At 44.3% G+C, this 124,701-nt stretch overlaps 19 protein-coding genes and 1 long non-coding RNA gene across 22 annotated transcripts; 12 read left to right on the top strand and 8 right to left on the bottom strand.

Moving 5' to 3' along the window:
- Window positions 1-923: 923 nt before the first annotated feature.
- On the bottom strand, window positions 924-1,915 carry LOC4802984 (pyridoxine/pyridoxamine 5'-phosphate oxidase). Its single transcript, XM_001359755.4, has 2 exons — window positions 1,143-1,915; window positions 924-1,083 (listed from the first exon to the last, which is right to left on the bottom strand). Exons 1-2 carry the CDS (start codon window positions 1,899-1,901, stop codon window positions 1,009-1,011), a joined length of 834 nt encoding a protein of 277 aa, XP_001359792.4. The 5' UTR covers window positions 1,902-1,915; the 3' UTR covers window positions 924-1,008.
- Window positions 1,901-3,028, bottom strand: sgll (sugarlethal). Its single transcript, XM_002137944.3, has 3 exons — window positions 2,897-3,028; window positions 2,774-2,833; window positions 1,901-2,704 (listed from the first exon to the last, which is right to left on the bottom strand). Coding segments are annotated over exons 1-3 (741 nt in total). The 5' UTR covers window positions 2,898-3,028; the 3' UTR covers window positions 1,901-2,024.
- Window positions 3,029-3,353: 325 nt separating this feature from the next.
- Window positions 3,354-8,637, top strand: LOC4802978 (arrestin domain-containing protein 17). 2 transcript variants are annotated; one of them, XM_033376504.1, is made up of 5 exons: window positions 3,354-4,265; window positions 4,863-5,215; window positions 5,285-6,143; window positions 6,206-6,322; window positions 7,499-8,637. In XM_033376504.1, exons 1-5 carry the CDS (start codon window positions 4,151-4,153, stop codon window positions 7,654-7,656), a joined length of 1,602 nt encoding a protein of 533 aa, XP_033232395.1. In that variant the 5' UTR covers window positions 3,354-4,150; the 3' UTR covers window positions 7,657-8,637. The 2 variants fall into 2 exon arrangements, with proteins under 2 accessions (XP_033232395.1, XP_015038210.2); XM_015182724.2 differs by having other exon boundaries at window positions 6,206-6,385.
- Window positions 8,638-8,902: 265 nt separating this feature from the next.
- LOC4802982 (uncharacterized) lies at window positions 8,903-10,544 on the top strand. The gene is made up of 3 exons (XM_001359754.4): window positions 8,903-9,188; window positions 9,336-10,106; window positions 10,166-10,544. The coding sequence occupies exons 1-3, from the start codon at window positions 9,071-9,073 to the stop codon at window positions 10,348-10,350; spliced, it is 1,074 nt and encodes a 357-aa protein (XP_001359791.3). The 5' UTR covers window positions 8,903-9,070; the 3' UTR covers window positions 10,351-10,544.
- Window positions 10,545-10,641: 97 nt separating this feature from the next.
- Window positions 10,642-13,392, top strand: LOC4802974 (arrestin domain-containing protein 3). The gene is made up of 4 exons (XM_001359747.4): window positions 10,642-11,496; window positions 11,549-11,874; window positions 11,935-12,583; window positions 12,650-13,392. The coding sequence occupies exons 1-4, from the start codon at window positions 11,385-11,387 to the stop codon at window positions 13,060-13,062; spliced, it is 1,500 nt and encodes a 499-aa protein (XP_001359784.2). The 5' UTR covers window positions 10,642-11,384; the 3' UTR covers window positions 13,063-13,392.
- A 281-nt stretch (window positions 13,393-13,673) lies between these two features.
- On the top strand, window positions 13,674-15,403 carry LOC4802975 (arrestin domain-containing protein 17). The gene is made up of 3 exons (XM_001359748.4): window positions 13,674-13,834; window positions 14,093-15,070; window positions 15,152-15,403. Exons 1-3 carry the CDS (start codon window positions 13,723-13,725, stop codon window positions 15,304-15,306), a joined length of 1,245 nt encoding a protein of 414 aa, XP_001359785.3. The 5' UTR covers window positions 13,674-13,722; the 3' UTR covers window positions 15,307-15,403.
- Window positions 15,398-17,930, bottom strand: LOC4802981 (arrestin domain-containing protein 3). Its single transcript, XM_001359753.4, has 4 exons — window positions 17,637-17,930; window positions 16,711-17,060; window positions 16,093-16,651; window positions 15,398-16,023 (listed from the first exon to the last, which is right to left on the bottom strand). The coding sequence occupies exons 1-4, from the start codon at window positions 17,746-17,748 to the stop codon at window positions 15,752-15,754; spliced, it is 1,293 nt and encodes a 430-aa protein (XP_001359790.3). The 5' UTR covers window positions 17,749-17,930; the 3' UTR covers window positions 15,398-15,751.
- Window positions 17,931-18,189: 259 nt separating this feature from the next.
- On the bottom strand, window positions 18,190-20,587 carry LOC4802980 (arrestin domain-containing protein 17). The gene is made up of 3 exons (XM_001359752.3): window positions 20,382-20,587; window positions 18,931-19,956; window positions 18,190-18,875 (listed from the first exon to the last, which is right to left on the bottom strand). Exons 1-3 carry the CDS (start codon window positions 20,494-20,496, stop codon window positions 18,616-18,618), a joined length of 1,401 nt encoding a protein of 466 aa, XP_001359789.2. The 5' UTR covers window positions 20,497-20,587; the 3' UTR covers window positions 18,190-18,615.
- A 551-nt stretch (window positions 20,588-21,138) lies between these two features.
- Window positions 21,139-22,743, top strand: LOC4802979 (arrestin domain-containing protein 3). Its single transcript, XM_001359750.4, has 5 exons — window positions 21,139-21,250; window positions 21,342-21,491; window positions 21,550-21,758; window positions 21,811-22,405; window positions 22,460-22,743. Exons 1-5 carry the CDS (start codon window positions 21,139-21,141, stop codon window positions 22,687-22,689), a joined length of 1,296 nt encoding a protein of 431 aa, XP_001359787.3. The 3' UTR covers window positions 22,690-22,743.
- Window positions 22,744-23,138: 395 nt separating this feature from the next.
- Window positions 23,139-25,021, top strand: LOC6897876 (arrestin domain-containing protein 17). The gene is made up of 5 exons (XM_003736832.3): window positions 23,139-23,361; window positions 23,430-23,579; window positions 23,639-23,847; window positions 23,901-24,513; window positions 24,579-25,021. The coding sequence occupies exons 1-5, from the start codon at window positions 23,247-23,249 to the stop codon at window positions 24,797-24,799; spliced, it is 1,308 nt and encodes a 435-aa protein (XP_003736880.2). The 5' UTR covers window positions 23,139-23,246; the 3' UTR covers window positions 24,800-25,021.
- A 31-nt stretch (window positions 25,022-25,052) lies between these two features.
- On the top strand, window positions 25,053-27,128 carry LOC4802977 (arrestin domain-containing protein 3). Its single transcript, XM_001359749.4, has 4 exons — window positions 25,053-25,383; window positions 25,701-25,850; window positions 25,910-26,689; window positions 26,752-27,128. Exons 1-4 carry the CDS (start codon window positions 25,269-25,271, stop codon window positions 27,012-27,014), a joined length of 1,308 nt encoding a protein of 435 aa, XP_001359786.2. The 5' UTR covers window positions 25,053-25,268; the 3' UTR covers window positions 27,015-27,128.
- A 611-nt stretch (window positions 27,129-27,739) lies between these two features.
- LOC4802973 (arrestin domain-containing protein 17) lies at window positions 27,740-30,061 on the top strand. Its single transcript, XM_001359746.4, has 5 exons — window positions 27,740-27,914; window positions 28,468-28,596; window positions 28,653-28,870; window positions 28,925-29,501; window positions 29,558-30,061. Exons 1-5 carry the CDS (start codon window positions 27,800-27,802, stop codon window positions 29,740-29,742), a joined length of 1,224 nt encoding a protein of 407 aa, XP_001359783.3. The 5' UTR covers window positions 27,740-27,799; the 3' UTR covers window positions 29,743-30,061.
- Window positions 30,062-37,350: 7,289 nt separating this feature from the next.
- LOC4802970 (uncharacterized) lies at window positions 37,351-38,343 on the top strand. Its single transcript, XM_001359744.4, has 3 exons — window positions 37,351-37,759; window positions 37,823-37,945; window positions 38,004-38,343. The coding sequence occupies exons 1-3, from the start codon at window positions 37,434-37,436 to the stop codon at window positions 38,146-38,148; spliced, it is 594 nt and encodes a 197-aa protein (XP_001359781.2). The 5' UTR covers window positions 37,351-37,433; the 3' UTR covers window positions 38,149-38,343.
- Window positions 38,344-46,289: 7,946 nt separating this feature from the next.
- On the bottom strand, window positions 46,290-48,253 carry Sp7 (Serine protease 7). The gene is made up of 5 exons (XM_002137939.3): window positions 48,032-48,253; window positions 47,247-47,627; window positions 47,080-47,188; window positions 46,732-47,018; window positions 46,290-46,669 (listed from the first exon to the last, which is right to left on the bottom strand). The coding sequence occupies exons 1-5, from the start codon at window positions 48,099-48,101 to the stop codon at window positions 46,365-46,367; spliced, it is 1,152 nt and encodes a 383-aa protein (XP_002137975.2). The 5' UTR covers window positions 48,102-48,253; the 3' UTR covers window positions 46,290-46,364.
- A 196-nt stretch (window positions 48,254-48,449) lies between these two features.
- Window positions 48,450-49,239, bottom strand: LOC6897872 (uncharacterized). Its single transcript, XM_002137938.3, has 3 exons — window positions 48,851-49,239; window positions 48,666-48,788; window positions 48,450-48,607 (listed from the first exon to the last, which is right to left on the bottom strand). The coding sequence occupies exons 1-3, from the start codon at window positions 49,144-49,146 to the stop codon at window positions 48,472-48,474; spliced, it is 555 nt and encodes a 184-aa protein (XP_002137974.1). The 5' UTR covers window positions 49,147-49,239; the 3' UTR covers window positions 48,450-48,471.
- Window positions 49,240-49,330: 91 nt separating this feature from the next.
- On the top strand, window positions 49,331-50,096 carry LOC6897874 (uncharacterized). Its single transcript, XM_002137937.3, has 3 exons — window positions 49,331-49,688; window positions 49,742-49,864; window positions 49,934-50,096. Exons 1-3 carry the CDS (start codon window positions 49,417-49,419, stop codon window positions 50,067-50,069), a joined length of 531 nt encoding a protein of 176 aa, XP_002137973.3. The 5' UTR covers window positions 49,331-49,416; the 3' UTR covers window positions 50,070-50,096.
- A 14,710-nt stretch (window positions 50,097-64,806) lies between these two features.
- LOC26533044 (uncharacterized) lies at window positions 64,807-65,308 on the top strand. The gene is made up of 2 exons (XM_015182723.2): window positions 64,807-64,977; window positions 65,045-65,308. Exons 1-2 carry the CDS (start codon window positions 64,833-64,835, stop codon window positions 65,206-65,208), a joined length of 309 nt encoding a protein of 102 aa, XP_015038209.2. The 5' UTR covers window positions 64,807-64,832; the 3' UTR covers window positions 65,209-65,308.
- A 2,484-nt stretch (window positions 65,309-67,792) lies between these two features.
- LOC26532341 (uncharacterized) lies at window positions 67,793-68,997 on the top strand. Its single transcript, XR_004468429.1, has 2 exons — window positions 67,793-68,699; window positions 68,767-68,997. It is a non-coding gene; the product is annotated as an uncharacterized lncRNA (long non-coding RNA).
- A 3,035-nt stretch (window positions 68,998-72,032) lies between these two features.
- On the bottom strand, window positions 72,033-73,553 carry LOC4802969 (solute carrier family 25 member 40). Its single transcript, XM_001359743.4, has one exon. It carries the CDS (start codon window positions 73,490-73,492, stop codon window positions 72,170-72,172), a length of 1,323 nt encoding a protein of 440 aa, XP_001359780.2. The 5' UTR covers window positions 73,493-73,553; the 3' UTR covers window positions 72,033-72,169.
- A 5,669-nt stretch (window positions 73,554-79,222) lies between these two features.
- Nlg1 (Neuroligin 1) lies at window positions 79,223-122,171 on the bottom strand. Of its 2 annotated transcripts, none has more exons than XM_033385918.1 (12): window positions 121,739-122,171; window positions 115,535-116,585; window positions 112,728-112,925; window positions 111,687-111,839; window positions 111,427-111,615; window positions 111,201-111,372; window positions 105,351-105,482; window positions 103,648-103,815; window positions 90,904-91,093; window positions 85,626-85,777; window positions 84,838-84,953; window positions 79,223-84,778 (listed from the first exon to the last, which is right to left on the bottom strand). In XM_033385918.1, the coding sequence occupies exons 2-12, from the start codon at window positions 116,256-116,258 to the stop codon at window positions 82,659-82,661; spliced, it is 4,314 nt and encodes a 1,437-aa protein (XP_033241809.1). In that variant the 5' UTR covers window positions 116,259-116,585; window positions 121,739-122,171; the 3' UTR covers window positions 79,223-82,658. The 2 variants fall into 2 exon arrangements, with proteins under 2 accessions (XP_033241809.1, XP_033241810.1); XM_033385919.1 differs by having other exon boundaries at window positions 121,914-122,171.
- Between the last annotated feature and the right edge of the window lie 2,530 nt (window positions 122,172-124,701).

Below are 124,701 nucleotides of genomic sequence, written 5' to 3'. Positions count from 1 at the left end.
CGCAAATAGGCCGAGCAAAACAAAACGCTGGAGAGCGAAAGCGAGCAGCAAAGCGGAGACGAGGACAAAGTAAACAGGAAAGCCGAAAAATGAAATGAGAGGCACACAAATGTCGCGTGGAGGAACGGGCGGAACGGTAGGAATGGAAGCGAAGTCCCGACAGTGAGATGGGCCACAATTACAAAAGAGTGCAAAAGCAAATTTGTTGAGTGGCAACCCCAGTGGGGTGGATGGGTGAAAGGCCACCCAAAGGGGTGTGTGCTTTTCCGGCCTTGCGCTTTGGCTTTCACTATTTGTTGTCTGCTGTCGCTGTCGCTGACGCCCCCTCACCTGTCCTGTCCTGTGTGTGTTTTTCCCGGCAACCGGCCCACACATCCCGGCGGGCATTACTCTTTACGCTTGACTGCAGTTCCCTATTTATTTTATTACATTTTCACGTGGCTCACACACACAAACACACGCACACACATAGCAAATAAATGAAGCAGCCATATTTGCCTTCTTTTCAGTATCCTCCAATTAGGAAAACTGCCAGCTGAGTTTTTAATGCATTTTAAATGCGATAGAGTCACCACCTACGGATACGGACACGGACACAGACAGGGACACCCCATGCTGAACTTTCATTTAAATTGAATCTGGCAACAGTCCGGAAATGACATAAGCCCTCTCCGTTAACTATTAATTCAATTTCCAAAGGCTACGGATTGACAGGCCATTAAATGCATTCACTTTTCAACAGCCAGCCTCCTGACCTTTTGGGAGCATTTTTTTCATTAGCAACAGGGGGTGCCGATAATTGAATGGGGGATAATTGAATGCATTTCTCCTTTAAAAATAAATGGGTATTAATTTAAGAAATTTAGGCCCTAATCATTATTAAAGTAGTACATACTGTAATCGTTAGATATATTACCGATTAATACCTTCTTATTAATAGAATTTATTGGTAGTTCTCCATACAGATTTTTCTAACAGATGATGAATGGATAGACGATGACCCCAGTTTCAGCCATCGTGGTCCACGAAAATGTCGTAAACCCAGTCATGTCTTTCCACTTTTAAGTTTTTACCTCTAGTGCCCTAAATGTAAAATTGGAATATCTTTTGCACATACAAAATTTTTAAATGAAAAGACCTACCCTGGGCATAGACAGGCAGCGCCTGAACTGCATGCACGTCCTCCCTTGTGCCCCGGCATTGTCCATTCCAAACTCGTAGAGACTTGGCGTCAGCAGGAATCCACCCCAATTCGCCGGCATGGGGATGGGCGGCTGCTGATGCCCAAAAAGCGAGCCCATGCGGTCGGCCAACCAGTGGAAAATGCCAGACACGCCGGAGGTGGCTGCACGCGCCGACTGTGGACCGTAGGCGAGATAGATCTGGACGTGGCGCGGATAGTTGCGAAACTGTTGCAACGCCTGCTCAGCGCTCACCTGCCGGGCGGATCCAGCAATGCGAACGCTGCGCCTAAGCGGTGCCCAGTTGAAGTGCAGTGATACGTGCGGATTGCTACTGATCTCGCCCGCCTGTCGACTCCCGAGGTTCGTGTAGAAGGTGATCCCTGTGGCGTTTACAGCCTCGATTTTGGTCAGCCGCGTCATCGGTTCGCCGGCCTTGTCTACGGTGGCCATGCACGCCAGACGGGGTCGCAGCTGTGGCACCTGCTGCTGAACAGCCGCCAGCCACTGCTGAAAAATCAGGTAAGGCTCCTCGACGCTCTTGTGCTCCTCGCGTGGCTGTGTGTTGGCCATTCGAAGGCCCGACGATCGGTTGACCGGCCGGACACGGCACAGCAATTGGCCCAAGTGCAGAGACTCGCAGAGTTTGGGTAGCAAAACTGAGGTCATGATTGGAATTTCGAGGGTGAGTTTTCCAAATGATGAGAATCGAATCGACATTTTGATTTGAAACTTCAAATTTTCATATTTCTAATAACAATTCTGAGCAATTTCTCTACCACTAAGCCCTTTGGAAGACATAACGAATGCATTTTGGAACTTAATTATTTGTGGTTACGCTTCCTAAGGAGCCAATCGCTCGTAGATCCAACCATCTTCTCCGCCATGAATTAGCTTGCCATCGACCTCTGTCTGCACTCCTTGGCCACGTCTAAAACGAATGCGATCGTGTAGTCGATCCGTCTGTCCCTGCCAGAACTCTATGAGATTGGGACGCACCAGATATCCACCCCAATTGGGGAGCGGCACCTCTTCTTCTGGTCCTAGTTGGGCCTTGATTCCAGCCTCCAGTTCATCAAGGTAGCCTCTGGAGGGAATGCGCCGACTCTGAGGACTGGCGATGGCTCCGATTTGGCTGGCCCTTGGTCGCTCATGGAAGTACTTCAGGGAGTCTGCTTTAGGGATTTTCTCTGCCACTCCCTCGATGCGAACACTGCGTCGGAGAGGCATCCAGTAGAAGGATATTGCCACATTTGGATTTTCCAAAATATCGTCGGCCTTGCGGCTCCCGTAGTTCGTGAAGAAGGTGAACCCCTCGGCGGTGGCCTCCTTGACCAGAACAAAGCGATTAGATGGTTTTCCTTGGGGGTTCACAGTGGCCAGGGCTGCTGCATTGGGCTCCAGAATCTCCGGCGTCTTAAGAGCCAGCTCCAACCAATCGCGAAATATGCAAAAGGGATTCTTTATCTTGATATTCTCCTCCAGGAAGGCATCCTTGCGCTCGTGGTACTTCAGGCGCAAAGCTTGGGTTGGGTAATCCATAATATATATGATTCATGTCAGTTTCAGACTTAAATCCACAGAAAACTTACCTGAAAGCTGCACTTCGGGTTGTCCCTGGTTCATAATGCGCAGTGTCCGCAGCAGTCGCACTGTTTTGTATGGGGTTTTGGGGTTTTATTAGTTGTTGCGCTTACGACCACACGGCCACGTACTTGTTAGAAGGTGAGATCTCACGATAAGTGCTTGCTAAAACGTTATCTTGTTCGCTTATTTAGTGCAAAAATAGGTTGGATTGAAATAAAAATGCAATTCACAGCTGATTGTTAGACAGAGTTGCCACTTCGCTGGAAAAAGATAACATATTGTTAATTGAGAAAACGCCCGGGATACAGGCGCCACTGTATATTCGTGTTGTGTAAAATATATGTCTAATTATTATTTTGGCGGGCACATAGGCATGCAGTAGCACAGTAGAACAAATTGCTTTTTAAAAAAGAAAACTCTTTGTCATAAATTTAATCCAGGATTAAATAATTGATAGATAATTGATATTTGAATAAAAATGCACTTTACATACAGTCTATAAGTAGTGTCAACACTTCGAATAAATATTTGGAGTACTTGACAACCCTGCCGCTACGAAAAAGGACCAAGCGAAATGCCAAAAAATCTGTACAAAAACAAACAACACGTGCGTGAGACTGATTCTCTCTTTCGTTCTCGCTCTCTCTGTGTCCTTTTAGCAGGGGTTGTTGCTATTGGGGGCTTGGAGTCCTGCGACGATGATGCCATGCGGATAGAGCAAATCCAACACGAACGGCTGCTGGACGTGTGCCGTGTGCGAATCGAGTGCGGAGCGCAAGCGAGAAATTATAGAGAAAGGCCAGACGACAGGCAGAGCGGGGAAAGAAACATTCTAATTCCGAGAAAAAAGTTAAAATTAACAAAGATATTTATAGAAATATCCTTCTAAGAAGAAATCAGTGCAGTTTCAAGTGTTTTCTTGTGGCTGTGAAAAAGTTCTAGGACCCAGAGGCGCAAAGTAGGTTAAAGCGGAGCGAGGGCAAGAGGCAGGAAAAGCCAGTCAGCAAGCAAAGGAAATTTTTTGGCTTTCCCTTTAGCCACATTTTGGAGGTCGGTGTCGGTCGGTTGGTGGTTTTTGTGGCTGGAGCTGCATGTGTGTATGCCGCAGGGGCAAGAGAAACTGCAAATGCAGTGCGCGTACAACAACAAAAGCGAAATGCAAAGGGCTTGATATCAAATAGCAAATGAACTTCGTATTTCTAAACATTTCAATTGATATTCTCTAACCAAAATCTAACAACAAAAAAAGTGATATTTTCTACGACTGTGGCTTGATTTTTGCACAGTACAAAACACACACACACACACAATACACATAGAGAGACACACAGGGGGGGACACACACAGAACAGACACCACACACGATAACTATATAGCAATATATGCCAATTGAGTGCCTTATATCATTTGATAATAATCCACAAGGTGTCTACTATGCCGGACAGGAGCTATCTGGCGTTGTTGATCTCAGCGTCGATGCCACCAAGCGGATCAAAGGTGAGCAGGAACAAAGGATATGATGTGCTACGCATCCATTAATATTTTGTTTTTACTTTTTATATTTTTTAAAGCCAAGCTTAAATCAAATATTCTAGAATTCCATAAGTTTCGCTCATACCACACATGACTCACGGGGCGTATGAGTGATGCGGAAAGGCACTTAACATTTTAGTTGCATTTAAATGCACGAAGGACACGAACTAATGCCATTATTAAAATGTATCTGGGGAGCCCCTCCGACGCCATTTTGTGTGTGCCATGCAATTAATCGTGGTTCCTGCCGGAACGGAAGGGGGGGATACGTCTACGGTTACGACTACCCCTCCTTTTAGACCTCTGTTTAGTTGGAGCTTGTGGTAGTACTTTTTTGGTTCGTTTATGTGTTGTGTGTTTTCCTTTTGGCATGCCGCCATTTTTATTTATCCATGAACTCGTTAAAGGCGTGGCTGGTGTGTCTACGGCGATGACTACTCATGACGATGATGATGATGTTGTTTGCCGGATTGCAATTTAATTTGGAACCGAACTTAGTCATAGTTTTTTGGGGCCTGTTTTGACCTGGTTTTCTCTACGTCTCTCGTCTCTTTTTTAAAGGCATCCACGTCACTGTCAGCGGATATGCCAAGATACGCTGGATAAAAAAGGGATATCCGCGCGATAGCGAGCGCGCCATGTGCCGTGCCTATCGATCGTATCTGTCATCGAGATCGTACGTGTTGGGATCGTGCGCGAGCAACTCTTTTATCGACTGGCCCGCCGGCGAATACTCGTACACATTCCATGTCATCCTGCCCGACAATCTGCCAACATCGTTCGATGGTAAATACGGACAGATACACTACGAGATCATAACGACGATCGAGCGGGCCGGCCGATATCCAAAGGTATTCAAGCTGCCATTTACCGTGATACAACCATTGGACCTGAATGCCGATGCTATATACAGAGTGAGTACTCCCGATCGGGTATTAAAGTCTTCAAATGAAGCTAAAGTTATATCTGTACCTGTGATTTAGGTGCCCTTGGAGATACTCGATCGTAAGCGTTTCTGGAGCTTTTGCTGTCCCACTGGACCGCTGACTGTGAAGTTCTCAACACCCTACTGCGGCTATGCCCCAGGCCAGAAGATCCACTTTGTGCTGTACATCAACAACGAGTCCTCCATCGACATCACCGAGTGTGAGGTGAAGCTGAAACAGGAAGTCAGCTACGAGTCGCACGATCCCCATCATGAGTATCGCTACGACAAGCATCTGATAGCGCGAAAACAGTTCGGGAATGTCTTGCGCTGGTCGAGGAAGGTGTACAGGGGATATCTGGATCTGCCGTCGATACCGCCCACATCGGTGAAGCCCACATGCCCCATTAGTGTTAACTATTCGATTAAGATCATTGTCAATCCAACGGAATTCCACTGGAAGCTGAAACTGAAGATCCCCCTGACCATTGGCAGCATTCCGATTATGGATGGACCGGAGGCCCTGCTGCGCTTCAATCGCCAGCAGCAACAGCACCAAGTAGTTAGTCAAAATTTACAAATGTCAACGCAACAACAAAGGCCGCGACACAGAGATCGGGATAGGGATCGTGATCGTAATCGGGATAGGGATCAGAATCAGAGGACACCTACCGCACAGCAGAGACAACATTTGAGTAGCATTACAAATAATAACAACAATCATGGACGTCTAGTGGGTGGACTACTGCCGACCAATAGCAATATGAATATGATAGTGAATGCCAGTCCAACGCCCACTAGCTCCACGCCTTCATCAACGCCAACAACTGCCGCCCTCAGGCCGCCTATGGCCTCCATGCTGCCAGCGATATTGGTGACCAGCGATAGCGATAATCCACCGGATTATATACCAATGAGTATGAGACATAAATCTGCTTAGATATTCCATTTATAATAAGAGATATCTCCTCCTTTTTAGTGCCGCCCTCGTATGAAGATGCTATGGCTCTGAGTGAGAAATTCAGCGATGATACTGAGTTCTTAACAAACGTTAGCATGAGCAGCATTATGTCCGCTCAGGCTGTTGTTACCACAAGTGAGCCCTTTAAGCCGCGTTATCCGGTCTATTACGAATATGAGACACCGACCATACCGCCCGGTAGTGATGATTCCAATGAATCCGACACATAAAACATCCCCTCCAAAACATAAAAAAAAAACAAAATTGTTTAACAAAAACTGCAAAAAGAACCAAAGCAAAAGCAAAACTAAAACAATTGAATGGCTGAGTGGCATTTTCTACAGCAAATTCTAATTTTATTCCTTTACTTAAAAGTAGTTAGAAAATTGTTCTCTAATCTTTTGTATTCTGTTAAAGTATTGAGAGATAAAAATCCATATGAAATGGTCTATAAACTTTGTCTGTTTGAACATTATTCCAACTGTCTGTATTTGTCTGATGTTCTTAAAAATATGTACAGTGATGTTATCTATTTGTATACCTTTAATCTGTTATCTTGTCAAGCTCTTCATCTGTCCGTCTGTGTATTTTTAAGCCTTTAGAGTGCTCTTCCGAGTCCTTTTTCCAGTCTGTCCTGTCCTGTCTTGTTCAATATATTCCTCTTTTGCTATCTCTTTACTTATCAGAATATTACTTACTCAAATATCATATTCAATATTTATTCTTATTATAAATGAAATTCTGTAATACATTAAATTGCACGTTTTATCATATTTATATTTAAATATGAAATTGTCCAAGTGTTTATTCCATTAAATTAGTAACAAATTATTGTGCATTTGCTCCAAATAATTCCATTATTTCCATTATATTTCAATGAAAAATACATATATATACTTTTTAATTTAGAAATTAACATTTGAATTCCAATTGATATGAAAAATATATATTTATAAACAACAAAATATCATTATATTGAATTTAATGCTTTCTTTGAGCATTGATTAAACCTTAAGCTGAATATATAACCGATTTATGATATAAGAACCACAACATATACTATATCTTTTTTCTCAACTTTCATCTTTTCGTACTATGCATTTTTCTTATAATTAGATGTAAGCCAACTGCAAGGGTTTTTCAAAAAATGTGCTTAACTTGTAAATTTGTTCTCTTGTTACCGCTCCCCACAACATGCAACATGCTACATATTTTGTACCGTCCATAACCGACCACGACCACACCCTCAACGCCACCTCAACATATTGTTTTGAACTCTGATATATGATCCTGTACCTGATCCTGCTACAGAGACGCTTTACGATGAGGCCAATGCCCAGCTGCGCCTCGCCCTGAACCCGGAACCGGCAACGGAGATGGCGACAGCAGCAATGATGGATGAGGAGGTGACCACCAGCACACCGGGAGGAGGAGGAGGAGAGCTATCCTTTAGCTATGAAAAGAAATGATTAACAAAAACGAAAAACACCAATACAACAATTACATATTTACTCGTAATCAAAATATTATATAGAAAAGGATTGGAATGGAAATCGGAGATAGAGAATCGAACATTTTTATAGAAGCGAAAACCGTATAAAAAAATATAGTATATATTTTGCAGCAAAGTAGAATCTATCTAGAATAAACCGATTTGAAATGATTTGAATTTTCCTTATTTATTTAAACTATAACTTTCAAGCTATGCTTTCTAACCTTCACTTTAAAATATGCCTAAATTGCACTCAAACCTTAATTCTTGTCTTCCATTCTCCTTTTCTGTCCCTTGTCTCTTAAAAAGAATTGAGTTTCTCATGTATTTGTTTGATAAAGCTAAATAAAAGTTGTCAAAAATGTATACACCTATACATATACAGTGAGCACTGGCCACGAATATATACGAGTACGAAAGAAAAAACGTAGTTAAAACATAGAAGAAAAGAAAACACTCTTTCTAGGCCTAAGCTAAACGATAAACCAGAACAGAACCCAAAACAAATTTGCACAATTTTAACCGAATAAAAAAAATAAATTTAACATACGAAATTAACATTTTCCAAATATTCAATGTATAGAATATTAAACAAACAAAAAATATGCGAAAATTTACACAAAATTTAGCCAAATTCTTCTGCGTTTATTTATGATTTCTCATGAAGAATTTTTAGTTGAAGCATCATAATAACCTTTTAACATAGGTGTCTAAACATACAAAAATATTATACACATTATGGAAAACATATATATAGAAAGTGAAGTGTCTTTTGCTCTACCTTTATATTTCGATTGTGTGACTCTCCTCGTATACAATATATACTTTGTACTTCCCTTGATTTTCAAAAGCCAGTCTAACCAGAAATCTTATAAGTATACTATTCCTAAGTCTTATCTGTCTTCAATTCGATTAAATCCAAAGTCAATAAAGCAACATATATGTAAATCAGAGTAAACTGTAGTTCGTACTAAAGTTTATTGGATTCTCCTTCGCTTTTGGGGGCTATTCATTCATCTGTTCCGCCAGAAACAGAAATCTCAAACCCTAAGCCAAGTCGTAAACCTACTCGTAATTTATCTTTATTTCCAGTCCAGCCAAAACAGACGTCGACCCACAAAATCGCAAAATCACAAAATCACAAAAAGTAACAACAAAATCCGTTGTACGCGTACAATTGTGTGGCGTGTGGCTAGTACTTTCAGAGCTCCATCAGAGGCCCCAAGTTGTCGCAGTCACTTGTCAGCCGCCTGTCGACGAGGCCGCACTTCGAGTCGCCTCAATGTTCGGGGGTCTCAATCGCGTGTAGTGAAATTATATCACGAATTATACATATAATTCTTGTTCTTTTGTTAATTATATGCAATTTGCCAAACGATTGGCCAGTGAAAATGCCAATATATTGTGATTTTAATTTATCGCGTGCCGCTGCCGTGTACTACACTGGTGAACAAATTTCGGGTTGTCTCTCAATAAAAGTGGACCGCAAGAAGCCTGTTCCCGTGGAGGGTAAGTGGCAGATGCCATTAGGCAAATTAGTTTCGTATCTGTTTGAGATTTTATACGTTCCTGAGCAGTGATTAGATAAGAAGAGACAATGGGAAGACATATATGTTAGATAGGCCATCGGTCATACTGATCTCGTACCTTTCACAGGTATAAGCATCATCCTAAGTGGCATCAGCTATGTACACTGGAAGGAGTCCCTCGGTGGACCACCACAAATCGAACACAACGACAGCTCCAGGAGCTGCCTGGAGGAGCCAACCAAGGTGGATTACACAGGCAGCAAAGTTCACATAAATCAAGTTAAGAAGTTGACCGCTGGACAACGCCTACTTCCGGGCATTATCCAACTGTGGAGCTTTGACTTTGAACTTCCCGAAAGTCTGCCAGCCACTTGTCGAGTTGGTCATGGCTCTGTCGAGTATACCCTTAAAGTGATTATTGAACGAAGGAGCAAACATTTCAAGTGCTTCACGCAGCGTTTGGTCATCAGAAGAAGCCTCGCACTTACAGATCTCAAGCCGCAAATGAAGGAGGAATCATGCCTGAGACTTTGGCTTCCAAGAAGTGTCTTTGTGCCAGGTCAAAGTGTTGTCTATGAAGTGGCATCGAAGGATGGCTCTGCTGCCATCACACGGCTATGTCAGTGTATCTATTATGAGGGTCAAAATCCTGAAAGAAAGATAAAAAAAGTCATACGTATCCTATCAGAGTGCTCCGAATTCCAAGCTGAACTTCGTTTGCCTTTGACCTCCCCGATTATGACTGATGAAAGGCAGCCACAAGCCATAGAAATCAGTTATTATATCGAGACTCTAAGCCACATGAAACCTCCTCTAAGGCTGCCAATTTGTGTGGGAACTTCAGCACCACCTGCTATTTCTATCGTTGAATCTTCCCGTCTTTGTTTTGTGAATTTAGGTGAGTATGCCACTATACCTGTCCTGTCGTGATCTCATTACACCTGCTTCTACTTTTAGCCCTCAGTCAAAGCGAATTGTTTGAGCCAATTAATCAGCTACTGGCCCACAGCTACTATTCCCATGAAAGTGGTGCCCTGGCCCTAAATAAACACTCCGAACGGATTAAATTACTGACATGCCAGAAGAAAGAGTCGTATGTGCAATTTTTAATGCGGTATTTCTATAGAAGATTGCTACCATAGCACGTGCCTGACTGGGGAATATCAATAGAAAATTATGCCATGGAATTCACATGTTTATAATGATATACGTTTGGAAATTACTGGAATTTAAGCGCTACTTAAATGAGCGAATAAACTATACAATGGGAATCGAGGGAGGAGTGTCCCCATTAACCTTAGAATCTCATTCTCTCGTTTTTACTCTATTAACAGTATGTAAAAGTAGCCGAAATGTCATACTCTCCTTCGATACAGGCACGTATCTCATCTTTCATCCTTTGTCTGTATTTGCCAACCCTTAATCCAATCTACTCTCCACTTCATTATCGCAATTATGCATGCAAAATTAATGGAGCAAAAGCAGACCACCCAAAAAGATGTCGAGGTCTTAATTGTGCCACATAATGTGGCAACAAAGTGGTCGAACGGGTTGGAGGCCAACACCCAAAACATCCAATAATGTATTTTGTCGTGACGCACTTTGATTGCTTTTGTGTTTGGTCAAGAATTGATGTATGGTAATACTCTTACTCGTATGTAGGCAGATATTGTTGGCTCCTGACCTCGCCAGCATCCGCCCCGTTGCGTTTTTGGCCATGTTTTTGTTTTGTAGCTCAACAAAGGAAACCGAAAGGAGAGAAAGAAAGACAGAAACAGGGACAGAGACAGAGAGAGAGAGGGAGAGCCGTATAGTCAGTGGCGGCTGCTCCATTTCCGAGCGATTCGCGTTGAAATATTAGACCAGAAGCAGACAGTAGACACAGGCTGCACAGACGCAAGGCGCCAACTTATTGATTCGTTGTCCCCGTCGCCAGTCCGCCAATCCTGCCCCAAACCACCGAAAAAGGGAAAGCCTGAAAGACGGTGGCGGCAGTGGCGGCACTGTTGGCAGTGGCGGATGCTGTATGCCACACAACACAAAGAGGTCCGTGCCGCAGAGAGAGCTCAGTGCGCGTCTGGCTGTGTGGAAGTTGGGCTGTGTTGGCTCTCTGCGGTTTTTTCTTTTGTTGATATCCTTTCGAATGCAGTAGAAGTGCAAAATTTGAAGCGAAGCCATGCCCACCACCTGTGTTTTTCAGCTGGATCGACTGAATCCCGTCTACAACAGCGGAGAGTACATTAGCGGACGCATTCTGTTACGAACGGATAAGGTGAAGCGCGTCAATGGTGAGTCCTTGGATCAGAAATACCAGAGGAATATCAACCATTCAATTCCTAGCGGTCTATGTGACACTGGAGGGCGAGGCCAAGGTTCAGTGGACAATGAGCGGGAAGAGCGAAACGGCCAATTATTCGGGCCATCAGCAGTACCTGCACTCCCGCACGAATGTCTTCGACAACACCCTGTTCCGTGCTGGCGTCCATGTCTACGTCCTGACTCTGCGCATCCCGCCCGATTGTCCAAGCAGCTGCAAGGGGCCCTATGGCTACATTGCCTATACCATCTCCCTGACCATCGACAAGCCCTGGGGATTCGATGAGGTCTTTCGCAAGCCCATAACAGTTGTGCAGACATTGGATCTTAACTTCAATACAGAGTTTGCGGTGGGTTCCTTGAACTTTAGAGCATTTTCCTATGATATCTAAAACGTATCTTACATGCAGCTTCCGGTCAAGGATGAGAACGTGAAATATCTTTGCCATTGGCCCTGCGTTTCGGGTCCCATTTGCTCGTCCCTGGCCCTGCCTGCCTCTGGGTTTACGCCCTTGCAGGAGGTGCCCTTCCGCCTGGAGGTGGACAATCAATCGCCGCACTACGACATCATCGGCGTGGAGGTCTCCATCAGGCAGCACTTTGTCTTCCTCTCGCGCAAACCAGTAAAGCGCAATTTCTATACCAAAACGCTGACCAAGGAATTGATCACGGATCGCACTCTGCGGCTGTCCAAGCGGCAGTATGAGTCCAGCATCTGCGTGCCCATGGACACGCCTCGTTCCACCTTGAACACCAATTACATTGTCTTTCTTCACTACACGCTGCAGGTGAAGCTAAAGACGGGCTGCTTTCACTACGACACGGACCTGTCCGTGCCCATTATTGTGGGCACCACATCGCTGCAGCATTTGCGGAGCTCCGTCCACACCACACAACCGGCGGTGAGGACAACCACCCCGGAGAGGCAGCGACTGATAGAGCGAGTGTCACCCCGTCCCCCAGTGGTGGTCGAGGAAGAGGAGACGATCCTGGAGACGACTACGGATGATCCGCATCAGGCGATAGATGATGATGAGCCGCCCTCGTACGATAGTTGCCGTAAGTGTAATGCAATCCAAGACTGTGCTTTGATTTAATTTTCTTTCTTCTTAATTTTTCTTGCAGTTCCACCTTCCTTCAGCTTTGCCACTCTTGCAGGCAGCCAACAGACCCTGGAAAGCCATGGCGGCCAACATGTGGTCCTCCATCAAATCCATATGCCCAAATTTCCAGGATTCAGCACTTTTATTGGAAGGGCTCCGGCCCAGGGAATGGAGGATTCCGGTCTGGACATGCAGTTGTATCGTTCGTATGGCTCTTTGAACACCGATCAAACGGGTCGTAGTCTGGACACCTTTGGTTCCCTTTGCGGTCCACTGTCCGAACAAGTAGAGCTAGAGAATGAGAACGAAGTGCAGGTGCAAGTGGAAGTGGAGGTGGAGGTGGAGGTGGAGGTGGATGTGCCAGCACAAGTGCATCAGCCACGACCACGCCCTCGCCAGATAGAGGCCATTCAGCAGGATGAGCATCTATTTTAGGAATAAAAGTGTCTTAAATCGATAGCGATATACGTATTAACATCCTAAGTAACATAAGTGTTCAAACCAAAAGGCTTAATCCATATACATTTTGTAGGGTGGACCCGAGTCCGTCGTCCTAGGATTACAGAGTGAAACGAACTTATTGAAGTGCCAAAAAACATACATTTTTCTAGCATATAGTATATGTATCTCATTGCTTTTTTACATCCAATCCATATAAAAATATATTCGATTTATTATATTTACCACAATAATTATCCTAAGTACAGACTAATACGTTCATCAGTGGACAATAAATAAAGGTATACCTACAAATCAATTTGTTAATTGGATCGTCCTTGAATCGTGAGTGGCGTTAGTGGCAGTGGACGGACCCTCCCCATATGTATGCTACACCAGACACTCGACTGGATGTAATGCATTTTAATTAAATTATAAATTGTTGGCCAAAAGCGATAACGACTGCCATCGGAGTCCAAGACCCAGTCGGAGATTAGATTGAGGCGATAATAACCATGGTATCGCTGGTAGCATTCACACCTATAGTATAACCGATAAGGCCTGAATAGTTTGCCTGTTTTAATGGGCGAACATATTGTCGACAAGTGCCAGACATCACCGAGCAGTCGTCGAGTGAAGAGAGTCGAGTCTGACAGAATGAACTACCGCTGTGACATGCAATTGGACAGCCCCAGTGGGGTCTATCGAGCCGGGGAGACAGTTAATGGTCACATATATCTAACCCTAACGGAGCGTGCCCTAATAAAAGGTAAGAACTGAGAAGTGACTCATGGGGATACTCCATTGATAAGAACCCTCAAGTGCGGTATGAATCATCGGGGATCAAGATCAAGTTCCATTTATGGTTTAGCTGATAATGGGCCTTGGACCTGAGTGAAAGTGGCTTTATTTATTGATTGCCAGGTTGATAACCTTATCATTATTTTCTGCTGAGTGTTCCACAGTGTTCAAAATTGTGTGGTAAAAAAACCCCGAAATATATAACAAAAGCCCATTGCATTTCCAGCCATTTCCCTGGAAGCAAACGGATTTGCAGCCACTGGATGGCTGAAGCCACAAAAGGCAGGAAAACCGAAGAAATCCCAGCAGCAAAATCTTCAAGTGGAAAAGCAGCCTTTGGCCTTTGAGAATCGTGTGGATTACTTTGCTAAAATCGATTACTTTGTGGGATCGGAGGCATCGCAGCCACAGATCATAGAGGCCGGCACCTATAGCTATGGTTTCCATGTGAAGTTGCCCAAGAATTGTCCCAGCAGCCATGAGGGCGCCCATGGACACATCCGATATACTTTGCAGCTGCTCATTCACAGTAGTGCGGATCGACCAATAGACGTGATCCACACACGCCAGCTGCAGGTCTACTCCGAGAGCGAACTGTGCAAGGAGTCCCGAATCGGAGAAGTGCAGTGTCTGGAGCAGACGCCACGAATGAAGTTCTGGCAGAAACCCCTGCAGCTGAATTTGCAGATTCCCCGCCAGGGATACTCGCCCGGGGCGGGTATTTCGGTGCATGTGAAGCTGCACAATCCCCAGCAGCTGCTGCTCACGGAGGTGGTCTACAGGCTCAACATGGTCAGCACCTATGTGGGCCTGCAAACGAACAAACCAAAGCGCCGGGACATCAAAGTCGAGAGGCAAACGCTTCTGAGCAGCGGCCACGAACTGGTCAGCCAGCCCCGTAGCGAGCTGGAGCATTTCCAACACCTTCATATGCTCCAAGTGCCCCAGACGCCGGCCACATTAGCCTCGGCAGCCTGCGCCTGCCTGCAGATCAACTACGAGGTAGAGGTCCTAGTGCGCACGCAGCAGGAGAAGCGCTCCATCATGGCACAAATCCCCATTACCATTGGCAACGTGACGCCACCCTGTCCGAATTCTATACGTTCAATGGATCCCATGAATGCCTCGGCCCCGGAACAGACGCCCACGCCGGGCGCAGCCACGAAATTGGCTCCCGACTTTAGCGTTTCCATGACCTCATTGGGTATGTTGTATTTTTTGATTTTGATTGATTTGAGACTTGCCAATGCTCACCCTTGCCATCTTCCTCCCACCCTTTTTATAGCCTCCAATTTTCGCGAGGCGGAATTTATGACGGCCACCAATTTGAATAAGAACAACAAGCATGCCCTGTCCGGGGAGCAACTGGACTTTAAGCCACGTTATCTTTACTACGAACTGGACCAGAACCAGACCCAAGAAGAGATCGTGTCCCATTGAGTGGGCAGTGTATTTACAAACTATTTATTTTACAAATTAAGAAATTCATAACAAAAAAACGTTGGAATTTTTTTACAATCAAATTTTGTTGGTATTACAGATATAATTTATTAAAAAATAACAATTAAAAGTTCACAAAATATATCTAAACAACATTAAATTTGTTGCTTTTGTTGTTTATGTGGGAGTATATCCTTTTCAGACACGTGTCCTCCGTAGTCCTTTTCGGTAGTTCTAATTATCATTGATCAGAGTGCAGGACAAGTCTCTTAAAATAAACTTATAATATTAATATCTTCAATCAATTCGAAGCGTTTTTTTTGCATTATTAAAGGCACATTAAAATTGCGTACGTAAAAGATACAAATGCTAAATTAATCACTTAAAAGGGATTGTACGACAATCAAGATTCTCATTTATCACTAAGTCTGACTGCGGGAGACTCCTACATATTGGCATTCCAGCCATATGTTGTTCCACTTTCAGTAACTCCAGTCGAGTTCTCTGCATTCGTTGGGGCAGTGGGACCTTGGGGCAGCGACAGAACTGGTACAGTCGAGGGTGGAGAGTCGCTCGCCTCTGGCGGTGCCGTGGGCTGTGCAAAATTCGTGTACATGGGATAGCGGGGTATGAAGTCATTCGTACGATTGTGCTCGTCCACGTCCGTGTCAATGAACCTGTCGCCCAAGTTTGTGGCCTCCTCGAAGGATGGCGGCTCTGAGGGGAAAGCAAAAAGACAAATGCTACAGAGATATCAGAAAAACAAAGGATCAATCCAGAACTTACTGCAATTGTCATAGCTGGGTGGCATATCCCCACCAGTCGCACCCGCCGGAGTATCGGGCGTATGCGGTATCCATTCGGCCACATGCGTGGGATCTTCAGCGCTCTGCGCCAGGGGTATGGTGCCAATCACAATGGGTACATCGAACTCCGAGTCCATGTGGCAGTCGCCCATTTTGATCGAGAAGAGTACCCTGTAGCTAACGGTTATGATGGAATCTGTCCTCGAGGACGGCGGCACCGACGGAATGAGCAGGCTGCCTTTGATAATGCGCTTGGAGAAACGCAGCACTCGCTCTCCCTGGCAACAGCCATGCAGCTTCTTCTCGATATCACGGGTCTTGTGATGGGGGATTTCCGCCTTGAACAGGCAGACTTGTTTCAGCTGCAGCTCAATGCCGTCCAGGTCATAGGCTCCCGACTTATTGTCTATCTCCAGGGTATAGTGAATCTTTTGGCCCGGCGCATAGCCACCAAAGGGAATAATGAGGGTGGACAGAACCGGACCGGAGGTGCAGGGCCAACAGCAGAAATACTTGACATCCTCACGTACGAGGGGAATCTGCAAAGAACAGAACGCATTAGTAGATGAATAAGGCAGAAATCTATTTATATTCTCACCAACAACTCTGGGGACATATTTAGATTATAGCTTTGGAGCACCGTCAACGGCTGCTTGAAGTCTTTATTGAAGCCCCACTGCTTATCGATGACTAATGAGATCTCATAGTGGATCTTTCCGTATTTCATATCGCACGATGTTGGGCAATCCAGTGGCAGGGGTATGCAGAAAGTGTACTGGTGGGTACCACTCGGCAGATCGCCCGATCCGAACACTTGGGTGTGGGTTTTCAGATAGACTTGCTTGCCCCGATAATTTTCAGTGTAGTGTTGCGTCTTTCCATTGCTTGTCCGGGTCTTGTGTTCGTCCCAGCTCACTTTCGCTTCGCCACGGAAGAGTATATAGACCTCTGGAAGGGAGAGGGAGAAACGGGAATCAAATTAAGTTAGTACGTTCGGGATATCCCTGTCTTGAGGCAACACTGTACTCTTATTTTTATTGACTATTCTTCTTTGGGCTTCCTATTCCGCCGGCGTCGTTCTGTTCGATTCGATTCGAGCAAACAGTGGGATGAGTGCCTTTATAATTCGGACACAAGCCAATGAACTACACAGAAATCGTTGGAGCATTCATCCATCCCACTGTATGGGGCGTTTCGACTTGTTGCTCTCCCACCAATTCAAAGCAATAATTATCTTTGAACAGAAATACTTATAAATAGTATATGCACATGTTTATGTACTTACTATAGACGTGTGTACAGAGCTTATTTATGTCAACAGAGAGCGACCTAGACCCATACAAAAACTACCAAACTATAAGGAATTCCCTCTAGATATGAAATGTTTATCATTTATATGGTATCTTAAACTGGTTTTCACTTCTTAACATTCTTTTAAACCGGTTGTGTTGCTCATTGTTGCATCGCATTGCTTATCACTATGGCGATAAGAACACTTTATTAATAGTTGTGTTAGGCTCTTACCATTCACCGACTTGTTGGAATCTGTATGGAGATTAATGCGACCATTGATTACCTCGCCGCTGTAGTAAATTGGATCGCGGTGATCTAGTTCAAAGGTACAGACCGTTGGCATTTTGGCTTCTAAACTAAACTCTCAATTTTTCAAATGGCGTGCAGCACACCAATTTAAAATGTTATTATTGAAGGCACATTTGTAGAATATATGTATTTATTCTGCGTGCACGCAAAAAAAACAGACCAAACAACAACCGACCGAAACGAAAGTGAACGGGTAAATAAGTTTCAGAAGCTCTGGAAAAGAGAGAGAGTGGTGGAGCAGCTGGCGTGACATCATCAGTTGGTGAGAGCGAAAGCTTTTGCCGATTGGAGCTTTGAGGCGTGCGCTCTCCCAAAGATACGTCACATTCTGTAGGCCGTTTTTGTTGTTGTTGTTACACTGATATTCTTGGCTTTTGTTACGAATTTCGAGGTCAAGAGACAAAAACAAAAATCTTATCAAATGATATTTTAGGCTCCAAAAAGTTCAATTTCCAAAAACAGCTGTCTGAATAAGTAGGATCTTTTGGGGTTGCCCTGGATTTTAATTAAAAAAATTTAATTTACATTGGAACAAATATTTTATCAATGGATTTTAGCCCCAGAGCTTGTATATTCTCAGTATTAATCAAAGGTTAGAGTGCCATAATTTCAGATATAATTCAAATATTTGTTCAATTCTTCGATAAGGCTTTAGTTTTTGCGTCTGAAGACAGCATTATTTTATCGTAGTCGTGGAGGACACTTTTATACCCTTGTTTGTTTATTTAACATTCTGTATGTGGGGGTATCTTTGAATAGATTGTATATATACATATGTATGTACATATATATGTAAAAGTTAACAGTTTGGTTAGTTCTTGGGTCTTGGGACACCGTAAAGCGAAGCAAAATACTGCCAGAGATAAGATATCGTTGTGATTTCCCGTGATAAGCGCCCCGCTCAAATCTGCACGGGAGACTCGACTGGTTGTTTCTCCAGCTGTTGCTTCTCCGGATTTGATTTTTGCTGACCCGGATCGGCGGGTCTTCGGCGACGACGACGTCTCTTCTTCTGTGGAGGATTTGGTGGTGGGGTCTGGAAGGTATCCACATCGAAGACGGGATACCGGGGCGTAAACTGGGAGGCTTCGCTCACGGTATTGGCATCTGTGTCGGCTATGTCGGTGGACATGAAAATAGCCTGTTCATATGTTGGAGGAGCTATGGGTAAATAGAATTAATCAAAATTCTTTGGGGATCATTATGTGGGACCTACGTAAATCTGCAACGAATTCATCGGCTGTTTCCAGCTCATCATCGCCATCCTCTGGCAGCTCGAAATCTTCCAGTGACTCAGTCCGCTCGTAGCCAGAATTATTCATTCCTCCTCCCACTCCCATTTGTGCGAGTTCCATGGCTCGTGTGGAAGTGCAGGGCAAATCCGATGGGAGGGGCGTCTGAGGGAACGAAGGACCCGCTGTGGTCAGTGGGACATTGCCAATGGTAATGGGTATGACGACCCTCGGGTTGGGCATCAACCAATTCATTACGGCCACCACTCGCACCTCATAGGACACCCTCACCACCTTGCTGAGGTGCTCGCAGGTGGGGGCCGTGGCCGGTATGCGCAGCGTCTCCGTGTATATCTTCTGGGCGTGATGGGCCACGGGTCCGCATTCACGCTTGACCAACATGATCTTCTCGGAGGTGGTGCGTAGCGAGGGTTGATCCGCCGTGTAGGTGGACCGCAGATGGATCATAATCAACAGCTTCTTGCAATCGGAACTGGAGTCGTTGCGCACTTGGGCGTGGATTAGCATAAACTGTCCCGGAACATAGCCCTGCTGCTGCAATGTCACCTTCAGTTCCACGGGATGTGTGTGCATCATGCAGAAGTATTCAATGGCCTCATTGCTCGCCGGCTCGCGGAGCATCTTACTCTCCTGATTCAGATCCAAAAGTTTGAGTACAGTGAAGCCCACATTGTGGGTGCGGTTTGAGGCGCCTGCCTTCAGAAACGTCACCTTTGCCAGGTACCGTATGTGTCCGTAGGCACCCTCGAAGGACGATGGGCAGTGGTTGGGTATGGGACAGGCAAAGGTGTAGGTGTATGTGCCCGCATCAATGTTGAAACAGCTGCCCTGCTCCGATCCCATCAGATATGTGGTGGAGGCTATGTAATCCTCGCGTCCACTGAACATGTTTTTGGTTCTCTTCTTTGGATTCTGTATGGGCATGGCTTTGCCACGTCTTCGAACCCTCCATTGGGCCAAGGCATAGCCACTGATTTGGAGTTTGATTCCTGGAAAAAAACATAGAAGAGAATTACGACCAAATGTTTTCACTTTTATTTATTGAAACTCAAAAACCTGCACAAAAAATGACTAACACCCTATGGCATTTCCTGAATTTAATGACAATTAAATAACTTTTGTGTGTACATCCCCCACGCACCCACACACACATACACATACACTCTTAGGTGTGGCTGGTGGCATCATCAATTATCAAAAATACATAGTATATAGATTTCGCTGCGGTTATCATTAAATTACCCATTTGTATGGTTTTTAGAAATGGTTTTGCATTGCGAAAACGCCAACATTATCCAACGGCGATAAGATACGCCCGAAACAGATAAGCAGACAGCCACTGGAGATGGTTAATGAAATTTGAAAGGGGGATAGGGATAGGGATCCCTATCCAATCACATCCTAGTTTACTTACCGCGCAGTTTCTTGGTCTTTGTCAGATTAACAATCACTTTCCCGGTTACCACCTGGCCGGTGAAATAGGTACCGTGCTCATTCTGATCGAACGTTATCATGCAGTTCTTGGACATATCGGCGATGGTGGGTCTCCAGTTATCAGCTGTTTTCAGTGAGCGATCCGACCGCACTCGTTGCCCAGCGTAGACTGAGACTATCTCTGGTTTTAGCCTGGCCTATGCGCACCCGTAACAAATATTGACTGGGCTTTGGCATTATCTTATCGGTCCACTAACTCTCCACAAACACCACAGAAAATGTTGCAACGAAATCAGAGAGAGAGAGAGAGAGAGGTGAGTTTTGAGTGAAAATTTCTACCCCACAAACTTCTGGGAAAATTCAATAGACTTATTGACGGTATACTTTAGAGATTACAACCCCCTGATAATTATATATTTCTATAGCTATCTCGTATCTCTCGTACCTCAACCTTCGCGAGTCACTAGCCCTAGAGTTATCAATTTTTTTCCTCACGTCATTCCATATCCAGCAGTTACACATGTAAATACATCAATAGAAATATGCAGTAAATTAACTTTTTAAATACATAAATAATTATCGCATTGATAAGATAATAAAGCACACAAAAAATATTGCCCAAAAGTACAGAATAAATAGTGCCAGTTGTCTTCAGTTTGCAGAGGGACGACGCTTCGGAAAGGCTACAGAAAATACTATACTCGTTGCGTGATCATTGGTAAAAATCAATCAGAAGTATGGTAATCTGTGAGATACAGTTTAATAACAATGCCCAGGGGATTTACTATGCCGGGCAGGTGATCTCTGGTCAAGTGGTGATCAAAACAGACAAGGTGAAACAGGTTAAAGGTGAGTCATATCTCTTTGGAGGGGAGTTTTTTGTGGGTTTCAAAATTACTTAACAAAATAATCCACTGATAAATGTCTACTCTATTTTTAGCTGTGGTACTTAAAATAAAAGGATATGCTGAAACACATTGGATGGATACCGAATACGATTCGGGGGATCAATCGAGTGGCTCGTCGTTTAATGGACATGTGGATTATCTGGCCACAAAGGCATATCTGCATGGATCGAGCTCCAGCATAGGCAAGATCAAGGAAGTATACAAAAATATACAATTAGGAGTAAAATATCCCCATTTTAGACGTGCCAATTGAGCCTGGCACGAGAACATACCGGTTTGCCTGCCAAATACCCTTGACCTGTCCCTCATCTTTCGAGGGTACTTATGGTCGAGTGCGTTATATTGTAAATGTGATGTTTTTACGTCCCTGGACCTTTGATCAGAACTTTAATCGTTGCTTTACTGTCCTTAAAGTGATGGACTTGAATACGGAGAGCCTGATGTTGAGGGTAGGTATGGGGCAGGAATCTCCCTTAGATTCAGATCTCTTCTTTCTTTTAGGTTCCGACTCAAGTCGAATCCCAGAGGACCTACTGCTGTTTTCCCTGCACCTCGAAACCACTGAGTCTTCGCCTCTCCTTGCCCCAAGGTGGCTTCGTACCAGGACAGACCATACCCATAGGTGTCCTTGTCTCCAATGACAGTTCCATTCAGGTTGAGGAAATCACCGCTCGATTGACTATGGTCGTTATATACTACAGTCGGCCCCCGTGTCCGGACACCAACAAGGACCGCTTTGTGGTTGCTGAGAAGGCGGGCGAGGGTGTCTCGAAAAATAGCCGAAAACAATTCACTTTTGATCTTAAAGTGCCAGCCACGCCGCCGACCTGCTTCAACCTCTGCAGCATCATTCAGATCGCATATCAGGTGGAGGCTGAGGTCAAGGTCAAGGGCTGTCATTCGGGTCAGAGTGTTCATATGCCAGTGACTATAGGAAGCGTACCACTGACCAAAGAACTGCAGAAGCAACCCAGCACTTGGGAGGGCGATCTACTGCCACCAGAAGTGGATGCCAAGGCTTTGATTTTGATGGAGGAAGACGCGGTTGATGTGGCAGTTTATCCACCCAGTCCCTGGGCAGCAGATCCTTCTATACGTAAGTAATTGATTATCTTATCTCGAATTCTATTGAGATTTTGTGCATTTTCAGCGGCACCAAAGTTCTCTGAGGCCAAACACATACGAACAAATGGCAAAAGGTCATCCAAGTCGAAGAATAAATCCCTAAGGAGGGCCCAATCCGAAAAGATTGTGTATACCCCTTTGTATGCTGTCTTTGATCTGCCCACAGAAATGGAAAATTCTATTGAGATGCCAAAGAACTATCAGTCAGAAGGAGGTTTTATCAATGAGGATATCGACAGAAGCACTTGGATGTAAGGAACATTTGTGTAATAAATTATTAAAATATACCAATAAAACAATGAAATTATAGCCTTTCGACTTCGTGCGATTATTGCTAGGCATTTACTGAGACTGAAGACAATACGAGAATATTTCGATCCTATCTGGGGACTCAGGTGCCTCTCCTCAATTGTTTGAGTTGAGTGGAAAGCTATGGCTTCTTTCGTACCCCGAATGAGTCAATTGTTCCTCGAATAAAAGGTGAACCCCCCCTGAGTTGCTCATTTGGTTATCTGTCTATCTCTTATCAGTATTATAGTGCCGACTGATATTGTTTCGCACACTTTTGTTTGTTGCTGTAAGCGAGGGTGATCAATGTAAAGAAATTTGTTGTTTCGTTTACCAAGAATTATATTTATGATGGCTTTGATAAGATAATTCAAGCCCACCACCAAAAAAAGCACAAAAAGAACTAGAAAGAAGGCTCCTATTGTCAGTACGCTATAAGCCATCGAAGGGGAAACAGTGCTACAATCAAACGAAAGCAATAACCAGAGTGATTCCTATTGTAAATCAACCTTATCTTCAGAATCATGGGGATAATTTGTCAAATTCTATTTCATAACAATACCCATGGGGTTTACTATGCCGGACAAACGATTTTTGGCCAGGTGACACTCAGCACGGACACATTGAAACAAGTCAAGGGTGAGTGCGTGATTATCAAATGTGCTCCAGATTAGATTCCCAATAATTCGCCCCATTCTCATCGTCAGCCATTTTCCTAAAGGTCAGAGGATTTGCCGAGACCCATTGGACGGAGAGCCGAACGGATTCGAATAACAAATCCTCTTCGGAATCGTACAATGGATTTGAAAAGTATATGTCCAGCAAGGTCTATCTCTTTGGTTCGAGTACCAGCGCTGGTAAGATCAAATCTTAAGAGTATTGTCTCTCAACTTCAAGGGCACATATCCTTTTTCAGAATCTCCCTTTGAGCCGGGGACAAGGACATACCAGTTTGCTTGTAAAATACCCGACCATTGTCCCTCTTCGTTCGAGGGAAACATTGGTCGTATTAGCTATAGGATCGGCATCAATATCGTGAAATCCTGGAATTACGATAGTTTGTTCTCTCGTAGTTTCACTGTGCTGCAAACGAAGGACTTGTTCGGCTACAATTCTGTTGATCATGTGAGTTTTTCATTTAGAAAATATAATTACCTTTCATTAAATTATTGATTTAGGTTCCAGTGCAGGCAAAGTCCGAAAAAACCTTTGGTTTCTGGCCCTTCAAATCGGATCCTTTGAGCCTGGAGCTAATGCTGCCCCAATCGATCTTTGTGCCGGGCCAAACGGTGCCCTTGTGTGTCCTGGTGGGAAACGAGAGCAGCATCAAAGTGCACGAGCTAAAAGTGAGCCTGGCCATGATCGTCACTTACTATAGCGACCTGAGTAGTGGCCAAAATATGGAGCGTTTCTCAGTAGTCAAAATGAAAGCCGATGGGGTGTTGAGAAACTCCCGAAAGCAATTCGAGTTCCAGCTGCAAGTGCCCTCCACTCCGCCCACGTGCTTCCATCTGTGTCGCATTATCAAAATTTCCTACCAGATCGAAGTGGTGGCCAAAGTCAAGGGAATGCATGTGAATGCCACACTCAATGTGCCTGTGACTATCTGTGGTGCGCCTCTGTCGGCGCAGATACGGCAAACACTGCAACAGGAGAAGGTGGACGAGGACAAGCCCCTGGTGCCAGATCCAGCAGCCTTGACTTTGATTCCAAGCGATGGCCAACAATTTGTAGAAGGTGGTGCAGGTCCAACCGCTCCTGACAGTCCCTGGGAAGATGATCCCTCAATACGTAAGCTTCAATGGGGATTTTTTTTGGTCTTGGATTAACTTGGATGATGACTTTTCTCTCTACAGCTCCTCCTAGCTATTCAGAAGCCATGCACGTCCAGAAGGATGCAGAGAAGTCCAAGCTAATGCCAGCGGATACAGATCCATCGGGTGGATTGCCCTATAAGCCTTTATACCCTGTTTTTGACTTAACAACTCCAGCAAAGGAGAAGCAGGAAGCTCAGGCAGGATATGTTGAAGAGAAGAAGGAAGACCTCTCAGGATATTCCGAAGAGAACAAAAAGTGAACAAGCAAAACTTTCAAGTTAAGAACTCTGGAAAACTGAAACCCAAAATGATCAAATTCTCCAAAGGAAGACACTTCCAAGGACTGTGTGTTTTGCACCTTTTGAAAGAGGTCTCTTTGTATGAGATATATATGAGTATAATTCAAAATTGTGACAGAGATAAGATAAAGAAATGGCCTGGCCATTGCCGTGGTTACCAATATATGATAGAATATAACCCCAGCGCAGTATTTGTTTCATTCTCAGTTTGTTTCTGGCAGCCAACCCGGCGGGTTCACTCGTATCGCTGCTGCTGTTTCCGAGATTTTGCCAAGCCAATCTTCTGCGGGGGAGAACCGCACCGCGTACGAGAGCAAATACTGTGGAAAGAACCTGCATAAGTTGGCCTTAAAATCAAATCAGTTGTGTAACGTGCTAGCCACAAGGCAATAAACATACAGATACAGCGATACTCGAAAGGGGTACCATTATGACTGTAACCTGTGAAATCGAGTTCGATAACAATCCCCATGGCACGTATTTTGGGGGCCAAGTACTGACGGGAAGGGTTACTTTGAAATTGGACAAAGTGAAGTTGGTGAAAGGTATGCCATTTCTTTTAGTTTCACTCATGACTCATGCATTCTTTATCTTTATCTTATCGCTGAATTTTCAAGTGCGGTCTAACATTTTTTACCCCAGAGATCCAAGAGCAAGAGCTATGAATCATTGTACGAGTATGTATTTAGAATGCTGCGGGAGAGGATCGAGCAGCACACGTGCAAAATCTATTTCAAATAGAGAGGTGTTCGGTGTTCATATCTGATAAATATTAGCATGCGATAAGATTAATATTATTTTTAAGTAATCAATGATTTCGCATTAAATGGAATTAAGTGTGGGTTTTTACACATTTTTGCAGCCGTCACATTAAATATAAATGGTTATTCGGAGACCCGATGGCGCGAGAGGACAACAGGTAGTACAAGGAGACGCAGGGCACAACACACATTCTATGGTCGGGAGGATTATATAGCATCTAAAACCTTCCTAGTGGGTTCCAACTTGAGCAGTAAGTGATCATAATTCTTTTTGCCGACCGAATGAGCTCTTAATTTTCCTTATTCCCAGGCCAATGCTCTATTGAACCGGGCATACACGTCTACAACTTTGCCTGTCAGATCCCCACAGAGTGTCCCTCCTCCTTTGAGGGCACCCATGGATGCGTTCGCTACATGACGAATGTCACCCTCGTGCGACCCTGGAAGTTCGATCAGAACTATACGCGCTGCTTCACTGTACTCAAAGTGATGGACCTGAACTTTGACAGTCCCCTGCTGAGGGTGCCCGCTCACAGTGAGACCTCGAAGACCTACTGCTGCTGGCCCTGTACCTCGGATCCGCTGGCTCTGCAGCTGACTCTGCCCCAGACAGGCTTTGTGCCCGGACAGAATGTACCCCTGAGCGTGCTGGTGACCAACGACAGTCACATTCCTGTGGAGCAACTGATGGTCACCCTCGTCATGTTGGTCACGTATCACAGCAAGCCACCATCGATGCCGAACTCCACTTTCGAGAGGTTCACCCTGAGCACCGTCAAGGGGGATCCCGTGTCAAGGAACTGCAAGAAGCTGTTCAACTATGAGCTGAGGGTGCCTGCCACCCCACCAACGTGCTTCAATCTGTGCGGCATCATACAGATTGCCTACCAGGTGGAGGTGGAGGCACAGGTCAAGGGATGCCACACCAACGAGCAGGTCAGCGTTCCGTTGACCATTGGCAGTGTGCCCTTGTCCCAGCACGTTCACATTCAGCCCCGTGGCATGCCACAACAACCGCTTGATGTTCAGGGATTGGCCTCCGCTCCGCCAGTAGATCCCGCCAGTCCCTGGGCTGTGGATGATAGCATACGTAAGTTATCCACGAAAATAAAATCTTTGATTGGGATTTAATGGTACTTCTTCCTATTTCAGCTCCTCCCAACTATCAGGAGGCCATTCATATGCGATCTGCCGCTTCTACCAGTAAGACAGACGACCCAGACGACGACCTAGAGCCAGTACCACCAAATACTCTCAATCCCGATGGCAGCGTCTACAAGCCGCTCTATCCGGTCTTCGATATACCAAGTCCCACGGCGCCGCCTCCATCCGACTGGACTCAGAACTATATGGCCGAAAGGGCCTTTGTGAATCCAGCTGCGGATACAGACAAGGATAAGGGAACTTGGCTGTGAAAAGCTCACAACAAAAAGAAATAGGAAAGATAATTTTAAGGTATACATATATCAACTATTTTGTATATGAAGCGAACTATGTAAATAAATCGAAAATAAATGATGAAAATATTAGTTATTAAAGACGTTAGAAAATGTATGCAAAATGTGGGTTTAATTTTGTTGCAAAATCAGCTAAAATTCTACAGATATGGGTTTTGCCGTATGGCCAGAAAAATGATGCCTGCGATTTTTTGTTTGTAACTGCGTAACGTTTGCAATCAGAAAATACAAAAACAGCATGGAAAAGATGTCATAAATATAGAGATATTGTGCTCCATATCATCCTCCGACTAAGTTCTAAGTTTGAACATGAACACTCCGTTCTTCAAAAGATATGCTTCCACATTTTTCTTAATGCTAAACTCTTATCAAAATCACTTAAACATGAAATATTCTTGAAAACAAAAATGTCCAGTGCCAAGGCCTAACTTCCCAAAACCGATAGCAACCAACCCAAACATCCACTTCTCCAGTCGTTTACCCCCAGAAAAAAATGCTCACAGTTTGCGTGGTGTTCAAACTCTTATACGATTTCCATTCTCGATGTCCGATGTGAGCACATATTGTTCTAAAAAGTACGGTTCGCGCCTTCGGCTATAGAGCTCTTATCGCTTATCTTACGACGCGGCCGCACCACGACCAAGCACGACCAAGCACGACCACGACCCTGTCCAGAAGCGCATTTAATTTAGTCGTTGCTCCCAGACGAAGTAGCGTGGATCGCGGGAGACCTCAAGTCAAAAATGGTTGTTACGTGTGAGATCAGCTTCGATAATAATAGATTCGGCACTTTCTATGCCGGACAGCTGGTGGGTGGCTGTGCGACTCTCAAGTCCGACAAACCAAAGGAGGTTCAAGGTAGATCAACATAAATCCAAGTTACCTAAAAATACGAGTACGAGTAGTTTCCCTAATTGCGAGTTCTTTGCACTGAAGGTGCTTCGGCAGTTGTTTAATTTAAGTTCTGATTAGTAAGTGTATTATAAATATTTCCCCGATAACGATAGGGGTATACATATATGTATGCACTGGCGATATATATATTTTTATGACGACATTGACTTTACTTGAGGAATTCTTTTGGTCTGGGGAATGTGTGAAGTTGATTGATAAGACGCCAAACGGAATATATTATAAGATTAGAACGGAAATACCTTTCGATTTAGTATGAGGCAACTCCCAGATTAATGGAAAGAACTTAAACCATATCGAAAATTTTAATATTAGTTATATAAATAAAGGAAAGAGGTTCGTTCATTAAACATTTTGTTTATTTTTAGACTTAATTGAGTGCATTGGGGTTTGGTAACAAAGTTAAGATTAAAACTACGTTAATCTCTGTCTCAACAGATTATAAATTAGTTCTCAAGATAAACTCGTATCCCCTCTCTCTCTCATTCTCTCTGTGTAGCTGTCTTGCTCAAGGTAGTCGGCTACTCCATCACCAAATGGAGTGAAAAGAGTCTGGGATCTACTAAGCAGTATGCGGGCAGAGAAGACTATCTATCATACAACACATATCTGGTGGGATCCGAGCAAAGTGAGTCATAAACCAATCAGATCTGGATCAACTTATATCAGTACCTCTTCGGACAGACAACAACAGACACACCATACAGGCTGGGGTGCACAACTATAACTTTTCCTGCCAGCTGCCATACCAGTGCCCTTCGTCCTTTGAGGGTCGCTATGGCTGCATTCGCTATATAGTCAAAGTATTGCTCATTCGACCCTGGAAATACGATCAGGCCTATACCACGGGATTCACAGTGCTCAAGATGATGGATCTGAACTTTGAAACGCCACAGCTTCGGGTAAGTCATGATAATTGTGACGGGGAAATTCATTTTCTCCTGCCCCTTCCCCAGTTGGCGGCACACAGCGAGGGGTATCGCACCTTCTGCTGTGGTCCCTGCAAGACGGATCCCTTGAAGCTGGAGCTGAATCTGCCCCAGGCGGGATATGTGCCTGGGCAGAAGATCCCCGTCACCGTTGTGGTGGTGAACAACAGCAGTGTGGCCGTCTCCGAGCTCCGGCTCTCCCTGGTGATGCTCGTCCGCTACTTCAGCCTAAGTCCGGAACACGCACGCGTCGAACGCATTATCATCTCCAGAGCGAAAGGAGATGCCGTGCTGAAACAGTGCACCCGCTCCCTGACCATTGGCCTGCCCGTACCCTCCACGCCTCCCACCTGTGTGGAGCTAAGCAATCTCATCCAGATTGCCTACCAGGTGGAGGTGGTGGCGTTGGTCAAGAGCCTCCGCGAGGAGCAGCTGATGATCATGCCCGTGACGATTGGCACCATGCCTCTGGCCGTATCGGGGATTGTTGTCCAGCAGCCAATACGACGCAGTGCTCGCTATGACGGTCCTGCAGACGAGTTGCCTGTGGTCACGGCCCTGGGGAGTGTGCCCAACGATTTGACACCCAGTCAAGGGGATATATGTAAGTTGAAAACACTCTTAATAATTGCTGTACTTATATTCGTATATGCCGTATAGATGCTCCCAAATATGAGGAGTCCCGTCACACGCCCCGCGGAAATATCAATGAGGAGGAGATCCATGCGTTTGGCATCAACGAATTTGCACCCCTTTATCCCGTTTACAGCATACCAAGTCCCCCGCCAAATCTCTCAGCGAATGCGACCAATGCAGGTTTCGTCAATCAGAGTTTTGAAAAGTAACAGCTTGCACTGCAGTGAACTGCTTGCTGCTGTTAAGCTCCACTGCTTTCGGCTGTTAAGTGCCCACTGGTACGCTTAAGCTTATACTGTTATTGATGTTATACATAGCTGTTTTATGGGGGTGTATAATGTAGCACAGCACAAATTAAGTGTTTCGTATGACAAAAGTTATAGGGGTTGAAAAAGTTATAGAAAAGTTTATGGAATTTGTTTCGTTAAGACTGTTATATTTTTCATACAAGAAGCTATAACGTTTATAATTGTTATATTTATGGTATCTGCAGATGTATATTTTGATATAATAAAGTACTCTGGCATACGAAAAGTTACAGCAGTTTTTTATAAAATTGTGTCCCAAAAGTCTCTGTACAAAATGAACTGCTTTGTTTAACAGAACAGAGCAGTTGGCAACAGGAACATTTTCTTGAATCGTGAAAAAGTCAGTTTTAAAATCAGATAGTAACCTTTCAAAAGTTTGAAAAGTTCAGGGACAATACAATTCATGATTATATTGCCACCCCTACCTACACTCATTGTGTGTTAGTGGGAATGCTTAAATTTAGCCCCAGGCACGCCCAAAAAGCCATCAACCATCAACCGGGGACAATAACAATATTCCGGACAACGAGAAATAAAGGACCCACACGGAGAGCCACGGCACGGACATGTTTAGTTTTTATCATTCGCGCATTTGTTAGCAGACCCGTACTTACCGTGGTCTCATCTCATCCCGTCCCATCCCGTCCCGCCATCCCTCTCCGCCCAACCGACCACCCACTAAACTCCCTGTGTTCCCCGTTTGCCCCACATGCGACTGAACTTTGCAGTTGGTAATCTGTTTGAATGCTCCCTCTCGTAACCTCTCATTTGTGAGCTGCTGGTACCTCCAAGCCTCCAGCCCCCAAGCCTCTTCTTTTCCTCCTCCGCTAAAAGTGTGCATTACCGCCTGAAGTGTAAGCGGATTTAGTGCAATTGACACTTGGGCATTAAATATTGGAAACAGTTTTGCTCACATATTAATCAGCTTTCCTCAAGCTGTGAGTATTATATAAGCACACGCTCTCAGCCACTCATTAGCCGGAGGTTAACGTTAACTGCAGCCTCGCAGGGATGGCAGACACTCCAGCGGGGCGCCTGGTACTCGAGGTATGCGTGTTTTGGCCACGTTACCAGGTTGTAGTGGCAGTCAAATCGAGTTAGGCGAATGCGCTGAACACTAATGGCGGCATTAAGTAATTTCCAGCGTGCCGAATGCCCCACGGAGGAGGACCCCACGGCTCCTCGGTCGGTCCTCCGGTCTGTCGGCCCTCTTGCATTTAAATGGCTTACTCAATGGCATTTTCGTGGTAATTGGCATTTGGCTTTGGCATGTCCGAGTGCCAAACTCTGGACTAAGCTAAATGCATAACCAGTGTGCGGGATTCTGATGCTGATGCTGTTGCTGTTGGTGTATTTTCTCATTCGTTTGCTTGTTTTTCGGTTTGTGTGTGGAGACTGGAAAAACAGAAAAAGCAAATTAGTCGAGATTATGCCCCAAGGCGGCAAAAGGAATAGAACAACATGCCGTATAGTTAGAGGGAATGTTTTTAAATATAAATAACAATTTTAAGGGCTCCTGCACACGAGAAATTTGTGCGTTTTTGCGATGAACAAGTCCCCCGGCACTGTTCAGACTTTTCTAATTTAATTTATTTCGAATGTCAGTGTAAAAGCCACTTATTCATGTGTCAAGTGCCAGCAATTGATTCTGCCGCTCGTCTGAGCTGATTTCCCCGATTTAGCCGCATCTAATGGATTATAGATACTTTCGCCATACAGCCATATAGCCTTATAGATAGACATGTTTCGGGCCCAATTTGCTGGCCAAGTCTGGCGCCTCTCTCAGGGGTTTTATAGCAACGACACAAAAAAGCGAAACAAAATTAGCATTTTTTGTGTCTTGTTTTTTTTTTGGATATTCGATTGGGGTTCGTTCGGGGTTTGGCTACATCTTTTTTCCGCTGGCTTCCGTTTCCTGTTGGCTGGGTTTTTGTTTCGTGTTTCGTGTTTTTTGTTTATCCCAATGCTTTGCACCTTTGCGCCATGCCGCAGACACACAGGGCACACATGCGAGTGAGCGAGCTCCACAGTTTGTTCCTTTACTTAGCTCGGGATCTGTGCGGCTCTGTGTGCTGCGGCTTTCACGGGTATTTCACTGCTCGGTGCGCAGCATCATCCAACCATCCGCAGCATCCTACCGCCACCATATCCTGCCTGCTGTAGGTTCTTGCTGCCACTCCACAATCCTCCACAATACTGTATTCTTGTACTTCTTGCTGTTGCTGCATTGATTGTGGTGGCACCAGCCACACTCACACACACACACACACACACACACACTGCTCTGCACAACAATCGCAAGTGAATTTCACTCAAACAAACGAATTTCAGCGGCTTTGATGGCAGCAATCTTGCGGAGGTCCTGGCATCGACATCGACATCGACATCAGAATCGAGAATAGTGGGTTTGTGTTTCTGTTTGTGTGTTGACTCGAGCCATAAAGATGATTGGGCACTTGTGATTAGTGCCCCTCCGCCTGAAAAGAAAACCAATTTTGTTGAACAACTTTATGGGATAGGCCCTTGCCTTTAAGAAACCCCACTCTTTTGCTGCTTTTCTTCGGGTGAACTATATCATACAATTTTGCAAGGCCTCAGCCTCATTATAGCTTCATTAACACTATGGTTTTCCCTCGTTTCTCTCGTTCTCTGCTGCCGTGTCTCTTATAAACCAGAAAAGTTGTGCCCAACTTTTTGCTAATGGCAGAAACTCGTCACGCACTCCCACCCGAAAACTAAAAACTTTATTGTCACTTGTTACCAAAACAGAAGGAAAACACACACAGCACACAAATCTGAAAAAAGAGAAAAGAAAAATGAACAGAAGAGAGTGAAAAAACTAGATGAAAGCCCCCATACGAAAATGGCAATTGACAAGATTTAAGCCGTGGCTCTGAGTGAAGTTTTCTCTTTCTGTACGTCGACGACAGTCTAAGCTACTTTTCCAGAGCCACAAAGCAGAGGAGCGCATGAGATGAGGATGCGGAGACAGCCGGCAAAGTTTTTCTCTCCTTCCGAGACTCTCCTTCCGAAAATGCAGTGTGCAATGAGGGTTCAGTTCTTCTATTCAATTGACTGCAGGTGCTCGCACACACGTCGGGGAGCGTGGAGTGCTGTGTCAGAAAGTTGGTTAGCCAAAGTCAATGACTGGCGCAAAATCAAATCGTCTTATCCCCTCCGCCCACGCCCACGCCCCCGCTGCTGGCCCAAAACCCCTTTGGATGAGTGGCTGCTGGTGGTAAAGCTGCTGCTCTTCGGTGTCGTGAGCCCTGGGTTGTTGCTCGGCAAATTTCATAAATCAAAATGCCTTCAGGAGGAGGTGCGTGTCGATGGATTCCCGGATTCCATGCACGCCACTGTAATTGCTTTATGCTCTGGAGCGTGATGCGGTCAACATCGCAACGTGAGCATGGCATTTCGGACAGGGTCCAGATTCCCAGCTATCTCTCTCTCTCTCTGTACCCTGTACTCTGTACCCTTGCCTTTTCCCTCTTTTCGTCCTTTTCGTCCATTTAGTGAATTGGAAAAGTTGAAAACTTTTATGATATTCTCTTAGTTTTTGTATTTTTTTATGTTTTGGTGTATAGTTAGCCAGCTACTCGATGCGTTGTTGCTTGAGGACATGGCAGCCACAGCCAGAGTGAAATTCCAGACGGCAGTAAACATTTTTGGAGGAGTAAAGGCACCGAAGTTCCACCGAAAATGCCATGTCCCGTGATGGTCAGGAGCCAGAAGTGTTGTTGTTTGGCCAACAATTTCCAACAGACACAAAATGGTGCGCTGACAAAGCAACAGCCGAAGGGTGGTCATCAAAGCAAAGGAGAAAGGTAAACTCTTTTGTCATAACTTTAAAAATTGCATGGGGAGCCTCCAATAAATTATGTCAGTCCTCAGGCTGTTGCTCCACGTTCGGGCTCCACGGGGCGGTAAACAAGAAAAATATGTATATTTTGATGATAAAAATGAAGATTGCTAGTCATCAAGCGAAACACCTCACCTCTCTGGCTGAAAGTGGGAGGGGCGGGAGTGCATTGCACTCGGATGTCAAAACTAATAAGCAGCTCCTTCCCCGGGGATCGGGTGGGGGAAGCTCTTCATGTGTACCCCCACTATCCCGCTGCTTCCACTTTTCTGTTTCGTGGCAGATTTATGGGTAAATATAAAGCAAAAGGTGATGACATGACGCTCTGAGGCAATGCAGGTGGCAAAAAGTTTAGTGCCCACATCCAAGAGTACATGTGGCACTCCTTTCCTGTGCTCCTGTGCTCCGGTGCTCCTGAGCTTCTCGGACCCTCTGTGTCTGTGTGTATCCGTGCCAAAGGTAAAGCCATTCTGCAGCTGTGTGAGAAATGCAGAGAACAACACAGAAAGCGCTGCATACTTTGCGGCGGTGCGCACTAATTAATGAACGACTTTGGGCTATACTTGCACTACCTTTTCTCTGCCAGTGTCAATGCATAAAGAAATTTTGCTAATTAAAAATAATAGCACTTGCAATAGCAATAGCAATGGCAATAGCAAAAAGGCTGCACAAACTTTGTCTCTGCTCATCCCGATTCCCCTGTGCAATGCCATTTCTTGTGATTATTTTAACAACTTGGCCATGTTGCAGGCGACCAAAGGACCAACGGACCGACCGATGGACCGACCGACGGACCGACCGACCATTCGCTGAAAACTCACAGCTTCACACAGCCATTGTCGGCGAAGAAGTCGTACAAATTGCTCGCGGGCTGCAAGTAATTGTCTCTGGCTCGTTGGCTCGGGACTTGGATTTGGATTTGGATTTGGGACTCGCATAGAAGGCCGCTTTCTGGCTGGCTTTCTGTGAGGCGGTGGTGGTGGGCCCTCAACATCATTAAATGTGTATATAATGGAATTGCTGTGATTTGTTTCGAGCGGAAGATTTATTATCGCTTTGCCATTTTCCAGGCGAAAAAATCGGCTTTATGTTCCGCTTCCCTGGTGACAGAGTGCAACCAGACGATGCGATGGGTCTTTCTGCCACTTTGGCACCACTCTCTCTGACACAATCAGAGTCGTTTACATAAACACTTTTCTGAAATTTATTGCTCCTCGCTCTTTTCTGTGTGTGTGTGGGTGTGTGGTATGTCTATGTCAATGGCAAAAGTTTATGCATTTAATTTGTGCAAAATTTGCTTACAACTCAAATTGAATTAACCTGATGACTCAGTGGAATGTACGAGGCCTTGTGTTCCTTCGAATGATTTCGCCACGAAACGGGCCAACTTTTATATTCTAGAATCTCTGCAGATGCTTTGTTGAGTAGTAAATCCCCATGGGAATCGCCTGCATTTTGTGTGTGTGTGTGTTTTGTTCAACTTGAACTTTTTCCCTCTCGCAATATGTAAACTCATTTGCATTCAAAGTTTTGCCCCCTTTCACAAGTTGTGCAGGGGGCACATATGTTTCCGAACAGAACACTATTAGGTCTTCATCAAATTAAAATATGTTCGCCCTGACGTGAATAGTGGCTACGAGAGAGAGAGATAGAGAGAGAGCTACGAAATTAATTGCCTGCGAAACTGTACACAAATGCCATCTCCATTCCATTCTTCTACTCGAGAAGGTGTGTAATTTTCTAGTTATCAAATAAATTAAAACTTGACTTGACCATGGACCCAGTCAGATCCAAAAATGTCCCCAAAATGTCCTCTCAACTGCTCAACTGTTGAGATGTTCAAACATTTGTCCAGCTGTGGGCGTATGTTTGACACAGATCATATGAGGATTTGTGTGGGGCTTAGGCGACACTGGAGTCGAGGGCTTAGCATGCATTTGTGTGACAAAATGAAATATCTCTGGCATAAGTGAAATTGTTTTACTTTGCCATTGAAAAACAAATTTGCCATTCTACATACATACACATATTTTATTAATATTCAGCCGGAGTGGAGAGTTAACTTAATACCTTAATGGATTTCAAAGCATTCTGGCCCGCACTCTGCAGGTTAAACAATCTCTTTTTTCCCGCATAACTTCGGTCTCGGACAATTGGCAGAAATGTGTTTAATTACACTAGTAATCCCCTAGAATATTTCATTTAATCATTGATTATCCGCAGCTTTTTATATTGTTTGACGAACATTGTACTAAGTGCACTTTAAAATCGCCAGCGATAGACTCTGGTCTGGTTTAAGGTTGCACGAAAAACTGTGATTTATTTTTGTTAATTATTTAGGTTGAATTTCCACCCACTCCTCTGGGGGGCTTGCCAATCGTTTTGGCCTGCGGTGTGTCATCAAATTTGATCGGAATCCCAGGCCGCCCCCACCACCTTTTTGGCCAATTGAGTTTGCACTTAATACCTTTTACGTGTCCGGCCTGCTAATTAATGTCCATCGGCACATCGGACTGGGCCGGCCTGGTGTGGACTGTAATAAATTGGATTTTCTGTTCACATTTTAGTCAGTATTTTCTCTAGGGAGCTGCTGGCCCAAAGCCAGGAGAATTTAAAGGGAATTCAGGTGCCACTGCCACTGCCCGGCTTTAATAATTTGTATTCGTGATCAAACTTTGGCCACTCGTTCGCTGGCATTCTCCAGAGTAAGTGCCTGGCCCTCTGCTCATAAATAGTTCATTGCATTTCCATTAGCCTGCTCTCCCAGCTCTGTTCGTTGACCTAATGTGTGCAATTCATTATGTGCAATTAGAGTTCAATTCAGATGGCCCATCGGCTGGCCAAAGTTCAAGGCCCGTCTAGGAGCGGCATCTTGAGACCATAACACATCGTTAATGGGGTCTATGGCGGTGTGGCGGTGTGGTGGTATGGCGGTATGTGGGGGGAGTCAAAGAAAGTGTAATAATGGGCTCGTTTGTTTTCATTGCACACGTGCCCAGGCATCTGGTGGGGCTTTCGGTTAATAGACTCAACATTTGCGGCCATGTTTTTGCTGGGCAAACATTTGGCATGAAGTGGAGTGTGGAGTGGAGTCCTGTGCCTCTCAATGAGCCACTTTTGTGGTCGGGCTCTCAAATGGCTCTGTTCTGTTCTGTACAGTGTACTGTGCTCTGCTCCATCATATTGCCCGCAAAATGAAATTAAACGCGTGAATACATATTTAATGGGGCAAAAATGTGTGGAATGATTTTGACGTTGATTTTTTTCCCCTGCCCTCCCCTGCCCGCCCGTGCCCTGCCCTGCCGTTAATTGTGTGCAATTTTTGCATTTTTTACGTACAGAACGTACGGCATGGCCTCCAGCGGATGCCTGATTGTTGAAATTAAAAATTAATGCATGATTTTTGAAATGCCGATGTGGATGGCTCTGCAAATAAAGAGCCCACACGGTGCAGGCTGCAGCACTTTCAATTCCAGATCTCTGCGGGTAAATCATGGACGGAATTTCGTTGCGTCTTTTTGTTTTTGTTGTCTACCAATAAATATTATTAATTAACATCCACTGCTTAAAGGCAGCCGCCAATGATGAGGACTATGATACTCGTATTGGTTTAAGTGTTTTTTAATCAAACAATCAATGAGAAGTGTGCCTGGGAGAATATCTCAGGGCGCCGCCACAAACTTGTTTAACCTTTTATTAACACAGCAAAACATACGGGAAAATTGCCAGTATGTCGTTTGACGAATTTGATCGTAGGGCCTCCCATCGCGACAGCCTGAAGTCAACCAAGTCGTTGGCCTCCATCCTGCGAGGACACACAATACCAGTGAGACGAGGAACCCACGTGTCTCCGGCCCGTGTCTCCGGCTTGAAAGCGGAGGTCGCGGAGTCGCTCACCAAATCCATGTCCACTATATTCAGGCAGAGCACTATGAATATGCGGTATGCGGACACCACTCTTCTGGACCTCGAAGATTGGGTGCTGCATCCAAGAAAATTCGACGACGATGTGGATGTCAGTCAACACCCCAGCTACAATATTATGTCGTTCTCCTAGTAAGTTCTACAACTAATCCACATGATGTGTCCCGTATGTACATGATATTCCATTCCCAACAGCGATCTGAATTGCTATGTGAGGTATCTGGAGGCCAAGGAAAAGTACGACAAGCATTTCCACGATGAAATGCAGTACTTCATAGACACTCAAGACAGGGCCATCAATCAGTTTGTCCTGAGGCGGTAGGTAAACATCCAAAATCCCGAGAAGCACCTTCCATAGATTGATTTTCCCTTTCAGCATCTTGTGCTACAATAGTCGTTGGCCGCCACTGCACTCAAAACGGGAAATAAACCGATTCGTTACAAAGTTCTTTCAGCTGACACCCAAGCAAAAGGATCGTCTGCACTATCTCATGAAAACCGATCTGAGTTCGGGATCGTAGACCCTCAAGAGAGCAGCGACAGAGAAAGCGTTGATATAATTACAAATGCAATTGCGCTGATTATTCCAAATGAAAATTGTTTAATTAGCACATTTGTATTCGCAATTATGTTAAGCAATTTCCAGATAATTAGTCTTTGAAAAAAATCCCCCCACAAACAATAAATTTAATTCTCATTGAATATGCTGCATTTAATTTTGTTTTTTAAATGGCTTGTTGAGATTTCGATACGAGAAAAAAAAGCTAAGAGTCAAATCATTTCAGATAATTAAAATTGGTAAACTGTTTCATTTATGCTTTAAGTTAATTACATTATTCCAGATATTTATACTCAAATGTGTGAAGCTTGTCGGGAACTGAAAGGCGAATTCTTTGCCATATGATTTGCTACAGAATTGTTTATACATTCCAAGCAAAGAGTGGACTACTTTTGCCCCCAAGGATCTAAATTAATATATAGATCCATTGAAAAGTTTCAGTTCATTAAAAGTGTTCTTTCTGAAAGCCTCTGGTATTTAAAGTGTCACAGCTTTTCCGGGTCTAATTTGATTAAATTTAATATCAAAACTATCTCCCGTTGAAGTTGTTTGCATTCAACAAATGTAATTTAAGTAAACTTTCATCCATTTGTGCACGTTAAATATTTGATTTGCATTCATAAATAAATTCAATGAATTCCTGCAATAAATGGATTATTTTATTGTTGAATTGTGTGTGTAACAATGTGCGAAATTGTATGTGAGTGTGCGAGTGTTTTCCCAGTTGCTCGACCTTTCTTTTTTGTCGTGCGTTTCCGATAAGCGACAAATGTTATGCCGTTGCAGTTGTATTCGCATTCATAGTCGTGTGTGTGTGTGTGTATTGCTGACAGGAAGTACGTCATTTGTCAAATACTACTTTATGGGCAGTTTTTTTTTGCTGTTGCCGGCTCTCCAGCTGGGCAAAGTGGAGTTTTGTTTGCGCTGCGTAAACACCTGAAAAAGGTCAACTTTATAAATGTTTGCACAACGAAATAATGGACAAAAGGCAGAGCGAAATCCTGTGTAAATGTTGCACTTTAATTTGGTTTTTGCCCCAAGGCCCCAGAATTCTCCATTGGAAATTCATCAATTAGCTTTACAATTTATTGTTTTGCTCAGCAAACAATGTGATGAATAATTGCTGAACAGAGTTCAAAGTGCATTTAAATATTTTACTAAATACTTTAGCATAGCTTAAAGTATTTAAAATCCCATTTGAAACTGTTCTAAGCCTTTTCGGCTTTGGCTTCGGCTCGGGGCAGGTGAAAAGTTTCACACAATTAGTCCAGCAGCCAGAGTGGGGTTTTAGCATCACAAAAGAAAATATTCCGCCCCAATTCGTGCAATGAAACAAAAACCTTTGTATATCTTTTTTTGTAGTCATTCTTTGACACTTTGAAAGTCCCATAGAAAATGATTCATGCTTCAGTGGTCAGGGGATAGCACGGCACCGGAAACTTAAACTCCAAACAGACCCCCACCCCCCGCGACAAGCCATTTCCAGCAGTCAGCTTCAATTAAGGCTCAAGTTGCACCAATTTTAAAGTCCACTTCGGGTGAAAAAATAATATCACAGTAGGTGGTCTGGCATCCGCAGCTTTGAGCTATAAATTATAATTTCCGCATGCTGAGCCAAGCTCTCTCCCACACCGCACCACACCCCACCACACACCTCTTTGCAGACCACCGTCATCATCCCATCGGTACATCGGTCCATCGTCCGGTCGGTCATTCTCCGGTTTTATGACGCTTATGGAAAAAAATTCCTTGCTGCTGCATGGCTGCAAGGTGTGCGCCAATTTCCGGAATATGTGAAAGTGTCTGTGTTCGTGCCGGTGTCGGCTTCGGTCTGCGTACTTTTATACATAATTTTTTGTAAAAAAAAGTTTGGCCCCTGCCCGGTACTCTGTGTTCGTATTCGTGTCGGTGGCACCGACGGTGGGTTCTCTGGCCGGACTCATGCATACATATGTTGCCAGAAGAGCCCCTGGCAGGAAAAATATAATTAATTGCGCTTGAAAAGTGTACAAGAAAAAACTAATGCCTGCATAGTTTTAAAGCAGGTTAAACCACAAACTGGAATTACCTGGAAAGTGGCTAATATCTCTCATATGCAGTGCATGTCCCAGCAAGGGGCCAGTAAGGCCAATTAGGACACAAATTCCTTCCATAAATAGTTTATGTAACTCATACGCTGCTCTGCACAGGAAACTAGTAGCTCAGATCACTCATACGCACTGTTGCCCCTACAAAAATATACCAGAACAGTGAGTGCAGCACCATATATACCATTAAAATTTATGTACAGCATATCATTCTCAAAAACCCATCTCAAAGTTTCACCTTTCCAACAACACCTTCGATTTTTTATGCGTCACAGCCAATTTCCCAGCCACTCATAAACGCTGACTGATTCCTCAGGATACGCCTGCTGCTCCTTCTGCTCCTTCTGCTCTTGCCTTTCCCCATTGGTGTAATGAATGTTGTTTGTTTGCCTTACATAATATTTAACAACAAGTGCGGAGTAGCAATCCTGAGCAATCATTGCCTGGTAGCTCGTTTGTTATACAATCCTTGAGTGGGGTATTTGCCCTGCCAGCAGAAGTTTGCTTTTGAGAAGGCAAACTCGTATCGGAAGCAGTCATGCGAGAGAGTTGAATGATATTTCAATTTGTGCAGATACTTTTGGGGGTGCAAATATACGAGTAAAAATCCGGGGTTTCCTTAAATGGAGAGAACAATTTCAAAGAACTGGAAATTGTTTTGCCTTCGAAAAGTGGTGGGCAGGGAAAGTTATTACTCATGTTAATGGCGGATTCTGCTTTCATAAATATGCGAATTTTATGTTTATTTAACAGTATTATTTGTACGAGTATTGCCTTATTTCAAAGATCATTCCCCAATCAATATCAGCCCGAAATTCCATACGTAAGTGTATCCAACAAACTTCCTGTATTCCTCCACAGATTTCCGTAGTCTATAATTTTTATCATCAACATTCTTTGCTTTACACTTACACACACACGCCACGTTTCTTATGTGTTTGCACGCCGCTGTGCTTCCTGTGGTGCTGGCTGTGGTCCGTGGTCCTGCGTCCTGGTCCTGCCCCACTGGTCGTAACTTCCGCTCAGGACGCACACCACTTGAGTTTTGTGTGGCATTGCAAAATGCATTTTATACGCAATAAAAATACACTTACGGCATTTTTTACAACTCGCTCGCTTTGACTTCTCTCCCGCTCCCTCTGCCTCTACCTCTGCCACGGCCACTGCCACTCTCACTCGCACTCTCACTCGCACTCCCACTTGCTGGGCGATTCCATTTCTTTTGGCGCCGTTTTTCTACTATAATATTTCCTACTTACAAAATAAAAACGAAAAAGTCAGTCCGGTTCGGGGTCTGCCAGTGGCTTGTTTGTGTTCAGTTCTCCGGTTCTGCAGCTCCTTTCGAATCGTTTCGTTTCGTTTCGTTTCTGCGCTGTCCTGCTCGGTTGTGTTCGCTGTTGGTTAGGGAAATTTAATGAGCTACTTAATGTTGTTGTTGCGACTCCTCAGAGCTGCAATTTGGCCTGCTTTATTTCAGCTTGTGTGTGGGTGGGATTTGTGCACTCCTCTCAGTTTACGATTTTAACAAGTTGGTTGTTAAATAAATTTAAATTATACAAGTGTTGTCGCTCCCCCTACACGCCGTTTACTGCGGCTCGATGGTCATTCCTTTGCCTTACCCTCACTCGCCCTCGCCCTCATCCTCATTTTCACTTTCACTCTCTCCCCTGGTAGTGTGTGCGCTACAAGTTTATTAATATTTTCCCCTGCCAGCAAACACTTAATCATCTGAATGGGTCGCCTGGCTTGAGTGCATGATTCCTGTAAAATATCGACAAAAGAAAGGCACGACCGGAAAAACGACGACTAAAAATACACACAAATAAATGGCCTCATCATCGCATTTACCTTTGAGCCATTTTTCAAGTCAAAATGATTTGAAACTTTTCATTTGAGTAAAGGCCCTGCCCTGTAAGGATAATGGAAAGTGCTTGGTGTTGCCCGAAAACTTTCCCCTGAAGAGCATGAAATTTGAATCAAATATTTAGCCATTCAAAAATTTGAAACTTTTCATCAGCTAAATCTACAAAAATCTACAGGAATACAAAATAAACAGGAGGGAAAGAAAATTGAATTTTCCACCAGCAAATACGCAGATAGAAGCCCTCTGGGAACCTTTCCCCTTTCAATTTTTCGACTGCTGTATTACGATTATTGCCCTTTATTTGTTGAGATGTTCTGAAACTCCAATGATTTTTGCTAAATTAATTGTGTCATCTATTTGGTGCGCAACCGAATAAACATTATGGAATATTCGTACATACATACATACATATGTACACACAATCAGCGGCTGTAAAAATCAACTGTTCTGCTGCTGCGAGTGTGAGAGCGTGTGTGTGTGTGTGTTCTGTGCACACTCGATTGGCAATGCACAAAATGCAAAATTTCGAATGCAAATTCGAAATTCAAAATGGCAATGCTAAGTAAATAACGTCATTGCGAAAAGCGGCACAAACGGCAAAATGGCAAACGGCAACTGATGATGTGCCGTACTCTGCATCAGTAGCGGTAACAATCAGCCAGCCAACCAGGCCAAAATTGCATTACTCTGCCCTCCATGACCTCCCTGTGTTTGTGTGTCGTCGCTCTCCGTTTTCTGCTCCTTTCTGCTCTGCTAAAGCGGTAATCAAATGCACACACATTTTCCTTGTACACTACTGAACAAATAAACGGAGAGTTCTTTAAATTCGAAAAGTACCTTGTCCTTTTTATTATAAATGCATTTATTCAAAAATGCAGCAGCAGCAGGAGCTCCCACCTCATCCGTAGAGATTTCCTCAATGCAAAAACGAGCGGTGGGGGTGTGGGGGTCAGCACGAAAATTGCTGCAAAATCGACTTTGGCATTTGTGACGGGTCCCGGCGATGAGTGTGTATTCAGGCCAAAGTCATAAATTGCACAGAAATTGGGGGAATGGAACGGGAATGGTTTCAGGGGATGCCTTCAAATCAGAATCGGGGTAGCGTTTGCGAGTTTCGTTTCAGCTTCGGTTGCGGGATTTTTGGTGGCACTGGCACTGGCAGTGGCAGTTTTGCTATGCATGTTAAATGAAATTATTGCAACTTTTTTTTCAGACCAAACCCCCACATGGCGTATGCGTAACGTTTACTCAATTCATCAATCACCGAATTTCTCTCCCATTTCTCGTACTATGTATATTTTTGCCCAAAATGGATTAGATTTATGCGACAGTTGCCGCAGCAGCAGCAGCCCCCAAAATGCGGCGATATACTCGTACATATATGTATGTGTATAGGTACGAATATTTTTTTCCATGTGTGCAACAACTTGCTGTTTTGTTTAAATATTCTCTTCGAGTGCTTTCTTTTGGAACCCAACAATTCTTTTTGCCACTTAAGTTTAAATTTTGTTTTCTCTATTTAATGGAGGAGTGGAAAGAGGTTTATACGTCGGTATCCCAGTGGCAAATCGTCGGCATTTAATCCAATTTTGTGTGCTGCTGCTGCCCCTGCAGTGCTGCCTGGCACTGTGGAAACTTTTGAAAGATTATATTTGAGTTTGCTAAATAAGAGTTCGTTCTCTTTTGTGCATACAATGTGGCTGAACATAACCGGATGTATATATGGTTGTTAAAACGAGATTGAGTATACCATTCATCTGGAGCGAGAGAGAGAGAGGGAAAAATGTAGATTTTTATTCAAGGAAAATATGAATTGTATGCAATTTATTTCTTTTGGCTTTTGACCTTCCCACTTTCCCATGGTACATGTATTTGCCGAGATCGTTAGCGCTGCTGGCTATTTTAAATGCTGGCAACACAACTCAATTAAGCCTGTAACTGAGTGGAGGAGAAATGGTGGCACACCTGTACCTTTCTACCTACCAGAAATTTGCATCGGTTTAGAGTCCTGGGCCCTGGACTCCGGCGCCAATCGACGGGGCAGTCAGTGGGGTGCAGAACACCACACCTGTCTGCCCTGTCTGGCAGTTGGACAAGTCGTTTTGCCACTCCATTGCAACCGTTTTCTCTGTGTTGGTGTTGCCAATCCCCTCCTCCATCGCTCTCTCTCTCTCTCTCTCCGATGCCCTCTGTGTGCGTGTTAATTACATTTGGCTGGCATTTTGGGCAAAAGTTCGGAACATCCCCCGACCCCCCTCAAAATTGAATTACAACTTTTTCGGTTGCATTTTGCCAAAGTGTTTTTTGTATTCATTTGCCGCATTTATCCTCAAACACACACACATGACCAGAGAGTAGTTGGTGTAACTTTTCTTTTTTCTGGCCAAAAGTTGAACCAAGTTTCTGGCAAAAGATAAGTCAAACAAAAAAAAACAGAACAGAGCTTATAGCTGCAGTTTTTCATTAGAATTTAGTATTTACTTAAACATTAAATTAGATTTTAAGCGAGGAAAAGGGGTCTAGAGAGCATGTGAGGGCCTCGGTCAAATGCAACCCAAGCCACAAAGGATCCTTTAAACCTTTTGTCTCTCTGCTGTAGGATCCTGCAGGCATCATTAACCTTTCTGCGGACGCACACATAATGAGGGGCTCCGGCTATTGTCTACTTCGCTCCGCTCCGCCCTAAAATGCAATCAGCCTGAAAACAAGATTGAACGAGGGGGAACGTTGTGAGTTGCTGCGGACACCGCAACTCTACGGTTATACCCGATACTAAGTCAGTATGGCTCTTCTCCGGCAGACGCCGCTAATATTAAACGACACGACAAAGAGTGCGTGCGAGAGAGACAGAAAATCAGTCTGAGCGTGACGTCGGGCGCTGCGTAGCCACTGCAAATTGATTTGTTCCTTTTGGCTATAAAAATGATCTGATCTGATCCAGATTCAGCAATCTAATAGATATGGTCATTATCTATGATTCTGCGTTTTTAGTTTTCTCAAATCTGCAATATTGTGGATGCAACAGATTTTCGTCCTTTGTGGGGGCGGATGGGGGTGGGGCGAAATTCTGAGATATACGTTTTATAGTGACATCTTAAAGGAGTGTGTGTACCAAATTTGGTTACTCTAGCCTTAATAGTCTCTGAGATTTGTGGTTGCCTCAGATTTTCGTCCTTTGCGGGGGCGGAAGGGGGTGTGGCGAAATTTGGACAGGAAACGGTCAAGGTCCGATATCACAGGAGTGTGGATACCAAATTTGGTTGCTCTGGCTTTTATAGGTTCTGAGATCCTTGAACTCATATTTTACAATTGGCAAAACCGACCATGAAACCTGTGTGTTAGAGTGAGACAGAGCGAGAAAGAGTGAAATAGTTTTCGTGATTCTGGCTGTAATAATTATACGATCTGGTTCAGATTTTGCACTCTAGAAGATATAGTCATCTTCTACGATTCTGTGTTTTTAGTTTTCTCGTATCGTCGAAATTGTGGATGCCACAGATTTTCGCCCTTTGTGGGGGCGGAAGTGGGCGGGGCAAAGTTTTGAAATATTTTTGGAGTAGTGACATATCACAGAAGTCTGGATCCAAAACATCGTTGAGCATTAGGCGCTGAAGGGGACGGACAGACGGACAGACGGGCGGACGGACGGACGGACAGACGGACAGACGGACAGACAGACATGGCTCAATCGACTCGGCTATTGATGCTGATCAAGAATATATATACTTTATGGGGTCGGAAACGATTCCTTCTGGACGTTACACACATCCACTTTTACCACAAATCTAATATACCCCAATACTCATTTTGAGTATCGGGTATAAAAAGGGTGGAGAGGAGTGGCGAAAGGATTCTTGCATAATAGAAATTCATTGCCAAATTACATAGAAAATCGTTGAGGGTGCTAAGAAGGTGCTGGCGGGCAAGTTTGCAGCACCAGAATCTCGCAAGTTATTCACCAAGGCACTCCACTCCACTCGGCACTCCATTGCCTTGCTTTCCAGCGAGAACAACGATTTTAATTACCGCAAACTGCGCGGCTGTAAGCGCATTACGTATACGCAGCGTTGCAGGAGCAGCAGCTGATAAAATCGCATTGAATGCAAGTTAATTAAAAGACGCCACGCGCAATGGCCAAAAAAGAACTCGACTCGCCTCGCCTCGACTTGACTTTAATTAAAACTTAATTTAAACAAAAGATACACAATCCTCGCACCAGAATACTCCTCAAGGCCGAAGCGTGCTCTCGATCCAATCCATGTAGTCCCTCACAGAGGTGTAAACGCCCGGCCAGCCCTCGAGACCACAGCGATTGCCAAAGGAGACCACGCCCTCCTGGAACCAGGCCTGCTCGAAGCCCCTTCGCATCAGCGGACCCCCGGAGTCGCCATCACAGCTGTCGCGGTAGAACTCCCCGCCGGCACAGAGCTGAGCGCCGATCAGATTAATCTGCCGCGTGGCAAACTTCCGGACACAGGACTCGTGATCGTTAACGGGCAGAGAGAGCCTCTGCTTGATGTTGCTCTTGCGTGCTGGAAGATTGAGCACTCCTATTACAGTAAAAACTCTCCTTGAACGCTTTTATCGGACGTACCTGTGGTTGTTCTTCCCCAACCGCTGACCACCAGCTGTTCTCCCACGTTGATCGCCTGGCGGGTTGTGGCCAGTGGCAGGCACACCGGCTGAATGTACTCGTTGAGTGTCACAGGCTCCGCCAGACGCAGCAGGGCAATGTCATGGTAGCGATGACGACTCGCGGCATCGTATTCCGGATGGACAATAGTCTGCTCAATGGAGCGCTCTATGTAGGGGGGATTGCAATCACCGGCTATACAATCGATATCCTTGCTAGTGTCGTATTCGCCCAGGCGTACAGAAGTTCTGGAAGGTTAAAGAAAACAGATTGATTAGGGGCTTGAGAAGAAAAGGTGAAGCTACTTACAATTGTCCGACTTGTGTGGCCACTTCCCCTGTGACACAATGTGCAGCCGTCAGGACATAACGACTGTTGATCAGACTTCCACCGCAACTTAGCTGTCGCTGACCTTTGCCTGAAAGAGAGAGACAATCAGGCCTCTGTTCCTTATGGATATGTCAATCACAACTCACGATCCACATACTCCAAGAGAGCCATCCAGGTGAACTCATCCAAAGCGGTGTCATTGCCATTGTATACCTTATCGCTGAACGAATGAGGACCACACTTTGGAGGCACCGGCAGTAGATTACCCGGCCCCTGTTGGCCACCAAACACCGTGGGCCTACTGCTGACAATCACCGATCGCTGAGTGGTTGTGTCTGCAGCCCCGTATCCCCTATCGTTGGTGCAACAGACATGTGGCTGGCGACCAATGCCATTGTAGCACTGTGAGTTGACCAGGAAAGAGCGATCTTCGCTGCTCACAGAGCTCTGCTGGACGACACTTAGCAGAGTCGGACAGTCATAGAGCGATACACAGTAGCCTTGCCGCTGGTTGGGATTTCTACAGCCTGGAAGTGGGAATAATATCACATTGTAATGCAAGTGCACACGGATTGATTTACATGACAACTTGTTTGGCATCGAAACTAGTTTGTTGTCGCGCTGTTGATTTGCCCGAGAAGTCATTGCCATTCTACAAATTAATTACTCCAGCAAGAATTTAATTGATAACAGAAACCGCTTCATTGACGTGCACATAAAAATTTAATGTGCGATTATACTTTTTTGTAGGTTCAAGAAAGTAATTTGCTCTGCAGCGAGCTCAAAAATTGAATTGAATTGAACTTTTTCTTTGATTTATTCGAGTCATTCACTGCAGGCGCACCTCACACATCTCTCACCGATGTTGGGTTATCCCCTGGCAAAGTCCATGAGTCAGAGATTGGATAAATTCTGACTTTTAGTTACTTACTTTCTTGGGCTTGCACTAGAACCAGGAGGCAGGTGGCAAAAACCCCCAGCGACTGGAATGTTGACTTCATCTTGGGAGTATTTCCCACAATTTGCACAAAACACAAATCAAAGTAAATCAAATCAAAACACACGAGATTACGCACAACGACCTCGAGCGGAAGGGGAGGGGAGGGAGACTACTCAGACGGAGACGGAACGCTGAGACGCTGACCAACTGATCGCAAAGTCGGCTCCGAGAGGCCTTTAAATACCGCCATGCGATTCGGGGAGATAGTGATCAGGGTATTTGGGAGAGCGTGAGAGCAACATCGTGAGTGGGAGAGGAAATAAGCAAAGCTTTTGAGTAAAGCTTCAAAGCGATCGAAAGACAAACTTGTAAAGCTTTCTTGCGTTTAATTTAGTATTCAATTTTTTGGATGGTATCTTCGGTCTTCACACTTAAGTAAAATTGGTATTCATTATCTTATCATAGTGACGCTTCTCAGCAGGCGACAGCTTGCAGAAGCCCTTTTCAAACAGCTTCAACTCCTCCCTGGTATGCAGCGGAGGCCAGAGAGTGGTGTAGCTCATGGTTCTGAATATAAGTAGGATATTTAGTACTCAGATATAGACGGAAGCTCAGCAGATCTTACCTCACGAATTGCCAGGCACAATCTGCTGTTGGCTGATTCTCGATCAGTTTTTTGACCTCTCGATTGAGTTGCCTGTTATAGCGTCGCTTGGCCTCTCCATAGCGCTCCAGACAGCGAACATACCTTAAGAAAACACGTTACAAATTTGAAATCAGCCGCCCCACCCAAAAGGCATTGAAGCTTACAGTGGTACACGAAATGTTGCAAAATTCGGATCGATGAAAACTTCCAAATCATCGCAGTAAGGTGGTGTAAATTTCGGATCATATTTTACTTCAGGCAAGTCCTGGTACCCTGGCACAATGTGTTGCTTGTCCTTCTCATGACGACGACTCATATCCGGAAAACCACTCGTAAAGTTTTCATCGATAGTGACCGAGGCGGTCCAACGGGAGTACCGCGCGATAGCAGCTTGCTCCTGGGTCGATCTAACTCCTACCACCAATGACTTTCTACTGCTAATGGACTCTCTGGTACTCATGGTGACCTATGAATGTATAATCCTGTTTATCTGTGGAATTTTTTGGTATGTTTCGAGTGGTATACGAGAGAATTATGACTGTGGAATGATTACTTTTGACCATTTGCCTACTCTGATGGGAGGAGATGATCCATGATCGATAATCCATGTCACAGTAACCTTGCACTTAAACTCAGATTCTATCCCTGCATCACAAACAAACAAACTTCCATAGTGATAGGAACTAAATATCTATATATCCTTACATTATATATACAAATACCTATCACAATGGAAGAAGATATACCTATTGATAGGAAGAGCAGAGTGTCCGAACTGCGGAAAAGCCTCAACTTTCGGAGTTCCTCTGTGATAGACACTCGACACCGGCGTAGTACAGAGTTGAAAGATATTCCCAACGTGGATGAGTCAAAACAACTCGCTCAATTCAATATGAGGAACGAGGATGAGGCATTTCAGATCAGGGAAAAAAAGTTGCAACACGGCGATGATGCCGATGCTATGAGTCGCTATCCCAGTTACTCAAACTTTAAGGTTAATTAGTAAGTATCCACGATGGTGAAGATCAATCTTTCGGAACATCTTCTCTCTGCAGCTCCTATGTCTGCCTTCATCGCTATTCGAAAGCCCGTAGGGATTATGAGGCACAGTTTCAGAAGGAGATCGCTAACCTGATTAATTTTCAGAGCACTGCCGTCGATATGTTCAGCTTGGTTAGGTAACCGTAACCGTAACCGTAGGCCTGACTAGAGCTTAACCATAATAATGGATGCCATTTTTTTCATAGGAACATGGCATACACCTCTTTGTGGCCGCCGTTGCATAATGAGGCCGAGCTAAAGTACACGCATGACAAGGTTTTCCAACTCACAAAAAAAGAGAAGAAGCGCTACAAAAAGATAATGTCTACGGATTACCGATGAATTTGTGCAATAAAATATACATATATATTTTGTTGTGTTTTACAAGAAAGCCAGAAAGCATCCTTCAACTTCACTTTCGCAACGGGAGCCAAATCAGCTTGCACTTCTGCCGCATTTCCTGCCATACTCGTACTCTCTGGGCGTCTTGGCCTTTCGTCTTCTGCCACACTCTCTGGGCGTCTTGGCCTTTCGTCCTCTGCCACACTCTCTGGGCGTCTTGGCTTCTCGTCTTCTGCCACACTCTTTGGGCGTCTTGGCCTTCTTGCCGCCACATTCTCTGGCCAGCTTGGCCCTCTGCTGCTGACTGTCTGGATGGCATGCTGATGTTTATGGGTCGTATAGTTATTTATATGCAGCATATTCTTGACAAATTGCGAAATCTCTCTAGTTTCACCTTTAACGTGCAGCAGTGGAATTTACATTTTAATTTCATTCGATGCATCTTGTTCCAGATGGAAACAAAAGAAGCCCAGAGCATGGAAAACAAGCGGCAACTAAAGTAAGGCAAAAATCAAGTACAACTTTTGCGGAAAACTTGTTTTTCTTTTGCCTTTTGGCATCGAAGCGTAGCCCATCCAGTAACCCATCTCCACCTCCATCTCCTCCACCTCCTCCACCACCTCCACGCCTCGTCCGCCTTCAGCCTGTTTAGCTTCAATGAATGCTCTAACGCTCCGTTCCACTCCGGTCTTGGGATGTCACTTCCCCCATTCCTGATGCCTATCCTGTCTCCTCTTGTTGGGGAGCTTTGTTTTTTGCTGGTCTATTCATAATTCTACCCCTGACTAGGGCTACGGCTGCACAAATTGAAAGGCAAACACGTGGCCCCCTAGTTGGCCTTATCACCGGCTACATTGGGATTTTGTAGCCTCTGTCCCATGTGACACTTCGTCATGTCCTCCTCCTGCCTGTCGGTCACTGGACCAGTACCAGTATCAGTACCAGTTTGAGTCACAGACTGAATTCTGGATTTCGAGTTTTGTGATGAGTAGCAGTGTCACTACACTTTTTTGTGTGTCTGTTTGGTCGTTTTGTGTGCCTTTTCCTGGGCCTCCATCCTGACCGACTCCTGACTGGGCCATTTTTTCGTTCTGTGGGCTTAGGTCAGCACTTTGCCATTTTGCCATTTTCATAGCTGCATGCACCATGGCTCCCATTGTCATCGTCTCATCGTACTATCGTCCCATCATCCCATCGTCATTGCAGTCCGTCTGCGTGTCCACTTGGGCATTGTTTAATAATTTTCCTGCTTAGACCTGGGCTTTTACGGGAGCATGCCGGAAATTCCAGCCACCGGTGGCGTCGCACGTAAATTCTTGTTGGAAATTTTTGTCCTTCAGCAAAAGCTGTTGCTACTAAAAACTTTAACTTTTCCTCTGTGCCCCCATAATGATGGCATTATGAGGAGAGCCAGAGCAAGCCTCCAAAGCCGATGATACGGTATCATTGCTAATTTTCTTGGCCACTGCCCTTCCACTGCCAGTTAGCCAGCCAGTCAGCCAGCCAGCCAGCCAGTCAGCCAGCCAGCCAGCCAGCCAACAGTTGGGGCAAAAGTTTAAACAAAGTTTAAGGCATTTACTCAGGCATCTTCAGTGGAGAAGCAGCAGCAGTATCGTCAGCAAACTGCAGGAGCTAGACAGCCATCAAAGGCAGACAGCACTTCAGTTGATTTCCGGTCGAAGGAGCCATCGAGCAGCTGTAGTAGAAGTCCTCGGACTCAATTGTGTGTGTGTGGATTCCAATGGGGTTGCGGCTGTTCGAGTGGCTTGTATATTAATTGAAATTGAAAACACTTTCGAGTGCCCATCAAGGGCCGACTCATGCCGGTAATTATAAGTGAATTCAATCCAAAAGTAATCAAAAGTTATACGAATTTCATGGCCATTACTGAAATTGTTTTTGGCTGTCAGAGTGTCCCAGTCCCAGACCTTAAATATTTATTAGATACATACATATACACATGTATGTACGTATATTTCGGTGCAGCCAGAACAATGTTTTAATTAAACAAAAGAAGCAAAAAACAAAAACGGGAAAATGCATAGAAATGCAACGAAATTTATGCCTCAATTTGTGTGGCTCTCTGCTGTACCTGCTGTTAAGCATAAATTCCGCAGCAAACTAGCAAAAAATTTAAATTAGCTGGCACTCGGGAAATGGGGAAACGGCGAAATGTGGAAAACACACACACAGATAAAAAAAGGTGTGGCAACAGAGAGCACCGTAGAGGGGATGTAGTTGGCTTTTAATTTGCAATTGACCCTCCTCGTCGTACTCCTCCGTGTAAGGCCCTCTCCCCTTCAATATTAATGAACTGTAAAAAGCTGGAGCGGGTAAACAAAGACAAAACTCAAACAAATGCAAAAGCAAAAGGGCTACGAGCAGTGCACACTGTATACAGTAGAACACATGTTCAATTAGCTAAATGCCAGTTTTGTGTGGCATTTTTATGGTTTGGTCAGTGCACCATTTTGTGTTCTTTTCTGTTCTGTTCTGCTGCCCCTATTTTTTATGCAGGGGAAATGCAATTCATAAATCGCTAGCAATTTAATTAGAACTGGGAAGCGCTTCAAGAGCGTTTTCCCAACACACTTTTCCAGTGAACGAGATTTTCCGTGCCGTGGGTTTTCAACGTGCGGCCATTAAATTAAATTTCAATTAGCCGTACACACACGCCGTACTGGAGTGTGGGTGTGTTCTGGCCATGTTAATCAGTGGAGCGTGTGAAACGAAACTGTGGCCATTATTATGTGGCCGCATTGGCCAGAAACTTTGCAGGGATTTCGTGGATTTTGGCTTTGTTGTTGCTTCCGTGTTGCCATCCACACATTGTTTTTGGTGGTGGCAAAATGTTTGCCCAGGCTTAAGGTGCACCAAAACTTTGTTTAAACTTGGTTCAACGCCAGGTAACTTAAGAACCGACCTCTTGTGCATGAGCTAAGACATCTTTAGGATACATCGGTCTCTGTCTATGGGGAATCAATGATTTTAATTTGCTTAAAACTTCAAGGGACATTCAATTCGGAGCACAGAGCATTCGGGATAAGTATCTTATTTAAAAAAGTGCCACATATCTCGAGTGCTGTACCAAAGAAGATTTCTATCCTCTTGTTACCTGATGTGAGAGCCACTTCAAGATCCACTTATGCCTGAAGTAACCCAACAAACCATAAAGCCCTTAAAGCCCTTATGCCTATGATATCTAATTTGATTAGCCTGTGAGCCCAACAAAACAACTTGTGCAGTCGCATTATGAAAAGCGCAACTAGAAACCCATTGACCCACATTTTTGTCCCGCTTAAATGCTCAGACGTGACCCATTCAACTGTCTACCCATTTTGTCTCCATTGCTCAGAAGGCTCAGTGTGTCGGCTCCCCCTCTGTGTGTGCGGCAAGAACAACAATGGGGTTGCAGTTGCAGTTGCAGGGCCCCACTTACACGTAGACTTGAAATGCATTTCACTGTCGCCCCTACAGGCCCATCGTTTGGACTGACGCAAATCCCTAAACAGCAAGCGGCGACTAGGAAACAAGTCAACACGGCCTAACAACAGTGCCACCAAATGCTGCATGTGTCCCAGCCGCACACAGGCAAGCACAAACATGGCAAAGTCCGTCCACTCTCCTGTCCGGCATGGACATACATGACCAAAGTCAGCGAGAAAGTCGAGTCCCCGCCGCCTGGCGTTGCATTATTAACATTTGGGATTCCCAAGCGTCACAAGTGGCACTCGCCTGTGTGTGGTGCCGACACACACAGCTTTCGCGGTGCGAGAGGGATAGCATCGCATCAGCCCGTCTCGTTTTGGCGGCGCAAGCAATATATCGCCATCGCACACGCACGCCAAAGAGAGTTCTGCAAAGGCTAAGAGAGCGAAAGCTCTGGCCGACGAGCTCTCATAGCCCGAAGTCCTCTCGGCTGCCGACTGCCGACTTCGTATTCAGTGTGGTTCGTCCTTTGCTGTGAGGCAGTCGAAGGACTGCCAGTCGCGCACTAAAGTATGCTATCCCTTTTTTTTCGCCTCAGAAAAAGTTTGAAAACTTTTTACGAAAAAATGATACTTCAGGAGTGGAGTCCATGGACTCGCCCTCACTCTGACTTTGGGCTTTGAGAATGTATTGACATAGTTTCAGTTTCAGATAGTTTCTCGCTGGCTTGAAAGTCATTCAGGTGCAACGTTGAAAGGCGAAAGTTCTTGCCCCCTTTGCCCCCTTGCCCTCCGTCCTCTGCCCCCTGGCCCGCGCCGCCAATGTATTTATTTTTATTGCTGTTCATTAGTTGGCAGTTGCCATAATTTCAATTTTATAGTTTCGCCAGCATTTAATTTATGGCGAAAGCCGAAACTTTTGCGCCCCCCAAAAATGTTTTCAGTTAATGCATTTTTGGGTGCAGTGCAGAATTTTTGATTGGTTTTTCCCGCGTGGGGGCACGAAAGTTTCGCATTGCAAAATTAATTTTCCCACCGAAATAAAAGCGAGAAAAATTAAAGTCCATTTTAAGTATTTTGTGGCACATAATTCATATCGTACATAAATACGAGGCCCACCCGCATGAAATAAATCAGACGAAATTGATTTCTCCCACCCCCGCCGCCGCCACCGTTCTATGGAGGAAAATATGTAATTTGTGGAGCGGTTTTATCGGGGGTACGATATCAAATTAAATGTAAGCCGCTTTGCATCGCAAAATACTTGGGAATCCCATTGAAATATTTATGCCCAATTGAGGACCTCAATTGACCTTCACAGATATTCCTTCCAGCTGGTCGGAGGCCATTAGCGCAAATTGAATAGTCGTATAATAGTCCTAAAATTATGTGAGGGGTGGTGGGAGGGTAGACGGTAACCCCTTTAATAACCCAAAAATTTCATTTGTTCTCCTCCTCCTCCTCCTGTATACTTTTTTTCTGCTGGCAATTTAACTCTTCTATGTGATACGTGTGTGAAATGTAATATTTTCATCTTTTTCCAGGTGGTTTTTCCGCTCGATGGGCGGGCAAAAAACTTGCCAACACGCAAATGCTGGCAGCCATAAATTTTAGCGTGCTTTTGTGCTAAAAAGTGGCCAACAGTTTTGTTTGCCACGTGCAGTCTCGTTTTTGGCTCCCTGACTTTTTACACATGCCATCAGGGAGGGTCGCTTACCACTCCACTCCACACTCCACTCGGATCCAATCCACTTCCTGTCCCGTTTGTGTGTGTGTGTGTGTGTGTGTGTCTGCATACCACTAGAGCGGAAGTCCTGATCCTCCTGACAGGCAAGCTAGGCAGCAATTGCAGCATATTTAGCCGCTTGTTTTGTGAAAACTCTATTTAATTTCAGTTGTTCCTTGTTTCGTTTTCGTTTTTCGGTTCGCTCACGTCTCAGTGCACTTTTCCACTGTGTATGTGTCTGTGCGTCGTGCCCCTTCCTCATTGCCTCTCATTTTTCATCTCTGCTGCGTGCAGCGGGTATGGTATTTCGGTATTCCTTCGCCTTTTCCTTTTACCTTCCCGCTCTTGTCCAGGGGTCCGGCCCAGCCGATTTTGCAGCATTTAATTTAAGTTACAGCACAAGCTGCCGAGATTTATTACTGACCCTTAACAAGTCTCCGCTGTCCGGCTGGTTGCATGCCCCTTTTTCGTGTCCTTTCCTCTCAGTTCTTTCACCATTTTTTTGTGCGTTGCCCCCAAAAGAAGAGCCGGAGGCAGGACACCATATACGAGAAGTACTTTTTTGTTTTTTGTTTTTTTTTTAGCTGCCTGTCCTTTCAAGTGTTATATTTTTTGTGGAAAATTACACAGCAAAGAACTTTTGGGTGAGTGCTAGAACAAAGGGAAAATGCTTCGTTTGCATAAGAAAAAATATCAAATGAAATGAAAAGAAATATTGCATGAATATTGATTTTAGCTTTATTTAATTGCCTTTCCTTCGGGTGTATTTTTCATAGTTTTCTGCTTCCCTAGACTTTTTCTTTAAACATGCAAAAATATATGTATACTTTTAAGGCAGAAACTAGCATTTATCTTCATAAGAATAAATTGATGTCATCAATGTAAAAACCCAATCGAACCGAAGCGAAAACTTTGTCGACCTTCAACCTGTGCTCCAGGACGGAACCCTCGGGGACGGACCATTTCGAGCAGTGCAGTGGGCTTGACCCAGACCGAAAGCCCATAACCAATCTCAGTACAATAAATTAAACCTAAACAATTCATTCGGCTCCACGGCTCCTCTCATCCACGAGTAATCGTAGGTCCATGCTGTCTCTGTTTCAGCTGCGAGCTCCATCAGAGGACATATCCCCCAAGAGGGAGTAGAAAGGGAGGGGGGGAGGGAGGTAGGACGATGGGCAATAAAGCAGAAAGCCACTTCTTAGTTTGCTTGCAGCTCGAGCGGAAACCATATAAATGCGGAAATGATAAAAATGCCTGCGAACATGTTTTCCGAGCGTATGCGATAAATTGCAATGGCAAGAAGGTCCTACGTCCTCCGTCCTCCGTCCACTGTCCTCGGTCTAGGATCCTCCGTTCTCGGTCAGGGTCTCTCCCACATGTCCCGATGGCTACGATGGCTTCTGCTGCAGCCAGACAATAAAATAATAATAAAAATAGAACAATGCTGAGAGAGCAGACGACATCGACAATGATGAGGTCGAGTGTGATTCCGCTGGGTTCAGTTCTGGGTTTAGTTCTGGGTTTCATTCGGTTTCTGGTCGCACCGTTCAATAAATGAATGTGGCCAAGTGGAGGACACGACGCCGTTCCTCGCTCAAAACAAACACATGCCCCCGGAGGGAACACACACACACACACACACAGACAGCGACACACCATCGACTGCCAATTTAATGAAATTGTTTTACACTCAATTGAGTTGCCAACTGAAAAAGAAAACGAAAAGTAAACCCCCAGCTAAAACTATAGACAACCAACGAATAGAAGCTTGTTTCGTTTCGTTTCGTTTGGTGAAAGAAGATTTCGGGTAATTTGCATTGCCTTCAAAGAACGACCCACATTTGCCATGGAGTTAATCTTTTCTAATACAAAATTGCTGAAACGATGTTAGCTTATGGCCACACACACACAGAAGAGATGCTCTCCATCTCTGTCTGGCTTCAGTTTTTATGGAATTTCTAATGACTTTTGTCAAGCAGTCACATGTTCATGCTTTCTGGAGAGCATCTCCGACAGTTTGCTTTTAAAAAATTTCCACCCACAAAACGCTGCAATCTAACATTGAGCTAAGCTTTGACTTTTACGATTATGTTACGGATGAATGGTGGAGCAGAGAGAGATGGAGAGTGTCAGGAGCTGGCGGTGGGTGTCTGAATGCCGACTCCCGAGAATGGTTCTCCAGCGATGTCTGGGGGGATGTCCGTAATCTGTTTCTATTACGTTTGCTTATCTGCATGCGACTCACATGTGCGTTGCCACCGTACCAGCGTACCACCGCTGCTCTACCCGGACGGAATGGAGCTCCTAATGCAGTAATAATCGTTTGCTCGTATTCCCGGAATGACTTGGATGACCTTGCTGTAGCCAGAGACTCTAGAGCGTTGGCGGTAATTGGCTTAGATTACTCGTATATTCCGAATTGGTTTCCACAATCTACTTTCTACTTTCAGGGGTTTTGGGGTCTGACCTTGTTAGGCAATGAAGTTATAAAGCGAAAATTGCTTGTCACAAATGAAAATTATCAACTTTTATATAGCCTCCAAAGAGAGAGAGGGAGAGACAGAGAGACAGAGACAGAGAAATGCGAAAATTGAATTTCGGGCAGGCACTTTTCTATGCAGAAATTGTCAAACAGATAAAAAGAGACAAATGTGCTGTGGGTCTGTCCGTGGGAATGTTGGGAGTCTGCCGGATTTTGTCTGTGTCTATTTGACAAAGGTCACCCGAAAATAAATCAAATATTTACCCAACATTTCGTTTATTCAAATTGAAAAGTCTTTGACGCAAACAGAGGCTTCGCCTTCGTGTTTGATAAATATGTTTTCCCGGGAAAAGGCCAAATCAAATCAAATCAAATTCAATGCGACAGTGGGGAGACCTTGTGTTTGGTCCATTGGGAATTGGCCAATAAAACGATTGGGAGTGGAAGTGATGGAAGATATTCTTAGCCGGACGGTGCATAATTTATTCAATGGCCCGACTGGTATTTAAGGCCATTGCAATGGGCCAAGGAATGCTTCGATACACCATGCTGCTCTCGATGTTAATTCCCTCACATATCGGATAATAATTTCCCGGAATGCCTTCCCCTCCCCTGTAATTACACAAATCATTCTCCTATATATTTAGCTGCTCTTCTCTGTGCTGTCTGTCTGCTGTGCGTCCTCCGCCTGAGGGCCAGTTCAGCTGGCAATTGTGACAGCTCAAATATCAGAAGCGATTTCAATTAAGAGCCAACCTTTTAATTAAACAGATAAAGTGCCCCATAAAATGATAGAGCAAGCAGAAGGCCAGATGTTCCAGGGCGCAGTACGCAGGACATCCACTCGATTATGAGCTCATATTTAATTAAACCTAATATTTAGAGCTAAGCTGACACCGAAGGCAGCGCCAGAGCGAAGCCACTTAAGTGCTCGTTAAGTTAGTGGGTTGTGTGCGGGGGGAGCGAGGGAGCGGGAGTCAGGAAACCAGGACTCAAGTCCTCGCCCTACGTTTATGTGGCAGACTGTAATCAGCGCCTCGCACACACATGTGCTGCATTCTGTGGCAGAGTCGGAGGTAGAAAAAGTAGCGAACGTGCATCAATTTGAATGCATAATACAAGGCAGCGGTCCCAGCGCCGACTGTGGCAATCAGTTACTCCCGAGACGGCATTAACTACAGCCAAATGCATATTGAACAGGATGTCGATGTGGAGCTGGTTCCTTTCTTCCTTTAAATCAGCACCAGGCAGCCAGGCGCACGATATGAATGGGGAAAATCTTAAGCCGCGTACGTGTGCACAACACACAGCATCAGGAGCATCAGGAGCAGCAGGACCATCGCCAGCAGCAGGAAAAGATGGTGAAAAGGAGCAGAAGCAGCAGTGAAAATTGGAAAGGAAATGCGCTGCTGTGCGGCATTGTTGCTGCCACCGCCACTCCTCCCAGTGTGGCTCTGCCGCTGGCTCTCCACCTCGCCAAGCCATTGTGCCTCTCGCCGTTTCTTCGCTGCTCATTCTCGGTGCCTTTCCATTAAACGGGATTATTTATTTTATTTCGTTATGCGCGGCAAACAGCTTGTGTAAAGGATTTAAGCGTCTGCTGAATGTGGCAAGAGGGGCACACAAGCAAGCACAAGCAGCCCAATCCCCGAGAAACCAAATCCCCAGAGCAGGCCCTTCCTATATAATGAAATACACAAAAACTTAAAACCAACAAACCAGCAAGGACAACCCAGCAAAAGGCGAGAGGAGAGACTACGAGTGCGAGTGCGGGTAATACTAAATTCGAGCCGCGCTTGCACTTGTTAGAGCCTCTGCTACATAGCGGCTAAAGAACTATAGGGATATTCACAGATATCCTGGAAAGATGGGGCAGCATTGCAGACACAGGGAAGGAGCCAGGACAATGCAGATAGGCGTTGGGGATAATAAAATATTATGCAGCTGGGACTGGAAGTGCCACTGGCTGTGGAAGTGGAAAGTGGAAATGGGCACTGAGGCTGCAGACAGGAAGCAGGCGCCAAAGCGGAAATGGAAAACTTGAATGTAAAAGCAGAATGGAAGGCCACCAGTGTGCGTGTGTTCGTGTGTGTGTGAAAAGTCGATAGCCTCTGGGGAGTTCAACTGGCTGTGACCTAATAATTGTAGCTTGATTATTGGAAAAATTAGTAAAAGACTGGGAAAAACTTTCAAGGAATTATCTACAAAGGAAGATTAAAGCATTTCCCCTCTGGGGCTGGAGGAAAAGCATGGTTTAAGTACTCAAAAGATCGTCTTGGACAAGGCCAGCAACAGTAGCAGCATCCTCTTAAAGGATAAACAGATATTCGCAGGAAAAATATTAATTAAAACCGTTATTTCACAAGTACAGCCTCCCCTCTCAGAAAACGCATTATAATTGCCCTTTATTGTTCTGCATATAAGTATTTATCAGTCCGTATAAGTGGGTCGGACGGTGGGAGGGTAACCATCGATCGCGGCTACGGGCAGACGCACGGTTAATGGACCCCAATCCGAGCGGAAAATGAACTGCAATACGCAAGATGCTCTGTGTTTATGACCAAGACCTCCATTGGGCTTTATAATTAATACCTGCTCGAATTGACAGAAAGAGAGAGAGAGAGAGAGTGGAGTGGAGTGGGAAATGATGGAGCGGTGGGTGGGAGGCGAGAAAACTCAAGCGGAATACTCGTAATTGTAATGATAATGTGAAGCGAAGCGTTGCATGCCATTAAACTTTTCGCACAGGGCACACACACACACCTACAAGAATTAAACAATAAAATATTTAAAAATATCGCCAACGTGAGCGGAAACCTCCCCACTTTCTCTCTCTCTCCCCCCCTTAGTTTCACCTTTTATTGGGTTTCTTTTCTCACACTCTTTCGGAGGGGTATCTGAGAATCAGAGAAGGACACATTTTTGATCAGCTTTAACGATCCTTAGTGTCAGGATTATTACACAAAACAAGTGTTTGTCCTTCAGGTTGTTTATGAGTCGTCGTTTAATAAATTTTTTTGAGTTTTTTGAGTTTAAGAGTTTAAATGTTGAAGAGTATCTTAAGCTTCGGCCACTTTTGCATTGTTGTTTGGCCCTGCCTCCTGCATCCTGCTTTTTCCTTTATTTTATTATTCTTATTACTGTTTTTACTGTTATGAGAGGCAAGACAAAGAAACTCAAACCGAAACTGTAACTGTAGTGGCAGCAAGGAATGACTGAGTGACTGGGTGGTGAGTGGTGGGTGGGCAGAAGGATGGTGTTGGGGTCTGCTACTGCTGCGGCGGTTCTGCATGGCTGCAGCTCCTGTGGCTGCCACGTGAAGTGTGTGCCATGCTCGACTTCTCACCTGCTGCTTACCACAGCAATGGATGGCCAAGCACCAGCAGCAGCAGCAGCAATAACATCATTGCGGAGAAGAACCGAGAGGATGGGGCGGGGGGCGAGACTCGGTATTAAATGGCCCACCGCTCGGTCAGTGCGCTGGACGGTGGACTGGGCAGCCTGCGTCGGACTTACTCTTTACGGGCCAGTCGCCAGAAGAGTTGAGGTTGACTCTTTTTTTATGGAGCCGTAAGTAGTTATTATTGTGGGGCGGCAGTAAATGTTTATATGCCGCCTCTAACGGCCATCAAATGTGGTTAACAGGGTGTAAACTCAATGAATAATATTCAAGGTATGAGAGTGAGTGCGAATAAAATAGCTGGCGCTCCTCAAGGATGCTCCTTCATCCTACTTTCCGCTGAAACTGTTTATCCAACCAAAGGCATACACATGATAGCATAAAAACCGGTGGATAAAACCCTACCTCGTGCTATTTTTAATTTCTTTTGTATGCATTTTTCAGGGAGACCCACTGGGTATCCACTCACACAGAGTGTGAGTCCCCTGCTGACCAGACCTCGAAAGCGCATCAAAAAGGTGCCAGCGCAAAGACAAAACCATAAAAATTAATTATGTTTTTTGCTGTGCAGCAAAGCAAAAGAGAAATGTGTGAAGGGGGAAACCAGCAAGAAAAGAAAATAGAAGGAAAATTGAGCAACAAGAAGGAAACTAGTGCAGGAATAAGCTAACCGAAGAAAAGACAAGCCAGGGGACACCAGTGCAGTGAAGTTGAGACCGACTGATGCATGAGGAAATTGTGTTGAACTTGCCAAGCGTTTATTGTATAAATTTCCAGCATTCCCTGCCCCTCCGCAGGGACAGAGGGGGATACATGCCATCACAGGGACAGGGCCAGGGACAGGGACAGGGACAGGGACCAGGCATCCATCCTACATGGCCCTTTGGCAGGGGCTACGGTATGGGCCAAACGCAGCTGGTGGTTGCCGCTTCCGGCTGACTCATGCATTTTTCACCAGCAACCAACAGCAACAGCAACCAACAGCATCCAACAGCGGAGAAGCAACAGTGTTGCAAAGAAAAAACCATCAGCATCCACAAGTTGAGGCACAAACAATGGTGCGATGGAATGACAACAGCTTTAAAGTTAATTGCCAGCGACAGGCAGCCGCCGCTCCCATCTCCATGGGGGATCGGAAACGCTCCTCTAAAGTTAAAGCCCTTTTCTCTGGCTATAGCCAGAAGTAAGCCAGTGAAACAAAGTAATTTCTCCCATTCTTTGATCTGATTTGAAGCTGCCAATCTTGCAGGACGGGCTGTCAATGCCACATCTCCATTGAACCGACTGGCATGTTAATGAAGCCCGACAGTTAGGTGGCAACACATTTTACACTCTGGTGCCCGTGTGGCACTGCCACATACCACTGGTCTCTGTTTGTGGCAGCTGGAATACCAGTCGCCAGCTTACCAGCTGCCAATACTGTTAATTAAGAGCCCGGGCAGTGTTTAATTAAGTTTTAAATGCGCAGACAACTAATTAACACGAAGCCCAAGGCCGAGGCCGTATGTCTGCAGACGGCAGTGTCAATGGCTCTAATGGAACGAGCTTTGAATATTATTCAAATGAGGCATGACTAACTGCCGACTCCCAAAAAGGATTTTCAAATGGCCTTGCCCTCGCGGCATTTCTGCCCGAAAACCGCCAACAGATCAGGCATCAAATAAACAACAAAGGATACTCGTGTCCTCCATCCCCATCATATCCTAAGGGGCATGCCAAACATTTTTTTCCTTGTGAATTGTTTATTGAAAAATCGTTCCCCGCCTCTAAAATCGATTGCCGAGCTGTTGATGCAAATGACTGGAGGACCAAAGCAGCAAAAAAAGCCAGTACCTCTGAAATTTGAGAGCGGGGGACGAAGGATACTCGTATCTATGGCCTAGTGCGGTGCTGGAAAATCCATTAGCTTGAATTGATTTTTCGGTTTGCTTTTCAATCAAATTAAATCCGTGCGCCTGCTGGCTATGCCGATGCCGATGCTGCTGCCTGGAAAAATGTTGACGACCCATTTGACCATCAATCATGATCCGCCGAGTCTTTTGTGCGGCTGGCAACATATCCGTAAAATGGAATTAAACAAAATAAATCATTTAAATTAATGCCAAATTGGACAATGCATAGTATGCCGAACAATCCAGAGAGAGAGAGAGAGAGAGAGAGAGAGAGAGAGAGCGAGAGCGTGATAAAAAATCGAGGAAATGTATACAATATACATATTTGACAGGACAGCCTTTCAATGTCACTGTGCAACAATATTTGTATACACCTTAAACAAAAAAAAAAAAAAAAACGCAACGCAGACACGCACTTAAAGGCATGAAAAAAGCTTTTAAAATGAAAATTTACATTGCATCATTTTTGAAAAGGGGAAAACTCGCAGGCATACTCGTATCTCGCGCTGAGAGCGAACTAAATAAAAGGCTGCCAAAAGGAAATCTGCGCATATTGGTCATTAATAAAAGTTTCCTGCTTTTTTTTGCATATCAATACAAAAAGCAAATATTGATAAACAAAAAATGAATACAGCTTAAGGTTTAAGAGAGGAGCGGGAAAAACAGGGTAGGAAAAACTGAACTGAAAAGAGACAAGCGAGCGGCACAGAGAAAATATATAAATAAATAAAGTGTGTGTGAAAAGGCAACAATAAAACACGGCCCAGGGACCCGAGGGACCCGAGAGATCCAGAGATGACAGCGTGAGATGGAAGTATCGTAATGGATATCCTATCAATTAATTTAAAAGGTGTCCTTGGTGATGGAAAATCGAGAGGCCTGTAGGGAACGGAAGTGAAAGAAATGAAAAGATTATATATGCAAACTTTCAAGTCCCTTCCATAGCAAATAATCCAGGTAATTTTATCTTTTTTTTACACTCTTTATAATCCTCTTTAAGGCACACCCATCTCTAGCACTTAATTTTCCATATCAGAGCATCCTTCAGTCATTGTACAATAAATGCGGCCACGATTTCAAGTCAATTGCATCGTTATTTATCAGTCAGCACAAATGTACGAGGCGTCTGTATCTGTATCTGTATCTGAATCTGTATCCGTATCTATATGGTGTCTGACAACAGCAGCAGCAGGAATGTGCTTTTCGAAGCGTTGCACAATGGGGCTCTGTGGCATGGCCCTGCTCTTAGGCACGTTATGAAAAGTGCCACAACAAATGAAATTTGCAATTGCATGTGTCGCTGCTTGTTGCTCTCTGTGTTCATTCACTACCCTACACCCCATGGGGGATGTACGAATATACAGTGAGCTAAAGAGAGAGAGAGAGAGAGTAGAAACCCATCGGAAATGAATTTGTTTCCGCTCAAGTATCATCAGTTAATGGAGAGAGTATGAACAAAAAAGGCTATCTATCCCACTTTTTTAGTGGCTGTTCACTTGATTTATTTTTATGCGATTTTAGTGCGACTGCACTTTAGTGGCCAGCAATTTCCGTTGTTCATTAAGGGGCATTGTGCAACAAACAAACGAGTTGGCTTTGCGGTTTGCCCTTTTATGGCCATGATTATGGTCGCTTCTTTTGTGTGGAAGCGTGGAAACTGCGCCATATATTCGTACATAATTGTGAAAAAAGAGCTGAACGAATGAATTAAATGTGGTCATAATGAGGTCTTTTGATTCGCACTAGCAGAAAAAATCAATTGTTGCCAATTGACTTGACTAATGGTTTATTTTACTGCAATTTCTTGGTTTAGTTCCACCAGAGACTTCAAGATGAGGAGACCATTTATCTTTGTATTATTCGTTACTTGCATTCTTTTGGGAATAGTTTCCGCAAACGAGGACGATGACTCTTCCCTAGAAAAGCAAGATATCGGCTATGAATATAAGTCCAAGTGTACAGCCGAATCTCCAAGCAGTAAGTGAACATGAATGACCCTTTTTTTGTAGCAATTTCAACCGATAGCCCCCGTTAATCCTTTCAGACTGCCGACATCACGAGCTGCAGGAAATGGTGATAGAACTTTTGAAATTGACAAAAGATCCTCCTAGTGACACGCCCATTAAAGATTGGTTTGGAAAAGTATGGAGCTCGATACGCAATGCCGTATCAAAGATTATACCCAAAAGGTTTAAAAAAGGCGATTAATCATCGTTTCAGATCATCATTGGCAGATCTTTCTTTAATTCTATGTTTCAAGAGCATATGTACCATAGTATATAAATAAATATGTACTATTTCTGCCAACCGCCTTTGACTTTTATTATGAAACTACAAAATATTCGCATTAAATTGTGCTTCGTGTGCGCTTGATGTAATTAAAGCTGCTGGGTCGTATGAGTGATGTGGCATGAAATTTATCTGCATAACTCATACGTCATGTTGGACGGCATGCAAAAAGGATACAGCTGGAAGAGAGTCCTCTGTTCGCTTCGCCCTATCCCTTTCTCTGTCTCTATCTCTGTCAGGGAGCTTGTCTCTTTGGGAGTCTCTCGGTGTCGGTCTGTGCCAGTCTGCGGGGGCAGCAGCAGCAGCACCAGCTGGAGCTTAATGATTTTTACGCTTCTGTTGCACTTAAGTTGCAGTTTTCTCTATTTTTTGGCCTGTGCGAGGCGTTAATGGCAAACAGAAGCGACAACATCTGCCAGAGAGACAGGGTTGGGCAGGGCCGGGCAGGGCAGGGCAGGGCAGGCCAGAGCATGGCACACACATGCTCATTTGGCTGGCGGGCAACAAATTCCAAGTCATTAGTCGTAGTCCCCAGCTCCAGCTTCAACACTTGGTTAAAAAAACAGTGCAAACTAAATTACAAGGGCTGCAAAAAAGATTATAGGGTACTAGCTGTTGACAAACTTTGCCCTAGGAAAGAGTCTCGCCGGCATTCGGAACTGTAATTTTGTTTTTAACTTGATTCCGTTGAAATGTATTATTTATAGAGCAGAATGTATCTAAAGATAGGTAGCAAAATATGTTCATAAATAAACGACAATAAGCTTCCTAGTGCTGACACGCTTTACACTGCTCAACATATATTTCATAAGACAGACATATTTCCGGACTGACTCCGGCCCCGGCCCTGATGCCAGAACTCTCTCTCCCCCCTCTCGCTCAGTGTCTGTCCCTGTCTCTGATGCTCTCCATTGCCTGTTCATGTCAGTACATCGTGGGGTCCGTCCGCCTCCGTGGCACGGCGAAAGCTGACTGTCAGCAGTCGCTTGCCATTGCCTGCCATTGCCAGAGCCATGTCCATGGTGGTGTCGCCGTTCCCTGTCATTGCCCATCAGCGTCATCAGGCTGTCTCCCAGTCACCTTCCATCTGCTCTCTGTGTGTGTTGTTCGCGGTGATGTACCCGTGCCCGTGCCCTGTTGTCAAGGTAAACGATATGAAATTAAGCCACAAAACACAGAACGAAAAGCGGCAGCTAGAACTGGAGTGGGACTCCGCCCGCGTATGGCGTTTGGCGTGTGGCATGTACCGTGTACCGTGTAGCGTATGTGTGTGTGTGTGTGTGCGGAAGGAAAGTTACAATTAAAATGCGCAAGAGAAATTAATATCAGCTTACTGACGTATTTTCCTTACGACAATGACATATTTTTCAAAAGCCGCTTACATAATTATGCACCGACTTTGAGCGATGCTGAATGGATATTATCGTGAATTATATAAGCAGCTTACCGCATCTTTTGGCAGATTATACAATTTCATCTAATTAGGGCGGGCTTCTGCTGCTTTTGATTCCACGAAAAGCATCGAATCCAGAGCTGCCACAAAATGGGAAATCGTTTGATAGATTTATTATTCAATTACCACAATTAGATTGTTGCCAAATTGTATGCAATATTCAAATGGGAGTCCTGAATATTCATCAGCATCCTCTGATCTCTGATCTTAATTTGATTAATTTCTGCATTCCCTGACATAATGAAGCAACTTGCTCAAAAAGGAAGTACATTCCACTGCCACATCCTGTCGGACTCATTTGCATATGAGGTGCTATCAAAATAAAAATTTAACAATTCTCTCCCCCCCCCCCACCCCATCACGCGTCTGTTATGCAAATTGAACAACAGGCACTGCCAAACCGCAGCAAAGTTTTGATGAGCCCCGCAACAACAAAAAAAAAGCAGAACAGAAAACAAAAAGGTGAAACTCAAAAGTTTGCTGTGCCCCCGAAACACACTCTGCTCTGATCCTGATATGATATGATGATGTGATATGCCAGGACTCTTGCTAGGTTTCTGTTGAAAAATCTGTTGAATATGCAAATTGCACTTAAACGATTGCCAGCGACCATTTCTGCCAAGTTTTTTTCTCTCTCTCTCTCTTAAATAAATTTAATAATTTATTACATTATTTAAAGCTTTAAGCTGCTTTCAGATTTGCTTTCCCCTGACCTGCCCTCACATACGCCCGACGGCAGTACAATACAGTCTTTGTCTTGGCAAAACATACACATTTCTCTGTTCATAATAAACGATATTTTTCGTTGCTAGACACACTCGCATCTACAAAATGTTAAACATCATCCTCACAGGTTGAAGAGGGGGAGAGAGAGACGAAGTATTTTGCTAGAAATTTCCTAGTAGTAATAGTATTACCTGAAGAGGAAAGGGAAGGACATGGCACATTAGTTCAGCCACTCATCATAATCATTTTTATCATGTACTAGAAAGGGAATGTTGCCGGTTACCAGCTGAGTTTTCTCTAATATATATAGATGACTTGCCATTACAATTCAATTCATTCCACTCGCACCTAGCACGCTTTCAGGGCATTTAAAATTCTGCTCAAAGGTCGGCCCAGGCCCTTCAGCCTTCCAGGTTGTTTTAGTGCCATTTGTGCGTTATTTTTATAAAGTTACCTCATGAATTATTCATAAACGAAGCAGACGTAGCGTAAAGTAAGACAAGCAGCAACAAAAAAATATAAGATGTAAAAAAAATAAAAGGGCAAAATCGTTAAGTTTTTCCTTCTCTCTAGGAAAACACTCGAGAGATAGAAGGACAAGTTTTCTGGAGGAAACCTTTAGCAAATACGAAAATCTGATTAAATTATGGCAAAGTTTCTAATTGGTTTGTTATTAAGACAGCGATTACCATAAATTACAATTGAAATGGGGAAAGCATTCTGCGCCGTTCTGTTCTGTTCCAGAACAAATGGCTAAGCAAATTAACTCTGGCCCTGAAATGAACAATACAGAGAGCTCTTGGCTCATGTTTAATGCACTTGACAGTGCCAGACCCCCGGTTCCTGGTTGCTGGTCGGGAAAACTTCAAGGCAACCCCCAAAAGTTATGACTTTTACGCCCCATTATCGCTTAAATAATTTAGTCGGCCAAAGGAAAGGAAAACAACACGAAAAAAGGCAAAATTGCTAGGAAAAAAAACCCAAGAAAAAATCTCTCATAACTTGTGGTCTTTCCAGAGAGAGAGAGAGTGAGAGAGAAGAAAAAGAGTAAACGGGCAAAAAGGCCTGCATTTATAAAGAGCCAAATTAACCGCAATTAGATTTTTGGAAAAGCGCGGTCAGAGGAAAATTACAATTAACCGTTTTCAGCATGTGAAATCTGAATAATCAAGTAGCAAGAAGAAATCCCCGTCGAAGGGATTGACGCAGCGGCAACGGCCTGGCCAACAAGGTAAACATTATTTTTTCATCCTGTCAATTTTGCTGTATTTTTTAATTAAAAATCCTGCGCGCTCCAGGTACAGTGCAAACACGCTGACACCCCTCCCCGCCTTCCTGCAAGCAAAGGGTTCGCTAATTAAAAAAATAGAATGTTTTTCGACCTTTAAAGATGCTGGTGGGACCCCACCTCCTGCTTCGTCTCGTTAACATCTTCGGAATGGGATGGATTCCTGTGATGCATGGCCATGAAGTGTGAAAAATTCAGCCTCATTTTTAAATAGACGCTCCACCATTATTTCATTTTTCTACTCTGCAGAGTTTTGACTTGCGGAGTGGGGCACGGAAAAGGAAAAGGGGCACCGTCTGCCATTTATTTGGCTCTTTTCTAGAAATTAATTAAACACTCGCAAGAGGTTGAGGGGGCTGAAGGTCACACGGGCGGCGAGGCGCGTGGAAATTGTTTCCTTTTTCATGCACTGGAAGTGCCAACAATTAGAAGCCCTCGAGAAAACCCAGACCCTGGCCAAAACGGATGTTTGGCCAAGACGCAAGAGAAAAGAAAAAAACGAAAAGGCGAAGGCGAAGGAGAAACTGAAATAGAAATATAAATATAAATTTCCTGCAAAACGTTAACTAACTGAAGGCTGGAAGGCTTTCCGGCTGAACCCCACCCCCACCCCACCCTCCAATGGAAAGTCATACAATTACGCGATTTAATAAAGTTTCAGCCAGAGCCAAACTCCGCGCATAAAATTAAACAATTAAGCAAATAGTTGCGGAAACTTCAAGGCGAATGCCAATGCAGTTGACGCCAAAGGGGAAACTGCTGCTGCGCGTTGGTCAAGATAAAAATGGATACCCCGTGTTGTGTCTTAAAGCCAGAGCCAAGGATTCCAAGGACTATGGACTATCTATTTCCAGCTGCTTAGGCGACTTGATTTGATTAGTCAATTAACAGTTCATTAGTTGTCAATCGGGCAGGGACTCAGAGCTCAATATCTTCACACTTTGTCACCCAATAATCCAATCTTAAATCATTTTCATTGCGCTCCCCTCCCCACCGCAGCGAACAGCTCGTGTATAAATTGGATATCCATTCGCAGGGCCACGCCCACACAATGTCCAGTGGCTGAGGCGTATAAAAAACATGGCCAGCATGAGATAGGACCATCGGCCATAAATAAAGATCCCGACCCGCCCGGCCCTGCTGCTATGCGAGTATTCGGTTGTATTCTCGTGTATTTTTAATGCCACAATTAAATGCAAATACAATACAGCGAGAGGGGAGGAAAAGGCAAAAAAAGTGGGGAATGAAACTCAGCGGCTGGCTCTGGTTCTTTTCCTGGTCCTCGGCTCTCGACTGACAACGGGCCCAATGTTGAAGGATGGCCCAGGACAGCTGAAGGACAGCCAGACGAGAGAATGGACGGACTTCCTATCAACAGCTTTTTTTCTGCCTTGTTTTTACTACACTTTTTTTTCGTCTTGTTTCTGGCAGGGAAAATATTTTTGATGCCGACAACAAAAAAATACAGCACGAAGCAGCAGCAAGCAACAGCCTGCAGAAAATATATAGACAAGTGCCACACCCCCTTAACCGACACCAGGAACACAGCCACAACTACAACTACAACTACAACTCCAACAATGGCGTAAAGTAACTGGAAGCCAAGAGGGAAAAACGATGAGAAAAGGACTGCAGAGAGGCCCTTTTATGGTTAAGTGAAAAATTCCCCTACACACCCACACATCCACGCACCGGGAGAAACACAAATGAGATATTCGCTTAAATTTAATTTCAATTATTTTTATGAAAGCATATTTTAATTCTCTTTATTGGCAATTTTCGTTGAGCTGTAGACAACAAGAACACCAATAAGGGGGGAAAAAAGGGGAAATAAAATGTTAAACATTAAATGCTGCCCCTCCCAGGGTCCTCGCCCCCCACCATTCATGGCTTGTGGTGGATCCAGGCGGATGGTAAAGTATTTTTTAATAATAATAATGTGATTTTCGTTGAGAAGGAAAATGTACTCTCCACGTAATTAGTATGCTTTTGTGAATTGCATAATGGGAAGCCATTAAAAGTTCATTTGCGCCTAGGAATGAATGTCAAATGATTCTGGGAATCAACTGCTCTGAATCGGAAATGAGAATATGATGAATTACGGCAGGGAGAAGGGAGATCTCTTCCTTGGGCATCACTGATTTCAATTGGAGTGAGTGCACAGCCACAAATGAGCCGCCCTTTCTTTGATAGTTCTCTATAGAAAATGCTGAACAAATATTCAATATACATGATATGGCAGTACCTCTATTGCCCTTTCAATCTCTGGGAGAGTCACTGTCCAGCGTGTTCTGCACTCATCACTGGCCGGGGAAATGGCTCATCTTTTTTGGTTCGGTTGAGCAACAGAAAAGAAAAGCAGGAAATAACAAAATATATATTTTCCTTCTCTTTTCTTTTTATTTTTTCTTCTTCTGTACAGCCTGTTTTGGTATTTTGTGCTTGGGTATGCTTTGTGCTCCCCCTCTCTCTCTCTCTCTCTGTGTGTCTCGCTGTGTTTGTTCTTTAATAAAAACAAAAGAGCATAATGAAAAAATTCTATGAAATATTCGGGTTGGACAGTTTTTGTAGGCGAATTATTTGGGAAATTGCTTTCGGAGGGGCAGCGAGACCTGCTACTGAAATGCAATCAAGTTTTACTGGGGCTGGGGGCTAGGCCCCCAGGGGCCGACAAAAATACCCCTTAATTACTGTGCTATTTAGTTTTGATACTATTTCTCGATTGTGATTTATATACAGTACTTTCCACTCAATCCCAGAAACATACGACTATTTTCGGTCACTCGGGGCCAGCACTCCGGAGCGGCACGAATTGCATTTGCAGGGCGGCAAAATGGAAAAGCGGGAAGGAAAACTGTGGCGAAACGTGACCGGGCAAACGATTGTATGCCTCGCACAGAAAGTGTTTCACGATTCGATTATAGCTAAGGGAAAAACTTCAAGTGGAAAATGCATTTGAGGGCGGCGCCCCCCCGCCGGATGTGTGGAAAGAGTTTTCAATTTTCTAGGGATTCGTCGTACCGCCCACAACTTTGTTTCTCTTCGCCGTCTCGTTCTTTGGGAATTTCATTTAATTTGCTTGGCACTCGCTTAAATTGCAGTTAATGCAAATGAATGAATATTCCATTAAAAGTCAACGGCAGCAGGCAGCAGGCAGCAGCAGAAAGCAACAGGCCAAAGGATCCTGGATTCTGGAGTCTTTAGGCTGTGAAAATGCAAATTGATTCCCTCCCTCAACAGCGACTGATTGACGTAACACGGAAAACGCCACGCAACTTAATTGGGATATTGAATTCCGCCTCGATATTGGTATTGGCGTTGGCATTGGCATTGGGTTTACATAAAATATGCGCCGTTTATTTACAAAGGGCGACCCACTGCCACAGGGATGGCGTCTCCCATGGAGACGACTCCTACTCGATATCGTCCTCCTCCACCAGCGTGGCATTGGGGTTGTTCAGCAGCAGCGTCTCGTTGTGTTGCCGCACATTGTAGTAGAAGAAGTAGGACTTGCTGTACTCGAAGGTGGATATCATGATGGCACAGGCGGGGGCCACCTTGAACAGCCTGGGCCCGTAGCCGGCGAAGAGTCCGGGCAATCCCTGCGAGCGGTAGATGGCCATCAGCCAGCTGAAGGTGGATCTCTTGTGCACATCCTTCGTCGGGGAGTCCGTGAAGATCACGCGCTCCCCAAACTCGATCTGCTCGTGGGTCTTCACCACATCGAAGGGCGTGGTGACCAGCGCAGCCACCGATCCCGCCAGCACCCCAGAGACAAAGCTCAGTCCGAAGGAGGGCTGAGTGCTGCTGCCGAAAGTCCGCTTCATGTGCTCGTAGATGGGCCAGTAGATCCCCGAGAAGGGCACATCTCTGAGAATTGTGGGCGGAAGTCCGCGCCACAGCCCCCAGATTCCCTGCAGGGCAAGCACGTTCCTCACGAAGCCCATCATCTGGGCATAGGTCATGGGCTGGGCCTGCATCTTGGTGCGCACCAGCTCGATGGGACTGACAACAGTCACGGCACAGATCCGAGCCGTCACGCCAGAAAGCATGGGCACCACCACAGGCAATGGAAGATCTCCCGAATTGATGGAGGACATTGTTTCCACTACGCCGGCTTTCTCCTTGAAGTACTGCTCGTAGATATGGATGTACCTTGCCTTGAACTGCTCGTAGGCCACAAAGTATATGATGGTCGATGGCAGGGCGGACACCAGAGTGGGTCCCAGGCCCGACCACAATGCACTAGGTCCCTCATTCCGACTGATCTTGAACAGGGCGTCCAGGGAATTGGTAAACAGCGGCTTCGGCGGCTGCTGGGGCCCATTGTGGTGGTAGGACAAGAGATGATCCATCAGGCCGTTGCAGTAGAAGAAACACTTGCTCGAGGGCGACTGCTGCGTCTGCATGCGCGTCTTGATCACGTCCAGGGGCGTCATGAAGAGGGCCGTAATCATGGCTCCCGTGCAGGCGGAGACCACCTGCTGCAGCGGTCGGATGCGAAAACGTGGATCGTTCAGCTCCTTCTTAGGCTTCTCGTCGGCCTTCCACTTGATCTTCTCTTTGGGGGATCCCGTGTCAGTCTGTCCGCCGCTACCACTACGGCCGCCATCGCTGTCATTGCTGCCGCCGGACTTCCATCTGGGCTTAGTGGCTCGTGGTCCACGGCCCAGATTGATCTCGGAATCGAGGGTTGGCGCCTCTGGACTGCCTGCTCCTTTTTCTTCTTTCGACATGACAGACGTCAACTCTGTTGTTTGTCAAGACTAGAAAGAGCTTCGGTTTGACCTCGACATGTCATTGGATGTTTGAAGTGAAACGAAAATGTCATGGATGACAACTCTGCGTTCAAGTGCTAACCAACACTGCTGCAACGGTGGCAACTCTATAATCAAGGCACTTTCTTATTTCTCACTAATTTCCCTGCGTTGTGTTTGATTATAAATTCCTTTTGTAGGAAATTCCCCCATTTATTTATACAATACGAACACATTCCGTCGTTAGCTGAAGAGAAAGTGGAACCTCCCAAACCGCCACCGACTGCTCGAAGCAATTAAAATACTTTTGTGCCAAAGTGAAGGAAAAAAAAAAACGAAGCGACGCATCCATTCCATTCCATTCCGTTCCGGAATTGTTGTCGCTTCTGGCTTTATTTTATTTTTGGCAATTAACATGCAGTACTCTCGCTCTGTGCTGATGGCGCTGTTGGCGCCAGTTGTGTTCATTATGGCAACAGTGGCAGCGGCAGCGGCAACAGGGAGATCCCCCTCTCAGAGGAGTTCGAAGTCATCCTGGGCGACACACACAACTGCAAGTGTGTCAAAGGTTGAGTGCTTTGACACAAGAGGGGGGTTCCTGTTCGGTCGCTCGGTCGCTCGGTCGTTTCTGGTTTATGTGGGTGGCAGCAGACTACATTCAAAACATGTTGACTGCTGGCGGAAAAATAATTGACAACAAAATGGTGTCTGTACTCGTATCTGCAACTGTATATCTGTATATCTGTGTCTGACTGACACATGTTCCACAATCTGTCGTCACTTTATTAACACGCAAAGAAATGCTGCAACATGGGGGGAAAAAACTCTCCCCATTCGGATTGATAGATAAATGGATGAATTGATGGTTGGATGGTTGGTTGGTTGGTTGGCAAACCCTTTGCCTTGTTCAGATTTCTTACACTAATTGGTCGTGGCCAAGACGCTTGATTCACAGCGATTAGCTCTGAGGCAGATTGAGGATTATTTGAAATTCAATTTCGGTTTTCTTTTTGGGCCCCATGTTTCTGCATGTTAAGTTGTTTTCATAATCCTTTTTTTCGCACACAGCCTCCAGACAAGGCCAAGTGAGGTACAAGCAAAACAACGAGAGTGGATCTGCTTCATACCAAGGCCAGGACACGTTGTAGCGCTTCTGCTAAACACGAGAAAACACTTGCCGGGAGGAGGGAGGAGGAATGAGGGCGAAGGCAGAGTGGCTGCCAGAATGTAGAGCTGATATGATTACGACGTAGTCTGACGACGACGATGGCAGGCAGAAGTTTCCTGCAAGGCCATCACGAAAAAACAAGAGAAAATAGTATCTCCTTGAAGGAGCCGAAAACAAAGATACCCTGGCGGTACCCTGGATTGTTGTAGGTTGTGTAATTCAATTGAAATTGTGTAAGGAATATAAAGGGATTGATTTCAGATCATAACGATGGCGTTACCCCTCCAAGTGGATTGCCTCTAGATTTGGCTATTTAAAGATCGAAATCTTTCCTTTATTGCCTCGAGAACTTCTGTCGAAACACCTATAATAGCCTCCTGAAAGGGTATACTAAAAAGGTCCCCCTAAAACTGTGTGCGCTTGCAAAACTGAAGGTAAGTCTTGAACGAAATATGCCATGACAACATGCACATGACATACTAACTAGTGCTGCTTTGCATCACCTTCACGTCCACCTCCGCCCACTTCCTTAGATTTAGCCGGAATCTCATTCCGTAGAGCCTTAGAGCCCCCGTACCCGTACCCGTACCCGTACCCGTACCCGCACCCGCACCCGCAACAGAGCCCGACTGCGTGACAACGTTCCCGTCATCACATCACATGCAGACATTGTCTTACAGTTATGACTGGCGCTGCTATTTGGAATTCGACACGTAGCGAAGGGGTCCTGGAGGCACGTAGGGCGGGTGTGATCCGACGGTGCAGGACGAGTTACGAGGTACGATGGCTTATCGGGGTCGCAGGAGCATGGAGCATGTGCTGGTGTCGATTTTGACACGTTCCCAGTGGGTGTTCGTGTGCCTGTGGGTGTGTGGGTGTGTGTGTGTGTGTGGGAGCTGGTAATTGTGGTGTAAAACTGTAGAATAACAGCACTTAGCTGGTTGCTAATACGAGCACGTGTTTTCCTTTGTTGCGCAACAGACAGAGCGAGCCCGAGAATGAGGCAGAGTATCCTTCGAGAGTGATTCGATAAAAACGAACTGACAAACCGTCTCGAACACAATTCAATTTCTGATTATAAGGCTTGGGTAATTGGAAATTTCTGCTATTAATCGACTTTGCAGTGAAATGGTTTCTAAATGGAAATTAGAGAGAGGCGTTCGCTCGGGGCTCCAGCTCATTGGAGCTGTCTCTGTCTCTGCAGAAGCAGCTGCTCAAATTATAATCAGCTTATGTCAATGCAGTTTCCATTAATTTCCCAACTCATGTGCATATTTTTATTTAATTAATATCGAAAGTAAATTGCAACGCCCAAAGAATGTTGACAATTGCCCACGCAAAATGGAAAGTAAAGGAGAAAGCGGCGGTGGAAAGCAATTGAAAGGCACAGTCCTTGGTCGTTGGGTAGGGATTCGACACACACAACCATATGGCGTGGGATCCCAAGGAAAATTCACAGAAACAGGCACAGACACAGCCACAGACACAGACACAGACATACGGGGAAAGTCACAAAGAGCGTGTGGCAGCAGGGCGCAGGGCGTGGCAAGACAAGGCGAAAATGTGGCACGCGGCATTCACCGCACAATTCCATTACGTAAAGCAAACATCAGATGGCGTTGGTTGCGTTGCATGATTGGGTTTGCTGCCTGCACCTCTTCCTCCACCGATGTTCCTGCTTCCATTGATGGGACGACTGCCACTCCTTGTGCCAGTGGCTGCCCCCTTTTAGCACTTCTTTCCACCATTTGAGGCGGAGCGCGAGTAAAAGCCACATATTGAATATTGATGCGCATCGATTTCGACTTGAAAACGGCAAAAGTTCACCCAACGCCCCACACACGAGCGCAGTCTCTTTGTTTATAATAAAAACATTTGCAATTTCTTGCTGCGTGCCACCGGAGAGGCAACACTGTGCAACACGACACAAGTGGTGGGTGGAGAGTGCACAAGAACTTAAAATAAATATTTGCAAATTAAAGAAAATATTACAAAAGTAAACTCAAATAGTATCTGTGTGTGTTTGGTTTGCGGTTGCTTCAATTAAACTTTCATAACTCGATTCCGATCGAATATTGTTGACACTCGGAGAGTGTAGAGTGCACTCGGCCCCAAAGCCCCCCATCCACTCCGTGTGGCGGTCTGGTGACGCCTGGGAAACAATTTGTGGAACGCTCGTCGAGCATTTAAAACAATTGGTGCCAAACAATTACTATGGGGGGAGGGGGGGGGGGGGGGGGGGCTCCTTCCGACGGAGCCCGCGTTCAAAGGCGGAAGGCTGCTGACTTTTCTCGCCAAATTAGCGACAAATGTGTGGCGGCAGGCTGGGGACTGACTGGCTTCAGACCGGCGTGGGGCAGACAACGACCCAAATTGCAAATTGCAACAAACTTGAATGAAAGTGGAGCAGCGTTGGCGATGGCGATGGCGACGGCGACGGCGATGGCGACGGCACATTGTCTGTGCGAAAACTTGGTAATAAGCAAATTAAACGTTAAGGAACGACGGAACAGCGGAAAGGCCCGGGAAAGTATTCTACAATAAAAATCCAGTCGACTGCCAATTCGAGTGACTTGCCGCATTAACACCCGCCCCAGCACACGCCGTTCCACATGCCACATGGCACATGCAACCGAACGGCAATATCATGGGCGTTAATTGCTACTCAAAGAGTGGGTGGGGGTCGTGGGAGAGTATGGTTCCTGGGCAAAGCTCAATGGCAACGCCTGACTGCTTCTCGTGCAGGTCACGTTCTACAAAGTTTCCTGCGCTTTTCCACACTTTTATTTACTTTTAGAGGATCTTTTCTCGCTCCTTTTCCCATCCACCCAATCCCCCTCCCCCACGCCATGCCCATGCCTAGTAATTGTAGTTTTCCTTTCGGTTTTCTTGGGCGCCCAGCAAAACGGGGAAAAATATTTATGATGGAAATGTTTGCGGGCAGAAAGCCAGAGAAAGAGTATGAAAACAACAAAAGTCATAAAATATATATAAATAAAATGCGCTTTGCCATAAATCTCATACGTGTGAGGAGGGTCTGCGAGAAGCGTGTTCGTGCCGAGGACGAGGACCAGAGCGGGAGGGATCTGCCCTGTGGAGCAGAACAAAATTTATAAATTTAATAAAAGAACAGAAACTATGAAAAATGTAAATGCAAATGGGATGCTTGTTTACATGTCCAACTCCCAGGCAATGTGTTACTGCAGCAACAAACCGATGGAAAATGGTGAAAAATATGCAACAAAATTGTTTGCCATTTAAATCAAATGGAGAGCATTTTCTGCTCGAATTTTGCTTAGAAAATGGTCTTAAAATTGAAAATTATTAACATACAAGATTTGTTTTGTCTCAGACAACTTTCACACACTTTCACTTTCGACTGTTTGATCAGAAATGGAACTAAAAGCAAGACAGAATTTTATGCATAATTTGCATGCAGGACAGACTCCACCTTGAATCAATTTTGTGCATATTATTTTATGGCTTTGAGATCGTTAACATTTAATGGCTCATTGAACTCTCGGCCGCAAAAACAAACAAAGCAAAATAATACTGTAAAAATATACAGAAAAAGGACACAAAACACAGAAATATATTTAATTAAATATTTATTTTATTACTGGAACCATTGTCCAATATTCCGAGGTGCGATTGCTGTTCATTTGCGAATTTATATTCATTGAGGTTTCGATGCGAATAATTTGCATTTAACGCCGGCCCGTGCACCGCCCTACGGGGCTCTACCGCAAAATTACATTTAAATCTCGCCAGCAGGCAGGAAAATTATCAACCAAACAAATCCGTTTATGCCGTTGATGTCCCTCGTGACATTTGTTGGTCTTCCACTGGTGTTTGTGTCGTATCTAGTCTCCCAAAATACAATTAATTAAGCATTTTTCGGTTTTTGTGCGGAATATTGCAACATGTATTTATGAAAATTATTGCACGAAATCAAATTGGACACCAGGAATTTTTTGGTGCGGTCCACAACTCATTAAAAGTAATCCCAACTGTAATTAATAAACATTTCCCAGCGGGGCAGCCGAGACCCAGCCAAATAGTCAAAGAGTTAACTGAAACCCTTGACCGCCAACATATTCCCCTTTCTCCGCATTTTTGTTGTTGAAAAGTTATCCTTTTTATTTGTGAAATGTTACATGGCTACAATAATTGTTTGGATTATAAATTATTTACACTTTGCTGTGTGTCCATTCCATTGTTTTTTCCCATTTGGCACCTATTAAATTATTAAAATTTTCATTAAAAAGTCAAACAAACGTCAAGGGTCTAAAAATAGCAAGGCATAATTTACATATTTGTTTGCTCATCTGTTTGGTTGTGTGGAATGTTTATCCAGTTTATTGTTTATTGTTTGTTGTTAAAGGCCATTAAAGACCCAGTGAACCCGTTCGTTTCATTCTCATTGCGGTGCGGAAAATGTACACATAAACGTATAATACTAATTATTAAGTACATTAATTAGTGCTGATGCACTTAAGCTGCTTAATTAACAATGAACAAAAAAATAAAACGTGTATCGGTTGCCCATATCGTAGCATATGCTTGTCGTTGTTAATTTGCTTTAATTATAGAAAAGTTTTAATATTTACAAAAATTATCCAATTTAAATTATGGTTTAAGGATGTTTTATTTGTTTGTTTTTCGTTTTTTGGTGTTTGCCTATTGGGTTTTCCTGTCATAAGTTTTCATTTTGCTTGTGCCTTGCCCTATTTTGACCAACAAAAGTCCCCAAACAGTAAATCAAATCAGAGACCAGAACGTTATGTATTAATGCATGAATTGTTGCCAGTCTCAGTCTCAGTCTCAGTCTCCTGAAAGTTTCCTACTCCATAGAGGCGAGGCGAGGCGTTCTGTACTGTACTGTACTTGTCTCTTACATTCGGGTTACGGCAGTTCCAGCCCTCTGCATATTTGACTTTAATATACTCTTGAGTTACTCTAATTTGTGGTTGTCAGCAAATTTACGAAAATGTTCGGAGCAGCAGACGGTGCTGGGGAGCTGCTTTTGGGAATTTCCTCGTACTCCAAGAGTTTAGTTTTCTCGATTTTTGTTTGGCTTTCCTCTGGCTCCGGCTCCGGCTGTGGCTTTTGATTTGTTGGGTCCAAACTATTTGGCTTGTGCGGTATGTAGTATAGTTTCGGTTTTTGCTAGTTTATGAATTATTCAGTCCAGTGGAATCTGGCAAATTGATTCGAAAGCTACATATTTAATGGTGTACAAGTGTTTTTGCCCTGCGGTGAAGTGATTAAGGTCTCGGAATTAGCCATGTCCTCGTGGATTGTTCTGCAATCAAACAGATTTGTTGTCTTTTGCTCTAGCTTTGCTTTTTCCCAGAATTTTCATTTATATCAAAGTGGGGGAATTCCATTACAGGGCATATCAAGCTAACAAACTTCCATTTAGCACTTGATAACTTGCCACAAAAGTTATCTCTGGGTTTATTCAATTTAAGGACTATTTCATACACTTTTCAGCAGACTGCACGGAATGCCTGCTTCCACAAAAGAAAATACACCAAACGATGCGAGTACATGGCAGGGAAGGAAAAAGAAGTGAAAGAAGAGCGGAGAGCGAAGAAGAACTTGAGGAAAGAGTGAAACGCCCCAAAGGCATTTTCCAATTGAGGAAAATTACAAACAGCCGGGCCCGACTTGAGTGGGAAAACACTCTGTGATGGACAGACAGGCAGCCAGGGGCGGGAGGGGTGGTCGACCATGGGGGGGTGGGCTATGGAAATCTCATATAAGACTTCGCCTTTGAAGTGCAAAAATATGCCGACACTCTTGCAGTGGGTATCCCATTCATATCGAGGCCATTATATCAATTTATGTCCTCAACATTCCGATCAAATAACCCTGATTGGAGTACTTTTTGGCTCTTGTGCTGCTCAATTAGTTGGCACTGCCCGTCCCCTCTCATGCCTTAACAAAATTAGTGACCAAACAAATAGTCCGGCAAAAAGGACCACGAGAGAGCCAAAATGAAAGCGTAAAAACAATCCAATGGGGCAAACAATTTAATTACGACTTTTGTGGCGCCCCCGGTTTCGCTCTCTCTCTCTCGCTCTATCTCTGGGGAAACATTTCTTGGAGGGCAGTAGAATTTTCAATTTTAGTTCGCGACAAACTTTGCCATTCGATGTTTTGTGCTGTGCCACAACCTGCGTAAAGGGAGAATAAAAATGTTATGGAATCAGCAGCAACAAAAACAAACAGCGAAAAACTTCAAGATACAACAATTTGCATAAAGGACCCCAAAGCGAAACGACACAATAACTCAATCTCTGGGCAAAAACCAAACCAAAAAAAAACTGTAATGTGCCACAAAGGGAATAAGGCATAAAAGCCGGGGGTCCACAAAACTTTCGTCTATGGCAACGAACGCCAGAGGCAGTAAATCCTGCAGGATATGGCCTTAAGCTTAGAAGCAACAAAACTCCCAACTATGCTGCGGTCGGCGACAACTTTGATGGCGATGGGGCAGGGGATGGGGAGAGTCAGATACAGAAACAGAAACAGCCAAGTGGAGAAAGAGTTAACAACTATGCGGGAAATGCCAAATATTTGAAATATGTGCAGCTACAGAAATGTTGACATTTCAACTGATTTTGATGCGACTCCGAGACTACAGGATACACAGAGCTCCCAAGCTCCAAGGCGTGCTCCAATAGTGGCTGCCGTTGAAATTTTGTGGCAAATTAAGTTGGCAGGCACCACGAAATTGCCCTGGCTCTGCTCCTGAGAGAGCATTGGCGGACTAAAGACAGCCACACATAAAAGGAAGGCAGAGAACGAAAGTCTAGACCCGAAAGCAGAAGCTAAAGATACCCTTTCGAGATACATTCGTTATTGAGTGGAGTTGGAGCCGAGAAAATATGCACTTCTGATCAATCATAGCCTTCGTGTTCTCAAAATCGGAGCTGCCTCTTGGAGGGTATTTCCTTCGTAAGTAGCTTTTGTTTGGTAAATTGCCGGCAACAATAGTTGACACAACTTTTGTGTGTGGCATGGCATGGTGTGGCGTGGCATGGTGTGGAGTGGAAAGTGGCAAAATGCAGGCATTGTTATTGGCAATTTCTGCTTCTGTCGGTTGTCAGGGGAAACAAATGCAAAAATCAGCCATATGCAAATTGCCTTCATCGATGAGTGTCTTCTGTGTGTGTGTGTGTGTGTTATCTTATGGCAAGAAACCTAATTTGATTTCATAGAACGAACATTTAACTTATAATACTTGCTGGGTGGCTCCATTATGTACAATTTTATGGATTCCTTTCTTTGGTTTACATCAGAATAATGACTGTGATTCTTATGACTAAATTATGGCTAAATTATAGATATATATTTATGCATATTTTGTTATTACTTATTACTTTCTTCTTAGTTCCATAAACCAATCTATTTTCCATCTATCAAAGATATATTTCCCATTTAGATGCTACTTCCATGACATCACTCAAAAGTTCCTTTGATTTGATGAGACTTTCTCTGCTTATTTCGATATGCTGCTGCCGCTGCTGCAACCTTTTGCTGCAAAATACTCGCAATTCTCGCAACTAATTTACGATGGTAGAAAACTTTCCTTTCAGGCACACAAACTGCAGTCGAAGCTGCTAACCGCCGATGCCGCCGCAGCCAAGTCAAAGATAAACTTTATACCAAAATGTATTATTAAATTTACGCAAGCTCTATAAAATTCCGACAGCCTGGCCTGTGTGCGTGGACCCCAGTGGAGATGGAGATGGGGATGCGGATGGGGAAGGGGATGGGGCAGCCATTTGGCAGGCAGCTGTCGGAGCTGCTGCTCCTGCTCGTCCGCCGCAATGCGACCACAGCGGGACCTCCATCCTTTCTAACTCTGTCTCTCACTCTTTCCCTCTCTCTCTGGCGTTAAATTGAGGAACTTCTTGGCTACTGGCTGCTGGCTGGTCCCTGCTCCTCCTGGGTGTTGGGGTTTTTCTATATATTGGTCGTAATACTTTTGCCAGGCTGGTGCTGGTGCTGGTGCTGGTGCTGCTGCAGTTCGGTGCGAACCGTGTTCGTCGAGGATGAGGATGAGGATGTGGAGGATTCTGTGGATGATGCCGCCGAAGCCGACGAACCTGATGATATTGTGGAGTCCGTGCGCTGTTGTTGCTGCTGTTGTCCCTGGCTTGCCAGGGGACTTGCGGTGTTTGCTATTCGCAAATCCTTGCCGGAAGCCTGACGCTGCAGCAATTGAGGTATGCGGGTCGGTGAGACGGTGGTGGCCATTGATGATGCTCCTCCAGGCACTGCTGCTGTCTCTTCTCCTTCAGCAGCTCCCTGATGATGATGATGTGGCGTCGGCGTTGGCGTCAGCGTCGGCTGCTGTTGGGTGAGGCGCGGTATGAGCGATGTCCTGGAGGGAGATTTCATCGGCTGTGCATACAAATCGCCATTGGGCGCCGACCAGCTCGTCCCATCGTTCCCTGGACACGTCCCGGGACTCGCCTCAATCGAGTAAATGCATTCGGTACGCTCCCCGCCCTGCGGCGGTGTGGTCTCATGAGCCGGCGGCACCGACTCAAAGGATTGGAAGGATCCGCTTAGTGCTGTCATCGCTCCCGCTGCCGGCGCTCCCGCCTCCGGCGTCCGTTTCTGTCGCTTTAACGAGGTCGCCGGCGACTTGGGCACAATGGGACCGAAGATTAGTGTATTCTGGGTAATCTGCGGCTCCCCGGGCTCCTCCTCCCCGGCCAGGTCCTGGGCCAGCTGCAGTGGTGATGTGGTAATGTTGCTGCTGTCCCGTCGCCGCCGCCCCAGAGTGCTGCTGATGGTGCGAGGCGGCGGCAGTGGGGCACTGAAGTTCTGCGGCGGCAAGGAGTTCCGCTTGTAGCTTCCACCGCGGCTGTCCCTCAGGTCCTGGGCAGTGGGCAGCACCTTGGGGTAGTTACGCTGCCGGAGCAGTTCCAGTTGTTGGGCTGCCGTGAGGGGCACCACTTCCAGCACGCAATTCTCATCGCGACTCGTCACATTAATGTCCACGTCGTCGGCATGAACGAAGCTTGTCACCTGCTCATCGGCGGCCAGGATCATGTCCACCGGATCCGAGTGGGTGTGCCGATGCAGTGGCATGTGCTGCAGCTGCTGCTGCAGGATGTCCTCGCTGGGTTCGGTGAGGGCCGAGTGCTGGCGCTGGAGCAGCATTTCGTAGTGCTGCGGCTCGTGCATATGCTGGGGGATCAGAAGAGCCGCGTCCGCCACTTCGATGTCCTGGCAAATGATCATCCGGCCATCAGGCAGGACTGAGGTCGGTGGCGTTGCCGTGGGCGTGGCAAAGCTCCCGGACTTGGGCACCTCCTGCCCCGACATCCACTCGCACACCTTCGTGTGGGTGTCCACCGTCGAGCAGCTGAGCTGTCGCTGGATCGCATACCCATTGATGGGCGACCGCTGGCCCGTTTTGATGGCCTCGTAAGTGTTGGACTTGCGGGCCATGTCCATGACGTAGCTGTCGTCGCCATCCCGCGACTTGCTGCAGCGCTTCAGCTCGTCGTCGTTGGCGCCGTCATAGCTGAGGATATTCCCGTTCAGCTTTGGGCCCGGAAACGGCAACATTTTGGCTCTCTTGCGACGCTGCCGCATCAGGAACGTGCCATAGATGATCACATTCAGGGCAATAATCAGGGCTATCAATGCAATCAGCAGCTGCAGCGTTGTCTCCGACTTGGCCACCGTCTCCGGCTGGTCCTCCGCCATGGGATTCGTGGCAGAGGTCATCTCCAAGTCCTCCTCCCGCTGCGGCTGCTGCGGCTGCTGCTTGTGCATCACATGCCCAAAGGTGGGCGGGGCATTGTACATGTTCTCGGCCGCCGTTTCCGTCGAGTCCGGACTGTTGGCCAGACTGGGCTCCTGGAGCAGGAGCTTCAGTGTACGCACGGGGTCCTCGGCGCCCTTATCCCGCGGCCCGTACTGGCTCATGTGACCCGTAATCACCTCACTGCCGGGATGCAGCTGCTCCTGCAAGGCCGCAATTTGATTGAGTTCATCGGGCAGCTCTTTGTTCCAGAAATTCATGTAGATCTGTCGGTACTTGTAGCCCACTGTTGGTGGGATTCCTGCATGGCAAATGGACATAAAATATACGTAAGGGATTGCTCTTGGCATAAGGACTCACCAATATTGAGATAGGCCTGTGCTCGCTTGTTAAACTCCGGCCAGTCGAGGTCATAGCGGTCCCATTCGAGGGCGTGCGAATTCAAGAAGATGCCCTTCCAGGGCGCCTTTGGATTGCTGGAAAAATTCGGATGTTTGTCAATTTCCAATTATAGCCAGACAGAGAGAGGCTCCCACTAATGAGGCTCCCCCACGCTCCCCCATTATCCGAAACAATTCCGTTTTATGGGCATAATCCGAACAATCATTTTCGCCATTTAAACGACATGGTTATGGGGGCCGGGCCTCTGAGATGTGATTGCCTCTGGCTTTGGCGGGAAAATGTCCTGGCTAACGATCCTGGCTGTGATTTCCAGTTCTGGGTTTTATTTCCTCTATTCCACTGATCCCCCCCCAGAGCCACTTCCACTAATAATATTTGCATGCACCTACTATCCCCCCCCGGCAGCGCCTCACAGAGCCGATGTTTTCACTGCGGGAATAATAATAAAAGCGGCAGTAAAAATTCTATTCATTTCACTGTCCAAGCGTTGCAGATTGCAAAACGTGCCACACGGCGCCACAACGAAAAGCCAAAGCCATTCCAAAAACTCATGAATATCCCACATTGCATCCGTGTCCGCATCCGCATCCGAATCCGAATCCGTAGACCCGCAGTCCGCATTTGCATGCAGGACTGTGACTCTTCTCGTGTTGATGTTCCTCCCCCCTCCCCCCTCTCCCACATCCCGCCGACTTCGCCCAACTTTCTCCTCGAAATGCACTTTTAACTCAAAGTCCAGTACTCACCCGGTCTTTACGAAGTTCGTCCAATATGCCATTACCGCCTCGGAAAGCAGCTTTTCCTGCATCGTATAGTTATGGCTGGGAAAAGGACCTGCGGGAGCCAAAGGCGCGCCAAAGATAAACGCCAATTCCTCGCCCATAATGCTATGCGGTAGCTGTAAGTGAAAAATACTCGTTTATATGTATTACAGAATCATCAGTAAATCAAGCTGCTGCGAGAATACTCTCCTCCTCATCCTACTCCTCCTCCTCCTCCTCCTGCTCTAAGCTGTTGAAAGTTGGTGTTAAAGTAGCGGCAATTAGTAATCCATCGATGAAAGGGAAACCCATTTATTATAGTTACGGAGTGATTAAGGGAAGCAAGGCAGCATTTAAAGAAGATTGAAGGAGGGAAAGAGGGAAAGAGTGAAAGAGTGAAAGGCAAGGCAGAACTGCCACCCAAAACAGGGAAATTCTATCGCGGATTGGGGTACATCCTGCCCTTAAGGCTTCTCCTTTAACAAACGTCTTGCCAAAACCCATGGACTCTTGAAAGTAAACCAAAAATCGGTGCAAATGGCTTCCTTCTCGCTACCCTTCCGATCAGTGCGAAATGTTCTTTTCTCTTTTCGGTTTTCGGTTCTTTTTTGTGGCACCCGGGCATCAATCTTCTTAGACGGAATGCATAAATATTTGGCCAAGCGAACACAGACAAGGCCAAAGGCAGAAGAGACTGGCTCTGGCCCTAACTCTGGCTGTCTGTGTGTAAGTAGGTAATAAAGCCCAGCTTTTTATTGTTGCTCCATGAAAAATGTAACAAAGTCACAAAGCATTTCGCTAGCCGTCTGTCTGAGAAGTGTCCCCTCGGACTGCCCGTCCTGCCTGTCCTTTTATGGCATTTATGAATGATGAATTTTCGCTTTTGATTTTGATTTTCATTTTCATTTCTGTGTGGCAATTGTGTGAGCAAAACGACGCCATTCAATATTGGCTTTACACGACACAAGGCTTACGCTGCGGATTTTTATTGAGCGAAAAGCGAGCATTCCGACGTTTGATGGAATATGCGGTTCAATAACCTTTCAGCCCCCGATAGCATCAAAGTGAAGCTTTTTTAAGTTTTTCCCATTGATTTCCCCCGCCCCCCAGCATTTTGCATATGCTTATTTTTGCGGTGGAAAACGGCGAGAGAAAAGCCTGCCATATTTTCATATCAATCAATTTGAGTGCCGGCCAAAAGACTGTGTTAATATTTAGTTCTAGCAAATAAATCAATGGATTTTCCATAAATAATTTTCCTACCCTGAACAAAATTGTATTTCCGCTTTAATTTAATGGTAATTTTCAATTGAATTTGTAAATGAATAATTACGGAATATTCATAAATTTCCCACAGATATTATATTATTTAAATATTTATTCTTTCCAATGACCCAAAACGCGTTGGCGCACATCCTGTCCGAAATTACCCAATCTCCAAAATTTCGGGGGGGGCGAGCGGTGGGCGATTTTTATATTAAAGTTGTTGGAAATTCATTGGGAAAAAAGATACCGGGAACGGAGGCGGAAATTCAATTTTGAAATTAATGCGAAACTTTTGTAATTTATGTTGCGCCTGCCCCAAGGCATTGGGGCACGGGGCGGAAGCAACAATTTGACTTGGCGCCATTTGTCGTAATAAACCTAATGGAGTTAACGGCACTCGCAGCGTGTAAAATTTCCAAAAATATTGGCTCCCAGAGAGAGGTAGGGGCCTGGAATGTGCCGAGGTGTGGCACCCCCACATAATTTACTCCCATCTCTGTGTAATTCTATGGAATTAGCAATAGGATACAAACCCCCATCGCAGGTGGTCGTTAATTGGGTAGAAATACCCTTCTGCTAAAGGCCGAGCCACTTAAAGGGATATTTTGTGTGCCAGAAACTCCATCCTTTTTTTTTTCTCCTCTATAAAACTTTAGTTTCGGTTTATATTTATTTTATTTTCATAAATTTCTTTTCCTTCCTCAAACAGCCATTTCGCATTCTTATCAAAAAGCACGAGTGGGTGCCGCCCCACACACACAAAAAAAAAACCAGAAGAACTTTCCCCAAAAAAAAGTAAAGAAAAACCCACCAGACGGGACATACTTCAAGTTTTTTCCTCCTTTTTTTTTGGCCATTTTTTTTTGTTTGTTTGTGGGTCTGTGGCGGAATTCTTGGGATGCTGACCGCGTTTAGAATGCGATGATAATGACGTTTGTCTACGGGGTTTTTCGGTGAAATTGTTGAATTTAATATGGAAAACTTATTAAACTGTCCTCAAAAAAGCCGAACGATGGCCTTCCATCTTCCATGGCTAAATGATGAAATAAATTGGAACTTGTTTTGTGGAAAAGTTTTCGGCTCGTTGGGTTTATGCCTCTTGCGAGGGGTTTTGGGGATATTAAAAACAAAAAAAACAAAAAAGGAAAAATGGCAACATCGAAAGGAAATCTTAATCTCCAGAGGAATAGAGACCTCTCTTTCTCTCTCTCTCTGTCGTTTGTTTATTTTTCTACATTTTCTCTGTGTGTGTTTTTGTCTCTGGGATTAAATTCAATTAAGTTATCCTTCCCGCAAATCGCATTACAGCTGAAAATCCCCCCTTTTTTTTAAGGGGATTAATATCTTTTCTTGGAATACTTTTCGCTATTTTTAACAATTGACAGAAGCCCACAACAACAGCTCCTCGGAGAGAGGGGCAGACACTTCAAGCCCCCAAGTAAATAAGTAGTCTCCTTGGAGTATTTTTCGGGGCTAGAACGTTTTGTATCCGTATCTGTGCCTGAGTTTGAGGTCTGAGCATCTCAACTGCAAGACATGCAAGACATGTGCCAAAAAGTTGCACAATATGCCCGCGGCTCAGGACTCAACAAGATATATGGTCGGGCTGCAGTCGGTGGGGCGGAGGGGCGTGGTCCATTCTGGGGAAGCCAGTGAGTGGCCTGCCACTTGAAGCATTCCGCTCGAGCCACAGAAGCGCAGTTTATGCACAAATTCATTCGCATTCAGACGAAAGAAGTTGCACAAAAAAAATGTTTTCGGATATACTCTTGGAGTGGTAGAAAAACAGTATAGCTTTTGGGGATACCGACGCGTCGGATGCCCTTGGGAGACTCTGCAGATAGAAGAGATTTCTAGGTAATCCACCGAGGCGGTCTGTTTCGGTCCCCAGAATCCAACAACAAAATACACTGCTTGTGCATGACAGGAAATCAGGCGTTTCTGTATACGTTTTCCTCTCCTGCTCGCTTGGTTCAACCTTCTCTTCCTGTTGCCAAAGCCTACGTAGAATGTTGGCTACCCTCTCTGTTCAGGGTACATCAAATGCCTTTCAGCATTGTAGTACAAAGTCGATTGGAGAGCGTGTGTGTACTCGCCTGAGTCTTAACTTGTCTGACTGTTTGTTTTTCCGGTTTCTTGGTGGACCGCCTGCCGCCTGCCGGCTGCCACTCGGTTGCGTTGGCGACAGGACAGGCCGATAATTTGTAGGCACGCCGGCACTCCGCTTATCCCTGACATCCTTCCTTTCATGTTTCGCCCATGAGCGAGCTGGCGGCGGCAGTATGAAATATTTAAGTGAATTTTATTTCTCGCAATTTATCTGCAACTAATGCGAGCCAATCCGGCGAAGCTGCTCGTATATCAGCCAGCAGCCTGTGGCATAAACATGCTCCTGCCTCTTATTTGGCTACTTTCGTTTCAATGGCAGCCCAGCAATTTATCAGAGGACTTATGCGGCCCACTGTGGCACATATACATGTATCCTGGCGATGCTTTAATTGCGGGGCTATTAAAAAGTTGTTGCACCCCGCTTATGCGCAAGCTGTTGTCGCATTTAAAAGGACATTCGCCCGGATGCGACTGCAGGACCCCGAGCTGTTCATCTATTTGCAGTTTCAGTTGCAGTTTTGTTTTATGGCCTCCCCCCCCCCCCACCGCCCACCGCACTGCTGCCGCAAAACTATGGCCATAAAAATTCGCTTAGCCAAAAAGTTGCCAGCAAAAATATATATAATACAAAATAATAACTTTTTTCTCTGCTATACAATATAGTGGAGTGTCGCCTTTGTTTTTGAGGATTCGGCTAGGAGTTGTTTTTTCAAATTCATTATGTCAGTGTCTGAGGCATAGACGAAGCTTGAAGGACCCTTCGAGCCCCCAAAGGAGGAAACATAAACCATCCCTAACAATTGCTGTACTCTGCTGTGCTGTGCTCCCTAATTTGCTTATCAATTTAATCATCTTAACGACAAATCAATATGCCCATTTATCTATAGGGTAGAGGACACACAGGACAACGAGGGGGCAGTGAGAGGACAGTGGCTTCATGGCAGCACAAAGCTATCTTGGCCAGGCAATCAGTAACAAATCCATAAGCATGACAGAGCCATAAAACTCTGGCAAAAGCCAAGCCAAGCGAACTACGAGAGTCGGACACAAATAACCCTGCCTCCCCCTCCCCCTCCCCACCGCCCACTCTCTGTTGGGTGAAGAGAGTGACCCGTCGTCGGACACAAATGAACCCTAAGTCAAGAGGGATTCCATGCCGTCTGGTTAGACAAAAGAGGCAAAAGGACAACTTCGATGTAGATGTTGTTTTTTTCTGGCACCCTAACAACGGAGGGGTATATATGGTTTTCTAAGGAGACAAGAATGGGGAAGGATCTCCTTTTTAGGGCAAAACAATGCCTACAATCTTAAAGCTATCTTTCTGCCACAGAAAGACAGAACCCCCCAAGATCCTCTTCAATGCACCAAACAAAAAATATATCTTCTAGGGTATCTAAGACCCCTCGCCCTTTTTTTGCCTAGGATTTTTGTTACCCCTGCGAGGGTTCATTGTCTTTATTACGATCATTCGCGGCCTTTCGCTGCCTGAAAACTTGTGAATTGTTTTTGGCCAAAAACAAAAAAAAAGAAGAACAAAACATAACAAGCCAATGAGGGACTCCTCCGTAGCCCAAAACGGCCCCGAGTTCCGCCTAAAACTTTTCCAGCATTATTGTCCATTATTGAGAGCGACAGAGAGCGACAGAGAGAGTGAGGAGTACATCATGAAAACTCATTAGATGCCCCAACCACATGCTGGGTTTATTTTACACAGCGAAAGGGAAAACGATTCACTGGAGGGACACGGGGTGCGGGGTGCTGGCGGGGTCCGCGTGACCGCCGACGAGTGTTTAAATTAAAAGTTCTATGGAGTGCGTAATTGGAATCGGCCATTTGGTCGAGCCTTTTGGAATATACAGTAGTGGTAGTCGTTTCGGCTAATACTTACGTTGGCGTACGGTCCCGTTGCGCTGTTATGGCCAAATACGTACATATAATTGCGCCGATTGACATCCGCATGGAACATACCCGTCTGCAGTAGAGGCCCAACGACACGGGCATCGGACAGTATGTCCAGCACCACATCACGATGCTCCAAATTAGTGGCCTTAATCGGATTGTTGTACATGTCCTGGTATCTGCAAGAGAGCGAGAGAGAGACAGAGAGAGAGAGAGGCATGAAACAAGTGGAGCATCATAGCTATGGTGTACGTGGCGTATGCGTAATGTGCATTGTTAACATTGGATGGCTCCTGGCTCTCGTGTCCGCATCCGTTTGAGTGCTTCGAGTGTTCAAGCAGTGTGTGTTTCGAGTGTATTTGTGTTTACTCGTGGAACGTAAAGCTTAATTACGCGGTTGGCTTTTGTGCCAGAGCGAGAGTCGTCGTCACCGTCGCCGTCGCCGTGGAGCAACCACCGAACCACTCGAACCACAGGACAACAATGAGCAACTAATGCAACCAAAGGAGGATTTTCGCTGATTGGTATGTAATTTTATTGCAGATTTGTGGGTCTTTCGAATAATTGAACGTTTTTCCCAGAAATTTCGTGGGTTTTATGCTTTTGTTCGTTGTCGACAGACAGGTAAAAGCATTGAAAATGGAACACGTGCTTTGGTATATGGACTCTGCTATTGATGCCGATCAGGTATAGATATACTTTCTGGGGTTGGCAAAACCTTCTTAGGGCTTTTACACGGATCTAATGAAGGTTGGAAGGGCAGCCGTTCCCATAACAGAACTACAGCGCTGTTAGCACCGCTGGTTAACAGCTCCTGTTATCGCTACCGGGTTAACAGCCGGCTTACAGCGCTCTCTGTTAGCGCTCTGATCGGAGAGCGGTATCGCGTTTGTTCTCACGATCCACTCGGTTCTCATCGTTTCAGAGCACCGCGAATTTTATTCAATGACGGCCTCTGTGAGAACTTCTCTGGAAGCACCACCTCAACGATCCGCCCGATCCGCCCGATCCGCCCTTCCTACCCTTAATGTAGGAATCGAGATAGAGTCCACGGTGCAGAGAGAGACTCGAAAGGGCCGCCAGTACTAAACTATACCCTTTTTGAGCAGAGAGAGAGAGAGACATCACGACAGCAGGAGGTTTCTAGGATTAAGAGTAATGATCCAGAGAGCGGGAGTCAGCGAGAGCGAGAGTCAGTCGGTGCCAGAGTTTCGCGAGCTTCACACACAGCAGACAAATGATCCACATAACCCAAAGTTATACACACATACAAATACATTGTTAACCATTATCTTAATCCATTTAAATACTTAATAAAAGTCACATCTACAACTTAATAAACCGTCGTCTCGGGATTCAATCCATATCAGTGCATAAATATATTCTATTCCAAAATATACAACTCTACCTCAATTTCAACCATATTATACCTTATTTTTTAAGTTTACCTTATTTTATATATCAGATCTTTGGCCACCTTCATTTTCCACAATCTTTTATTCCATTCTATCCAACATTTTCCACTCCGTTTTTGTTCCCTTTGTCACATTGTTAATTCTCTCTGTGTTTTTGCCTTTAATAAATTTGTTTTTGCAACCAGTCCGTGTGACACTCGACTGTTCCATTAGATAAATCGACATGACACGACACACCACTAGAGGGGGCATGATATGGGTGGGGGGGGAGGTGGGCCACGATGAAGTAGGGGTAAGTCCAGCTCAGCATGAAATTATTATGCCACAGCGGGAGAGGCAGCAGCAGCGGCACAGAAAAATCCCACTCTAGACCTGGAGCTGGGGCTGGGGCATGGGGTTGGCATGCGGCAGGGGCATGGGGCTGGGGCTGGGGCTTGTACATGTCAAGCACAACACTTGGCCTTTTGCTAGCAGCTGTTGAGGCAGGTACAAACATGAGGCATACAACACACACAGACACACACAGAGACACACCAATACATGTGTATTTCGAAAAGAGGTACGAAATGTGTGGCAGGCAGGCCAACGGCGAAACATCTTGGCCTAATGTACAAATAAATAGAGCCATATTTTCCACATTTTCGTACGGTCTGTGCTTAGTTTTCCTTTGGCTTTTCCTCTTCTGCCTGCTGTCTGTTTGTGTTTTGTATGCCATGTTATGCATTTTATTGTCGGCTACTTAAGTTATGCACTTTGACCTCCATTCAGACAGCAGCAGCCCCCCCGCGGGCGAAACAGAGCGAAGCAAAGGAGGGCCCATGGAGCCACTCGTGAATGGTGCAAGGATGGAGCCCCCAAGACGACGCTGTTTTCTCACATTTCTTGCGCGATTCGCTTCTCCCTGCTGCTGCTCGACTTTGCCCCGTGTGTGCTTCCAAGGATGTTGCTCTGCCGGAGACACATGTTTGCATTTGCCAAGCGGAATCGAAGCAGGAACAGGCATCCTGCCGCTATGGCAACGCTTTTTATTTGTTTGCGGTTTATATTTGATATAAAATCTGGCTTACGCGGAAGATCCACAGCCAGAGGCTTAAAGCCACTTTAAAGCCCAGCAAAGATCACAGTTTTTGATCTCCTTTAAATTGTGTGGCACCGTGGCATTAATACGAACTTAAGCCGCATGGAGTCCGCTGCTGCTCGGGGCATACACATAATTAATTAAAAATGCATGGGAAAAACCGAATTAACATTCGTAGATGGCGGAGAAACTTTTCAGTTGTCCATCAAACACGCCTCGACTGGCGACAAATACAATTTGGAAATTGCTCGAAATCCTGAATGAGAAGGAGAGCGGGAGGCAGGGAGGTAGGGAGGGAAAAACAAACAGAAACGACCATCGAAAATGCTTAATTAAAAGTTTGTCCGAAATGTGCAATGGAGGGGGAGGGGGGGCGGGGGAAACCCCAGCTTAAAAACATTTCAAAAATCTCATGGGGTAAAATCAGATTTGGGATGCACCACACGACCGACGACCGACGACAGACAAACAACAAGTGGGGTGGAGAACAAACTCTAATTAAATAAATACGAATGCGTATACGCACCGCACAACGCAGCCACAAAAGAGGGCCCACAACATACGCTGGCAAACACTCAAAAAAACTAACCGCAAAAACACTCGAAATACAAGCAAACAAAACACCCATGAATGGGCCGCACCAGAAATATGCACAACAAACACTGGCGGCAGACAAGACCAGAGGCAGCAAAGGCAGCGGAGCAGCAGAACAAAAACAAAGCAAGGAAAATGGAAAAGGAAAAGCACACAAAAGCAGACACCGCCACGCCCAGAACACACACCTTGAGAGGCGACCAAAGCAATGACCATTCAGAGAGAGAGGGAGAGAGAAGCCCCGCCACATCCACAGAAGTGTGATCAAATCTAGCAGGAAAGTGCCACCTGAAAGCAACACTGTCTAACAAAAGAAGAGAACACCAGGCAAAATAACAGATTAAACATGAGTCTTCCATCTTTTATACAAGAGAATTCTATTATTTTATTATATTTTAACCATATTTGCTAACTATTACCATCATTACAAGTACATGACGTATAAGGACCCTGCTCCTGCCTGCCACCTGCTTGGGGGGGATCTCCCTGTTAAGCCACTCGAAAGTGTTTAGTGTTTAGTCTTTTCCTAAATACATATCTGGTTGTTCAGTGTTCAGAGTGTTTAGAGGAGGGCTCAGGACATCCGTTGCTCCTTTCTGGAGCGTGAAGCACAACACTCACATTTAATTTCCGAAGAGCGTATGTGACACTTTAAATATTTCCGCACTCAAACAAACACTTTTGCCACCAGAGAGAGAGAGACCACACAGGACACGGCCACAGACAGAGACTACGACTCCGGCACTGACTCCAATGCAGATACAGATACAGATACAGATACAGATACAGATACGACAGCCACTACGGATACGGATGTGTGTTCCCCTGTCTGGCTGCCACACTTGGGTACACAGAATTTTCTAGTGCCCTAGATATTTGGCAGCTGCTGCTGCTGCCGCTGCATGGAGTCGAAACGAGTCGAGTCGGGAGTCCGTAATGAATTTGTTGAGCAGTTTTGCTAATGAAGTACGAAATGGTGGAGACTTGCAGTTCCTTCACTGCTATAAAATGCAATTTTCAGCTTAAAATTGCATTTTCTAATGACAATTTTTTGTTTCCGAGTTAAGACCTCAAATTGGTGGCCGAAAGATGGTGAAAATGTGCCCCACCAGCTAAGCCACACTGGAAGAGAGGTAGACAGGAAGTAATGGTGGGATGATATGGTATTTCATGTTAAGAAACCCATTAAAGGTGTTCTCCCAAGGGCTCCACCTCCCAGTTCCCTGTGAATTCCCATACAAGCAACCATCATTAGGGTAAACATACACAGAGATACTTTCCCGGGGGGGCTGGAGCTCAAATCAAAGTCTACCCATTTGCAGCAGTAGTGAGAGAGAAAAACGAGTAAAATCAAATCCATTTAATCACCCAGAACCCTCTCGCAACATCTGATATGCCACACAGGCACAACAAGCAGGGAAAAGCCAAGCCCAAGCCAAAGGGAAACGAGAGTTCTGGTTACAGAACACTAACTGGCGTTAATGCCTCACGAGTGGTGGCACGTCTGTTGGGGTTCATGAACCCAAAATACACTCGAATACACACAGCAGTCTCTATCTCTTTCCGCTGGCAGCCACTCCAGGAGGCAAGCTCTCTTTAGATGCCACTCCACGCGAATCGCGGACCCCTAATGAGAGTCAAAATAGCGCCTCACTAATGCAGTTCGGTGACATGGTAATTGTTGTGATATTTAACAATTGGAAGGCCCCAGCTTTTCAATTATTTATTGTTGCGATCGCCGCTCTTTTGGCTTTTATGGTCAGTGTTTGTGGAATATAATATTCATGTAATATATTGCGTATACGCACCCTTGCACACGCCCAAGCTGTTTAGCCCCTAAATTGCTATGCCGCATGCTGTGGCCGCTTTGCGTGCTGCCCCCCCTCTGGGCGGACGTGTGGGTGTTTGTGCGGATTAACATATGTGTGGCAGCCACTGACAAACGATTATGAATAACTGCAAGCGTGCAACACACGCTGTGGCGTGGCTCTGGGTGGCATGCAAACACCATTTCCATGCGAGTGAGTACTTCAGTGCCCCTCTCTCTCTTTCTGCAATAAGCACCATTTTATTACACTGTGCAACCCAGCTGAAGGATGATCTGAGGGATGAGCGGGAGATGAACAGATTGCCAAAAGAAGCTTAAAGGGAAATGCAGCAGAAGCCAGAATGCGGTGGAATGCACACACATTTGAAGGTGAAACAGTGCCACATTTGATAGCTGAAAGATATCTACCCGTGGAAAGCCCTTCTCCCATTGATGCATCGCAGCGCAGACCAAAATAATGAACCCGGCAAGCAATCCTTTCAGCCAATATTTTTTTGTGGATTCAATACCAAAAAACCAGAAAAAAATCCAACCGAATTTGTAGCAAAAACATTTTCTTTTCATTTCAGGCACTAATAAAAATTTTTTAATGGGAATTTAAGAACAGAATTTCACTAAAGAGAAAACTTAAATATGAGAACATATCAGAAATATGAGAAAAACTGTAATATTTCAGTGCAGTGTGAGAGCAATGACAAGCACAGACATAATTTACTTTTTAAATAAAAACATAGTACAATAAAATAGAATTTAAATTGATTTAAATTAGGCACATATTTAATTGAAATCTAAAACACTTTAAAGTAAATATATTTTATTCAATTTGTGGGAAATTTATTTAATTTAAATATGCAAATATTATTTTAGATTAGAAATATATTTAAATAAATTTACATTAATTATTTCCACTCTTGGCTCCAAATTAATAATTTAAATATTTAAATATACATAAGTGTAAATATTAAAAATTGAATTCACAAATTTTCTCTAGGTGGAATTCAAAACTAAGGTTTGCTGTAACCTCCCTCAGAATGTTGTTACATTTTTTGTAGATTTGGTAAATAAAATGAACCCTTCGCCATCTATTTTCGCCCTAATTGGGGGCTGAATAAATATGTGTAGCACTCCCACCTGCATATAAGTAGTAATCATCAACAGATATGCACTCAGGAATCACATTCCCTGGATTATTCACACATTCCGAAGCCGAAACCTCAAGAGGCATTCGCAGTTCATGAATAAAATTTCCACACTCGAAAAATGGTTTTGCAATTTACATATTTTTATAGGCTGCTGCCGGGACAGAACCAAACGGAACCGAAACACAACGGAATATATAATTTTCAAGAGCTTGAAGCGCCGCTGTTTGCATTCGGGCCGTTGCATAATCGAAATTTCTACAAAATGCATGTCAGCGGCAGAGATCCAGAGTTGCAGAGTCCCAGAGATCCCAGGAGGCATCTGGTCGGTCGGCCGCTGCCACTGCCCCATGCGTGTGGCAGGGAACATACACACACACAGAGCAGAACAGATTGAGCTCGAGCCTCGTACCGCGTGCGCGCGTACACATAAGAGGCGTGTTTTTCAGTGTGCGAGTGGCATGCCCCACGCATGTAATTTATGATGTTTCAGCGTGTAAACAACACGTTCCAAAAAAACAAAAAACAAAAAAAAAAACAGGAGTAGAAGAAAACTTTTTGGAGAGCCCGGGCGAATATTTACGAGAGAAGTTTTTCGGGGGTCCAAATGAAACGAATAAAAGTGGAGCAACTAGTTCCAGATGCTCCAATCCTGCTGGGTTATGAGGCATGCAACCAAATGCATGTTAAAGCCGAAAGCGATGCCATTTAAAAGTTTATGGCTTTTGTATAGCCACCACCCACATCGACATCCTCCACAGAGGGCTCTACGCAGGACACTACTCTGTGTGGGTATGTCCTCTCTCATAATGTATGCAACTTCCTGTAGCACGGCCCTAGGACAATAAATTAAGGCAGCCCCGAACGAACGAGCGCCGCCTGTCGCCAGTCGCCAGTCGCCAAGGATCGTGGCTGCCACAAAACTGAGGCATATCCATGACCCAAGCGTGCGCTCGGTTTTGCATATTTTTTTGTATAAATAATATTATAATAAATAAGTTGATGCTATTAAGCGTCTGCTAGCTGGTCGGTCACACGCCCCTGGCATTGTTGTTGTACCCTGTTGACCCTCTGTCTGCCACTCGGCCACAGGCAGTCCTCGGTCTCCTCGCTCTTTCCCTCTGCTGGGGCTGGCCCTGTTGTTATCTATGGCGTCTCGTGGCCCGACAACAACTTTTCGTGGCCAGAACGGTAATTAAAGAGCTCGGCTGCGGTTTATAAATTGCTGGAAATTAAAACGACAATATAAAGCTGTCAGCGACACTTTTGAGTTGGGTCAATTCTCTGTGTGTCCTGTGTCTTTCGGTGGGGAAAGAAGGGGGGATAAGCCACCAGATTATGCGACTAAGCAACAGTTTATAAAGAAAATGAAAGAATGAGGGAAGGCCTTGACAGACTTAAGGCTTAAGGTTGCCTCCCAAAGAAAGAGAAATGTAAATGAAATTTATACCGAGAAATGAGCGACCTTTTCTGGAGGAGGAGACCTGCTAAGCCACACTGGGAAAGTGTAGGAGCTAGAAAGAAGAGGCAGGCAAAGGGCTAAGTGCTTTTCTGTTAATTTTATTTGATAATCAACTAAGAAATTTTCAATTTACTTTCTCTGCACAATCCTTGGCCATTGAGTTGGAAAATTTAATTCCCTGGGAAAATTCAATTTTATTACAAAATAGTCTGGGGGATTGCACCTGCAATTTTTCTCAGAGCCAAAAGGAGAGTGAGAGGGAGACACACAATGAGGATTGCTCAAGTGAAATGTGTAAAAGCTTCATCTTGCACGTCCTCCAAGCAGATCCTCCCTCTTTCATGCGCTAAATCCTTTAGATGATACGGATACAAATGCCAGCACTAAATAATTGCCTTTTCAATGGTCCAGCAGCCATTCGTACTCTTGGACTCTCTCCCTCTCTCTCGCTCTGGTAGTAGTACTTGGCTCTAAGTACCACAGGCAACTGGTAGACAATTTCGAATGGCCATAAATCTCGGTGGCAGCCAGAGCGAATGTGTGTCAGCTTAGCGTTCGTTTAAAAGTACAGACAGACATGCCAAAATGGCCAATTTCATGGCTAGTGTAAATCAAAAACACCTGCAATTAGGAGCAACATCCATCCACACCCCCGACGGGCCAGTTGCAGGACGATCCCCATAAGCGGACAAAGCTATTTAGACGAGGGGCCGGCGCACACAAAAACAATTTCGGGGCAATTGCCAGCCATGGAACTCATTAACATGCGGCACAGGGGCCTAGAGCCTGCCGCCTGCCGCCTGCGCCTGGGACCTCTATGGTGGTCTGGGGCTCTCTTACACTTAGAGAAAACACTTTTCACGACCAACAAAATACTTCATAAATGAAGAAAAGTAATGCAGTTAAATCACAACTTCGGGGAAACTAAAATATTTCTTAGAAAAGTAAAAACTTGAACAAAAATAAAAATTGTAATCTAAAAAAATTATATTTAATATATATTGGCCTGTTGTTATTTTTTTTTTAATTATAAAAAATATTAAAAAAAGGTTTAATGCAATTTTTAAATTCAATTTCCATTTTAATTGTTTAAGTGCATATTTTAATACCACAGAAATTCTGAAAAGCCCATTTTAAATATATTTTCTATCTGAATTCAGTCTGGACCTATCACTCACTTCTTTGAAGTCTATTCCGAACATTTCTTCAATTCGACACCTTTTTGAGCCCCTCTTGAATCGATTTTTTTTTTTTTTTATAGTAAACTAAATTTTAAATATTTTTTAATGCCATTTTTATGTATAACTCTTATTTTAATTGTTGAACAAAATTTTTTTTAAATACATAAATTGTCGGTTAAAAATTACGATAAAAACTTGAGCAAAATAATACAATTTTATCTCAAAAACATTTTTAAGGAAAATTATTTTTGGCCTGTTGTTGTTTTTTTTTAATTATAAAAAAATATTACAAAATGTTTCAATGCAATTTTTAAATTTAATTTATATTTAAATTATTTCAGAGCTTGTTTTATTACCACAAAAATTCTTAAAAGCCCATTTTAAATTTTGTTGTAATCTACCTGTATTTCTTTCAGTGTAATCTTAAGCCATTGTCTGTCCAGCTATTGGTTGTTGCTCTTATTGCTGCTGCTGTGTTTTGGGGCAATTTTTGATGTTAGAAAAGCAAATTTTTGGTGGCGAGTGCACATGTGCGAGAGGTTCCGGCAAACAGCCGCAAAGGTGGACCTGCACGGCCCCGAAGGAGGGACGATTGAGGCAGTAGGTTGCTTGGGCGGCAAAGCGATAGAGAAGGCCGCCTTCCTGTTGTATCTGTAACTGTATCTGGGCGGCCATTAAATGCAGCCCATGGAAAACACGCTCGGAGCATGCTAAAAGGGGTCGGATAACAGGTCTCTCCTGTACACCTATTGCTGCTGCTGCCGCTGCTGCTGGCCTGCCCCAAAGGACCTGCCATAAAGTACAGCATTTTTGAAAGTGCCCCAGCAATGCCTAAAAGTTACAAATGTTTGGCCTTAAAAACTTGCAGCCACTGCCGCCCAGATAAAATGGCAAAAAGAGTGCACACTGGAGGGTCCTCTCCCAGGACACACTTTGCTGAACGCTGAAGGTGCCGTTGCCGGGGCCCGACGCCCTGCCTCTTGGCAGCCAAAATGAAATTTGAAGCAAACTTGCGGAAGCAATTGTCTACGCTTTAAGGCTTCTCAAAGGCCAAAAGGAATTATGCGAGAAATTACGGCTAAGAGATGAGCAAATGAAATTATCTTGTGATTTCTTGAGTGAAAGTCATCCAAAATGTGCCTCAAGGGGTGTAATTTTACGGCGAATGAGAGGCGCCTCTCTTTCAGGCTTTTGCTTGAACAAGGAAACACGAGGAATAATATGTGTAAATTATGCACATATTATACAGGAACTCTCTGCCAAGTCCTGAGCTGCATTGAAATGCAATCCTTGAATGTTTTACCGAATTTCAGAACAAAAGATAGATGCAACATCTGGTATTCTGTGGGTAGCACTTCAAAAAAGCATTGGCCTGAAACTGGGGTCAAACTGGGAGCTCCATTCCAGTACTCAAATTGGGAAACAATGGATCCATTGTTCGGAATTTTCTATGGAGCTATCACATTCCCGTAGGCTGCAGATATTATCAGTGTCGGAGTGATGCATGCAACACAATTAAATTGGTATTTCTGTTACTCTCGAATCATAATGCTATTCATGTGGAAATGTTTCTCTTCAAGTTTCAATCGGGGAATAAATTCCTGGAATTTGAGTCGCCTCGAAAGGGAGGTTAGCTTCTTTCTCCTCCAAAACGAAACGAAATGCAGCGCCATTGTCCGTCAATGTGTCCGGGGGATGTCTGTCCGTCCGTTTGTCCGCTGTTGCAGAATGCTGTTTGGGGCTGCCATTTAATTCAATGACGGACACAACAAAGCATTTGCCACTGGGATGCAGTTAACAGAGAAAGAGAGAGAGAGTCGGAGAAGTGCTACAAATGCTCGTATGTGCTGCTGCTACAAGCAAAGCCCGCCTGCCACATGCCACCAGCGCCCTGCAACGCCATACAAAACAATTTCCCCTGGAGAGTTTTTCCCTGTTTTTCCACCAGTTATTTCGTATGTGAAAAAGCGCATCTGTTGTTGATTGTGTGAACTTCCTTTCAATCGTTTGTTTGTCCTTCGTTTTCGTCCCCATAGCCCCCAAACCTTTTTGTTGCTGTTGTTGCTGTTGCATGTGTTTTGTTGCATTGTTTGTTTGTTGCTGTTGTTGCTGTTGTACTGCTTTTGTTGTTAGTTGTTTGCGTGGTGTTATTGCTGTTATCCGCCGCTTCGGGCGGAGTGCTTCAGTGCCTGCCTGCCTGCTTCCTGCCTGCCTGCCCCGAAGCTTAGATACGTTTTTTCTTCTTTGGGCTGCAAGTATCTCTCTCACCTTCTCAAAATGTGGGATACTGAAAGTTTTCCATGGCATTGCAGTCAGTAAAAACAATACAAATATAATGGGGAAAATGGGAGAAACACTCCCTAGGAACAGAAAATTTATTGGCAAAAATTCGAAAAAAATATCTATATAATTAATCGAAATTTTTTTATTTTCCTTGCATTTTTTCTTCTAAAAAATATATCGAAAATTTAGAAATTATATTACAGAAAGATAGGGTACAGACTTTTCCTCAGTTACTTTTTCTTCTCTTTAAAATCTATCCCAGAATCGGATATACTAGTCGTTTTTTTTTGTTTTGTTTTTTGTATTTTTTTTGTGTATTTTGTCACACATTTTTCTACAAAATTTCATCTTTTGTGGAAAAAACTCTGTAGAAAATACTGGGATACTGAAAGCTTTCCATGGCATTGGCGTATAATGAAGAAAATGGGCGAAAAATTCCACAAGAAAAGAAAATTTGTTCGCAAAAACTAAAAAAAAAAATCTATATAATTAATCGAACATTTATAATTTTTCTTGAATTTTTTCCTCAAAAAAATATCTCAAAAATTTAAAAATTTAATTTAAAAAAGAAAGGGTATATAGCTTTTTCCTCAATTACTTTCTTTTCTCTTTAAAATCTATCGGATACAATAGTTGATTTCGTTTTTGTTTTGTTTTTTTATTTTTGCGTGTTTTTTGTCATACATTTTTCTACACAATTTCATCTTTTGTTGGAAAAACTCAATAGAAAATCATAGAAAAATAAAATATAACCTCTTCCAGGCCATTAAAATCTAGCGATAAAAATTGATTCTAAATATATTTCTATTTTCTATATTTTCCAAATGAAAATCCTCAATCAAAGGTCATTCCAAGTAGAATATTTAGTATTCGTTTTGGTGTTTCGTGGCGTTTCTTCTACTTAGATTGTGCTTTTCTTGTCCGTTTTCCCATTTTGCCGACATGTGTGCTACTGAATGGCTTGGACATTCCGTTTATAATCCTTGTGCACTGCTGCATCTTTTTCGGAAAACAATTGCATCTTTTGTGCAAATAAGTTTTATAGAATGACACGCAAAAAAAAGAGAGAGGAACGAGTAAAATCCATGGCTGGACATTACCCTCAAGAGTGGCAAGAGCGTGTGCATCAGGAGGGTCCTGTGTCCAGTGTCCAGTGTCCAGTGTCCTGTGTGCATTGTGCAATTTATTTATTGCACACAAAACTTTCCCCGAAGAGGCTGGCAACAAGGACACAAACTTCTGTTGAAAATGAGATAGTGGCAATGTCCAAGTCCATTGTTTTGCAGCAAAGTGAAGGGAGTAATGTCCGTGGGCCCCAAGGGCAATGAGTCCACTCCTCTTTGGATCATTTATTACAATTTAGAGTCCTTTGGGATCGTAATAAACCGAATTCGGATATCTTTTAAGCAGCTTCGGCGTATAAATAACAATTTAAAGTAAATATTTAAGCAAAATGTACTTTTTCATTGACGTCAATGCCTGGCAGGCGACGTGGCAGGCGTCGCTAATCCGCGGCACTTAGCAAACAAATTGCCCCACATAAACAATTCTAATTGAGACGAACGATATGGCTGTGGCGGCCATCATACATACATATGCAAAGCAGTAGCATGCCACACACACACGCACACACACACACACCATAGAACTATGTTAAATGCAACTAAGTTATAAATGGAGGGGGAGAGGCCTCCTGCCTGGAGGCCATTCACGGCTTTGGTGCTGGCGAGGGATATACATAAATTTCACTTACTTCTTTAGCGTGGCAGCCAATGCCAAATCGGGGCGTACATCAAAGCGACTCTGCATATAGAAGCGTAATAAATTATCGCGTTCATTTTCACGTAATCCTTCCTCGAGTGCTAATGCGGCCAGTGTGTGATAGGATTCTGACTCCGTGATGCCGAATAATAAATCATAACTAGAACGAGGGAGAGCGAGAGAGATGAGCATAAAGAATGGTTTAAGAGAGAGTCAGAGATGGGTTTTGGTAAAAGGTAGAGAGAGAGAGAGAGAGAGAGCGTGGGTCAAACATGGGTCCCCTTTTGCACTGTTATCTCTACCCGAATATTTCTCGCAGTGCACACTCTGCCTGGCCATCGAAAGAACAGCCCAATGAAGGCCCATAAAACGCAGAGACTTAAAAGCACTAAAAAATAAAACGAGTGCTGCTGCCTCTGTTGCCTCTTCCTGTGGCGCGTAACTTGTTACGCCGCTGCCGCCTGATAAATGGTTCTACAACTATGAAAAGTGCTCTTCCGAGAGTCCTGCCTCAACCATTGTTGTCCTGTTGCTTCACAGCAGATATCAGAGCGAGAGGGGCATAGAGGCGCATTAAAACTTATATTCTTGAAGGGAAAACTTTCCCTCCGTCGATAAAAGTAAATGCAAAACTTGTTAAATTGCAAAGAAATGCCTCAAAGAGAGGGTGGACTGGAGTGGACTGGAGTGGAGTGCTCTCTGTCATTCATTACTGTAAGAGCTTTAATCCTCAGGTCATCCGCTGATTAAAGTAATTAACGGAAGCAACAAAAGCAACAAAAGCAACAACATTCAATCGTGTGAAACGTGCTTTTGTTTTACTTTTGCCGGTAAGCCCGTCAACCCGTACACCCATCCAGCCTTCAACCCGTACACCCGTAACCTCCCCGGATGTATCCTTCCGTTTGTCTGTCTGTTGCCCGTAATTAATGGCGCTCTTCCTGTGGCAGCTATTATTCTATTCTGGCAACGAAACACGTTTGACTTTCTCGCGCCAAAAAGGATAACAATTAAAATCAAATTAATCACGCATTTTATTAGATTATCCCTGGGGGTTATGTCTACTCTGTGTGGCACGTGCCTGCCTCCTCCCTGCCTCCTCCCTGCCTCCTCCTCTGAAGAGGTGAGTGCTTTTCCCCCAAAACAGAAGTTGATTGATGGATGGCCTATAATTTAGCGCTCCTCTCCTTTTTCTCGATATATTCCCCGAATTATTTTGGTTTTCTTTTTTGTTTTTATACCTGCGGTCTGTCCCTATATCCTTATTGATTTTGTGACGCTCCAGGCTCAATTGCAGGACCTTTTGTGAGCACTAAGAGTGCCCATTGAGTGCCCCCAAACAAGTGACATTCGAAATGTAATTTGCTTGATGATGGCCCAAAACGCCAACGCAGAAATAGCCGTGTTAAATGGTCTTGCCTCTTACGGATTCCTTACAGACGATTTCACTTTCACCTGAGGGCCAGAGAAAGCCTTTTCCCCGAACGAACGAAAGAAAGAAAGAAATACCAGACGTCTAATCAAGTAACGCACAATAAATAGTCGTGCAAAGAGCCAGAGAGGAGCCCAAGGAATGTTTGACAGCTCCCCAAAGCAGCGAAACGCCAAGGAATTGTGGCATTGTGGCAGAGGGGGTGGGGGTGGGGACCTGGGGTCAGAGCTTACTGGGGGCTACAGGGGAATTGCTTAACAAACCGGCTGAAATGCTCCGTATAATGCCCCATGACCTTGTACGGTTGATTTGGTATTACATGTCCATCGACAATTGGACCCAATGATGTTGAAAATTGCTGAAGCGATGTTGGTATGTGCAAGATATCCTGGTACCTAGAACGAAGACCAAAAGGAGAACAAAAGTGTCAGAGAATGAGTAAAGAAAATGCGTTAGTAAAAAGGTTCAAAATACAATATGGCAGGCGCCTCTCTGGTGGCGCCTCAGCTGTGCATCATGACAGCGGTGCCACTTTTCACTTTGATTTGAGACGAAATTTCTAATAAATTTTATGTGTGATTTGTTGACTGGCTCCTCCACACATGGGTGGCACGTACACATATTTGCCACACACGTGTGGCCCATAAAGATACTCCAAAATACGAAGCACATATGGTCTTTAGGGGTCGCCCAAAAAATTAACAGAAATTGAAGATTCGAGAGAGGATAAACTATGGAAGAGTGGGGGTTTTTCTTACCAAAACCAAGCTATAAATTTTGCAATTTTTGATCTTTTTAATCCATAAAACTCCAAATTACACTCTCAAGAAATTCATCGAGAATGTCCAATAAATTTTCCGAAAATTCCTAAATTATCAAATAACACCCATAATACCTATCATCAAATTTTCAATCAAAAAGCCATAGAAATGTCTACCAAAATTTTCAAATATTCACAACAATAAAGGTACGTTGCATGCCACACCCACACACACACATAGACACATCCTTTAACCGCTTATCGGCAGCCTCTTGCACTCCTGTGTATCCTGAAGTTATGACATTTTTTTTGCTGTTGTTGCTGCTGCTGCATGCTGTGATAAAAAGTAAAACCCATAATAGAGCCGCAATGCAAACCAATTCACACGCACACAGATTTATTTTCACACAAGCAGAGAAAAAGGAGGGAAAAACGAGGGGAAAGTGGGTGGGGTTTTCCGCCACCCCAAAAATGTGCTACAATCGGCAGACATACGAGCATGTCTATATATAAAACTTTTGCTGTGTAAAAGCATTTCGATTCGATGGGAAATATTTGAGCTCTCGCTTTTGCTCTCTTCTTTTTTTGCTTTTTTTGGCATACTTTGGGGCGTGCCCTGGCCTTTATATTGATACAAAATTGCTGTGTGGCAGTGGCAGGGAAATGGTTCTGTTGGGTGCAATTTCTGTTGCATAGTTTGCATAAAAATCCACATGGCAGCAGCAGCTGAAGTACCCTCAGAAATTGGCACAAATTAAGAAAAGGAAAACGAGCAAAAATCTACCAAATATTCGACAATTTTTATCACTGAAATGCAGAACGTAAAACTGAAGCCAGGAAAAGGTGCAGAATGTTGTGGCACATTCCATCTTGGAATATTTGGGTGTACTTTTCCGTTTATTCCAGTTTTATTTTTGGGTTTGTCATAATCGATTTGTTGGGGGGATGCTCGATGCTCCCGCCATTAGAGAGAATACAAATCTATTCATTCCGCTTTGAATGGATATTCCGTTGATGTCAAAGCAGCTCTTTGTCTTTCTGTCTCTGGTGGAAATCCAATTGAAAGCGAGCGAAAGACAGAGATTCCAAGGATGCCATTCAGGAGAAGCCATTCGGAATGCTAAGCCATGAAAAAAATCCCTAAAAATTCAATGGGTGTCTATCGTGTGTGTGTGTGTGTTAATTCACTCAACACCTTGGGAAAATCCCCCCATTTCAAGATGATATTATCGGTAATCCATTTAAGGATGCAGCAATCCAATCGATGGCATCACACACTCTCCGCAGGACGACTGCACTTTAAGGACACACATCCCATGGCTGTTTGTGTGTGGTCAAAACACACTCCACTCTCAACACAGAGACTCTACGTGCTCCTTTCTGGCTTCCTGCGGGGAAAAGTCGTGTGTGATTTATGATATTTCTTATGTGGAAAAAAAGTCTGTATTCTCCACTGTTGCTCTTGTTGTTTCTTGTTTCTTATTAGCTGCCGCACAAAACTGTCACAAGTTGAGCTGCAAACTGCGATTAACTCGTTTAGATATACAATATGTTGCAATATATTCTCATCCTCCTCTCTGCCACAGCCCCAGCCACTGCACATACAATTTGTCAGTGTGTGTGTGTGTGTGTGTGCTTGTGGCAGGAGAACGAAGATTGATGGTATTCCTTATGGATTGCATGTGGCAAGCAGCTACTTGAACTACTGCTCTAGAGAGAGACTGTGTACTGTGTACTGCCTCTGGCATTTATCCTGCCACAGTTTTAGCCTTGTCTCTGGCTCTATCGGTGTCTATCGCCTCTGCCAGCTGTCTCCAGCTCCAGCTCTAAAGCTGTCTGCAGTCCTTCTTCTGCTGTCCTTCGGCTTTCTATTTAATGAATTTTTAATATGCTTTAGATCTCTTTTCCTTCTTTTTTATTTTATTTGTGTCAATTAGAAGCGCAAATGGAAAACAGCTGCATTCTGTGTGAGGCTGTTCCTGAGGCTTGATATTTACATTATTCTCGAGGGACATTCCCCTCCCCCCCTCAGTCTCTCTCTCTGAGAGGGATTAAAAGCAAACAAAACGAATGAAAATGAAACATTTGTAAGCCCTCTTCGCTGCTCGATTTGACCATTTTTAGTTACATTTTAAAAGCAGCTTAGCCGCAAATATAATACATATATTTCTGTGCGCAACAATTGGATGAAAAGTAGCACACAAATTATGCCTTATAATCAGCTTACATAAATATTCATGCACAAGGGAAAACAATCAAAGAAAACATGGCAAAGCCTGGGGAAAATGCTCACTTTGCGGCTGGTCAAAAGCGGACAATCGATGGGCGGGCCGACGGGCTACAAACTTTGGCCTGCAGGCCAAATACACAGATCAAAAGTCCTGTTTGCAGGGCAAACACATTAGGCGGTTGTCCTAGCCAAAGGCAATGGTTAAATAATTTGAATAAATTAAGGAAAAAGAGCAAAAGACGAACGACAAACGACAAAGGGCAGAGGGTAAGAGAGAAAACTTCTATTAAATATTTAAATTCATCTCGAAGACAAAGCCCAAAGAAAGAGGGCCGCAAGGGGGGAGTGTCTAGGGGGGGACTGTGTGTGGTTGGGGCAAACAAATGCTACTGTGGCTATGGCTTTACTGAGTCCCTGTTTGCTCAAGTAGTTCTCTTACCTGTATGTGTGTGTGTGTGTGCATGTGTGTGTGTGTGTGTATGTGTGTGTGTGCTGTGGCATGGTGGTGCCTTTGTAGGTAAAAGCGATGAGCACATTTGCTCAGTAATTCATACATAATTCATTGCATTCATTTAACACTCGCACTTGCTCGTACTCGTACTCCTACATGCCACTGCCCCCCTGCCCCACTGCCCCCCCCTGCCCAAACACTCGCTCATTTACTCCCCCATACACTGGTTTCCGCCTTCATTACCTTCCTTCACTTCCTTTCACTCCTCCAGTTAGCTGCCACACGAGGCTGCAATTCTCAGGCTCAAAACCAAAGCTTTAGCTCCTTCATTAAAACATTCCGGAAATGCACTTCCCAGCGAAAGGGTTCTCCCATTTCGTAGAGAGGCTTGGCTTGTCGAAATTCAAAAACTACATACCTCCCCCCTTTGTGTGTGTCTCGAGGTGTTTTTGGTTCTACTTCTCCTTTTTTCAATTATCTGCCAAATTCCCACAGAAGGAAAGATTTCTTATGCGTAGATTTCCCTTTGAGTTTTCGTTTTCTCCGTTTAGAGTACATCACAGTTTCCCTTTGCCCCAATTAACAGTAGTTTCCCCATTACTTTGACGTCATTTCCTGCTCGGCGAGGCTCTCGGGTTTTCTCAGGCGGATCCTCGAGTTCTACTGTGCCAATTTGTAGGAAGTAACAAACCAAAAGCAAACCAACAGCAAGTAGAGAAAGTTTCTCAAGTACCCCAAAGATACATACGCACATGTTGCATCATCCTGTGACAGTATCCATCCATGTGTGAGTGCTCTGTATGTGTGTGTGTGTGTGTGTGCCTAGCATAATTAACATAATTACTATTATTGTGGCGTTTTGTTGATTTAGTTTTGCATACATTTTTAGTGTTCATGCGCTTTTATTTCATTTTGTATGCAAATTGTTTTTTAGTTTTCTTCCCTTTTGTGCGCTCCCGTACCCCCCACCCCCCAAATGTACCCACCACCAATGCATACAAATGAATGCTCCAGCCCCTCAGACACTCTCCCCCTACATGCTCCCACACACACAGAAAACTATGCATTTAATGCAGCTGCAGAACTCGTACCTCGACACTCGGATACCCTTCAGTCGGCATCCCCAAAAGTATGCACTGGAAAAGGGGGTTATTGTACGAAGGCCAGGTGTTCAAAGAGCCACAAACGACTCAGCAATACTCCAATTGGTTTTCTTCATTCGGTCTATGATAATCCCATGATATGATGATGTTTCTAGCATCTATTAAGCAGTATCCATGAGGCATGGCTATAAGGATATGCTTTATGGAGTCGGAACCTCTTATTCTGCCTACCCACAATTTATATACCCTTCGAGTACTGGGTACACCAAAAAAAGCATACTTTAAAAGCATTAAAGCCTTTCTCACTCTCTCAATTTTCTGGGTTTATTTTTTGTAATATGATGACTCTTTAATGGGCGAATGGCAGTGTGTTCTATCTTATTGGATGAACCGCAGAAATATCTGCAATGAATATGCCCATTTAAATATTTGCGGCAAGGATATACATAGGTACATATATTCATGTGGAAATGGAGAAAAATCTGCCACTAAAATATTTTTATAAATTATGGGATTGTGTTTTTAACAATCATAAAGGGAGAAGCCTCTTGAAAAATATACATTTCTATGGTATTTGCTTTGCGGTAGAGCCCTTCAACGACATAAATGGTATAAAAACTTTACAGAAATATGTTATTTAATGTTATAAAAAGATTATTAATAAACAATCATATAAAAACATTGAAACTATGGGCTTTTAAGACTCGTTTTAGTGGCAGTCTTTTAACTTTAATCAAATCATACTACTCGTACCTTTAAAAACTTCAAATTGATGCAGTCTGTGAAGGTCTATCAATTGGGAATCTAAGGGTTTTAGGACCCGATTCTAGTCCCTCAAAATCAAGACCCTTTGCCACTCCATTCCGCACTGTCGCTAAGACAATTTCTCCTCCGATTCCAAGTACTTTCCCCAAACAATTAACTCGTCAATCACGTTGAAACATGATCCCAAAAAAACCCATATAAATACCCTCTCAAACTCCAAGTAAAACACAACAAAACAGCTTAAAAAATGAATCACTTATAAAGCAATTAATTTAAAGTTGTTCAATTCATCAGCTGTAAGCCACGCCCACTCGTCCCCCCGTTGATTGAGAAGCGAGTGTTTTGAGCAACACTCAAAATGGGAGACACACACACAGGACGCACAGGACACACAGGACACAGATTACAAGTAATCGGGATGCAAGTGACACGGACACACGCCCCCCGCAAAGGCCGAAGGACATTACGCGTGATTAGTCCTGGTCATGGCTTTGAGGATAAGGATGGGCGGACTTTACGCCTCATTGAGGTCGTAGTGCTGGCTGGAAGCTCGTAAATTTACCGAATCATTAGGCAGGCCGGGCCACAAAAGGCGACCGAAATTCTATTGGCCAAAAGTGAGTCAAGGCCCAGAGGAAACAGGGGATTCCTCCTCAGAGCGCTAATGAAGTCGACGCACATTCAACGCATTAGACGGGCATTATGGCCGGTTATAATGTTGCCACAAATCGCTCACGCACTCGCCAATCAAACCAGAGGCCTCCCGTCAGAGGAGGCCCACTAAATAATTCAATAACTACTCACCGACGCTGGCGCAAGCAATCGAGCAGGGCATCCTCATCATCCGCATCGAAATGGTCGCTCAGTGGACAGTCGAGGGCATGCGCGATTTGCATTGTCAATTGCAAAGACTGATTGCTGGCCGCCCAGTCGGACATCGCCGAGCCCGACATGAGGATGGCGCGATGGAAGAGGCCTGCAGAATATTATGTTATTATGTGGCACGGTCTCTAATCTCGGGGACACCCACCTGAGGCCACGGGCGATACCATTAGATAATTGACACATGCCGCCCCCGTGCTGTGCCCCATCAGCGTCACGCGCGTATTGTCGCCGTTGAACGACCCAATGTTCTCCTTGATCCAATGCAGAGCCGCTATCTGATCGAGCAGCGCATAGTTTGCTATATTATGGGCATCAATGCTGGGCCGCAGGAAACCTATCGAAGGGGGCAGAGCAGAAAAAGGGTTGAGCATAGTACTGGGGGTATCTTTTGTGTGTGGGCCTCACCCAATACACCCAATCGGTAGTTGACTGTGACGACAATCACCTCGCCGTAGCTGGAGAGTACAGATCCATCGTAGGCATTGCCACTGTTCCACTCAAAGGACTCGCCGTGTAGATAAACCAGCACTGCGTATTGCTTGGGGACGACCAGGGATTCTGGAAAGCAGAGAACAAGGATTTTGATACAGAAAAAACAACTAACACTTCTTCAACTATCTATCGGAGAACGATGCAAAATCTATGAAAATGTCCACTGAATATCGGTTTAAGGATGGCTATCGATAAAACTCAATATTTCCGATAGTTATTGTATAAGAAAAAAAGCTCGCTAGGGGGGAAATCTCCCTTCTGCGGACAGAATATACTTAAATCAAGAATAAAAGCCATCAGATAAATTTCGATTTATCAAAAAAATCGATTTAAAATCTATCGATAACATTTCAAATATTTATTCTACCGCATGATAACTTTCGATGAATAAAAATCGAAAATAAAAAGATTTCGATAACTACCGATAAAATTATATGTACCGATACAAATTTTTTGATATCTCTGGACACCAATATTGCACTTAAGTATGCCTGCCCCATCGATAAAAAACTCGATGTCAATAAAATCGATAAAACTCTCGATTATCGGTATCGAAAAAGTCTATCGTATATAAAATCGATCAAAAATCCATCGATTACATTGCAAAGATTTATTCTACTGCATGATAACTTTCGATGAATAAAAATCGAAAGTAAAAAAATATCGATAGCTACCGATAAAAATTATATTTTTCTGGACTTCAATATTGCACTTAAATATGTCTGCCCTCGAATAACTTTCGATCAAATAAAAATCGATGTCAATGTAACCGATAAAATATCGATTATCGATATCAAACGAGTCTATCGTCTATAAAATCGATATACAATTTTAAAATCCCTAGGTTTTTGCATCTCTAAGCCACACCCATTTGTATTTGTATCGATAACTGCTCCCACAGCTCTGAAACCACATTCATTTGCCTGTTGCGATTTCCATATGACAGACACTTACCCTCATGCGGCACATACAGATTCAGGTAGAGGCAGTCCTCGCCCTCCGAGCGCAGGTACGGCAACAGTCGACTCAAATACTTGTGACGGGCCCGTGACATGTTAACGCTGCCATGGGACGTCAGATCCGGTAGTTTTTGTGGGCAAACGGGTGGCAAATGACGCGCTATCTTCAGGCCCTGCCAAGGCAATGGTGCACCTGGAAAAAAAGAGAGAGAGAGAGAGTGGAAAAAAGCACTTAGATGGGTCTTTATAGATGTCATATGTATGCGGGGGCCATCCACTGTTTGCAGCGTAGATTTCACCATTCGATTGCTGCTTTTTCCCCCCCACCCCAAGTGTTTGGCCAACAAGTCAATTTCGTATTTATGTAACACGGTCAACAGGCACTTGAAAATGCCATAAACAAGCACCATGCCACACCGCACCATGGCAGGACACACACACTCCACAAAATGCTCGGATTTCCTGCACACAAGTGCCAGGAGGAGGCGGCGGCGGCAGAAGGAGGGAAGGACACTCGGAGTTGACTGTGGTTACGTTTCTGGTGTTAACGTCAAAACTGTGCTCGCAGATGCGGAGAATCGTTGGGTAAATTGGTAACCACGATTTGGTCAAGTTAGTACGGATTCTGCATCCCAAATCCTGAAGTGTGGTTTTCCAACAGAACGATAGAGGGGGGGAGGGCGAGGCAGAGAGTGCACAAATCCCTGGTTGAATGTTTTTTGGGGGTGGGGAAATCGCTTACACGCCCTCCCCCCCTGACACCCACAATGTTTCGAGGCTTCGTAGATTGTTTTGTGGTCTTGTGGCCATAATATATCGATTGATTGATTGATATGCAAATATTGGCATAGTTCTCTAATCTGCAAATCGAAGGCTTACGCAAATCAAGTGCCCGGAAATGTACAAATACGTTTGTGTATCCGTGTATCCGTGTATCTGTGTATCTGTGCATCTATCTATCTGCTGATTGAAAACTTACCAACATAATTGATTCGAAGGCCACGAATTTCATTTCCAATAAGCACAGAAATCAATGCCAATAAAATACGACACGAAGGGACACACACAAAATATTTCATTTCATTTTGCTTACCAAAAAAGGAGGCGGACAAACCCCCTTCCCCTCCCTCTGTGTGAAGTACATATGAAATATTTCGCAGGGAGTACACAGCATTATTTGCATTTTGTTATTAACAAAAGGAAGGGCGTATGGAGGGCGAAATCGACGAAAAATATCGTATATTTTTTGGGGGGGATATATTTGTTTGGGTTTTCTGTGCGCGAACACAAACAGAATCTATCCTCCAGTTTGTATATGAGTTTTGCCCACTTCTTTGACGACATGCCGCATGCTATCCCCCCTCTCGCGCTCCCACTCCGCACACATTACCCATACGCAACGTGGGCGCGTATTTGCATTGGCTTCCTATATTTGCCAGGCGAATTTCAAGGCAGAACAAACGACAAACGACATCGCCATGTTTGCCATCCAACGAGGAACCAACTTCCGCTGACAAATATGCCATCGTCCTAGCTGTTGTTGTCGTCGGTTGCGGGCCGGAGGGGTGGCGCGGGGGGGAGGCGTCCGTTTGGATTGAGTGCATGGCACTCAAGTGCTCAATAAACTCCAAACGCGACGACAAACTGAAAGGCTGCTGGAGCTCTGGAGCAACTGGAAACTGTTGCAGCAACAGCCACTGCAAGCCGATATACAAATCGTGCCGCAAACAGCCCCTGGCGCGTGTTAATTTATTGTCTTTACGTAATGCAATGAACGCCACGCGGCTCTTACACTGTGCACACAATCTAGGGAGCAGCGACACTGTGCCTACAATGTAGGCATGGGGAAGGGGGAGAGTCCCTACACTGTGCATACAATATAAAGACCCCCCACAACATTGTGGAAGAGTGGCAGACCCCCCCACAGGCCACAGTCTTCTCTAGATTTTTCGTTTCCCCGAAACAAAAACTTGCCACTCAATCAATAAATCGCCACCCTTTTCTCTCAGTGTCGGCGGTTGTGAGGATTCTTGTCGTGCAAACAGCTAAGGCCGCGGTCTGTGTTTATGGCCCGCCAGAGAGGACTAAAGGACACTCGCAGCTTTGTCTACCGCATACTTATGGCCGCGCCGAAAATCTCATACAACATTTTTTGGGGTGGAGTTATTGTTTGTTTTGGGGATAAAAACTAAATTAAAAACACATACAAACACACACACATAATAATGGCAATTTCCACTCTTAATTAAACAAGAGAAAATATAAGCAAAAGCCCTCCACTCAAGCCAGGGGAAGGGGCTGGAAAATCTACATTGCAATTCATGTAAAAACAAGCTGCAATAATAATAGCACACGCACACACACACACACGGATAGAAAACAGAACAGGAAATAGTCCTGGAGAGAGCGAGAGAGACAGTCCAGACGGCACATGTCAGGCTTTTGAGAGGGGGGGCCTGGGGGGCATCGGCTTCAACGATAATTGCCTAAATTGCAGGCTAAATTCTAAGTGCCACAAGAGCCAGAAGATCCAGGAGGAGGAGGGACACCAGCAGGAGCCAGGATGTTCGCTCCAACAGGAGCCAGCATATGTTCTGTCCGCCCCACACTTTTCATTTTGGGGGGTTTTGGTTTTGGTTTTGCTGCAAAGTGGCAATTTGCCATCATATTTGCGGTCTACACCGAGCAAATGCCAAAGGAAAAGCCAACTAGTTGGGAAAACTAAAGATTATTTATAGAGAAAAACGTTTGTGCTAAGCCGATTTAGGCCAAGGAATAAAAAGGCAATTAAATTCCTCTCACCTGGCGGCATAAACCTTCGACTGCCGGTCGGGGCCTCGGCGTAGGGCAAGCCCAGATACTGATCCACCTCCCGCAGGCCGGTCGTGACCTGAAAGCGACGTGTGATGCCCATGAGGCGGCCCTGCTTGATTTGTATCTCTTTGGTGTACTGCAGCTTATCGGCTACCACATGCCGTCGTCCAGGATGATGTGTGGTCACCGTCGTGGCAGTGGCAGTGGCCGTGGCTGTGGCTGTGGCCGTGGCATCTGTGACCAATATTGAGCCTGGCCCGCTGTCACTCTCGTTGGACTCTTCATCGCTGGTGAAGAGCCTGGCCACACTCTGCTTTAAATGCTGCTCCAAATTTCGGGCGTCCTTGGCACGTCGCACTGCTTGATGGCCAATTGATTTGGATGCTGTTGCCAGTGTTGTTGTGGCATCCTCTGGCGCTTGGTTTGCTCTCGTTGTGATGTCCCCAATAACCTGCGTTTGCATTTCCGTTTGCTTTCGCTTTGAGGTTGCACGCAATTTCAATGCATTTTCCAGTTCATTTCCTTTGTCGCTGTCGCTGTTGGCGTCTCGTTGGGCGATTGATTCTGCAGCAGCTGCCACGCCCCATGTGGAGGCCTCATGCCCATGCCCCCCCAGGCAGCAATCAAGGCTTAATTGCTTGTGATTGCCCCTGCCACCGCCGCTGCCAACTGTCAGCAGAAATAGCCAAAAAGCTGCTAAACGGAACTTCATGGCTTTGTTTTCTTTTCGGGGCGATCCGAGAGTTTTCCCCTCCCGATTTTTCCCTATTAATTTAGGTCTTACACTTTTGCTATTTTTCCAACTTTTCCAAGTTTTTCGGACATTCGGTGTTTGTCTTTTGTGTGTTTTCTTCGGGATGTTAATTGTTCTTTTCGCTCACATTTTCCCGGTATTTTCCTTTGCCGTTTTGTTGTTTATTTACTTGAAATGTTTAGCATTCGGACTCCTTTGTCCTGGCAACTTTCTCCTTTCATTTGGCTACAAAAAGTTTCCTTTTTTCTCGCTGTGTCTCTGCCAAACGCTTTTCTCAGTCTCAAACTTTGGGAAGAAAGAAAAACACGAAAGAAAATGTGGGTGTGAAAACAAAAAAACGGCCGAGTAAATGGGAAAACAATTTCGTTTTTCACTTAATTTTTGTTGAAACTTTTTTTTCTGGATTGTTTTATTGTGTTCGTTTGTTTAATACAAATTCATTCAGTTTATTCACTTAATTCACTTTTATTTACTTTATTAATTTTATTGTTTCAATTTGTGTTTTTTGTTTCACTTTTTTATGAGAGATTTTTAAAGAATTCTGGCCCTTCAGAAGTACTCCTCGAAAATTCCCCGAAAAATCTACATTATTAAGTGTTCTGTTCTGTTTCAGTTTTCATCTCTGATTGAGTCATCTTTCAGCCTGGAAAAAGGCAATTATTTTGGCCCCTCTTCGAGGGCCAATCAATTTTGTGTGCTGTTCATTTTTCGAGAATTTCAAATATTATTTCAAGACTTTTTCCGTATGAAATGGCGGCAGTCATTTATTTATAGAGAGGGTGGAGCTTTGGACTTTGTCAAATCGTTTCAATTGAAGGGAAAACGAATGAAAAGCGTATGGGGAAAGCTGAAAGAAAACTTCCGACACTTGCTGGGCATAAATATTCGATAAGAATCAGGCCCATTAAATGTGAATATTTGTATACAAAACGTTCAACAAATGCCCGTCATTCAGGAGCGCACATCTGACATCTGCCAAACGAGTGCCAGTGTGGATTTTTCCTAGACTTTTCCTTAAGTAAACAAAAGAGCATCTCAGCCAATAGATTTCCCATGACGATTAATCATAAAAATACACAAAATATCAATGAAAATTCAATTAAGTTTCGCTGTTCTCCTCGCCACTCAAAAAGTGAGCTAATTTCGCAATAAAAACCGAAACTGAAACAAATGCAAAAATTCTAGAAAACCGAAAAGGCACCAAAGAATTTAAATGTTTTTTTACGAGGAGGGTTGGGCCCGGGGGGAGGGGGTTTCTCTGCCATGTGTGACAGACAGAGTGAGGCTCTGTGTGTGAGTTTTCCGCGTGAATATACTCGTGCCAGTATCAAAATAAACACAACGCAACGCCCTGTGGCACACTAAAGGCATTTTTCACAACAACAACAAACCATAGACTAAATAGAACTGAAAGTAAATCTAAGAAATAACAAAAATATGATGCCAAAACAGTAGTAGAGTCGAAGATTGAATGCTCTTTTATGAAGGGAATGATTTAAAGGGTCTTTAAATATTCTTAGGTTAGGTTAGGTTGAAAATTGCTGAAGGCATTTGAAAGTCACTGGAAGGCATAGAAAATTATTTAAAAATATTAGATATTTGTATATAATAAAATATATGAAATTCTGTCAAAGCTTGAATAATCTTTTGAGATTTTTGTGGACAAAAATTAGAAAAATTCCTGGAAATTTCACACTCTAAATACAGCTAAAATGACCTTCTATAAATATACCTAAAATTTCTACTAAATTCCAGTCTAAATATATATTATTGGTAGCCTGGAAGTCATAGAGCAAATTCCAGCCTAAATATATATATTTTTTTGGTAGCCTGGAAGACATCCAGCTTTTAATAAACTATTCACACCCTTCAAACCTTATCATATTTCGCCTTTAAAATGTTTAAAAATATTTAAACACAAATTCTGGCAGATATTGAATGATCTTCTGGGATTTTGGAAACTCTTTCGATTAAGGATTTACTGGAGGAGGGGAAAACCTTTTCTTCGAAACTCAATAGGGCCTTAAAGAACCCTTCAAAAATTCCTCAATTCTGCTGTCTTTTCACAGCTATACAAGATATATATCTTTCCCTCAGAGTGTATCTTCTGGAAGCCTGTGGAAATAATCAAATATCCCCTACCACCACCCAAAACTCTTTGCGTCTTCCTAAATCATATTCAACTTCCCTCCAATATCCCATATACCCTGTCCCCCAAAAACAGAGCATCCCCCAGAGAACATAACGAATGTGTGCCAACATAGAAAATATAAAAAAAATTCTCTTAAATGATTTTGTTATTTATTACACATTTTTTCAACGCGTTCGACTTTTTTTTGTGGCATGTGTGGGTGTGTGGGGGTGTAGCCGGAAACACACACACACACACATAAATGTCAAGGTACATCGACTGTGAACATACATAAAATTGACCCTATGGCCTTAGGGGGGGGAGGGAGAAAAGCGCTGGAAAATGGGTGTTGAAGTGGAGTTTATCGAAGCACTTAGACGGAAGCGTGAAAAACGCTTTCTCTTGCATAAGAAAATCACATAAATTTCCCAAAAACCAAAAGCTAATTGAGTCAACATCAATAAAATGGTGATAGATAAAGAGAGAGAGAGAGAGAGGGACAGAGATTGCGATTATTTATAGATCTTAAAGTAGAATCTTTATGCTATTCTCGGATCGGGTCTGGTAATCCACTAAGTGAAAGTAAATTAAGACATATGCAGCCGGCCATTAAATGCAAATTCTTGAACAACGAAAAATGCACTAAAAATACGACTAATAAAAAATAAATAGACAGGCGGAGTGAAGCGGTGCGTCAATGCAAATTTAAACAAAATGAACAGCATTAAAAATACACACAGCGAAAATGTTTAAAAATAAAAACGAATGAGCAGAAATATTCACGGAATTCCACTCTGTCTCTATCTCTCTCTCTCTCTCTCTCTCTGTCTCTGTGGCACTGCTGCTCCATCCACGAAATGTCGTCACGGAAAGACATGGGACAGAGCAGTGGATAAATAAATATAAAAGAAAATTCTATGAAAATAAAAGACAAACTCTGCCATTTGGCAGATGCTGAAGGAGACAAGAGAAAACGCATCCCGCGAGGGAGAAAGTCAAGGGGAAAATGTAGGAAAAATAAGTGGAAAAATTAGAGTAAAAAGAGACAGAGCCGGAAAAACTACAATTGGAATTTAAGTAAAGTGATTTGATTTTGGATTATTTTGTCTCTGGCGCGAAAGTCACTTCTACCATCCGGTCCGCCACTTGGCTTTGGTCAAAACAATTCGGAAAATGCATTTTCCACTAGGATGGAGGCACCACCTCGGCTATGTGGGTCAATCAAGGTGCACGATTCACTTGAATACACTTTAAATAAATGGAAAAGCAACGAAAGGCAGCAGAAGGTAGCTGAAGGTTCCCCCAAATCAATAGCTGATTGTTTTCAGTGTTGTTCCCTGCTAGAAAAGTGCCATAAATCATATGCTGTGCTCGTTTCGCCCCTTGAAATATCCAAATAGCATTCTTTTGTAATGCAAATTAATGACAGAAAGGGCCGCCCTTTTGGGGAGCAAAACCAAACAAAACAAAACTCAAACTCTACCCTCGACAGTACATTGGAAATTTGCATAATTAGCACTCACACACACTCACACACACTCACACACACACACACGCACACACACAGTGAAGTATTCGAAGCTGTCACATTTGACACGCGGCTCTGCCACACGAAACGATGCGAGAAACAGGGAAACAGAGACCCCAACCAACCCATCGACAAACAACAAATTAGTTGCAACTAATTTTAGCTGCAAATGCAAAAAGCAGGCGACAAAAAGTTCAACAAACCCCAAAAGCGAAAACAGCAACGAAAATGCGAAAAGATTGGGTCGAGAATTACGAGAGAATTATGAGATTTATTTTTGGGTTCTCACTCGCTCGACGAAAAACATCAACACACTTACAACTAGAGGGAGAGACGAGAGAGAGAGAGTTTTGGGTGTGGAATATGGGAATACCCCTTAAAAAAAAGGATGTCTATGAAGGTAAAAAGAGAAGAGATCATTCCTATATAGATCATTTGTCGCATGATTTTTCCAGGAAATGCTTCACCAGTCCAGATGGTTTATCTTCAAAATAGGAGTAGATTTGTATCTCAAATGTTTACCCTTGAAAATAATTCCTAAAAAAAAAAGGAAAGGATAGCTTTTGCTGTTCAAAACCTAAGATACTCCTGGAAATACATCACTTTTCATCAACTATTCCAGTTTTGGGTATGGAATATGGGAATACCCTTGAAAAGACGCGATTTCTATGAAGGTTATAAGATAAGTGATCGTTCCCATAGATCTCATCTGCCGTAAGACCATGAGAATGGCCTTTCTAGGAACATTTTATAAATGCTTCAACAGTCCAGATGGTTTATCTTCAAAATAGGAGTAGATTTGTAACTCAAATCTTTACCCTTGAAAATAATTCCTAAAAAAAAAGGAAAGGATAGCTTTTGCGGTTCAAAACCTAAGATACTCCTGGAAATACATCACTTTCAGTAGAGATATATGTAATGGCATGAAATGGGCACGTTTTGTGGGTTTATCTATGAAAAACAGAAGAATTTGCACCCCAAAAATAAGGTCTTAAAGGATTATTCTTAGGGAAAATCCATGTTCAAGGCAAAAAGAAGAATTCAGAGCCTTCTCTTCGCCCACAACACCCGCCCCTCTCTACAGGGTATATGCATAAACGTGGTGCACTTTGTTTCTTTTTTTTTGGGTGGGGGCACATTGGGCTTTTGGGGCCAATGGGCCTGGCATACTCGGTATTATCATGCAAATTAAGTGAAGCGTTTATTTATAAATCATCGAAACAGAACAGAAAAATGCTAAATTGTTTGCACAATTGTTTTTGTTTGTTTATTTTGCAAAAGCACCAATTTATGGTCAATAAAAACACCTAAGACTACACTTAATTCCTGGGATAATCTTCAGAGAAGAAATCTAGCTAAATAAAAACCCCAAAATATCTGCCTTTTTTAACCGATTTACCCCCTTCCACTTATCCTCCGTCGCATGAAAAATATATCTGAAATATTCCTCTCAATATTGTGTTTTTTTTTTATATGCTGAAATATTTATGAGCGTCACACAACACAGCACTTTATTTTCCTGTATAGATTTTGTTGTTCTTTTGTTTCGGGGAATGTTCTACATGATATTCAAAATCATTTGCACAGAAATCAACGATGAAAATTTAACGATTTTCTTGATTTATGAAAATATCCCGCACTTCCACACATTCTTTTGAGCCAAAAAAAATGGAAAACGGTAAGAGTTTTCTTTTGTAATTAATGAATTTTTGGTAATGGAATTTGGCACGGGTTCATCTTGTGGATTTTTCATCAATATTTTTTTTCGCTGGCATTTACCAAATAAATTTCCACTTGATTTGCTTTATGGGAATCTTTGATCTGCTACGAAATAACAAATTGCCAGATACTTTCGGATCGATTGAAGCCACATTCGCCGCGTGATCGTTGATGGAAAGAAAAGTTTTCCTTAAATTTGATTAACTTTTTCGATTCACTTTTCGCTTGTTTTTACTTGAGGCGGAGGCTTCTTTTCTTGGCACGCTCTGTTGTTTTTGTCCCCCTTTTTTATAGAGGGGGTTTTATTTTTGGACCACGCACAAGATTTATTTGAGTTCAGAACAGAGGAGCACGAGGGGCACGATCCACACATGCGGCACGATCGACGTTCAGGCTGCAACTGTGGGGCCGGCAGGCACTTCTCTTTCTAGGCATCGCTGCTCTCTCTCTTCTCGAAGAAATGGCTTCTCGTTTCTCTCTTGAGTTGATTTTATTTTGGCATAAACTGGCATAAATCTCGCCGGCTGCTGTGCCCATGGAAATCATATAAATTTCAATGAAATTTCTTTTCCTTTCCCATTAATTGCCCTCTTCCCTGGTTTGATGATATCTCCCGGGCACTTCCTCAACTTCCTTCCATAAAACTTCCGCTTTAAACTTCAGCTTTGATCCGACTGCAAAGATTCGCAGTTCCGTTTCACTCTTTTGTCTCTTATCGCCGACTTCCTGCCACAAATCTCGCACTTGGGCCCGAGTGCCTGCCTCCCTGCCTGCCTGCCTGGCTGCCTGCAACGACTAAAGTCTTAAATCAGCTTGGCTTTTGGCCAAGAGAATCTAAACAAAGGCAAACTGCAGTCTACTCGCTCCCCCCCCCGCCGCCCTCTTTGCAGCCTGGCGAAAAGGTAAAGTCCTTCCGTTTTTGCATCTCCATTTCTCCAGCTCCTCTGTGGGGAAACCCCTTAAGTGAGTTGTTTGACTTCTTCATTGTGTCTACTGCCACTTCATCGCCAATTTGGACGAGACTCTGGGCTGGGTACACACGTTTTTTCACCCTTTTCACAGGCTCCCACACCTACCACCTCCCACCCTCCTGTCAGAGCATGTGGCAGCTCCACCTTTGGTTTATTTTTTCCCCAAATATAGCTGGAAACCCTCATCTCAAAGGCAGCTCCTGCCTGCCGTTGGGGAAATTGATTTACCTTCGATCTGCCACCGAGAGTGGCAGGGCCCTAATTTATGAGCATCAAAGTGCGCCCGTAAATTTCCCTTTTAATTGCAAGTTAATTAAAAAATCGAAGACCCAAGTGAAAAGAGAAGAAAAACGCATGCGTTTGCAACCAAAAATAAACCCCAAGACGACAACGAGGCGGCACAGCATTTATTACAAAAAAGAAAACCCATAAAAAATATATATAAAAATTTAAAGAAATGCGGGAAAAGTGCGGAAAATGCTCGAGAATATCTAGTTAATTGAACTTTTCATTCATGTGGCAGTTAGCAAAAGTTTCAACCATGCAACAGATATTCTGTAGCTGCCACAGACAGCCAGCGGGAAGAGCGGAAATCTTCCACATTTACTTTGGAAATTCTGCCTCTCATTTTTTGTTGTTTTTTTGGTCTAAATATGAACACAAAATTGTGTTTGGCTGCCTGTCAATTTATCAAGAAATACATTATTCATCTCAAATGTTTCCTTCTTTTTTTCTGTGTGTGTTTCTCTTATGTTTTTGCCCAATAAATACATTTAAATAAATTGGGTTTCTATTTCTAATTCGAGTATGTCGGTGCTGGCGCTTGAGGTGCCAAATCAATTGCATAAACAAATTTTGCGGGGCAGCGGGAGGGCTGGCTACAAATTGAATACAAATTTTGTTGATAAGTGCCAAAAACTAATCGAATGCCTTGTCAAAAATCAAACAAAAACAAGGCAAAAAGCTGCAGGGGATTGAAGGTTTTTTGTTGGCTCAGAAATCCTTGAATTTAAGCCAGAAATCCCTGCTTTTGAGCCAGAAATCCCTGCCTTTGAGCCGGAAAACCCAGCATACTGCTACGCTCTTTGTTGACCCGCCTCTCCCTGGGTTCCCTGGTTACCATTTTGCCTGGTTTTCTCACATTCAAGCCATTCTTTAAGCCTCATTTTACTCATGTTCTCCATGCGTAAGCCCATAAAAAGAGCTCTGGACATTTTTATAAACCCTTTTCGATTTCTTGCTTCACTAATTTGCTGCCAATCCACTCCCACCTCCCCCCTGGGGGGGGGGAGGGGGGTCCTGCAATCTAATTAACTTCGATTACGCTTACTGCAGCAGAAGCCGAGGCAGAAGCTGCAACAGAGGGACAGAGGACATTTTGCATAATTGCATTTCGTGGCGCATAATTCTTGCCACATGCCACGCCCACTCAAATGAGAAGGAAAAGAGCACAAAAAAAAACAGTCAAGGGAGAGAGAACATAAAAATCAAGTTAAAAATGAAAGTTTTTCGCCTCTAAGCGAAAGGATAACGAAAAAGAATAGAAAGAAAGAAGAGAATACGAATGTAATTGTGTTTTGCTTTGAGTGGGGGGAGGAAGAGGATGCTTGCACCATGTGGCAGCAGTTAAACGAAAGCCTGGAAGAGCAAAACCAAAGTAAAAGGCGCCCAAATGAAAGCCAACTCTAATTAAGTCAGGAATGACCAAAAGACCCAAGAAAGAAAAGCGTCGTAAAGGAAAACAGTGCTCAGTGCCTTTTCCTTTTTCCCTGTTTTTTTCTGGCCAGAAATTAAGGCAAGGAAAACTTCCAGCAGATAGTGGAAACAGACGATGCCTTGGGATGATTTAATTCGAGCGAAAACTTATATTTTTGGCGCTAATTATATGCCTTAATCCCTGGCCTTAGTCCGGCATTAAATGGAATTATGAATGCACCAAAGACCCACTCAAGATATCTAATAAAATGCAAGTATTTACCAGCGAAGAAAAGCCAGAGTAGCGGAGGAAAAACCCAGTGAAAGGCCAGTCTACGGAGTCCCTCACGAGTCAAG

This window comes from Drosophila pseudoobscura, chromosome 2 (genome assembly GCF_009870125.1).
Source record: "Drosophila pseudoobscura strain MV-25-SWS-2005 chromosome 2, UCI_Dpse_MV25, whole genome shotgun sequence".
NCBI lineage: Eukaryota > Metazoa > Arthropoda > Insecta > Diptera > Drosophilidae > Drosophila > Drosophila pseudoobscura.
The sequence above is the reverse complement of the archived record's forward strand: the minus strand, read 5'-3'. Positions and strand labels throughout refer to the sequence as shown.

Coding starts and splice junctions, on each gene's coding strand:
- LOC4802984 (XM_001359755.4), bottom strand. CDS start 1,901: ATGTCGATTCGATTCTCATCATTTGGAAAACTCACCCTCGAAATTCCA. Junction 1,084..1,142: donor GCTGCCTGTCTATGCCCAGG/GTAGGTCTTTTC, acceptor TTTTACATTTAG/GGCACTAGAGGTAAAAACTT.
- sgll (XM_002137944.3), bottom strand. Junction 2,705..2,773: donor ACCCGAAGTGCAGCTTTCAG/GTAAGTTTTCTG, acceptor ACCCAACCCAAG/CTTTGCGCCTGAAGTACCAC.
- LOC4802978 (XM_015182724.2), top strand. CDS start 4,151: ATGCCAATTGAGTGCCTTATATCATTTGATAATAATCCACAAGGTGTC. Junction 5,216..5,284: donor ATGCCGATGCTATATACAGA/GTGAGTACTCCC, acceptor CCTGTGATTTAG/GTGCCCTTGGAGATACTCGA. Junction 6,386..7,498: donor GACACCGACCATACCGCCCG/GTAGTGATGATT, acceptor ATCCTGCTACAG/AGACGCTTTACGATGAGGCC.
- LOC4802982 (XM_001359754.4), top strand. CDS start 9,071: ATGCCAATATATTGTGATTTTAATTTATCGCGTGCCGCTGCCGTGTAC. Junction 9,189..9,335: donor GAAGCCTGTTCCCGTGGAGG/GTAAGTGGCAGA, acceptor TACCTTTCACAG/GTATAAGCATCATCCTAAGT. Junction 10,107..10,165: donor TCTTTGTTTTGTGAATTTAG/GTGAGTATGCCA, acceptor TTCTACTTTTAG/CCCTCAGTCAAAGCGAATTG.
- LOC4802974 (XM_001359747.4), top strand. CDS start 11,385: ATGCCCACCACCTGTGTTTTTCAGCTGGATCGACTGAATCCCGTCTAC. Junction 11,497..11,548: donor TAAGGTGAAGCGCGTCAATG/GTGAGTCCTTGG, acceptor TTCAATTCCTAG/CGGTCTATGTGACACTGGAG. Junction 11,875..11,934: donor ACTTCAATACAGAGTTTGCG/GTGGGTTCCTTG, acceptor TCTTACATGCAG/CTTCCGGTCAAGGATGAGAA.
- LOC4802975 (XM_001359748.4), top strand. CDS start 13,723: ATGAACTACCGCTGTGACATGCAATTGGACAGCCCCAGTGGGGTCTAT. Junction 13,835..14,092: donor GGAGCGTGCCCTAATAAAAG/GTAAGAACTGAG, acceptor TTGCATTTCCAG/CCATTTCCCTGGAAGCAAAC. Junction 15,071..15,151: donor CGTTTCCATGACCTCATTGG/GTATGTTGTATT, acceptor CCCTTTTTATAG/CCTCCAATTTTCGCGAGGCG.
- LOC4802981 (XM_001359753.4), bottom strand. CDS start 17,748: ATGCCAACGGTCTGTACCTTTGAACTAGATCACCGCGATCCAATTTAC. Junction 17,061..17,636: donor TTCCAACAAGTCGGTGAATG/GTAAGAGCCTAA, acceptor TCTCCCTTCCAG/AGGTCTATATACTCTTCCGT. Junction 16,024..16,092: donor ACCCAGCTATGACAATTGCA/GTAAGTTCTGGA, acceptor CTTTCCCCTCAG/AGCCGCCATCCTTCGAGGAG.
- LOC4802980 (XM_001359752.3), bottom strand. CDS start 20,496: ATGTCCAAGAACTGCATGATAACGTTCGATCAGAATGAGCACGGTACC. Junction 19,957..20,381: donor AAAGACCAAGAAACTGCGCG/GTAAGTAAACTA, acceptor GTTTTTTTCCAG/GAATCAAACTCCAAATCAGT. Junction 18,876..18,930: donor TGAATTCGTTGCAGATTTAC/GTAGGTCCCACA, acceptor ATTTACCCATAG/CTCCTCCAACATATGAACAG.
- LOC4802979 (XM_001359750.4), top strand. CDS start 21,139: ATGGTAATCTGTGAGATACAGTTTAATAACAATGCCCAGGGGATTTAC. Junction 21,492..21,549: donor TGGATCGAGCTCCAGCATAG/GCAAGATCAAGG, acceptor TCCCCATTTTAG/ACGTGCCAATTGAGCCTGGC. Junction 21,759..21,810: donor CGGAGAGCCTGATGTTGAGG/GTAGGTATGGGG, acceptor TCTTTCTTTTAG/GTTCCGACTCAAGTCGAATC.
- LOC6897876 (XM_003736832.3), top strand. CDS start 23,247: ATGGGGATAATTTGTCAAATTCTATTTCATAACAATACCCATGGGGTT. Junction 23,362..23,429: donor CACATTGAAACAAGTCAAGG/GTGAGTGCGTGA, acceptor TCTCATCGTCAG/CCATTTTCCTAAAGGTCAGA. Junction 24,514..24,578: donor GGAAGATGATCCCTCAATAC/GTAAGCTTCAAT, acceptor TTCTCTCTACAG/CTCCTCCTAGCTATTCAGAA.
- LOC4802977 (XM_001359749.4), top strand. CDS start 25,269: ATGACTGTAACCTGTGAAATCGAGTTCGATAACAATCCCCATGGCACG. Junction 25,851..25,909: donor AGTGGGTTCCAACTTGAGCA/GTAAGTGATCAT, acceptor CCTTATTCCCAG/GCCAATGCTCTATTGAACCG. Junction 26,690..26,751: donor GGCTGTGGATGATAGCATAC/GTAAGTTATCCA, acceptor TTCCTATTTCAG/CTCCTCCCAACTATCAGGAG.
- LOC4802973 (XM_001359746.4), top strand. CDS start 27,800: ATGGTTGTTACGTGTGAGATCAGCTTCGATAATAATAGATTCGGCACT. Junction 28,597..28,652: donor TCTGGTGGGATCCGAGCAAA/GTGAGTCATAAA, acceptor CTCTTCGGACAG/ACAACAACAGACACACCATA. Junction 28,871..28,924: donor TTGAAACGCCACAGCTTCGG/GTAAGTCATGAT, acceptor CCCCTTCCCCAG/TTGGCGGCACACAGCGAGGG.
- LOC4802970 (XM_001359744.4), top strand. CDS start 37,434: ATGTCGTTTGACGAATTTGATCGTAGGGCCTCCCATCGCGACAGCCTG. Junction 37,760..37,822: donor AATATTATGTCGTTCTCCTA/GTAAGTTCTACA, acceptor CATTCCCAACAG/CGATCTGAATTGCTATGTGA. Junction 37,946..38,003: donor AATCAGTTTGTCCTGAGGCG/GTAGGTAAACAT, acceptor TTTCCCTTTCAG/CATCTTGTGCTACAATAGTC.
- Sp7 (XM_002137939.3), bottom strand. CDS start 48,101: ATGAAGTCAACATTCCAGTCGCTGGGGGTTTTTGCCACCTGCCTCCTG. Junction 47,189..47,246: donor TCTCTTGGAGTATGTGGATC/GTGAGTTGTGAT, acceptor TCTCTCTTTCAG/GCAAAGGTCAGCGACAGCTA. Junction 46,670..46,731: donor TTGGGGAAGAACAACCACAG/GTACGTCCGATA, acceptor TCAATCTTCCAG/CACGCAAGAGCAACATCAAG.
- LOC6897872 (XM_002137938.3), bottom strand. CDS start 49,146: ATGAGTACCAGAGAGTCCATTAGCAGTAGAAAGTCATTGGTGGTAGGA. Junction 48,789..48,850: donor GCAACATTTCGTGTACCACT/GTAAGCTTCAAT, acceptor TGTTTTCTTAAG/GTATGTTCGCTGTCTGGAGC. Junction 48,608..48,665: donor TGTGCCTGGCAATTCGTGAG/GTAAGATCTGCT, acceptor ACTTATATTCAG/AACCATGAGCTACACCACTC.
- LOC6897874 (XM_002137937.3), top strand. CDS start 49,417: ATGGAAGAAGATATACCTATTGATAGGAAGAGCAGAGTGTCCGAACTG. Junction 49,689..49,741: donor TCAAACTTTAAGGTTAATTA/GTAAGTATCCAC, acceptor TTCTCTCTGCAG/CTCCTATGTCTGCCTTCATC. Junction 49,865..49,933: donor GATATGTTCAGCTTGGTTAG/GTAACCGTAACC, acceptor TTTTTTTCATAG/GAACATGGCATACACCTCTT.
- LOC26533044 (XM_015182723.2), top strand. CDS start 64,833: ATGAGGAGACCATTTATCTTTGTATTATTCGTTACTTGCATTCTTTTG. Junction 64,978..65,044: donor TACAGCCGAATCTCCAAGCA/GTAAGTGAACAT, acceptor TAATCCTTTCAG/ACTGCCGACATCACGAGCTG.
- LOC4802969 (XM_001359743.4), bottom strand. CDS start 73,492: ATGTCGAAAGAAGAAAAAGGAGCAGGCAGTCCAGAGGCGCCAACCCTC.
- Nlg1 (XM_033385918.1), bottom strand. CDS start 116,258: ATGAAGTTCCGTTTAGCAGCTTTTTGGCTATTTCTGCTGACAGTTGGC. Junction 111,373..111,426: donor GGTATCGCCCGTGGCCTCAG/GTGGGTGTCCCC, acceptor AATATTCTGCAG/GCCTCTTCCATCGCGCCATC. Junction 84,954..85,625: donor ACGAACTTCGTAAAGACCGG/GTGAGTACTGGA, acceptor GAATTTTTCCAG/CAATCCAAAGGCGCCCTGGA.